At 41.5% G+C, this 115020-nt stretch overlaps 2 protein-coding genes across 5 annotated transcripts; both read right to left on the bottom strand.

Annotated features, from left to right (window-relative positions):
- Positions 1-6725: 6725 nt before the first annotated feature.
- Positions 6726-61973, bottom strand: LOC147344830 (cytochrome P450 3A24-like). 2 transcript variants are annotated; one of them, XM_086374071.1, is made up of 14 exons: positions 60971-61973; positions 50108-50442; positions 45791-45884; positions 43893-43945; positions 40172-40271; positions 36462-36575; positions 36131-36219; positions 32957-33105; positions 19133-19260; positions 18021-18087; positions 14518-14678; positions 11623-11849; positions 9228-9390; positions 6726-6934 (listed from the first exon to the last, which is right to left on the bottom strand). In XM_086374071.1, the coding sequence occupies exons 2-14, from the start codon at positions 50176-50178 to the stop codon at positions 6839-6841; spliced, it is 1512 nt and encodes a 503-aa protein (XP_086230197.1). In that variant the 5' UTR covers positions 50179-50442; positions 60971-61973; the 3' UTR covers positions 6726-6838. The 2 variants fall into 2 exon arrangements, with proteins under 2 accessions (XP_086230197.1, XP_086230198.1); XM_086374072.1 differs by lacking the exons at positions 6726-6934; positions 9228-9390; positions 11623-11849; ... (1 more) ...; positions 18021-18087; positions 19133-19260 and adding an exon at positions 23899-24041.
- Positions 61974-69339: 7366 nt separating this feature from the next.
- On the bottom strand, positions 69340-114534 carry LOC147344829 (cytochrome P450 3A24). 3 transcript variants are annotated; one of them, XM_086374075.1, is made up of 13 exons: positions 114347-114534; positions 110017-110110; positions 101161-101213; positions 98751-98850; positions 93515-93628; positions 93176-93264; positions 89386-89534; positions 82565-82692; positions 81413-81479; positions 77718-77878; positions 74249-74475; positions 71835-71997; positions 69340-69557 (listed from the first exon to the last, which is right to left on the bottom strand). In XM_086374075.1, the coding sequence occupies exons 1-13, from the start codon at positions 114415-114417 to the stop codon at positions 69462-69464; spliced, it is 1512 nt and encodes a 503-aa protein (XP_086230201.1). In that variant the 5' UTR covers positions 114418-114534; the 3' UTR covers positions 69340-69461. The 3 variants fall into 3 exon arrangements, with proteins under 3 accessions (XP_086230201.1, XP_086230202.1, XP_086230203.1); XM_086374076.1 differs by lacking the exons at positions 98751-98850; positions 101161-101213; positions 110017-110110; positions 114347-114534 and adding an exon at positions 94325-94456; XM_086374077.1 differs by lacking the exons at positions 89386-89534; positions 93176-93264; positions 93515-93628; ... (2 more) ...; positions 110017-110110; positions 114347-114534 and adding an exon at positions 83674-83822.
- Positions 114535-115020: the final 486 nt, after the last annotated feature.

The following is a 115020-nucleotide window of genomic DNA, read 5'->3' as shown; positions in this document are numbered from 1 at the left end:
GAAAGAGTGAAGGAAAATAGGAATATAGCATGGAAGAAACATCTATACCAGATTCATTACCAATCTGGCCAACATTTGGTATCAAAAGCAACCAACTCTTTGATCAACTGACCATCTTCTGAGAGGCCATATGACCACTCAGAAGATGCAGCCCATCCAGGGGAAGAGGGAAGAGGGTACTCACTGGTTTCCCTCTCCCTTTGGGAAAATGTTCCTCCCACAGAAAAGTACTTCTCTAAAACTTCTGTATTACAGAAGAATTGCTAGTCTGAGAGGCACAGTCAGGCTTCACTGCACGAATTCAGTTGGAATCCGGGCAAAGATGGTCCCTGTAGTGTGGCGGGAACAGAGACCATGGCAGGTACACTAGTTCTCTATGCTGTCCAGCAGATTATCCCCAAATACAGCCCCTTGAAACAAGCATTGACTGTGTCACACTCCTTGGGTTGGGAGTCCAGGCGTGGCTTACCTGGGAGCCTCTGGCTCAAGCTCTCCCCTGCTGTCAGGCTGGGCTGCCTCTCATCCAAAGTCTCACTGGGGAAGGACCCCCTTTCATGTCCTCCAGGTGGTCTGGCAGGATTCAGATCGTCACAAGCTCGAGGATTCAGTTCCTCACTTGCTGTGGCCCAGAAGCCCCTCAGATCTCTGCAACTGGCGTCTCTCCACAGAACAGCTCACAACATGGCAGTCGCTTCCCCCAGAGTGAGGGAGTGAGAGGGGGCACCCAATTAATATTCTACTCATTAGAAGCAAGTCACCTATCCCAGCCTCACCAGTGGGAGGGGGTTAAAGGGGGCATAAGTGCTAGCAGGCAGAGCCATTGGCAGCCAACTGAGAGGATGCCATCGTAGAGGTGAAGCTAAGATTCTGAGTTGTCACATAAAATTAATTCAATCATGCCTAGCTCACTCTATGAGGACAGTATGAACTTGACCCAAATAGGACAAAAGTGAGACAAGAAAGAAAGACTACATTTCGCTCTCACTCACAGGCTTCAACACAAAATTTCTGAGCAAAATAAAGCCAGTCAAATCCAGCAACAATGATACACCATGACTAAGTTGGATCTTTAAGGGATGGGAATACCAGACCACATGATGAGAAATTTGTATGCAGGTCAAGAAGCAACAGTTAGAACCGGACATGGAACTACAGACTGGTTCCAGACCAGGAAAGGAGTACGTCAAGGCTGTATATTGTCATCCTGCTTACTTAACATATTGCAGAGTACATCATGCAAAATGCTGGGCTGGACGAAGCACAAACCGGCATCAAGATTGCCACAGATGACACCACCCTTACGGCAGAAAGTGAAGAACTAAAGAGCCTCTTGATGAAAGTGAAAGAGGAGAGTGAAAAAGGTGGATTAAAACTCAACATTCAGAAAACCAAGATCATGGCATCCAGTGCCATCACTTCATGGCAAATAGAGAAACAATGGAAACAGTGAGAGACTTTAATTTCTTTGGCTCCAAAATCACTGCAGATGGTGACTGCAGCCATGAAATTAAAAGACACTTGCTCCTTGGAAGAAAAGCTATGACCAACCTAGACAGCATATTAAAAATCAGAGACATTACTTTACCAAAAAAGGTCCATCTAGTCAAAGCTATGTTTTTTTCCAGTAGTCATATATGGATGTGAGAGTTGGACTATAAAGAAAGCTGAGCGCCGAAGAATTGATACTTTTGAACTGTGGTGCTGGAGAAGACTCTTGAGAGTCCCTTGGATTGCAAGGAGATCCAACCATTCAATCCTAAAGGGAATCAGCCCTGAATATTAATTGGAAGGACTGATGCTGAAGCTGAAACTCCAATACTTTGACCACCTGATGTGAAGAACCAACTCATCGGAAAAAGAAAGACTCTGGTCCTGGGAAAGATTGAAGACTGGAGGAGAAGAGGACAACAGAGGACGAGATGGTTGGATGGCATCACTGATGCTATGGACATGAGTTTGAGTAGGCTCCAGGAGTTGGTGATGGACAGGGGAGCCTGGTGTGCTGCAGTCCACGGGGTTGCAAAGAGTTGGACATGACTGAGCAACCGAACTGAGTTGGATTTTACCCTGAAACTCAGGGGTGACTAACAAAGAATAAGTATTAGTATTAGTTATCAGGTTAATTGATTAAAAGAGAAAGGTCTTATCATCCCAATAGCCTCAGAAAACACATTTATTAATATTCAATATATCATTTACGATAGAAGACTGCACTACTAGTAGCAGGAATTTCCTTAATGTGATAAAAGTATCTACCAAAACCACCTAACAAAACATCATTCTTCATAGTATAAAAGCATTATCTGTTTACGCCATTTTACCACATGCACATACAGCCTTTTCAAAAACTGTAACCTCTTTAAGTACCTAAAATCCCATCAATTAATTTTATGCTGGAAACAAAAAGAATGTCATTACTTGTTTTTGTCAGAAACCCAGTTTGTAGATCCCAGGTGAACAATTCCAAAAAGTCACTGAATAAATTAAATATTTTTTTACCCTTTGAGAACTGACCAACATGGGTTCATTCAGTGAGTTCATTCAACTGAGATCAGCTGGGTTCAAAAGCTGAGTTCTTCACCTTTAGTTAGAACATAGGCTCTTATGATAATCAGATAGAAAAAATAAACCACCTCCCCAGAGAATAAACAAATCCTCCTCATTAGTGCATGCAGCATCAAGAGTTTTCTAAGTAGACATGTCAGCACATGCCTGCCAAGCCCAGTGATTTTTTCCAGGGGCCCTGCCCAGCCAGTTCCAGCCCACACCTTGAATTCAACACAAGATGCCCTATTCTGATTGGCCACACAGTTACCTCCGTGGTCATGTGCCCTGTGTATCAGTCTGAGCTATGCCTGGTACTATGACACAACATGGGGACAAAGTGTGAACAAGACCGTCACAAAGGGCGCTTACCGAGGTGGGGTGCTCCATGCACGCAGACACCTCCAAGGGCATTGGGAGGCTGGGAAAGGCAGATGGGATCCAGAGCCTCTGTAGGGATGGGTGGGCTTCCTAGAGGAGGTGACACTGATGCAGTGCCACAGACAGAGCAGAAGTTGCCTAAGGAGAGAAAGAGGGCATTCAGGCTGTGAGAATGGTTCATCTTATCAAAATTATCATTGCTGAGTATGTTTGTTATTTCTTGGTTACATGCACAATGTCTAAATCAACCAATTTTTATTACTGCTAATAAGGAAGTGATCAGATCACAGGCCAAGTTAGAGATCCTGTAATTCTAGGGCCAAGGTTCCACCCTTGACAGCTCAACAGGAAGCTGAAGGCTGTGCAGGATGTCTGGGAAAAGCCACAGGGCTTTCTGGTATTACAGTGACCTGTCTTGAATTTGTTAGGGTACAGTCCTGAGATTAAAAACATTTACCAAGGTGACACTGACTCGGCACAAATCAACCATTCGGTGCCATTTAGCACATTCACAGGGTCGTGCCACCACCTCCTCTAGTTCCAGCACACTCCCGTTCCACCAGAGTGCACTCCTGAGTCCATAAGCAGCTCCTCCCACTCTGTCCTCTCCCAGCCCCAGGCCACCATTCGTGTACATTCTGACTCCATGGATTTGCCTCTTCCAAATGCTTCATATGAATGGAATCATGTAATGTGTGGTCTCTTGTCTCTGAATTCTTTCATTTATGCATTTTTAAAGTTAATCTCTCTTGCACCATGTATTAGGATTTCACATCTGTGATAACGGAAGAAGCAACTATTGTATGGATACATCACGATCGGTTTATCCGTTCATCCACTGGTTTGCCTTGTGTCTACCCTTTAGCTATTGTGGAGAGTGGTGTTATGAACATGAAGGCATATGTCTTTGTTTGAGAAATGGTGTTCAGTTCTCTTAGGCATCTACGCTGGTGTGCAGTTGCTGGTAATTCTATGATCAGTGACCTGAGGGGCTGCCAAACTGTTCCACACAGTGACAGCTTCGTTACATCCTCACCAGCCAGCAACAGCTGAGGTTTCCACATTTCCTCTACATCCTTACCAACACTTTCATTTTCCCTTTTTACAAAATAACCATCCTGGTGGTTGTGATGTAGTAAAATTTCTGGGATTTTGACTTTGTCCTACCAATGTTAGTTAATAATCTGTGAGAATTCAACCAGAGGCAGAGAGGGCAAGCGAAGGGTGTGGTTGGGAACCTGGTCCACCAGGTCCCAGAGGCTTCTCTGGGCTCCTGGGACACCTATTCTCTCTACTGTGTACACAGCTGCCTAGAAGGCATCCATAGAATGTGACTGATGTGTGGGCCCTAGGTGGGTTATTTAAACCTGCTCAGCCTCAGTTGCCTGATCTTTAGAAACAGGGTAAATAATTGTGTCTTCCCCTTCCTATAGGAGCCCAGATCAGACCAGACCCTGATCTGTGACCTGAGGGGCTTGGGGTCTGAACCTGCTATCAGAGTCCTGGTGTCACTGGGGGAAGAGAACATGTGACCTTGCCCGTCACACACCTGATCCTTAGCAAACCCTCTAGAAATGTTCACTCACAAGAGCTCATATGAGTTCAAGTAGTAGCCAAAAAGGGCAAGCATTATAGAGTAAGCACAAGTTATGAACTGTGTTGTTTGTTAGCAAAAGGAGACATGAGTTCAAGTTGTAGTTGAAAAATAAATAAAAGGTTGGGAGTTTGCTGACTCTGAATCTTTACCTTTTCCTTCTGCTGCTGCTGCTGCTGCTAAGTCACTTGAGTCGTGTCTGACTCTGTGAGACCCCATGGACTGCAGCCTACCAGGCTCCTCCATCCATGGGATTTTCCAGGCAAGAGTACTGGAGTAGGGTGCCATTGCCTTCTCTGACCTTTTCCTTCTAATTATGTTTAAATGCCCCCTTTTCCACCTGCTGTGTGAGGAGCCACTGAATCATAAATGTTCAGAACGTTATGCCCTGGATTCTAACTGGGGCTGGGGTGGGGGATCTGTCCAGCTGTACGAGCTCAGGGCCCTGAGCAGGACCTCCAACCCTACCTTGCCCACCCACCACACAGATGCATGTTACCTATCTATATCTGTCATCTATCTGTCTATATCAGCTATCTATCTGTAGTGCATCATCCAACTAACTAGCTGTCATCTGTCTACAAAGAAAAGCAGGATATTTACTGATACATGCAGTTCCAATCTCTGACTCTAACGGGTTTCTTCTGGTTTCTCCTTTCCTGGACCAGGGACTCCCTTCTCTAACAGGGAAAACGTGTCTTCCATTATCCATAATATGTTTACTTGCTTAATCAATCTCCCTTTGTATAGCTACTGCCACTCAGCCTTTTTCTACCCCTGATATCCCCCTCACCCTCCGTGGTTCTCCACACCCTATTTAGGCTCTGGATACCCTGGCCAGGTCACTCTTCTGGGAAGACACTCTTTGCTCCTTGCCTGGACACCCATACCCAGGCTGCACAGCTGTTCCTGTGGACACTGTGCCCCCTCAATCTTCAACTTGGAGCCACTGAGCCCCCCTTCTCTGCCCACACCCTGGAGGGTAAGGCTGTCAGCCTTCTGTGCTCCCCCAATGGCTTTAGGACTGGACTATCCAGGAAAACCCTAGCCAGGAAGGGGTTGTGGATGGGAGGGGCAGAAAAGGGAAAGGAAGGGCTGTGTGCAGCTTCTGATATCAACTGAAACTGACCAGTGACTGTAGCCTTTCTCCTCAATCAGCTCACCAATCGACCATCTTTTATTCCACATTCATTATGTTAAGACAGTTGGGAATTGAGGATAGAAAACAAAGACACTTCAAGAAAACCTGTTTCCTGACTTTCAGAAATATCAGGGGAGATGAGCTGAAAACTTGTCATCAAAACTAATAACATAATTATATGTGCACTTGTTGTTATAAAAAATATGTGCTCAAAAAAAGTAGATTTAAACCATGAAAGATAGCTCAGTTGGTAAAGAATCCACCTGCAATGAAGGAGACCCTGGTTCAATAACTGGTTTGGGAAGATCCTCTCGAGAAGAGATAGGCTACCCATTCCAATACTCTTGGACTTCCCTTGTGGCTCAGCTGGTAAAGAATCTGCCTGCAACGTGGGAGACCTGGGTTCGATCTCTGGGTTGGGAAGATCCCCTGGAGAAGGGAAAGGCTACCCACTCCAGTGTTCTGGCCTGGAGAATTCCATGAACTGTGTAGTCCATGGGGTCACAAAGAGTTGGACACGACTGAGCAACTTTCACTTTCATACTTTCTAAGAAATGGGCAATACACTGGAATAATTCTTACCTATGTAATATAACAAACAGCAGTTTTGAAAAAGGCCCCACCCACCAGGAATTGTGACGGCCGTGTTTAGTCACTGGCTCTCTCTGATTCAGTTGTACACATTCCCCCTAAAGTGTAGGATGGTATCCTAACACTTTTGTAAAGAGATGTTTATGGAGTTCCTCAATAGAATATTAGATTTGAAATATATAAAATAAAACTTGTGATATATTAAAACACGTCAGAACTTTAGTCACCACAATAATTCTTGTTTTCGTTAATTAGCTGATAAAACTGTTGAGACACTTTCTTTCTTGATTGTTGCTCTGAAGGAGTAGATGTTACTAACTGGGGGTGGGTGGAGATGGTCCTTTGAGAATCAGATAAGCTGAGTGTACGTATCTGGCCCTCATTAGTCACCTCTTTCATGTTACACAATATATAACACCACACAGACACTGAGAAAGTGAAACAAATGTGCAGATACCCTAGTCATCCAGCAAGTGCAATAGATGAAGGCCGTCTTTATTTCTGAGTTTTATCACAAAGTAAATCAAGTCCCCTGAAACTGTGGGACACAGCTCCTTGAAGAACAAAGCCCAGGTCCTTAGGGGAAGTCAAGCTCCACTTATGGTCTCATCTCTGAGCACAACCTTCAGAACAATGGGTTTTTCCGGTCTTAAAAGTCCTTGACTTTTTATTTTCAAGGGGATCTGCAACAGTTAAGAGAACCAATGAATGAAGCACCACCACCAAGAGAAGCAAAATAGGCAAGACACATTACAGACAATAATGCTTTACAACCACATACAAGCTACTTTTAGCATTGTGTATCTTTGTTTTTTTTTAAACTACCAATTCAATGTGTTTAAAAGCTATAGGGATGGACAGGCTGTCAATGTTTCCTTGATTAAACTGTAACAGTTTATGGCTTTCAGAAAATTGGTCTATTTAACTATTGTTATAAAATATATGGGCATAAAGTCATTTCTATTACTCACTATTCACTTTTAAAAGTTGTTTTAATTCCTCTTTTACTGAGATATAAATGATTAATGGTAAAAAACATTTGACTTACATATATGTGAAATTACTACCACAATAAGTTTAGTTAACATCCACCACTCATAAGAGATAGAAAAGGAAAAAATACTGTTTTCCTCTTTTGAGCATTTTTAGGATCTACTCTCTTCTACTATATAAAAATGTCAACTATAAGCATCAAGTTTTATATGATATCCCTGTACTTATTTATCTATAATCAGAAGTTTGTACCTTTCGATCACTTGCATCCAGTTTCTTTTCTTTATCTTTGATTCTCTGTACTTATTCTGTAAGTTCTGTCAAGACTGGATAGTGAAAGCATTCACCCATCATTCTTGCACAAAATATTATTTGAGCACTATGCCTATGAAGCATTTTGCCTGTTTTTTAAAACATGCCCTGGTTCCAAGTGCAGGGCAAATGGTGAACTTCTGAAGACCTACAGTGGTTTGTCTGAGATTTTTAGCCCTGTTCTCACCCAGTCACTCCTTCTGGGTTGGGGGAACCAACAGAGTGACCTTCTAACCTCAGTTGACTGAAGGACAAGCAAGGAGCTGTGGAGGGAGAAGCCCCAGCCCATGGGGTACTGGGTGGAGCTTGCAGCGGCATCTGCCCTTCCCAGGCGTGCCCGAGGCCCCCTTTCTCTCAGGGCTGAGTCCGCTGTGTGTGCACACTTACAGGACGCCCACACAGATGCCTGCAAGTAAAATGGAAACATCTTTATCCTCCTCTTCCCTGAGAAAACTACTCAAAGGGAGGAGCTGCTTATTAAATGTACGACTCCTAGAAATAAGCCTTATTTTAGGGCCATGCTTGAGATGAATCAATGCCAACTGTTCTGTGTGCTCCTCAGAGAGTGATTCCAGGTCTTTCTATAACTGCAACAAATTGTTTTTTTAAACTTTCAAGTGGTATGTATTTCCCCTGCAGGTAGACACACATAAAACAAGCAAGAACACAGATGACATTTGATAAATTTTTAAAATTCAAACTGTTCCAAATTTGCGAGTCACTCCTTAAACATTTGCCCGATGACGTCAAGGCACCACTGGGCGTTTATGGAAGGAATAAATGAGGGGATAGAGTTAAAGACCTTTTAAGGTACAAGGAAACAAAGAAACCAAACTGGTTGGTTCAGTGACAAAGTATTGTCAGGTGGTAGGACCCGTGACGCCAGCCTGTGGTACCTGTAAACACAGCAGAGGGGAGAGTGGGCTCTGGCCTGGATGGGGAGGCTGCATGGAGGGGCTCAGGACTGAACTGGAACTTGAAGGGGGAGAATGGACTGTAGGGTGGACAGGAAGGACATACAGTCATTCTGAGAATGTAAAGGGAGCCCAGCTGGATGGCAGCAGGATTCCTGGCAGGTGAGGGGCTGTCGGAGCCCTTCCCATCCAGCAGAAATGTTTTCACTCAGGGATCACTGTGGCTGCACAGGAGAATCAGTGGGGGTGCTCTCGACACCACACTCTGGGGAAATTATTTTAGAGAGTCTGAGATGACCTCAGCATCGGGATATTTCTCCCCAGTAATTTCTTTATATAAATAGTGGCTGAGAATCACTGTCAGGAGAGCTTCTGTAAGTTCCCATGGAGAAGGGCATCACTGAAAAGTCATGACATGGTCATCACTGCTCTCATGACTTTGTACAACATTTTCCTTCCTTCTAGTGGATGTGACACCAAATTTAAAAGTTGCTCAAATTCACTGGACTTTGTGTAGTCATGTCGTGCTAACTGCCTTGACTCTAGATGACTTTACAGTTGGGTCTTTATGAAGCCACAGACTTAGCCCTCCAGGGATGAAAGACAGTTAAAGGTCACAGGTGGATTCAGACAGATTCTCTTTCTAGTAAGCTAAATTATTATTTGAATAGATCACAACCTTATAAACACAGAGAGATAAACCTCAGTTAAAAAATTCACAATAAAATATTACTTATGCAAATAATGAACTGCTAACCTGTGTTTCTTTACAAGGTTTGAAGGAGAAGTTCTGCAGGACTCTGACAACAGCAAGTTTCATGTTCATGATAGCAAACCTCATGCCAATGCAATTTCGGGGTCCAGTTCCAAAAGGCAGGTAGACGTAAGGATTTATGCTGTCCTTGTTCTTCTTACTGAACCTGAATCCACAACAGTAGATGAAACAAGTGAATGAAACAGAAAAGTCACAGGAATTCCAGGTCTGAAGTTTTAACTTAAACCCTCAACCAGTAGCATAAGGGAGACTCCTGTGGGTGGGTGACTAAATCCTGCTGTGGTGATTTTGCTGTGAGAAAGGTAAGCCCCAGGGCCTTCCCATTCCCCGGACCCCACAGGAGCTTTCAGTCCTGGTGAGCAGATGAGATGAAGGCTGTTTAAAGAAAATGTATCTTTAAATATGAAATTTACATTCAGGGTGGTGAGATGCTCACGCTCTGAAAGGCAGTTAGGAAATGAGACTGGTTGAAGGAAGAGTGGGTTCCTGCCTCCACGAACACTTACATTGGTCATGTGTTCAGAGACAAAGGAAGCAGGGAAAATGTCTCTAAATATTTCAGTTGTTAGTTTTCTATTGTTTTCTCTTTGCTTCCTCTTGTGTGGGTATGTCTCTCTCCCACACACAGAGGTTGCTGAGGTCAGTAGACTGATGAGGGCATGTGACTCAACTCTACTCTGGGTCAATCACGGATTTCCTTGTCTGTTCCACAAACCGATAAAGTCCTTGATGGCTAGACCTCTGCTTTATTCAAATTTGACTCCTCAAATTTGGATTTGGACAAGTGATAATGACACTGTGGTTGTATATATTTTAAAGAGTCCCTATTATACAAAATATTCTGGAAGAATACACTAAACATGATTCATAAAACTTGTGCCTATAAACTATACTGTGTATATGTCAAAACTCTTTATAATTGGCTTTAACATTTGGATTTCTCACTCCCTCGACCAGACCCTGACACACACAGGTGAGCACTAACTCTCTGGTTGACGGCTGAGTGAATCAAAGGGAAGTACAGTGAGTGGTCTCTGGTTTTAGGTTTCTGACGCTGCAGGAGGGGAAGTTGTTGAGCTTGAGGCAGACACAGAAGTTCCCCAGTCCAGAACAGAGGACTTGGTGGACTCTGACTCTTCCTTCAACAATGCTACGGGTACAGGTTATGCTAGTACTAGGGACAAAAGGTGAACGAGACACAGTCCCTGCTGTCAGGGAGCTTATGGTCAGGAGCTCATAAAATGCTAGATCCCAGATAGTACCCTAAAATATTCAATCCAAATTTTGTTCACCATAAAATAAATGGGAGAGCATCAATTATTTCCAGAATCCCATCTGTGCTCAAAGCAGAACCTGTCTCTGAATTCCCAGAAGACAATGGTTAACCTCTCCAACGGGGGTGTCTAGATGTCTAGAGAGGACTTCTTTTTGGAAGGTCAAAAAACATGGAGGCAAAAGGGAGCTGGCCCAGGTCTACAGCCACAGACAGAACCAGGCCACCTATGTCTCCTCCATCCTCACTGAGGCTGCTGGAACCACCTGGGATGAGACCACTAGGTCCTCAGCCTACATCCCAAAATAATAATGGAGGAAACAGCAGCCAATGTTTAAAGAAATGGAAATGTGGGAACGTTAGTGACGAATTCAAAGAGCTAAAGAGAACAGACAGAAAGACTTAAAGGAAATAAAAACCAATACACCTAAAATAATACAGCTGTTAAGTAAATTATAGCAGGTGTAACAATCATATATATATATATTAAAAACACAGAATTCCATTTATACTTTACTGTTAAATATAGTAAGCAATTGAAAAATAAAACTATATATAATGTCATTCTAAGTTTGAACAATCTGTATATGCATAGAAAAACGTCCTCAGGACTTACATTGCACTATTAATGAGGCCTATCTTAGGCTATTGGACTTCCCTGATGGCTCAGGGGTAAAGTATCCACCTGGCAATGCAGGAGACATGGGTTTGATCCCTGGGTTGGGAACATCCCCTGGAGAAGAAAATAGCAATCCACTCCAGTCTTCTTGCATGGAAAATCCCATGGACAGAGGAGACTGGTGGGCTACAGTTCATGAGGTCACAAAGAGTCGGAAATGACTTAGTGACTAAACAACAAAAAAGCTTAAGGTTTTAGGAATGCACACAACTAAAATTTTCTGGTTTTTTTTTTTTTTTTAGTTTATGGTTGGTAAAATTTTTAATCAAATAATATCATTCTTGGAAAAAGCAAAGACATTTAACAATAAAAAGATGTAAAATAAAATGATTTTATAGTCACATATTTGTCACCCACAATGAGAGTCATCAGAATACGCTCTGAGCAACAGGATGAGAAGGGGCCCCTTCCCTGGGCTCTTGTACCTTTCAGGACGGAACTCCTCAGGCTCTGGCCAGAGCTGTGGGTCTTTGTGAAGCACAGAGATTGGCACCGTCACTATTGTCCCTTTGGGAATGGACACCCCATGGATTTCCACATCCTTCTTACAGAACCTCTCAAGTCTAACAGCAATAGGAAACATTCTGAGAGTCTCATTCACCACCATGTCAAGATACTCCATCTGTGCCAGGACATCATAGGTCGGAGGGGCCTGGGAAGAAAGAAATAGATTTTGATAAATTAAGATATCAGATCAACCTTCAACTCCATCTATGTAGACCTACTGAAATGTTAGGAGCTCCAGGGAATAATTTAAATTGGTAAAGGATCCTAGCATTTGTATACATTACTATCATGTCCTTTGACCTCTCAATGCCCATTGAGATGAAACACCACAGGTTATCAAGGAGTGTATTTTCTCTCTTATGAAAACATGACCGACAGACTAGGACTCTTACTCTTAAGTGAAAAAGTCCAAAGTCAGTGTTTCTTTTTCTTTTCACTTTTTTTTACAACAGTCTCACAAGATTTTATTTTATTTTTTTAAAAGAATAGATGGAATTTTGTTTACAAAGAATCTGAAAACAAGGTTCAGTTCAGAGGGTCAGGAGACATGAGCTGGTCAGGGATTGCTTGACAGGGAACCATAGAACTTAGTTTTTTTATTCTTTTAATTGAAATATAGTTGCTGCAGTTCAGTTGCTCAGTCGTGTCTGACTCTTTTCGACCCCACGGACTGCAGCCTGCCAGGCTTCCCTGTCCATCACCAACTGAGGCCACACAACTGTACCAAGGCAAGAGCGTGTAAAAGAGCAAATCCCCGATTCTCAGTTGAAGACTCCTGACTGCTCATTCTCTTCATCACACATATACAGTCTGGAAACAATATATGAAAACTCTATAAATAATTTGGGGAGAAACAAGTTCCTTTCTAAACCAAATCTGCAAATGAAGAGTAAGATTGGGAACACAATTTCAGATGCAGGGAGGTTACAAGAGGATCAGAACCCCACCGTGTGCTGCTAGAAGGGTCTCTTATTTTCCCTGCAGGTGTGACCCTAAGGCCTGAAGGTCTAAACAAGCCATTGCAGCCCCAGGGTCCAGGTCTCCACACACCACAAAGAACTCCAGTTTGTGCTAAGATTTGAAACCACTGGGGGTGATACATGGCTGTCACGTGGGGTTATATTTAAGGAGCAACATTATAGAGGGTAAGAGTGGCTCAGGAGCCAACACCCTGGATCACAGCTTGACTAGATCACCACCATGTACACGAGTAGTGTCTGGAAGTATTTCATCTCCCTGTAGCTCAGGTTTCTCATATGTTACATGGAGACAGATGGAGCTGACCCTCCATAGGGTTGTGTGGCAGAGACACTCACTGCTCACCCAGCATCCATGTCGGCCCCATGAATCCCATCCCACTTGAGGTTATGGCCAAATCATCCTTGCCAACAGGCTGTGAACTGAGGTGATTATATCAGTTCAGAGACAAATCAGTTGAAAACCCAGTAAATAACTCTCGAGTTCCTTATTCCACAGAAGACAAGAAGGCCTCATGTTCCTGACGAGGCAATTACAACATGGTGGAGGCTCTGAGTCAGTTTTCCTGAGTGACTCTGAAGCAGAGCTGTCCACTCCATCCCCCACTAGCAGTCCATGTTCAGCGTGTACACATGGGTGATGGAAAACTGTGCTAGGAAAGCCCCTGAGATCCCAGGCTTGTCTGTTACCGAGGCATAAGCTAGCCTCTCCTGACTCATAAAGAATTTCTTGAAAACTAAATGCATTTATAAGTAGAAAGTATTTAGAACAGACATATAAAGTAAGAAGCACATATCAGCCAATAGTACTAGTATTATAAGTATTCTTTTTAAAAATTTTTAAATTTTAATTGGAGGCTAATTACTTTACAATATTGTGGTGGTTTTTGCCATATATTCACATGAATCAGCCGTGGGTGTAAAGGAGAGAATGCAATGCCTTAGCTAGCCTTGGTCTGTTAGTGACCTTTCAATCTTCTTGTAATCAAAAGATTCCCAATATGGGGTTTACCAGAGAAGAAATATTATCTCTAATTTCTGCAGGCCCTACAAAGTATTTGAAGGACCTAGGATTTGAAAGGTCATAAGACTTGTCCGAAACCAGTCAGGTCTCATACTCATGTCCTCTGTTTCCTACCATATATCCTTTCTTGTACAGCAGGCTTCACCTAGTCTAAAGTTTACACAGGGCAGTAGAATGAATTAATGGTCCCAATTCTCCACCATTTCCTCTGTCCATTCCCTTCGCCATTAACTCTGTGGTGCCCTCCCATTCTGACTCAGGTTGGTCAGGTGGCTCACTTTGAACCTCTGGAATATTCACCAAATGTAATGCTACCAGAGTTTTGAAAGTCACCCATGGGATTAGGCCTCTTGCTCATGACATCTACCACCGCCTCGAGAAGCAGACATGTGGAGATTGAGACACGTGAGGAGCATGTGTGGAGCTGAGTCAGTCCAACCGCTTATCTAAGGCCAGTCTAGATCAGCCAACACCCAGACCACAGCAAGTCCAGCCAATATCAATAGATAAATATGCAGACACCGTGAACTTGGGCAAACTCTAGGAGATAGTGAGGCACAGGGAGGCCTGGTGTGCTACAGTCCACGGAGTCGCAAAGAGTCCAAAATGACTTAGCGACAGAACAACAACAAATGCAGACACCAGAGAAATAAGTGCTTACTGTTAGTTTGGATTCTTTTCCACTGCACCACCTGGGAATGGAGGTAAATGATTTGATGCTTATGCTTTGGGCAAAACCTCCTGAGAAGAGGAGAGAAGACAATCATGCGAAGGCTTCACCTTCCCCCCTCTCTCCAGGTATCATCACTCACCTTATTGGGGAAAGTCGCGTCAATCTCCTCCTGCAGCTTCTGCTGGACATCAGGGTGAGTGGCCAATTCATATATAATGAAGGAAAGAGAAGTGCTAGTGGTCTCATAGCCACCAAAAATAAAGATAATACTCTGGGCCATGAGTTCTTGGTCAGACAGAGCTAAAAAGAAAGTCAAGACATTTTAGGTAAAGCATGGCAATGTAAAAATCACAGTTTAGATGATGAGACATTCCAGTGAAACTCCCAAACCCCTAGGGGAAATCAGGTAAAAGTAATTTAGAGTCAAACTGAGAGCGATTTCCACTCTGTGTCTGCCTCACAGAGCCAAGAAAAAGCCAAGAATTGTCTTAATTGAGTTTTTCCCAGGTCTATACTATTCTTGGCCCTCTGTTCCTGGCAATTTCACGCCCCCACCAACACAGCTGGGTATTTCAAGAGATAGCACTTCTAACTTTACAGTGTTATCAGCATGTCCCTTAGAGAGCTGTAAAAGAACTTTAGCTCCAAGTAAAATGGAGCAGCATTCCCTTCTAGAATATTTTAAATTATTCTAGTTAAGGTTCAGCTTGATTTAAGAGATTTATGATACTAAGGCTATATGATAGGGGAAATTGAATTATATTTTATCAAAACATTTCCAGGAACATGAGAGTACAATACTGGGCTACAGTTAAACTCTTGCTACTAAAAGAGTGGTCCATGGACCAGCAGCATGAGCAGGATCCAGAAGCCTAATACAAATTCAAAACTATGGAAACAACACATGAACTTTCGTGAGACGTGGAGATGTATGTGAACAACGTAGCCTGAGAGGCATGGATTATGCCCTTGAGAGGCATCAGGTAATACAAGACCTGGGGCACAAGCCTTCAAGGGGTGATAGAGATATGTATAGAAGCTACAGAAATCAACAAAAAGCTTAAAGAGTTGTGATGATCCTAGTCTAATCAGTGACATTAAAATAGCAGAAGAAAGAATGTGTGCATATAAGGACATAGGCCAGTGTGAAATATAGAAAAATTAGGTCCAGGGAGTAGAATTAGCAATGCTGATTCAACTCTGGCCTGAAGGTCATCCTCTCAGTGTACATCCCCCCTTTCTGCTCTTCTTTATTCTTACCAAACAGCCCTGTGATTATACACTGGTCTCCATTTTTATTTTCTCCCAAGAGATCAAGCATGCTCAGGCTCTCAGCTATTTGATGGGACTGAAGTAGGATCTTTGTTACTTAGAGCACTCAACTCAACGTGGTACCTGCCCCAACCAACTGACTAACAATAAAAGCAATATAAAATGAGTGTAATAAAGATTTAGACAGTTCTAGTTCCCCAATGATGTTATGTGTGATGTTATCGTGGATAAATTCAACCATCAAATTCATTCCCCAGTTAGCATAAACCACAAAATACTCAAAGTTTAGAGTTGTGCTGTCTAACATATGAGTCTTCAAGTTTTAATTAATTAAAATTAAATACAACTTATCATTCAGGTTACAGTAGCACTAGTCACATGTCATGGGACTTCCCTGGTGGCTCAGATAGTAAAGCATCTGCCTACAATGCGGGAGACCCAGGTTCAGTCCCTGGGTTGGGAGGATCTCCTGGGGAAGGAAATGGCAACCCAATCCAGTATTCTTGCCTGGAAAATCCCATGGATGGAGGATCCTGGTAGGCTACAGTCCATGGGTCACAAAGAATCGGACACAACTGAGTGACTTCACATTCACTCACTCAGTGTCATGTCAGAGACTTATGTCTAGTGATTACTATATTGAACAGAGCAGATATCGAATATTTCCTTCATCACAGAACATTGTATTGAATAATGTACTTGGAAAAATGATAAATGATAATAATAGATAGATAGAAGTAGTGTACACACAGGAATAGACATATTGAGAATGGGCTGGAATCAGTTTATCCCTGCTTTCAAGAACCAACTTTATAAAATTAATAATTTTGTGAGGTTATCACAAGTTATCACAAATTTTGTGAAGTTATCAATCCATTGGTAGCTTCAAATTAATCATATATGAGTATTCATGTCATGGAATTAAAACACACCAGGGTCTTTTTGTTTGAGAGAGAGCATGTTTATATCAGTGATTTGAGGTAGATACAGAAATCTTTTTTATTTTTACACCTGGGTAAAAGTAGTTAATGTTCTGAAAGTTGTCCACTGATGATCTAGAAGCAAAGAAACCCTAGTAGCAATGAGCATTTCGAGAGCCCAAATTTTGGGTTCTAAATACCATTTCTCACTAAATGGAACCAGAACTTCTTAGAGAAATGGCTGATTCCAGGGGAAATAGAAGAGAAAGCTAGGATGCCTTGCATTAGGAAGTGAGGAAGTTCTTGGAAAATGATAAGTGAAAAGGATACAGGATACTGTGTATACCACAGTGGTGACACACATCATTATACATTTATCAAAACCCATAGAATGTACAATACCAAGATTGGACCCAGGTGTGAACTATTGTCTTTGGGTGATAATAATGTATCAGTGTAGGTTCATTGATTATAACAAGTGTATCACTCCAGTATGGACTTGAGATATTGAGGAAGGCTATATGTAGGTGGGGGCAGAATGCATATTGAGAAACCCTGTACTCTTCAATTAAGATTTTTAATTTCTGCCCAAAAAATGGCCTATTGAAAACATTTTTTCAGGAGAAAAAAGTAATACATATATAGGAGCCCACTTGAAAGGGCTCCAGTGTACAAACCTGAGAGAACTTGAGAATCAAAATGAAGAGTGATGTGACACAGTAAGTTAGCTATTCATGAGATATACTGATATAAATAAATAAATGACTGGGGGAGAATGGAGAGCTCTCCCTATGAAAGAACATCAGCTCATAAATACAGAATAATGATGGGTTTAGAAGGGCATGTTTTAATCATCATAGTAACAATGGTTTCAACCAAAAGCCATCCATGAATGGGTGACATCCATGAATGTCCAGTGGGTGACAACTTGAAGAGGAATAGAATATTTACAGTTTCAAAGTCTTTTCCCAGAAATTACGTGTTAATAACAAAGGGGAAAAAATTATACTTTACAGTAGAGTAAGCTGGTGAAAACAGGTTTAAAAGTGTTCCAAGTTAAGGTCACCAACACTGGGGCAATGTGCCCCCTGATGAATGAAGGGATGAAGCCTTGATGCAAATATTCAGACAGAGGTTCTGACTTGGTGGGTCTAGAGGAGCCTGAGAACTGATATTGGAACCAAGCTCCCCAGAGGTTCAGCTGTAGTGATCCACATCATAACTGACTTCTGGGCATGACATCCTTGTTATCCTTGTCCTTCGAGCTCTGAACAAAGTTGTGCCTGCAAACTTCTAGGAAGTACCACGGTCTATTCTTTCTTTCTGCACGTGTCTTTCTTCAACTTGACCTAAATTCCCATCTGCCTGGAAAACTTCCTGCACATTTTCAGAACTGCCCCCTACCTCTGCGTCTCCCCACTGTGGCCCCTCTGAAGCTCTCCTTGGTTACCTTTATGATTGTCTGTTTCTTTGGAATTCTGGGAGTTAATCATCAGCTGAAGAAAGTCCACACGCGGCTGTAAGCAGAAAGAATTTCTATGAAAGAAAGTTACTTGTGAAGTCATAGACAAATCAGCAGTGCAGTATTTAACCTCTTTCCTGAGAGTATGGCCCCTTATAGAGCAGAAGTCTGACTAGTATTGCCTGAGTCCTCAGTGAACTAACATTCACCTACAGACCTTGGAGAACATGATGTTTCCCAGAGAGAAACCTGCCATCATGTCAGCGCTTTTTGGTCCTCACTCTTTCTGATCTTTTGTTTCTCTGGCTTTTGAAACAGCTTCCTTGCCAAAGAGTTGCCTGCTGTCTCTCCTGTCACACCTGTTTGTTCAGGAGAAAGTCCATAACTTGGATCCTTTTTTTCCTTCCAATTTTAATTCCTAATGAATTACCACACAAATTAATCTCCTCACAGGTGCAAAGTACATTGGCAGCTGTTATTGAAGCATCTTCAAGGCCTTGACCCTTTTCAGTGACATCCTGGGTACAAAACCCTCTGCTCCCCTGACCTGCAGACAAGCTTGTGTCTCAGGCCTCATGGAAGCGAAGGTGGGTTAACCAGCTTGCAGCCTCATGGCCCAGAAAAGACCCCTGCCCATGCCAGACTAGGAGAGGGCTGCAATTTAACACAGAAGTCACTCCACCAACTGACTGATGAGGCTTTTCATTGCGCAATCTATAAAATAGGAGTCTTGGAAACAAAGTGGATTCTTTACCAGTATAACATTGAGGAAATTATAATATCAGTAAAATCATTTTTAAACTAATTCTTATCCTTTAACAGTTTATTGAATGGAAGTGATAAAGCTTTTATCTCAACAATGCTTATGCAATGACATATGAGTATGCATTCCTACTATTAAATTTAAACATCACTCTCTGGCTCATTTTCTTATTTCTTTCCCAACCTCCACAATGATATATTAATAACTCCCCAGTTCTAAAATCTATACTTCTCTACCTATCTTTTTAAAACTGCCGAGAAGTACACAAATCATATGTGTGGAGGTAAATACATTTTCAAAAAGTGAACACCCTCATGTAACCACCACCAGATTTTACCTTTTGAGTATCTTTGAGGCGACTTTCTTTTATCTTTTTTACAGATGTTGTCAAAAAATTCACAGCACTTTTTGGAAATATGCTGATATTTAATACTTCAAAGATTGGGGTAAGGAATGGAAAGAGTACTGAAGAGAAAACATAAAAGAAAAGCACAGTAAAAAATCAAAATTTACACAGGAAGTATAATTACACAGGAAGTATAATTTGCTCTATCAGAGAAAGATATCAGAATCATTCCCACTGTGACCTTTGCTCAGACTTCCAAGCCAGTGACTGAGCAAAACCAAGTCCACTTATGGAGTCTTCACTATAGTAGTGAAATCAGTAGTCCCCTCTGCCTTTTGGAATGATCAAGGAAACAGAATTATATTCCTTAACTTGGTAGTTTTTTATCTATTTGATTAGAGTCTCTTTGGATAAACCACAATAGTCTGCTACTCTAATTAACCATTTCATTCAAACAACAATTCAAGATAGAAATAAAACAGTATGTGCCTTTCAATCATAATGGAATTAAATTAAAAATCAATAACAAAAATTGGGAAATTCACAAATAATGGAAATTAAACAATACACTCCTAAATAACCAATGAGCTGTATACTATATCAAAAATGAAACCAGGAATTACTTTGAAATAAAGAAAAATGAAACTATTACTTACCAAAATGAATGGAATATAGGAAAAACATTGGTCATGGAAAAGTTTAAGGCTATAAATGTATACTTTTATAAAGAACAAAGATCTCAAATCATGAACTTAACTTTCCACCCTAACTCACTGAAAAAAGAAGAGCAAACTCAACCTAAATCTAGACTAAAGAAGAAAGTAATAAAGACAAGAAGATAAATGGATAAGAAAGCTGTGGTACATATACACAATGGAGTATTACCCAGCCATTAAAGAGAACACATTTGAATCAGTTCTAATGAGGTGGATGAAACTGGAGCCTATTATACAGAGTGAAGTAAGCCAGAAAGAAAAACACCAATACAGTATACTAACACATATATATGGAATTTAGAAAGATGGTAACGACAACCCTGTATGCAAGACAGCAAAAGAGACACAGATGTACAGAACAGTCTTTTGGACTCTGTGGGAGAGGAGGGGGGGATGATTTGGGAGAATGGCATGGAAACATGTATAATACCATATAAGAAATGAATTGCCAGTCCAGGTTCGATGCAGGATACCGGAGGCTTGGGGCTGGTGCACTGGGATGACCCAGAGGGATGGTATGGGGAGGGAGGTCGGGGGGGGGGGGTTCAGGATGGGGAACACATGTACACCCGTGGCGGATGCATGTTGATGTATGGCAAAACCAATACAATATTGTAAAGTAAAAAAAAAAAAAAAAAGACAAGAGCATAAACTAATGAAATAGAGACAATAAGCAAATTTGGAAAACTCAGCAGTGCCCACAGGACTGGAAAAGGTCAGTTTTCATCCCAATCCCAAAGAAAGGCAATGCCAAAGAATGCTCAAACTACCACACAATTGCACTCATCTCACACGCTAGTAAAGTAATGCTCAAAATTCTCCAAGCCAGGCTTCAGCAATACGTGAACTGTGAACTTCCTGATGTTCAAGCTGGTTTTAGAAAAGGCAGAGGAACCAGAGATCAAACTGCCCACATCCACTGGATCATGGAAAAAGCAAGAGAGTTCCGGTAAAACATCTATTTCTGCTCTATTGACTATGCAAAGCCTTTGACTGTGTGGATCACAATAAACTGTGGAAAATTCTGAAAGAGATGGGAATACCAGACCACCTGACCTGCCTCTTGAGAAACCTATATGTAGGTCAGGAAGCAACAGTTAGAATTGGACATAGAACAACAGACTGGTTCCAAATAGGAAAAGGAGTACGTCAAGGCTGTATATTGTCACCCTGCTTATTTAACTTCTATGCAGAGTACATCATGAGAAACGCTGGGCTGGAAGAAGCACAAGCTGGAATCAAGGTTGCGGGGAGAAATATCAATAACCTCAGATATGCAGATGACACCACCCTTATGGCAGAAGTGAAGAGGAACTAAAAAGCCTCTTGATGAAAGTGAAAGAAGAGAGTGAAAAAGTTGGCTTAAAGCTCAACATTCAGAAAACGAAGATCATGGCATCTGGTCCCATCACTTCATGGGAAATAGATTGGGAAACAGTGGAAACAGTGTCAGACTTGATTTTGGGGGCCTCCAAAATCCCTGAAGATGGTGATTGCAGCCATGAAATTAAAAGACACTTACTCCTGGGAAGGAAAGTTATGACAAACCTAGACAGCATATTAAAAAGCAGAGATATTACTTTGCCAACAAAGGTCCATCTAGTCAAGGCTATGGTTTTTCCATTGGTTATGGATGGATGTGAGAGTTGGACTGTGAAGAAAGCTGAGCTCCAAAGAATTGATGCTTTTTAACTGTGGTGTTGGAGAAGACTCTTGCAAGTCCCTTGGACTGCAAGGAGATCCAGCCAGTGCATCCCTAAAGGAGATCAGTCCTGGGTGTTCATTGCAAGGACTGACGCTAAAGCTGAAACTCCAATACTTTGGCCACCTCATGCGAAGGAAGAGTTGACTCATTGGAAAAGACCCTGATGCTGGGAGGGATTGGGGGCAGGAGGAGAAGGGGACGACAGAGGATGAGATGGCTGGATGACATCACTGACTCGATGGATGTGAATCTGAGTGAACTCCGGGAGTTGGTGATGGACAGGGAGGCCTGGTGTGCTGGGATTCATGTGGTCGCAGTCAGGCACAACCGAGGGACTGAACTGAAGAACAATAGAGAAAATCAATGAAACCAAAAGCTGATTATTTGAAAAGAACTTTTAAGCTAGTGAAGTGAAAGTTGCTCTGTCGTGTCTGACTCTTTGCAACCCAATGAACTATACAGTTCATGGAATTCTCCAGGCCAGAATACTGGAATGGGTAGCCTTTCCCTTCTCCAAGGGATTTTCCCAACTTAGGGATCGATCCCAGGTCTCCCGCATTGCAGGCAGATTCTTTACCAGCTGAGCCACAAGGAAAGCCCAAGAATACTGGACTGGGTAGCCCAACCCATTCTCCAGTGGATCTTCCCAACTCAGGAATTGAACCAGGATTTCCTGCATTGCAGGCTGATTCTATACCATCTGAGCTCTCAGGGAAGCCCTTTTAAGCTAGATTGACAAAAAAATAAAATAAAAAGAGAGAGAGAGAAAACTCAAATTTGTAGCAATAAAATGGAAGAGGAGAGATTACTGGTGACATTAAAAGTGAGAAAGATATAAAGGAATATTAGGAACAAGGTTCACCAATAAATTAGATAACTTAGAGGAAGTGCACAAATTCCTTAAAAGATGTGAAGTACAGAAACTAATTCAAAAAGAAAGAGACAATCTGAATTTTTCTTTTTTTTTTTTTTTTGGTCTCTTTTTTTTAAATTTTATTTTATTTTTAAACTTTACATAATTGTATTAGTTTTGCCAAATATCAAAATGAATCCACCACAGGTTAAAAATTATTAAATAGGAAGGTTGATTCCTCCACATCCATTCTTCTTTCTCAAGATTGCTTTGACTATTCAGGGTCTTTTGTGTTTCCATAAAAATTGTGAAATTATTTGTTCTAGTTCTGTGAAAAATATCATTGGTAGTTTGATAGGGATTGCATTGAATCTATAGATTTCTTTGGGTTCAGTTCAGTTCAGTTCAGTTGCTCAGTCGTGTCCAACTCTGCGACCCCATGAATCGCAGCATGCCAGGCCTCCCGGTCCATCACCAACTCCCGGAGTTCACTCAAACTCTTGTCCATTGAGTCAGTGATGCCATCCAGCCATCTCATCCTCTGTCGTCCCCTTCTCCTCCTGCCCCCAATCCCTCCCAGCATCAGGGTCTTTTCCAATGAGTCAACTCTTCCTTCGCATGAGGTGGCCAAAGTATTGGAGTTTCAGCTTTAGCGTCAGTCCTTGCAATGAACACCCAGGACTGATCTCCTTTAGGGATGCACTGGCTGGATCTCCTTGCAGTCCAAGGGACTTGCAAGAGTCTTCTCCAACACCACAGTTAAAAAGCATCAATTCTTTGGAGCTCAGCTTTCTTCACAGTCCAACTCTCACATCCATCCATAACCAATGGAAAAACCATAGCCTTGACTAGATGGACCTTTGTTGGCAAAGTAATATCTCTGCTTTTTAATATGCTGTCTAGGTTTGTCATAACTTTCCTTCCCAGGAGTAAGTGTCTTTTAATTTCATGGCTGCAATCACCATCTTCAGGGATTTTGGAGGCCCCCAAAATCAAGTCTGACACTGTTTCCACTGTTTCCCAATCTATTTCCCATGAAGTGATGGGACCAGATGCCATGATCTTCGTTTTCTGAATGTTGAGCTTTAAGCCAACTTTTTCACTCTCTTCTTTCACTTTCATCAAGAGGCTTTTTAGTTCCTCTTCACTTCTGCCATAAGGGTGGTGTCATCTGCATATCTGAGGTTATTGATATTTCTCCCCGCAACCTTGATTCCAGCTTGTGCTTCTTCCAGCCCAGCGTTTCTCATGATGTACTCTGCATAGAAGTTAAATAAGCAGGGTGACAATATACAGCCTTGACGTACTCCTTTTCCTATTTGGAACCAGTCTGTTGTTCTATGTCCAATTCTAACTGTTGCTTCCTGACCTACATATAGGTTTCTCAAGAGGCAGGTCAGGTGGTCTGGTATTCCCATCTCTTTCAGAATTTTCCACAGTTTATTGTGATCCACACAGTCAAAGGCTTTGCATAGTCAATAGAGCAGAAATAGATGTTTTACCGGAACTCTCTTGCTTTTTCCATGATCCAGTGGATGTGGGCAGTTTGATCTCTGGTTCCTCTGTCTTTTCTAAAACCAGCTTGAACATCAGGAAGTTCACGGTTCACGTATTGCTGAAGCCTGGCTTGGAGAATTTTTTATTTTATTTTATTTTTAAACTTTACATAATTGTATTAGTTTTGCCAAATATCAAAATGAATCTGCCACAGGTATACATGTGTTCCCCATCCTGAACCCTCCTCCCTCCTCCCTCCCCATACCATCCCTCTGGGTCATCCCAGTGCACTAGCCCCAAGCTTCCAGTATCGTGCATCGAACCTGGACTGGCGTCTCGTTTCATACATGATATTTTACATGTTTCAATGCCATTCTCCCAAATCTTCCCACCCTCTCCCTCTCCCACAGAGTCCATAAGACTGTTCTATACATCAGTGTCTCTTTTGCTGTCTTGTACACAGGGTTATTGTTACCATCTTTCTAAATTCCTTATATATGCATTATTATACTGTATTGGTGTTTTTCCTTCTGGCTTACTTCACTCTGTATAATAGGCTCCAGTTTCATCCACCTCATTAGAACTGATTCAAATGTTTTCTTTTTAATGGCTGAGTAATACTCCATTGTGTATATGTACCATAGCTTTCTTATCCATTCATCAGCTGATGGATATCTAGGTTGCTTCCATGTCCTGGCTATTATAAACAGTGCTGCGATGAACACTGGGGTACATGTGTCTCTTTCCCTTCTGGTTTCCTCAGTGTGTATGCCCAGAAAAATAAATGACCCAATCAAAAAATGGGCCAAAGAACTAAATAGACATTTCTCCAAAGAAGACATACAGATGGCTAACAAACACATGAAAAGATGCTCAACATCACTTATTATCAGAGAAATGCAAATCAAAACCACTATGAGGTACCATTTCACACCAGTCAGAATGGCTGTGATCCAAAAGTCTACAAGCAATAAATGCTGGAGAGGGTGTGGAGAAAAGGGAACCCTCTTACACTGTTGGTGGGAATGCAAACTAGTACAGCCACTATGGAGAACAGTGTGGAGATTCCTTAAAAAACTGGAAATAGAACTGCCTTATGATCCAGCAACCCCACTGCTGGGCATACACACTGAGGAAACCAGAAGGGAAAGAGACACGTGTACCCCAATGTTCATTGCAGCACTGTTTATAATAGCCAAGACATGGAAGCAACCTAGATGTCCATCAACAGATGAATAGATAAGAAAGCTGTGGTACATATACACAATGGAGTATTACTCAGCCATGAAAAAGAATACATTTGAATCAGTTCTAATGAGGTGGATGAAACTGGAGCCTATTATACAGAGTGAAGTAAGCCAGAAGGAAAAACATAAATACAGTATACTAATGCATATATATGGAATTTAGAAAGATGGTAACAATAACCCGGTGTATGAGACAGCAAAAGAGACACTGATGTATAGAACAGTCTTATGGACTCTGTGGGAGAGGGAGAGGGTGGGAAGATTTGGGAGAATGGCAATGAAACATGTAAAATATCATGTAGGAAAAGAGTTGCCAGTCCAGGTTCGATGCACGATGCTGGATGCTTGGGGCTGGTGCACTGGGACGGCCCAGAGGGATGGTATGGGGAGGGAGGAGGGAGGAGGGTTCGGGATGGGGAACACATGTATACCTGTGGCGGATTCATTTTGATATTTGGCAAAACTAATACAATTATGTAAAGTTTAAAAATAAAATAAAATTAGAAAAAAAAAATGGGCCAAAGAACTAAATAGACATTTCTCCAAAGAAGACATACAGATGGCTAACAAACACATGAAAAGATGCTCAACATCACTTATTATCAGAGAAATGCAAATCAAAACCACTATGAGGTACCATTTCACACCAGTCAGAATGGCTGTGATCCAAAAGTCTACAAGCAATAAATGCTGGAGAGGGTGTGGAGAAAAGGGAACCCTCTTATACTGTTGGTGGGAATGCAAACTAGTACAGCCACTATGGAGAACAGTGTGGAGATTCCTTAAAAAACTGGAAATAGAAACGGCTTGGAGAATTTTGAGCATTACTTTACTAGCGTGTGAGATGAGTGCAATTGTGCAGTAGTTTGAGCATTCTTTAGGTAGTATACTCATTTTTACTATACTGATTCTTGTAATCCAAGAACACGGTATATTTCTCCCTCTATTTGTGTCATCTTGGATTTCTTTCATCAGTGTTTAAAAAAAATTTTTTTTACTTCAGCTGTCTCTGATTTTATTTTTTTAATATAAATATATATTTTAATTGGAGGCTAATTACTTTACAATATTGTATTGTTTTGCCATACATTGACATGAATCCACCACGGGTGTACATGTGTTCCCATCCTGAACTCCCCTCCCACCTCCCTCCCCATCCCATCCCTCTGGGTCATCCCAGTGCACCAGCTCCAAGCATCCTGTATCATACATCGAACCTGGACTGGCGATTCATTTCACATATGATAATATACATGTTTCCATGCCATTCTCCCAAATCATCCTACCCTTGCCCTCTCCCACAGAGTCCAAAAGACTGTTCTATACATCTGTGTCTCTTTTGCTGTCTCACATACAGGGTTATTGTTACCATCTTTCTAAATTCCATATATATGCATTATTATACTGTATTGGTGTTTTTCTTTCTGACTTACTTCACTCTGTATAATAGGCTCCAGTTTCATCCACCTTATTAGAACTGATTCAAATGTATTCTTTTTAATGGCTGAGTAATACTCCATTGTGTATATGTACCACAGCTTTCTTATCCATTCATCTGCTGATGGACATCTAGGTTGCTTCCATGTCCTGGCTATTATAAACAGTGCTGCAGTGAACATTGGGGTACATGTGTCTCTTTCATTTCTGGTTTCCTCAGTGTGTATGCCTAGCAGTGGGATTGCTGGGCCATATGGCAGTTCTATTTCCACTTTTTAAAGGAATCTCCACATTGTTCTCCATAGTGGCTGTACTAGTTTGCATTCCCACCAACAGTATAAGAGGGTTCCCTTTTCTCCACATCCTCTCCAGAATTTATTGCTTGTTGACTTTTGGATCGCAGCCATTCTGACTGGTGTGAAATGGTACCTCATAGTGGTTTTGATTTGCATTTCTCTGATAATGAGTGATGTTGAGCATCTTTTCAACATCATCAGTGTTTTATAGTTTTCTGTATACAGGACTTTTGTTTCTTTAGGTAAATTTATTCCTAACTATTTTATTCTTTTTGATGCAAGATGAATGGGATTGTTTCCTTAATTTCCCTTTCTGATTTTTCATTGTTAATATATAGGAATGCAAGGGATTTCTGTGAATTAACTTTATATCCTGAGACTTTACTATATTCATTTCTGGTGGCATCTTTAGGGTTTTGTATGTAGAGGATCATGTCATCTGCAAACAGTGTGAATTTTACTTCTTATTTTCCCACCTGGATTCCTTTTATTTCTTTTTCTTCTCTGATTGCTACGGCTAGGACTTCCAAAACTGTGTTGAATAGTGGTGGTGAAAATAGAGACCCTTGTCTTGTTCCTGATTTTAGAGGAAATGCTTTCAAAGGAATCTTGAGGAAGAAGAATGGAACTGGAGGAATCAACCTTCCTGACTTCAGACTATACTGAAAGAAGGTGAGAGTATTAGTTGCTCAGTCCTGTCCAACTTTTTGTGGCCCCATGGTGTATAGTTTTTCTAGGCTTCTCTGTCCATGGGATTCTCCAGGCAAGAATACTGGAGTGGGTTACCATTTCTTTCACCAGGGGATCTTCCAAACCCAGGAACTGAACCCAGGTCTCCTGCATTGTATGCAGAGTCTTTCCTGTCTAAGCCACCAGAGAAGACTATACTACAAAGCTATAGTCATCAAGACAGTATGGTACTGGCACAAAGACAGAAATCAATGTAGGTCAATGGAACAAATTAGAAAGTCCAGAGGAACATCCATGTACCTATGGACAACTTATCTTTGACAAAGGAGGCAAAAATATACCATGGAAAAAAGACAATCTCTTCAACAACTGGTGGTGGGAAAACTGGTTCACTATGTGTAAAAGAATGAAACTAGAGCACTTTCTGACACCATACACAAAAATAAACTCAAAATGTATGAAAGGCCTAAATATAAGACCAGAAACTATAAGTAGAGGAAAACAAAGGCAGAACACTCTCTGACATAAATCACTCCAAGATCTGCTATGACTGGCCCTCTAAGAGTAATGGAAATAAAAACAAAAATTAACAAATAGAACTTAATTAAACTTAAAAACTTTTGCAAAATGAAGGAAACTATAATGAAGGTGAAAAGACAGCCCTCAGAATGGGAGAATATAATAAAAACAAATGAAGCAACTGACAAATAATTAATCTCCAAAATATATAAGCAGCTCATGCAGCTCAATATCAGGAAAATGAAGAACCCAATCAAAAACTGGGCAAAAGACCTAAACAGACATTTATCCAAAGAAGACATACAGATGGCTAATAAAACATGAAAGGATGTTGAACTTCACTCATTATTAGAGAACTGTAAATCAAAACCACAATGAGGTATCATCTCACACCAGTCAGAATATCCATTATCAAAAAGTCTACAAACAATAAAGCTGGAGAGGGTGTGGAGAAAAGGAAACTCTCATAAACTGTTGATGTGAATGCAAACTGGTACAGCCACTATGGAGAACAGTGTGGAGATTCCTTTAAAAACTGAAAATAGAATTGCCATACCACCCAGCAGTCCCACTGCTGGGCATACACCCTGAGGAAACCAGAACTGAAAGAGACACATGTACCCCCATGTTCATGGCAGCACTATTTATAATAGCTAGGACAGGGAAACAACCTAGATGTCTGTCAGCAGAGAATGGATAAGGAAATTATGGTACATATACACAATTGAATATTACTTACTATAAAAATAAATGCATTTGAGTCAGTTATAATGAGGTGGATGATCCTGGAACCTATTATACAAAGTGAAATAAGTCAGAAAGAGAAAGAAAAATACTGTATACTAATGCATATATATGGAATTTAGAAAGAAGGTACTGACAGTTCTACATGCAGGGCAGCAAAGGAGACAGATATAAAGAAGAGACTTTTGGACCAAGTGGGAGAAGGCAAGGGTGGGATGATTTGAGAGAATAGCACTGAAACATGTGCATTATCATATGTAAAATAGATGACCAGTGCAAGTTCGATGCATGAATCAGGGCACCCAAAGGTGGTGCTCTGGTATAACCCAAAAGGATAGGGTGTGGAGAGGTGTAGAAGGAAGATTCAGTATGGGGTGGACACATATATACCCGTGGCCAATTCATGTTGATGGATGACAAAAACCTCACAATACTGTAAAGTAATTATCCTCCAATTAAAATTAATTAATTAATTGGAAAAAATATTAAACAGAAACTACTCAAAAAGAAATAGACAATGTGAATAGACCTATAAGAAATACAAAGTTTCATCTGATAATCAAGAAACTACCCACAATTTGACAATGAAAAGCTCAGGCGCAGATGGTTTCAATGCTGAATACTACTCAAATAATTAAAGAATTAATATCAATTTTTCACTAACTCATCCAACAAATAGAAGATGACAGAATACTTTGAAGGTCATTCTTCAGAATCAGTATTAACTTGGTGTGAGAAACAGAGTAAGATAGTAGAGGAAAAAAAAAAACAAAACTACAGATCAATGTGTCTTATGACCATGGATACACAGATCCTCAAGGGAATACTAGCAAACTGAATCTACTAATATATACAAAGATGTATACATCATATATAAGTACACTTTATCCCAGGAATGCAAGGTTACATAATATGCCATTTCAACAGAGAAAAAAACAATGACCACACAATTATCTAATATGTGCATAAGAACCATGTGACAAAAATCCAATACACACTTGTGATTTTAAAAACTCTCAGAAAACAGGAACAGAAGGGTCTTTCATCAACCTGATAAAAGGAATCTATGAAAAACCCATAGTTAACAACTTACGCAAACCCATGCTACTGCTAAGTCACTTCAGTCGTGTCCAACTCTGTGCGACCCCACAGACGGCAGCCCACCAGGCTCCCCTGTCCCTGGGATTCTCAAGGCAAGAACACCGGAGTGGGTTGCCATTTCCTTCTCCAATGCATGAAAGTGAAAATTGAAAGTGAAGTTGCTCAGTCGTATCTGACTCTTAGCGACCCCACGGACTGCAGCCCACCAGGCTCCTCCGTCCATGGGATTTTCCACACGAGAGTTCTGGAGTGGAGTGCCATTGCCTTCTCCAACGTAAACCCATAGATAACACTAATACTTAACAGTGAAAAACTGGATGATTTCTCTAACATTAAGAATAAGACAAGGAAGCCTTTTTCACCACTTCTACTCAAAACTGTACCTGACATTCTAACCAAAAGAATTAATCAAGAAAATTAAAGAAAACATATCCATATAGGAAATGAAGACTAAAATTCTATCATCAGATAACATGATCTTGTACACAGTGAATCCTAAGGAAGTCACTAAAAACCTATTAGAACTAATAAACAAGTTCAGTCAGGTTTCAAGATACAAGATCAAAATACAAAATCAATTGTATTTCTTTACATTGCAAAAAATAATCTGAAAGTCACATTGAAAAAACACTCAATTTATAATAACATCAAAAAGAATAGAATAAGTAGGAATTAAATAAAAGATGTAAAATTTACACTCTAAAGAGCACAAAACCTTGTTGAACTAAATTAAAGAAAACGTAAGTAAATGAAAAACATGCCATGATCGTGAATCAGAACATTTACACTGTCAAGATGGCAAATCGACTGATATAAGGCATTTCCTTTCAGGACTCTAGCTGACCTCTTTGAAGAAATTGACTATCTTAGATTAAATTCATATGAAATTGCAAGGGGCTCAGAGAAGACAAAACATTCCTGAAAAAAATAATAAAGTTATAAAGACTCACATTTCCTGATTTTAAGACTTATCATAAAGTGACATTAATCAAGGCAAAGTGGTTCTGGCCTAAGGATGGATATACAGATTCATGGAACAGAGTTTTGAGTGCAGAAATATGCCCACATGCCTATGGTCAACTGAACACTGAAACTGTTTCCAAGACCACTCAATGGAGACAAAACAGTCTTTTCAATAAGTGGTGCTGAGACAACAGGATAGCTATAGGCAAATTACACCAGGAGTATTGATTTAAGTAATAACTGAAATTTGTACCTTTTGACCACCATCGTCCAATTCTATCTCCCAAACCCTATCTTTGGTAGTCAAAACTCTGACATCATTTTTCTATGAGTTCAGATTTCTTCCTTTGATTCAACATGTAAGTGTTTGTTTTTCTCTGTCTGACTTATCTCACTAAGCATAATTGCCAGGAGCCAGCACGGGAGTCCCCACCCATAACAAGGTTATGTGGGAGAGTTCTGGAGGGCAAGGCGAGCCAGAACTTGAGGGGTGCCCCTCTGGGCCTGCCTGAGCGTCTACCCTAAAACCAGAGTCTGCCTGCTTTACTGCTTTGTGCTCTCACCTACACCTCTGACTTTACGGGGGGCTGTCCCCCACCACCATCTCTCTCTCCGAAAAAGAGTTAACTTACAGCTCCAGTTAATAAAGTTCCTGGGTGTGACAAGAGTGTTTTAGTTCACAAACCCCTCAGATGGCTCTCTAACTTGCCTGACAGGTTTACCCAGACTCCTACAGCTATGCATACAATTGTTTACAGTCTCCCAGCCACGAGAGGCACGGGAAGCTTAAGATATTCAAATAGTATAGAGCCTCTCGGAAAGTTAGAAATTGTCAGAATAGAACTAGTAGAAGATTTTATTGTTGAGCCAATGCTTGCTGCCAAGTTTCCACATCCCCTGTATTGTATCCTTGGAAGTGTATTAATTAATATAGTTGGTATGTAGAAAACATAAGTAGTGGCCTTGGTGTTAACAACTTTAGACCCTTAAGGTAATAAATTCTTTCCTTTGTTGTAAATCCATTGCACCTTTGCCCTATAGGAATGCAACTTTATCTAACACCTTCGGAGGATGGCGCCAACTTTAAAATAATTACTCTTAGAGAAAATAAGTCTTATGGTTGACAAACCTTTGTCAGAGTCATAAAATGTTAACAGGCCTTCTGGACAGAGGATGATGTAAATCACCTAAACCATTTGTATATGATAAATTTACAGAAAAGAAAGCCTGGTCTCAATAAGGATCAAAGACTGCTGATTTTGCATGATTTCACATCTCCTATTATCCTCTATGTGGAACTTAGGGTATAAAAGCCCCTGTTGAAAATAAAGCTACGGGCCTTGCTCACTGAAGCTTGGTCTCCCTGTGTCATTCTTTCTTGTTTCCTTTTCCTCCTTTTCTCTTCTGTTCTTCCTTCATGCCAAAATAATTTGGAGCAGGGGGGTCCTCTGCGACCACTTATTTGCCTGGGCTTCTAAGACCTACTCGAGAAGGTGCCTAAGGTGGGGCACCTTCCGCTATTCGAGAGGGCGCCTGCAGCCTCCGTGGTCAGAGCAAGTTTGGTGTCATGAACTTTATTGATTTCGAGCGTAAACCAGTTATTATTGAGCATCTAATAAATCTCTCAGCCTTTGCTATCCCTTAATCGCCAACGCTGTCATCCTGAGGGAATCCCTGGATCCAACCCGGGCTGGACCCCGGCACATAATACCCTCCATTGAGGTCCAGACACATTGCTGCAAATGGCAGGATTTCCTTCCTTTTCATGGCTGAATAGTATTCTGGTGTGTGTGTATGTGTGGTGGGGGTGGGGGGGTATATACACCACATTTTCCCTCTACATTTATCCATCCATGGACACTTAGCTTGTAAAAACCATTGTATTGTATATTTTAAATCAGTGAATTGATGGTATTGAATTATATCTCAATAACCTTGTGAAAAAGAAGGAAGGAAGGGAGGGAAGGAGGAAGAGGGGAAGAAAGAACAAGAGGGAAGAAGGGATGGAGGGAGAAATACAGAAAAAGAAATGTAGTAGGACACTTACCTACTGAAAGTAGAAATGGATCAAGGATATCAAATCTTAAGAGCTTCTTGGCATTCTCCACAAAGGGATCTTGCGGGTTGCCAAGGGAATCAATATTCACTCCAAATGATGTGCTAGTAATCACATCCATGCTGTAGGCCCCAAAGACCCTGAGTAGAGAAAGATAAACACAGACAATTACAATTGGGACCAGTTGACTATCCATATCCAATACAGTTAACAAGAAAATCATATAAAATCAGATGCCCAGGCAAGACAGGTCAAGAGCCACACTCTCTCAGAACCACCTGCTGGATCATGGAAGACTGTCTGCTACTATCACTCACTCCTGAGGTGTGTATGAGTGTGAATGATGCAACTGCCCCCGTGCTGGGGGGACGGGGACACTAAGGCAAGTTAGACCCCCCCCCTCCTCAAACTCAAGGAGCTCAGTCACAGAAGGACAGAACCCATAATCTGACAAAGTACATAGTGTGCTTTGACTATGGGCAATAAAAGGTGTATATGGACTGTGTCTGAGCAGAGCAAAGGGAGCAAATTCACTCTTCCTGGAGAGTCAAGAAAGGGGACATTGATCTGGGTCTCACCTCACCACAGAATTGTGCTCAGAGCTGATGCCCCTTTAGTGCAAAAGCAGAGTTGATATACAATATCACATAGTTTCAGGTGTAGAAGGACGATTTTAAATACTCCATTTAAAGTTAGTATTAAATACTGACTACATTCCTTGTTATGTACAGTCTATCCCTGTAGCACAATTACTTTATACATTGCAATTTGTACCTTTGAATCATCTGTCCTATCTTGCACTCCCCTTCCTACTTCCCACTGGTAACCACCACTTTGTTTTCTACACTGTGAGTCTGTTTCTGTTTTGTTATATTGATATTTATTCATTTTATTTTTAGATTCCACGGACAAATGATAACATGCAACTTTGTCATTCTCTGTCTAACTTATTTCACTAAGCATAATACCCTCTAGGTCCATACATGCGGTAAATGGCACAGTGTCATTCTTTTTTATGGTTCAGTAGTATTTCTTGTGGGGGTGCCTGTGTACACACATGTGCTGCATCTTCTTTAAGCATTCATCTACTGACAGATACTTATGCTGCTTCCGTATCTTGGCTTTGTAAATAAAGCTGATACAAACCTTGGGGTGCATGTATCTTTTCAAATTAGTATATTCATTTTCACTGGATGTATACTCAGGGTGGAATTGCTGGATCATATGACAGTTCTTAGCTTCCTGGGTGGCTCAGTGGTAAAGAAACTGCCTGCAATGCAGGAGATTTGGGTTCGATCGCTGGGTCAGGAAGATCCTCTGCAGAAGGGAATGGCTACCCAATCCAGTATTCTTGCCTGGGAAATCCCATGGACAGAGGAGCCTGGGGGCTACAGTCTGTGGGGTCACAGAGAGTGGGACATGATGGAACACAGACAATAGTTCTCTTTAAGCTTTTGGAGAAACCTCCATACCGTTTCCCACAGCGTCTGCATCAGTTTACAGTCCACCAACCTTGTACCAGGGTTTCCTTTTCTCCACATCCTCACCCAAACTTACAGGTGTTGGCTGATTTTGTGATTTTGATATGCATTTCTCTGATGATTTGCAATGTTGAACATCTTTTCAACTGTATATCTTCGCTTGAAAAAATGTCTATTAAGATCTTCTGCTCATTTTTCACTGGGTTGTTTGTTATTTAGATATTGAGTTGTATGAGACATTTACATATTTTGGGTACTAATCTCTTATCATCACATCATTTGCAAATTATTTCTCCCATCTATTTATTAGGCTGTCTTTTCATCTTATCAATATTTTACTTCACTGTGTAAAAGACTTATAAGTTCAATTAGATAAAAGTAAAAAATTAGGTCATTTGTTTACTTTTGCTCTTGTTTTCTTTGCCTTAAGAGTTAAATCCAAACACATATTGTTATGATTTATGTCAAAGAGCATTCTGCCTATTGTTTCTTCTATGTTTTTATGGTTTCCAGACTTACATTTAGATCTTTAATCTATTTTGAGTTAGCTTTTCTATAGGGTATGAGAAAATGTTCTATTTTCATTCTTTTACATGTAGTTGTCCAGTTTTCCCAGTATACTTATTGAAGAGACTGTCTTTTCTCCATTGTATAGTCTTGCTTTCTTTATCATAGATTAATTGACTCTAAGTATATGAGTTTATTTTGGGCCTATCAATTTTATTCAATTGATATGTGTCTCTTTTGTGCCAGTACACTCTAAAATCAGGAAAAGACAAGGATGCCCACTCTTCCACCTTCTATTCAATATACTATGGGAAGTCCTAGCCACAGGAATCAGACAAGAAAAAGAAATAAAGGGCATCCTAATTGGAAGAGAACATGTAAAACTATTACTATTCGCAGATGAAACAATATTTTATATAGGCAACTCTGAAGTTCCACCAAAACTCTACAATAAATAAATTCAGTAAAGTGGCAGGTACATGATTAATTTGTAGAAATCTGGGTTCTTTTCTATACAGTAATAAAGAACAATCAGAAAGGGAAAATAATAAAACAATCCTGTTTAAAATCACATTAAAAAGAATAAGACACCGAGGAATAAACTTAACCAGGGAGGTGAAAGACCTATACTATGAAAACTATAAAACAATGAAGGAAACTGAAGGTGATACACGAAATGGAAAGATGTTACATGTACATGGATAGGAACAATTAATATTGCCTAAATGTCCATATTACCCAAAGCAATCTATAGATCTAGCATGATCCCTATAAAAATACCTGTGTTACTTTACACAGAACTAGAACAAATTATCCTCAAGTTTATATGGAACCATACAAGACCATAAATAGCGAAAGCAATCTTGAGAAAACCAACAGAGATGGAGGTATCATGCTTCCTGACTTAAGACCAAACTGTGTATTTTTGTCTCCCAGAATATCCAAGGTGACACTTAAGCAGATAAGTTAATCCTGGCTCATGTACACAGAAGATACCTTCTGATATTTTGATGAGCCAACACTCATTTTTAAGTGGCCGGCCAGTCGGAGTTGTAACACCATACACCTACTTCTGTCTGGTCACTAGAGTAACTCAGAAATAGGAGTTTGGCTCCAAGGCAGGAAACACAAGGGTCTCAGTGGAGTTCAGAGGACCAGCAGCTTCACCCCTACTTACTCTTTCATGTCGACGGACGTGCCTTTCTCTGCTTCCTTCCTCAGGTTCCTCACCAACACATCTCCATACTTCCCAATGATAGGGAACATCTAGACACAAAACACAACAGCACTGGAAGTTAAATGTGGAGACTCAAGTTTTAGAAGAACTTTTCAAGGGCATGGAGGTTTAAGTGACATTTTATTATGAATCTGACGAGGTCTCTTCTAGGATGGGAAGATGAAAACCATTTTAGGAAACTCAAATTTGGCACACCACTCCTTGGACAGGGATATGAATTTATTTTCTACCTTATTCTTTAAGTTGCTCATGGAAAACCCTCTTCTTTTACCTCCTTGAGCTTCCCACTGGTGAAGGCTGGAGAGAGCAATGTCCGTATTCTCTTCCATTGTTCATCCTCAGCCACAGAAACAGCATTTTTCATAACTCCCATTGGACCAAAAACCTAGAGTTGAAAGCAAATTTAACCCTACCTAAGTGTTGGAAGTCTCAACAGTTGTGGAAAATTTCTTAATAATTTGGGAACAGTGTATTCAACAAATCTTTAGTGACTATCTACGTAGTACCAGGCCCTATGCTAGATGAACAATAAACTTTATCCTGAATATCTAGGTTCTGTGAATGTGGAAGAGACATTCAGCCACTTGATGTGGTTTCCAGCCTTCGTATTCCAATCTCCTTTTAAACGCAAATGACCCATGTAGTACAGAAAGGGTTCTTCCAGGGGGATAGAAGGGAATAAGATCTTGTTCATCTTCTTGGGCTATGCAGAGAAGAAAGGGATTGGTGACAGCCAGCCAGATAGCCTTGACAGACTGCATTTTGCCTCAGATTACTTCTGTCTTTACATATATTTACAGCCTGATCAACTGGAAAAAGGAATGTGCTGAATTGATGGGGCTTTTTAAGTAGTACTAATTACACAAAAGTTTATGAAACTATTTCAAATTCTGAAAATAATTGTGCAATGACATGGAAAACATTTCCCCCTACATTTTCCCCCAGGAATAGAAGGGGGAAGAAGACAACTCTATTTCTCAGCTTGGGACAGGCGTATGAAGCCAGCCTGTTTGAAAATCTCCTCAATCTTTCAAATTTATATTTTGTTTTAAAATAGATTGCTCCAACACTCATTCATGATAAAACTCACAAAACAGGAAGACAAAAAAATTTCCTCAACTTGATAAAGAGCATCTACAAAAAGACCTACAGCTAATATCACTTTATGATGAAATACCAAAGTGACATCTCCAAGATAGGAGACTCGTCACCAGAGTAGGAGACTCCAGATTTTGTTGTCTCACAATTAGACAGCCCACAGTAAATGAAAATAGGTTTAAAAAGGTCAACAATACAACAGAGCACACTTGAAAACAGCTCACAAAAAAAGTAAGGAGAAGAGTTGCATATTGTTTGCATCATCCCTTCCCTTAGGCCCAGCACCTCTCAGCAGCAAGAGGAAATTCCCCAGCTTGAGACATTTTCCCTTGCTGGAAAAAAGAGAAAAAATGACTAAAAGAGACAACAGGATCAGTGACCAGTTTCTCCAGCCTTTCAGAACATTGCACAAATGACCTGCTTTGCTTTCACCCTTCCCAGAGAAGAGCAGAGCCGAGACATCTAGAGACAACTAGGAACAAAGAAGAAGGGCAGGGACTACCAGTGTCAACCACGCAGCAGGAGTGACTATGGTTCTCTGTATCCTCCTCTGCAGAAAACCCCAGAAACTTTGCTATGACGAAACCAAGTGCCAGCATAGTCATTGAGCAACCTCTGAAAATTTTGGTGCTGATCACTCCCCAGGGTTCTACATTAGCAGACTCCAGTGCCCTAAGTCCTATCTTCCCCCTCAACCCCCAAAAGAGCTGCTCCAGCCAGTGATGCCCTGAGACCCAGGATTCACACTGGCTGCCAGCCCCGATCTTTTTGGCTGGGCATGTGCAAAACCCCATCCCAGACCCCTGCAGCTGCTCTATACTACATCAGTGGAAAGCGGTAGGTATAATGTGCTTTTGTAGCTACACAAACATACACACACAGCTATCTGTCTTTATCTGTATTTATCTGTCATCTGCCTATATCATCTGACCTGTTATCATCTATCTACATACCAAAGTGTGGATTTACACTGATAATTTAGTTGGTGACTCCGCAGGGTTTAGTCTAGTTTCTCAGTCTCTGAACCTGTGACTTCTTCTCCAATGGTGAGAATGCCAGCTTCCATCATCCTTTCTATATTATTACTTGATCAATCCTCCTTTATGTACCCAATCCACAATGCATCCCTTTCCACTCACGATGCCCTCTCACCCTACGAGCCACCACCACAAGTGAGTATTTTGGTTTCCCTTACCAGTGAAAGTGAAAGGGGCTTCCCTGATAGCTCAGTTGGTAAAGAATCTGCCTGCAGTGCAGTAGACCTTGGTTCGATTTCTGGGTCAGGAAGATCCCCTGGAGAAGGGAAAGGCTACCCACTCCAGGATTCTTGGGCTTCCCTTGTGGCTCAGCTGGTAAAGAATCTGCCTGCAATGCAGGAGACCTGGGTTCAATCCATGGGTTGGGAAGATCTTGAGAAGGGAAAAGCTACCCAGTCCAGTACTCTGGCCTGAAGAATTCTATGGACTCTATAGTCCATGGGGTCTCAGACAGTTGGACATGACTGAGCTACTTTCACTTTCACTTTCACTTTACCAGTGCCCGGCTGCCAACCCTGTGGAAACCCTCCCCTCCCTACTCGGTCTCTGACTTGGAGCCACTGTCCTCCTTCTCTGGCCCCACCCTGACGTGTGAGGCTGCCCACCTTCTGTGGCCCACCTTCGGGTTTAGGACTGGAATGTCCAGGAAGAGACAGCAAGCAGGGGAAGGAGAGGGGAGGGAAGGGACAGGAAAGGGAAGAGATGGCAGGCAGGGGAAGGAGAGGCGAGGGAAGGGGCAGGAAAGGGAAAGGAAGAGCCACGTGCAGCTTCTGACCCCACTGAAACTGACCAGTGTGTGTAGTATTTCTCCCAATCAACTGATCAATCAGCCACCTTTAATTCAACATTCATGGTGTTAAGGCAGTTGCAGGAGTCCTACCCTACTGCCTCCAACCGCACTAGAGCTGCCCAGTTAGTGCCACTGCTGATGCTATGCGGACCCAGGATCCACACCAGCAGCCAATCTTTTTCAATGCGCATGTGCAAAACACCATCGGAGGGCCCTGCAGATGCTCAGATGCCTAAAGCCAGTCCTTACTACTGTCACTCAACTGTACTGACACCTGCCCACAGCTAACCTCTGCAGCCACACACCTGCCCACTGCCAGGCTCAAGCCCGAGCACAGCAATGAAGACCCAGGGGAGCAAAAAATAAAATAAATAAATTACTTTTAATAGATAGTCTTTCCATAAACAGTGCTGGAGCAAATCAGACATTTAGATGCAAAAAAAAAAAGCAAGCTTAACCTCACATGTTACACAGAAACACAAAATGGATTATAGACTTAAAGGTAAAACATAAAATGATTTAATGTTTAGGGACAAAATAGGAGAAAATCTGCAATGCCTAAGATATTTTGGACTTGACAACAAAGGCAAAATCCATAAAAGGGAAAACTGATAAATCACTCGTCAAAATTTAAAGAGCAATATTTGCTATGCTAAAGATCCTGATAAGAGGAAAAAACAAGCTACTTGCCACAAATATAAAAAAAATAGTAAGAAGGAGCCTTGTAGGGATGGAGTAGTTCTGTACATTGATTGTCATGGTAGCTACAAAATCTACATCTAGGACTCATTTTCACAGAGCAAAACATACAAAATGAGTGAGCATGAAACTGAAGAAATGACAATATGCTCTGTGGATGGTATGAATGTCAATTTTCTGCTTTGAAATTGTAGTCTAATTAATCAATGTATTGCCATTGGAGGGATCAGAACGAAATGTACATGACATCCAGCCTCTCTGTGTTTTTCTCTTTTAACAACATCCTGTGAATTTATAATATATTTCAAAATGCATATCTAACAAACAAATTGCAAATTAAAAAAAATGGATGCCTACCCTCCGGTTTGTGAAGACAGAATAACATTCTTTCACTAGTACTGTTTTGATCATGTCTGGATCCGTGATAACCAACAGAGGATGTTTACCTTCAAAAATCCTGTGTAGGGAAAACAGAGCTGATTAAACTTAAGGAGCCATTTTCTGCAGCTGGAGCCATACCTGGAAGTCCAGATGTTTATCTTAACATTACATAATCCATCCTTCTAAGGTCATCATTAAAAATACCATGAAAACACTACTAATTCTAGGTCATGGGTATATGGGTATTTCCTATATCATTTTCCATAATTTTTATAGGTTTAATGTATTTCATTGGAGAAGGCAATGGCACCCCACTCCAGTACTCTTGCCTGGAAAATCCCATGGATGGAAGAGCCTGGTGGGTTGCAGTCCATGGGGTCGCTAAGACTCAGACACGACTGAGCGGCTTCACTTTCACTTTTCACTTTCATGCATTGGAGAAGGAAATGGCAACCCACTCCAGTGTTCTTGCCTGGAGAATCCCAGGGACGGGGGAGCCTGATGGGCTGCCGTCTATGTGGTCGCACAGAGTCGGACACGACTGGAGCGACTTAGCAGCAGCAGCAATGTATTTCATTATCAAGAAAAAAGTTAGGTTAGTAAATAACTGAAGAAAGCAAATTATCTGAAAATTAAAAAATAATTAAGGGGAGACCATCTACTCAGTCATTTTTGGAGATGTACCCAAAGCATGAAAATACATATAATATTAGATGAAAACTGTAGACACATCTATCATAAATATGTAACAATATATCTGCAAATGGAAGAAGATTTGGAATGCTTCACAACTGACAGTGGGATTATGAAAGATTTTCTCTTTTGTCCTATTTTCTAAAATTTGCTTATTAGTTAATATTTTTTAAGGAAAAATTTTAAATAGTGAGATCTCCTTGGTAGCATCAAGTTCAGGATAATCTGAACAAAAGGAAAAAGAGAATGAAAAAAAAATCAGAAAAGCATGTATAACTCATCTTTTAAATATTTTCTTTTCATTACATGGGTCCCATGGGCCTCAGGCTCCATGTCGGTGACATCCATCACCAGCTTGGCAGGCCCACATTTGACCCACCTATCACACAAAGCTGACTCCTCAGATGTGACACGTCACTGTTTGACCTGATCTCCTGACTGTCAGGATGTCCCTTCATGGGAATGGGCCACTGGAATGACATTTACTCTGAGTTATTTACTGTCTTCTGATATTTTGGTTTCATTATCAATCACTTACAATGGCTAGAACTAATTGGAAGATTTTCTACATGTTCCCTTAATTAAATTAAAGAGATTTAGGATTAAAAATAAATGATGTTTGGTGCCATCCTAAAATGTTCTAAGAAAACAAAGGTTTTAGAAATTATCACTGGTATTTATGCTCACCAATCTATAAAATGCTAATATAAAAGTCAGTTTTTGGTTGCTTAAGGGAAGTAGGAAGTGTGTTTTCGGTAAAAAGGGTATGAGGAATGAAATTGCATTTTGTGAAGGGAAAAGGAAGTAAGCCTAACTTACAGGTGGCTTTTTAGATGGACGTCGACAGTAATGGGTACAGAAAGGGATAAGGTTTGTGAAAAGCCAACCCTGAGGAAAAGTTTTGTATATGGTTATGCTAGGTAGTTAGAGTAGGGAAAAAGAGTCCAAAATGGCGGTGGCTAAAAGACAAGGAAGGGAAAAGCCTGTGAAAATAGAACAAAGGAAGGTCCGAGGACCAGGATGAAGACCTCAAGTAGAACAAACAGCACTCCTGGCTAAGCCCAGTTTGCATAGGGCAGGCCCAGGGGGAGGAAGAAACATAAAAAGAGGAGCCAAAGCGCCTGCTCTCTCTCTCTCTCCCGCACGCTGGCGTGCTCCTCCACTCTCTTCTCTTCTCTTCGTGTCTTTGGGTTGGCATGCCCTCACGCTTTGAGGATGGATTCTCCTGCTATCTTCTAAATAAAATAGAGCCATAACACTGATTTGCCTAAGAGCTATAACATGGTTTGTCCAAGACCCGAGAGCTGTGACGCACCGAGGGCTTTAATGTCCGTCGCTCCAAATCTTTGTTGTGGATGAGACAGAACCGAGGAGCGTACACTTGCCTGACAGTTAGGACTAAGTTTGGGGCTTCCCTGGTGGCTCAGATGGTAAAGCGTCTGCCTGCAATGCTGGAGACCCGGGTCCCTGGGTCAGGAAGATCCCCTGGAGAAGGAAATGGCAACCCACTCCTGTACTCTTGCCTGGAAAAGTCCATGGACAGAGGAGCCTTGTAGGCTACAGTCCATAGGGTCGCAAAGAGTCGGACACGACTGAACGACTTCACTTCACTTCTACATGTTCCCTATTCCTCCTTTAATTCCACAGAAGAATTTCAAATCGTTTTGTGATCGCACATAAAAATTACGGAGAAACACTGCACTTACTTCTGCCCATTTCCAAAGGCTGTTCTAAAACTCAGAGGGTGTAAGTGGGTGTCAAGAGCATTTAGTGCTGAAGCAGTGACAGGAGGGATTGAGGAGGCACTTAATCGGCTCTTCCACCTGACTGACCATATTACTTGGACGATTCTCTTCTTCCCCTCATGGTTTTGCAACAACACTTGGGTGGATAAGAGATAGTGGTTTCAGGTGACCCTTTATATTCATGATGTCACTCCCGTCTTAATATTTTCTCTCACTAACAGTCACAATTCAGGTATTTGAACTCACCTCAGATCATAGTGATTCTGTGTACTGGTGAGTGGGGTCAAACTCTATATTTATAACAGGTTTTCCCAGGTGCTTCTCATACATCCATGCATGAGAACCATTTTCTAAAAGAGAACTGGGATCCACCATGAAAAACGGACTCCAGCCCAAGCTCACAGGTACTAAGCGTTGGAGGGGCAGCTGGAGCTGGGCCAGTAGTGTCCCAGTGCTATGTATTCTTCCCACTCAAGCAGGTCGACATTTGGGGCCATGGCAACTCACAGGTTCCCATGGTTTCTGAGGGCCTCATGAGAGAAGATGAAGAGGTCCGGACAGGTAGAGCCTCTGCCACTTGCTGTTGGCAAAGAAGCACCACAAGACACCTCTCCCTCTGCTCTCACCAAACCTCCAACAGCTCCTAAAGCCCACCTGACAGACTCTGGGTTAGATATATATACCCTACATCTCCTCAAAATCGGAGAAAAACAGTGCATAAAACAATCATTGAATACAATTCTACTGGAAAATCTTATCTGAAACAATTAAAAAACAAACAAACAAACTCCATACATGCAGAGAAAGTAAAAAGCTGAGCAGATATGATTTCCCATTATGTTAACCTATAACCCTCATCTATTTTTCCAAACTGCTAAGTCGCTTCAGTTGTGTCCGACTCTGTGCGACCCCATAGACGGCAGCCCACCAGGCTCCCCCGTCCCTGGGATTCTCCAGGCAAGAACACTGGAGTGGGTTGCCATTTCCTTCTCCAATGCATGAAAGTGAAAAGTGAAAGTGAAGTCGCTCAGTTGTGTCCGACTCTTCGCAACCCCATGGACTGCAGCCTACCAGGCTCCTCTGTCCATGGGGTTTTCCAGGCAAGAGTACTGGAGTGGGGTGCCATTGCCTTCTCGGAAGCTTTACAGCCAATGACTTCATTCCAAGAAGCTCTGGACTGAGAGTGCCCTCCACACCACCAGGGGGAGGGCAGGATTATTATAAGAAGTGTGTCCGATTGGAATTTTCAGAATACTCACCCCCACATTTTCCCATACTTTTTAAAACATTCTTCATCAAACTCACAAATACCCTATAAGGAAAAACAATATTACATTATTAATATCCTGTATTGAACCCTATCTCTAATTCACAAAACTACTATTTTTCACTGGCAGTTGGAGGGAAGATCTTATTCACAAATGTCTTAAGGGAAAGGAGAGAAAACAGAGGAGATATTTGTAACTGACAATTTAAAATCACTCTTGAATTTTCTTTGAATATTATAGACACTAAACACTTACCCCTGTCAGTGAATACTAATTACTCCTCGTCTTCTGAAGGCTTTTTATTGTGCATGTGTTGTCTAAAATCTCTTAATCTCTAATCCACCATGGACATTTGAGAAAACTGGAAATGAGGGAAGTAAGGGTTTCCTGCACACACTTTCCTCTCCTAGTGTAACAGCCTTTTCATTTCTCTCATGAGCTCTTCCTAGAATTTCAGCAGAATAAGGAAGCTAAAGCACCAGTAATGTCTTCTAATCTCGCAGATTTAAAGACGTCTAAGGGGTGTGTGTTCCATGAGAAAGTGAATGAGTGATTGAATGAATGACAAAGTGGACTCCCCTTCTAGTTTTCCAGCTCAACGCAGAAAAGATGGGGCGATGCCACAAATATACAAAGAACAGTGCGTTTTAAACACCTGGCCTGAGTTTTTACTTCTATAACTTAAAAAAAGCCTGTCCCTAAGTTTCTATCATGATATTTAATGCTTTACCAAGTAAATGAAGGTCCCAGAAATGTGAGTTGGGGTGCATCTACTATGGAGTTCACCTGGGAAAGGTGGAGAGGAAATTACTGCTTCTTCAGATGGAAAAATGTTCAGGAAATTCTGAGGCAGTAACGAGACAGTGAAGACCTCAGTTGGGAGAATCAGGATCTGAGAAACAAGCCTCATGTCTGCAGGACAGGAAATCTAAGCCAGAGAGCAGCCCGCATACAGGGCTCTGCCCCTGCACATCATAATGCAGCTCACGACCTTCAGTTCAGGGGCCAGGCCCTGGGGGAGGCATCAGAGCTGAATGAATATCAGAATTCACAGTCCATCTGCCACCTGGTACATTCCTTTCAGTTAAATTAAACTTCTAATAATTTTGTCAAATCATATCCGTTCTAGTGATTTTTGTATATGTGATTCTGCCTTATTTTGTAAAAACTTCACAACTTATTTAGTGGTTAAATATCTGATAAATAGACAACCTTGCCTCAGTTACACTCATTCCCTGCTCAAACTCATCCATGAGTTGCCTGCTTTGAAGGCACAGAAAAAGCAGAAAGTTTTTGGTCCATTTTTTATATCCCAAAAGATGTCATGTGTAGCAAGAGGTAGAGCATAAAATGGGGGGGAAAAAAAAAACCCACAGGCATTAGCAGTTCCTGAGAGAATCCAAGTATGTACAAATTACCTGATACATTAGAACTGAAGCATCCAAGCAATTCAGGAGAAAGGAGAAAAAAGGGTACCCAGAGCTTATGCTACCAACAGGACTCGTCTAACTATACTGTACACTGCTTAATGAGCCACAACCAGGCATCCCTTCATGCTTTTCTCCTGATAATTAGTAGGACTTTGCCTTGCTGGGAATCTGCACCTGGCAGAGAGAAGATCTTCTTCACAAAGCTTATAAGATGGAACTTCAAGTCCTGTGCTGACTCAGTCAAGAGAGCTCAACTGTCTGAGGAGGCAAACCTGAGGCTCTTAACAGCCGACAATAGAGGCCTGGGGTATAGAAGGCATGTGTGGGTGGGGCCTATGATGTGATTTCTGGGAAATATCAAAACTGACAACTGCCTACTGAGGAGGAGAATTTTACTATGGAAGTCAGCTGGGATTTGCAACCATAGGAAACCAAAAAGGGACATCAAGCAATATGCACCTTTCGGTAGGATAGAACGTTTCCAAAAAGAGGCAGAGGTCTTGGGCCAGGAACCCCCAGCTTCTTAAACAGTCCATGTGAATAAGTTCCATATCTATAAAGTGAAAGAGAAAATCCAGGTCAGGGATTGTGGAATAAGTGCTGGAGCTGGCTAGTCACTGATTCAGAACTGGAACCATCAGCCTACAGAAGCAACATGTAGGTGATAAATACCAGCAATTCCAAAAGCAGTAATTACTTTTGTTGATCATGTTCTTTCCCTCCTCCACAGTGAGACCATAAATAGCAGCTGAAATCTTGATGTCCCAATCCTATAGAGTGGATGCTTGATAAATGTTTATAATTTCAGAGCTTCTGAGAGGTTTATGCTATAATTCCTCCAAAAATATCATTCATATGTATTTAGTAAGTGGATTCTTAGTGGTTCCACTAAAGTGGTTTAGAGATTCTCATTCTAGATACAAAGGGGAAATTTTCCTGTCTCAAACATGAGATTTTGGTTATCTGTGTCCACCCAATGACAGAGTTACTAGACTCTACCTTGGCCTGTTCTTATCCTTTTCTTTTCCTCTGATGTTTTGTTGTTTAGTCACTCAGTCATTTCCGACTCATTGTGACCCTATGGACTGCAACATGCCAGGCTTCACTGTCCTTCACTATCTCCTAGAGTTTGCTCAAACCCATGTTCATTGAGTCAGTGATTCTACCCAACCATCTCATCCTCCGTGCCAATCTTTTCGAGCGTCAGGTTCTTTTCCAATGAGTAAGTTCTTCCCATCAAGTGGCCAATGCATCAGAGCTCCCTCCATGATCTGACCTCATTTTAAGATCTGATTCTTCTTAATTCTGTCTTCAAGAGCAGGACTTAAAGCAAGCAGAGTGTTCTTATCTGCAGAATGAAAACTGATTCAAGGCTTCCATTGCCATCATAGAAATTGAGCACCTTTCAGCTACACCCATGGCTCTGTGTTCAAGCAATTTGATTGACTTGAACTACAAATAAGTTGTAGTGATTGACTCTTTTGTTCCCTGAAACTGTATAAATGAATCAATGACTAAAGGATCCATCTCCAGACCATTCCCAACCTCATGGCATCAGGTCCACCAACTACGCGCTAAGCCCACTGCCTGATTTACATTCATTTTTCTAAAGATGCTCAATCACAAAGCCTCTGCACTTCAACTATCTTAAAAAACAATCAAGCTGGTGCTCCCTATGGCATAGGTGCTCCCTATGGCAGGCCTGCCTGCAGCTTATCTTTCATGTATTACATGTGCAAGCCCACAACTCCAGGTTCTAGATCTTTGCAAGCCTGCTCATTCTGGTGTTGCTGAGAAACGACAGAGTGCAGGAAAAGAGAGGCTGAAGGAAGAGACTGCCATCAATGGTTTAAATGTGAACTTGCTAGGCCTCCAAGGCTAACTCTGTAGAGTTAAATTAGTAAGGTATGGTTGAGCATGCTGTGTGTAAATGGTTCATAATGCCCTACAGGCACTTTCAACAAAGAGATATTGGGGTTCCCAGTCTTCAGTTACCTTCCCATGTAGAGCAAAAGACACTTTGTGTGACAAAAAATGAGTGACCATAAAAAACTTCAGAATATTAAATTAAGATCTTGTCTCTCCTTTTTGGAAGGGAGCCTTTAAGGTGGCACAGGTTCAAATTTCTGTACAAATCCAACAATCTTACAATATGTGATAAGAGAAACCCAAAAAATTTCACAGACGGACCTATGCTGGAAGCGCACAGAGGTACCTTGGCCAAGCGCAGCTGGCTATATCTCTCTCTCCTCCAGAGCAAGTGGTGGAGGTGTGGGCACCAACTGCCACAAAAGGGGTGGCCTGGGCTATTCCCACCCCAGTTGCTTCCCCTTTTGTTTGTCTTCCTTTCCTGTTTCTCTTCACAAACAGGGCAAGTCAGTTTCTGCTTCTGAACCTTCAGTGTGCTACATGAACTCAAAAAGTGAGGCCAAGCAATTGAGTAACCATGTTGGCAACACAGGTCCCACAGAGAGCTCTGGTATAGTGTCTGAACTCACTTAGTTCCACCAAGGCAGCAGGTGGACTGAGTGAGTTATTTGGCTTCTTTCTAGCTCTTCACTTTTTGGTTCGTGCAGTAATGCTATTTTGGGTAAAAAGGAAGGGGCTAAAGATAAAGCCAACATTTTTATAGTCTTTACATCCTGTCGGCCTAACAAGAGCATTGCCTGCAGCGGCTGATTCCTGGCTGCACCAGCGCCTTCTCAGGCTACAGGGATGTTTGCCTGGTGGGGACACTAGCTAGCCCCAGCCCCACTGTCAGACGGACCACACACAGTGTGACTGAGGTTGTGTCTTGTCCCCAGGCTTCCAGCAAATGAGATGCCAACCCTGTTGACCTTCTGTGGGACCAGGTCTGAGGAATAACTCTAGGGGGTCTGCTCTGAGGAAAGAGGAATATTCTCCCCTCCATCCCGATCTCTCTCTGGATGCCTCTCATATCATCACCAGCTCCCAGGCATGTATACTCATCTGCCCTGAAGATTAAAATAGCTTGCTGGACATGTATATTTAAAAAGGTATATCACAGGAATATTTTACTACACTAGATTCATATTCCAGGCAGTATTCTAGAGGGCGAATTTATTTACATACCTTTCTAGGTACTGGACAGCAGTCCTCTTTTATCCTTCAGGGAAAAACCACATGCTGGAAATACTCATCAATTTTTTAAATCTAGTCCTAAATAGAATGAAGTTAAACTGCACCACATAATTTTATAATATCAGACAGAAAATATGTTGCTGCAATACCTTAATTTCCTAATATTTCTTTCAAGTAATTAAAATGAGGTTAATATTACCCACGTACGTGTCATCATGATTTCCTACACTTAGTGAAAATGAAATTGACAGAACCCAAATGTGATTTGTAGGGGTATCTCTAATCACTCATTGGAAGTAATTCCTGTCCCAACCTAATGCATGATAACAGAATCTCAACATTGAAAGGAATTTTTCTGCTAGATGGTTTTTTTCATTATTATTTTATTTTTTAACTTTACAATATTGTATTGGTTTTGCCATATATCAACATGAATCTGCCACAGGTATACATGTGTTCCCCATCCTGAACCCTCCTCCCTCCTCCCTCCCCATACCATCCCTCTGGGTCATCCCAGTGCACCAGCCCCAACCATCCAGTATCGTGCATCGAACCTGGACTGGTGACTTATTTCATATATGATATTATACATGTTTCAATGCCATTCTCCCAAATCATCCCACCCTCTCCCTCTCTCACAGAGTCCAAAGACTGTTCTATACATCAGTCTCTATTTTGCTGTCTCGTATACAGGGTTATTGTTACCATCTTTCTAAATTCCTTATATATGTGTTAGTATACTGTATTGGTGTTTTTCTTTCTGGCTTACTTCAACCTCCTGTGCCATACTTATTAGGGAAAAATCACTTAAAATCCAAACTGGACTCTGGGGCTTGTGCCTCTTGTAGATTTAGTAGATTTCAAATCACAGGGAAAATAAATTTGTACACTGATTCTAACTCATCCAGAGATTGAAAGAAAAGGTGAAAAAAATGAATATAATTTTAAAGTTTCTACAAAGTCTCCTCAAATCTTAAGATTTCTCATTTGGAACTAGATCATTTCTGCAGAGTACAGGGTGGGGGAATTGAGTCTTAGGAATGGATGCCCTGAGGAGGGGTGCAGAAAAGGAGGAGGGGTGCAGAAAAGGGGGAGGGATGGGTATGAAAAAAAGGGTGCTTGTTCTCAGGCCTCCAAACAAAGTCGGGGTGCACCCGGTGCCTTGTGTAAATGACACCTGGAAAGAGGGTCCAGAGCAGGAGCTCCTGAGTGACAAAGGGGCCAAACATTCCTCAGGATTCCTGTAGCAGGTACAGAATCAGAAGTCAGAGAATGAAACAAAACCCAGGTTACTGCTTGCCTCCAGGATTCCCAGCCATGGGAATCAGTGAGGACTATGCTGTACACAGGCCAGTTGTTTTTAATTTTCCCTTGATGGACTCTGGTTGACTACTCTAGGTCCATGCAAACTGGCAGTCAATCAGAGGGTCATTCTCAGGAGCAAGTAATGTCACAAACCCTCCTAACAATGCTAACAGCAACTTGGGAGTAAAGTTAACTCCTTCAACAGATGTGGGTAAGATCGATAATAACCCATTTGGTGCCCATAGCACATGATGCTTGACCAACTTCCCCTCCATTTACTTTGAACTTTAAAAAACTAAGGGAACCCCCTTTTCTGCTTAGCACCCCAAGATCCAGGTTACAGAGAAGATGAGCCTAACAGTTACTCACAGATAAAGGAGCACCAGGCTGATAGCCAGGAGAACCCAGGTTTCCACAGAAAAGCTTGGGATTAGCTCCATGGCCACTTTTCTTGGCGATTCCCTCCTCTGAGTTTCCTTTCAGCTGTGTGTGATGTTCTCTGCCTGCCTCTCAGTGTGAAGCTTCTGTTCACTTCAGGTGGAGATTCAGTGCGGTTGGGAGATTTATGTGCTTAGAAAGGAGGTGGAGCTGGAGCTGCAACCAACAGAAGGGCCACCTGGTCTCCACCTGCAGGAGCCCTCTCTGCCTTGGTAGTTGGCCGAGCATCACACACACTTCAGTTTGACCTCCCTTGAGTTCATATTCTGTAGGAAATCAATAAACAACTCAATGTTATCAGTAAGCCCAAAGGTTGTAGAAACTCAAATAAAGCCACTGGCTCTAATTTTCCTCTAAACTGCCCCATGTCTATTGTTGCCTGCAGTCCAAAATGTTTGAAATCCTTCAAACAAGATGGTGGTGGTGGTTTAGTTGCTAAGTCATGTCCCACTCTTTGTGACCCCATGGAAGCAGCCCAACAGGCTCCTCGTCCATGGGATTTCCAGGCAAGAATACTGGAGTCAGGTGCCATCTCCTCCTCCACAGGGTCAAACAAGATAGCTGTGCTGATTGTTACTCATACAATTCTTTTTTCTGCCTAGAAATGCTCCTCATACAATTCTTTTTTCTGCCTAGAAATGCTCCTGTGTCCCTTGTAGGCTCTTAAACTTTTCCAAATAAAGCTCAGACAGAACATCTGTGTTAGAAATTTCCCAAACCAACCTCCTCCAACAGATATAACAATTTCCTCCTCTGGGGAACTGTCCCCTGCACACAATCCTACTATCTCCCACACCACAGTCAGTTTCCATACATAGTTCCCTCAGTGGATCAAGAGCTTGGGCACATGCTGGATACTAGCCACAGTCATGTCCCAGGTACCTAGCAGACTGCTTTCTGCAGAGTGCGCATCCCAAATGGTAGATGGACTGAACTGGTAGAGGTAAGACCACTGGGCACCTGTGTGCCCTCTCCCTGTGGCTCTTTGGTGACCATGCCATCTTCCTGAATTGTTGACACACCAAGAGGGCCTGGCTGGGCCTTGGTCACTGTCTCTGTATTTTCAGGAGAATCCACCAGGATCCTGTGACAAGAGGGCCCCAGAAGGAGAGGCAGAGCATGGAGGAGAGGGTGATGGCTGCACCAATGGTATCAATTCAGGCTCATTCCTGTCCCACCCTCAGAGCATTCTGCAAGTCAGATTCTAGATCAAAGAATGGTCCCCTCTCTCTAGAAAGGCTGCAATCCAAGATCAAAGGGTGTAAAGAGAGAGAAAAAAGCAGCCTGATGGCCAAAAGGACCCCAACGTGCTTAGCCACCAGTGATGTGGCATGTACCACAACAGGACTCCAAAAAGATCACATAAGGGGATGTTATCTCTAGGGTACTTGGGGTGTTGATGGGTCAGAGCAGATGGGTTCCCACTTCTGGACACAAAGAGAATTTGGGGGCTTCCCCAGTGGCACTAGTGGTAAAAGAAAAAAAAAAAAAAAAACCCACTTGCCAATGTAGAATACCTAAGAGACACAGGTTCAATCCCTAGAATGGGAAGATCTCCTGGAGGTGGTAATGGCAACCAACTCCAGTATTCTTGCCTGGAGAAATCCATGCCAGAGGAACCTGGATGGCTACAGTCCACAGCATCACAAAGAGTTGGACACTACTGAGGGAATTTAGCATGCACAGACAGGGAATTTTTATTGGGTAACAAGGAGCTGATACTGAGGAGGCCTAGAGTAGCAGTTGGTATCACCTGCTGGTAGGCCAACCCTGTGGACTTTAATCACTTCAATCATATCTGCCTCTGTGACCCATGGGCTGTAGCCTTCCAGGCTCCTCTGTCCATGGGATTCTCCAGGCAAAGATACTGGAGTGGGTTGCCATGCCCTCCTCCAGGGAATTTTCCCAATGCAGGGATCAAACCAGCGTCTCTTATGTCTCCTGCAATGACAGACAAGTTCTTAACTACTAGGGCCACCTGGGAAGCCCAGGTCTCCCTCTACCCTCGCTGAATTCCTGATGGGAGCAGGATGAGGGCTGAGCATCAGGAAATTACACTGGCTCATTATCAATACTTTAAACCATGTCCTATGTCTGCGAGACCTGAATAACCATGGATTACGTGAAAAACAAAACCTCAAAGGTTCTTAAAACTTAATAGAAACACAAGACATGTGTTTGTGCACTTCCTTCTCCCTTTATCCTTTCTCACTTTCACTCCTTTGCAGAAAGTGATACTCATCTCTTGCAATCTCTAGGGTGAGGTAGGGGGATGTTCTTTCTGACCCACACACATCTCACCGTGAAGAAACACACAGACATGTCCCTCACTCTGGCTTGAGAGTTCTTTGTCTGTCCCATACTGGCCAGAGTGGGTGGAAGTCTCATTAGTAAAATGCAGCAAGTCCGAACTATCTCTTCTGCAATCTTTTATTTCCTTGGGAGCTTCTCATGGAGCATGAAATTTCTACCATCAGAGTTTGTCATCTTAGGGTTCACTTCTTCCAGGAGGCCTCTGTTAAAATCCACATCCAATGAGAATTGTATTGTCTGAACACATTTATTTGTCCATTGCTTCAATCCAAGTGAGTTAATTCAGGCGCTGGTATTGTGCTGGACTGTGGGCTAGAAGCCATCCAGTCCCCTCCCTGGGGAGCAGCCTCCAGTGGAGGGAGTGAGACACACAACCAAGCTTAGTATGGGGCATACCTCTGGAATCCTTGGGGAAATGGAGCCCTAGAGAGAGGCAGCAAAGGAGAGAAATGAACGGAAGCTTGAGTACCAACAAAGGACAGACCTGGGAAGCTGGAAGAGAATCCTCAGGGAAAGTCAGAAAGTCCAAGGAATTTTGATACATTTCTGCCCCCTTTTGGTACCTTCCCTGGGTACTGTTTGGGCTTCCCTGGTGGCTCAACTGTAAACAATCTGCCTGCAATGCAAGAGACCCAGGCTCGATCCCTGGGTCAGGAAGGTCCCCCTGGAGAAGGGAATGGCTACCCACTCCAGCATTCCTGCCTGGAGAATCCCATGGCCAGAGGAGCCTGATGGACTACTACCATGGTGTTGCAAAGAGTGGGACATGATTGAATGATTAAGCACACGCACACATGGCATAGTTTTAAAGAGGGTCATGCTACAATCTTCCATTTACAGATATAGAAAGTGAGCCTTAGTGACTGCAAGTGGCTTCCCAACAGCTATTGATCAAAACATGTTATAAATAATATGAAGAAAGATGGCAAGTCTTCTGCTCTGAAATGCTGATATTCAACATTTGCCGATTCATGATGAGAGTCACTCTGTGAAATAGTGAGACCCAAGGCTGAAGCAGCACATTGGTCACAATTCTGGCTCTGTCTCCATGTCTGTCCCTGCCCAGGGGTTCCCCCATGGGTCTGCAGAACCCGGACTTCATGTCACCTCAGCAGGAACAAGGACAGGTGCTTGTCATGAGGACCCACCTGTCTGTATTCTCCACCGAGAGGAACACAAAATACATCCCCATGAAGAGATTACAGTGTCATCTGATAACTACTGACAACTTAATTCACTCAGCTAAACCCACAGCCTTTCTTATTCTTCTTGAAAACAAAACCCTTGTGGAAACTACATACTTTTACCTTCCTCCAAAACATGCCAATATGATGGTTTTCTCACTAAGCCTTACATGCCATCACCTTCCCAATTCACCTCAGGGCCCGGTCCAGCTGGTTGGAATCTGTCTAGTGTCAATAATCTAGTCAAGTCCTGGGAAAAATGTGTAGCCAGAGCCACATCCTGCTGCTGCTGCTGCTGCTAAGTTGCTTCAGTCGTGTCCGACTCTGTGCGACCCCATAGACGGCAGCCCATCAGGCTCCCCCATCCCTGGGATTCTCCAGGCAAGAACACTGGAGTGGGTTGCTGCAGGGGTCCAGCTCCGGCTGATCCAGGGTATTCGAAGGAGAGATGGCTTAGGCAACCTATTTATTTATTTATTTATTTATCAAAGATATAAAGATAATAGAATGAGGATAGCTCAGTCGGAAAATTCAGTGGAGAAAAGAAGCTGAGTAGCTTGGTTTACGTGGAAAATCAATATAACCTGTGACACCAGGTTAGCTCTGACCACGGAGGCCGCAGGCGCCCTCAAATAGCGGAAGGTGCCCCACTTAGACACCTTCTCGAGTGGGTCTTAGAAGCCCAGGCAAATATAAATGGTCGCAGAGGATATCCGCGCTCCAGATGGAGACTCAGCTGGAAGTTAAGGGGAAGAATGACATGGGGAGACCAAGCTTTGGCGAGCAAGGCCTGTAGTTTTATTTTCAACAGGGGCTTATATACCCTAAGTTACACATAGAGGATAATAGGGGATGCAAAGTCAGCAGTCTTTGATCCTTATCAAAAACCAGGGTTTCTTTCCTGCAAATTTATCATATACAAATGGTTTAGGTGATTTACATCATCTTCTGGCCAGAAGGCTTATTAACATTTTATGACTCTTGACAAAGACTTATCAACAAAGACTTATTTTCTCTAAGAGTAATTATCTTAAGGTTTGGCACCATCTTCCGAAGATAAAATTGCATTCCTATAGGGCAGATGTGTAATGGGTTTACAACAAAGGAAAGAATTTATTACCTTAAGGGTCTAAAGTTACTAACACCAAGGCCACTACTTATTTTTTCTACATACCAATTATATTAATTAATACACATTCAAGGATACAATACAGGGGATGTGAAAACTTGGCAACAAGCATTGGCTCATCAATGAAATCTTTTACTAGTTTTATTCTGACAGTTTCTAACTCTCTGAGAGGCTCTAAGCTATTTGAATATCTTAAGCTTCCCATGCCTCTGGAGGCTGGGAGACTGTAAACAATCGTATGCATAGCTGTAGGAGTCCGGGTAAACTTGTCAGGCGAGTTAGAGAGCCATCTGAGGGGTTTGGATTTAAACACTCCTAGTTGCCCAGGAACTTTATTAATTGGAGCTGTAAGTTAACTGTGACAGAGAGAGCGAGATGGTGGTGGGGGACAGCCCCCAGTAAAGTCAGAGGTGAGAGCACAAAGCAATAAAGTAGGCAGACTCTGGTTTTTTGGGGGTAGATGCTTGAGAATATCTGGGGGGACTCCTGAGGCTCGATCCCGCCTTTGCGTATGCCGAGCCTCCTTCCTCATGACCTTTGTCACGAGTGGAATGCCTCACCGGCTCCCAGCAGGTTGCCATTTCCTTCTCCAGAGCCACATCCTAGCAAAGGCAAATGGCCTGCTCTGCAAGGGGAAATAACAAAAGGCATGATCTTTGTACCCTTCATTCCACACCCAGACACACCTGACTTGAAAAATCTCACATACAAAGACCGTGAAGGAAGACGTGTGTGCCTGAAGAGCACCCCACACCTCATGTCTCTCATCTGGTCATTTGTGTACCAACAGCCTGGCATGGTCAAAGCTCTATTCCAAGTGCTTCATGTGCAGATGTGACTAAGATCCTGATATTACTCAGGTTGAAGATAGAGAGAAATAGTTATAGTACAGCCAAAGTAAACTAATTATACATGTTTTGAAAACACAGTGTTCTCATCAACGATACATGGCTTATCTTTTCAGACTGTAGCAATCAGTCAGAGATTGCAATCAAAGAACACTCATGGAATTGGGCATTAGGCTCAGATATCAGGAGAGGTGAGCAGGGTGTCAGGGACTCGGTGATGCAAGAGGCCCCGTCAGTCTGATATTCCTCTCCTTTTAGAGGTGACTCCTCTTCTGAGAAGCTTATCCACTGGCTGAGAGAATTGCTCACAGTATGGAGAGGCCATGTTGCTCTGGAATGACGTGTGTGTTAGATTTCAATTTCACTGATCACGGGTCTGTGACCAGAGCACTGCCCCAACACAGAGACAAGGTGAGGGCCCCTAGCAAGCCAGTCAGTAGAGGCTGGGGTGAGGTACGGGGATGTTCTTTCTGACCCATACACATCCCATCATGAAGAAACACACACACATGTGCCCTTAAGCAGGTGCACTTCCATGGACTTCACAGCAAAGGGATGAGAAGGACCTCATGGCTGCTCACTTTTGACTCCATTCCTGAGTTTCTCTTTCTTGATAAATGAATCACTAACATCTCTACTGCACAGTACACCTTAGAAAGTTCTTTCAGGAAGAGAAAAGTGAAGTCACTCTGTTGTGTTCGACTCTTTGAGACCTCATGGACTGTAGCCTGCCAGGCTCCTCCATCCATGGGATTTTCCAGGCAAGAATACTGGAGTGGGTGCCATGTCCTTCTCCAGGGGATCCTCCCAAACCAGGAATTGAACCCTGGTCTCCCACACTGCAAGCAGACTCTTTATGGTCTGAGCCACCAGGGAAGCCAAGAAAGTTCTTTCATGTCTCTCTGAACTGATTTCCCTAAAACTCTGAGATAAGCAGTGCTGGGGTTGTTTGATTCCCACTTTACAAATGTAAAAACAGAAGCTCAGGGTGGGGAAGAATCTTGCCCAAACATTAAACCAAGAATGCAGGGCATGGAGCTAGATTTCATAATTCTAAATTGTGCCAGAGACATGCTTGCCTGGATTCCAAGAGGCCTCCTGAAATAACCTGGCAGGTTGTGTCAACCTCTTATGGGATAAATATCTCCTTCCACACTATCCATCATGCTACTATTCTTGTAGTAAGTGCTAAAGCTGTTAGTGGCCACAAAAAATAGAGCACCAGACTAAATTTTATGTATTCATGAACTCATGGTGTCAGCAGATAAAGGATGCTGCAAATAGTTCTGACATGTCACAATCAGAATCATTTGGGTTTCCAAGAAAGTAGGAAGTAAACAATGAATGAAACCAAGGAGTGAAAGAGGAATCAGAGGAGGGGGACAAGTTTCAGAAGACCACAATGAGGGAATTAATGACACAGGAGGTGTAAAATTAGGGAATAGATGAGCATCACAGATTAGCTGCAAAAGAGGAGCAAAGTGTTGGCTGTCTCTCCTAATCAGTGCAGCAACCTGCTAAGGAGTTTTATCCAACCCTAGACTGGCCTCACCCAGGAAATTCCCTACTCTGCCACCGGACAGAGCCTGGTAAAACACGAGTCATGCATCATTCCTCTGTTGCTCAAATCTCTCCAACAACTTCCATCATCCACAGAATTAAACCCAAATGCCATGGGACAGCAATTCAAGACCCATGTTGGACATGTAGGTTACTTTCATTTCTTGGTTATTATAAACATTGCTGCATTGAGCATAGGGGCCTATATTCAAAGTAGCCCTTGCTGGAGATAAACGGCCAGAGGTAGAACTGCTGGGTTTTATGGTAGCTCTCTTTCGGCTTTTTGAGGAATCTCCATGCTGTCTTCTGCTGTGGCTGCACCAAGTAACATTCCCAGCAATAGTGCAAGAAAGTTCCCCTTTCTCCACATCATCACCCACATTTGTTGTTTCTTGTCTCCTTGATAATTTGTCACTTGGATGGGTGTGAGGTGGTATCTCATTAAGGGTTTGACTTGCATTTCTTGATGATGAGTGACTCTGAACATATTTTCATGTGCCTGTTGCAATCTGTATGCCATCTTTAAAATGTCTATTCAGGTTTTCTGCCCACTTTTTAATCAAGTGTTTGGTTTTTAAACATTGACCTGGGGCATTATGCTAAGTGAAATAAGTCCGATTGAAAAAAAAAATTACTGTATAATGTCATTTATTTATTGTTTCAGAAGACCACAAGGAAGGGAATTAATTAACTAATTAAGCCGCTCAGTCATGTCCGATGCTTTGCAACCCCAGGGACTGTGTCACGCCAGGCTCCCCTGTCCTTCACCATCTCCTGGAGCTTGTCAAACTCATATCCACTGAGTCAGTGATGCCGTACAACCATCTCGTCCTCTGTCATCCCCATCTCCTCCTCTGTCATCCCCATCTCCTCCTGTCTACAGTCTTTCTCAGCATCAGGGTCTTATCTAATGAGTCGGCTCATTGAATCAGGTGGACAAACTATTGGAGCTTCAGCTTCAGCATCAATCCTTCTAATGAATATTCACAAACCAAATATATAAAGAGAATTAGAGGTACAAACTTCCAGATCGAAAATACATAAGTCACTGGGATGTAATGTTCACATAGGGAATATAGACAATAATACAGTCACAAATGTACATGGGGACAGATGCTTGCTGGTCTTACTGAGGTGATGAAATTGTAATGTATTACAATATGGAATCACTGTGTTGTATACCTGAAACTAATATAACATATATGGAAGTTTGTACCTCTTAATTCCCTTCACCTATTTTCTTTGTCCCTATTTTCTTTGGCAACCACCTATTTGTTTTCTGTATGCCTGAAACAAACACAACATTATATGTTAATAGACAGGGAAACAATGGAAATAGTGACAGACTTTATTTTCTTGGGCTCCAAAATCACTGTCGATGGTGACTGCAGATATGAAATTAAAAGATGCTTGCTCCTTGGAAGAAGAGCTATGATAAACCTAGACAGTGTATTAAAAAGCATAGACATTACTTTGCCAACAAAGGTCCATATAATCAAAGCTATGGTTTTTCCAGTAATCATGTATGACTGTGAGAGTTGGACCATGAAGAAGGCTGAGCACCAAAGAATTGATCCTTTTCAACTGTGGTGCTAGAGAAGACTCCTGAGAGTCCCTTGGACTGTAAGGAGATCAAACCAGTCAATAATAAAGGAAATCAACCCTCAATATTCATTGGAAGGACTGACACTGAAATTGAAGCCCCAATACTTTGGCCACCTGATAAGAAGAGTTGACTCATTAGAAAATACCCTAATGCTGGGAAAGATTGAAGGCAGTAGGAGAAGGGGGTGACAGAGGATGAGATGTTTCAATGGCATCACCGACTAAATGGACATGAGTTTGAGCAAGCTCCGGGAGTTCATGATGAACAGGGAAGTCTGGCGTTCAGCAGTTCATGAGGTTGTAAAGAGTCAGATGTGACTGAGCGACTGAACAATGTTAATTAGAACTCAATTTCTTAAAATAATTTAAAAATAAATTAATAAATAAAAGGTGAAAAAAGACCCGTGTGCATCTGGCCACAGCTGACTTCTACAGTCTTGTCTCAGTCCACATCCAGTGTAAACATGATGTTTTAAGAAAATGGTATGATGTGCCATACCCAAGCTCCTCAGACAACTGGGATTTTTTGAGTCTGCACTACTGTTCTTCCATCTGGAATGGATCCAATCTATTTTCCATCTGGTTAATTCCTGGACTCCCTCTGGGAGTTAGCCAGGGTGCCATCTTCCCCACTGACCCTTGTCCTTAACACGTAGGTGGTGGGGAGGGTACCACTTCTACATGATCCCAGTTCTCATGTAGAAACTTAGTGACTCTCAGACCATGACATTCATTATAATTCAAGTGCAGGGGGACTGTTAAAAACTACATATGCCTGGGCCCACCTGAATACCTGAAATTGACAGGTTGAAGTAAAACTCAAGAAAAATCTTATCTATTAATTCAATTGTTGCTAAGAATTGTAAAAAAAACACATTAGTTGAAACATTAAAAGCAATAGGCTGGCTCCTAGGGAAACATAATTGACCAACACCAGCCAAACAGAAATATAAAGTTAAATAGTCCCAAAATGCCTTTAAAAATAAGGGGAAGTTACCTTCCCACAAAGAAAAATCACATCCAAATAGTTTTACAGTAACCTTCAAGGAACACATATATCTTAGCCTGCTTTCCCAAGAAAGGAGAGCCTGAAATGCAGGCTTCCATGCTACTATCTCCTGGGGAATTTGATCCAGGGGAGGAAGAATGAAGGAAAACAGGAACAAAGCAATGAAGGAGAATCAATACCAGATTCATTAACCAACCTGGTCAACACTTTGTGTCAAAAGTAACCAAATCTTTGCTCAACTGACCATCTTCTGAGAGGCCATATGACCACTCAGAAGATGCAGCCCATCCAAGGAAAGGAAGGGGGAAGAGGGTACTCACTGGTTTCCCTCTCCCTTTGGGAAAATGTTCCTCCCACAGAAAAGTAATTCTCTAAAACTTCTGTATTACAGAAGAATTGCTAGTCTGAGAGGCACAGTCAGGCTTCACTGCACGAATTCAGTTGGAATCCGGGCGAAGATGGTCCCTGTAGTGTGGCGGGAACAGAGACCATGGCAGGTACACTAGTTCTCTATGCTGTCCAGCAGATTATCCCCAAATACAGCCCCTTGAAACAAGCATTGACTGTGTCACACTCCTTGGGCTGGGAGTCCAGGCGTGGCTTACCTGGGTATCTCTGGCTCAAGCTCTCTCCTGCTGTCAGGCTGGGCTGCCTCTCATCCAAAGTCTCACTGGGGAAGGACCCCCTTTCAGGTCCTCCAGGTAGTCTGGCAGGGTTCAGATCCTCACAAGCTCGAGGATTCAGTTCCTCACTGGCTATGGCCCAGAAGCCCCTCAGATCTCTGCCACCAGAGTCTCTCCACAGAGCAGCTCACAACATGGCAGTCGCTTCCCCCAGAGTGAGGGAGTGAGAGGGGGCACCCAATTAATATTCTACTCATTAGAAGCAAGTCACCTATCCCAGCCTCACCAGTGGCAGGGGGTTAAATGGGGCATAAGTGCTAGCAGGCAGAGCCATTGGCGGCCAACTGAGAGGATGCCATCTCAGAGGTGAAGCTAAGATTCTGAGTTGTCACATAAAATTAATTCAATCATGCCTAGCTCACTCTATGAGGACAGTATGAACTTGATCCAAATAGGATAAAAATGGAACAAGAAAGAAAGACTCCATTTCACTCTCACTTATGAGACAGTCTCATTCACTCACCTGAGCAAAATAAAGCCAGTCAAATCCAGCAACACTGATACACCATATCCAAGTTGGATTTTACCCTGGAACTCAAGGGTGGTTAACAGAGAATTAATATAAATATTAGTTATCAGGTTAATTAATTAAAAGAAAAAAGTATTAGCATCCCAATAGCTTCAGAAAATGCATTTGTTAATATTCAATATATCATTTATGATAGAAGAAGAGTGTAAACTACTAATAGCAAGGAATTTCCTTAATGTGATAAAAGGATCTACCAAAATCACCTAACCAAATATAATTCATAGTATAAAAGCATTGTCTGCTTATGCTATTTTACCACATGCACATACAGCCTTTTCAAAAGTTGTAACACTCTTTAAGTATGTAAACTCCCATCAATTAATTTTATGCTGGAAACAAAAAGAATGTCATTACTTGTTTTTGTCAGAAACCCAGCTTGTGGATCCCAGGTGAAGAATTGAAAACATCACTGAATAAATTAAATATCTTTGACCATTTGAGGCTGTTTGAACTGACCAACATGGGTTCATTCAGTGGGTTCATTCAACTGAGATCAACTAGGTTCAAATGCTGAGTTCTTCACCTTTAGTTACAACATCAGCTCCTGTGATAATCAGATGGAAAAAATAAACCAAATGCCCAGAAAATAAACAAATCCTCATTACTGCATGCACTTCCAAGAGATTTCTAAGTAGATATGTCACCATGTGCCTGCCAAGTCAAGTGACTTCTTCCAGGGGCCTGGCCCAGCCAATTCAAGCCCTGGACTCCAACACAAGATATCCTATTCTGATTGGGCACACAGTTATCTGCATGGTCATATGCCCTGTGGGTCAGTCTGAACTGGTCTTTGCTGTGTCTGGAGCTATGAAGCACCGTGGGGACAAAGTGTGAACAAGACTGTCACAAAGGGCACTTACCTAAGTGGGGTGCTCCATGCATGCAGACACCTCCAAAGGCATCGGGAGAATGGAAAAGGTGGAGAGGAGTGGGATCCAGAGCCTCTGTAGGGATGGGTGGGCTTCCCAGAGGAGGTGACATTGCTTGAAGTACCAGGGACAGAGCAAAATTTGCCTAAGGAGAGAAGGAGAGAGGGCATTCTAGGCTGTGAGAATGGTTCATCTTATCATTATCATTGCTGAGTATGTTTATTTTTTGGTTGCAAAACACAGTGTCTAAATCAACCAAATTTTATTACTGCTAATAATGAAGTGATCAGATCACAGGCCAAGTTAGGGATCCTGTAATTCTAGGATCAAGGTTCCACCCTGGACAGCTCAGCAGGAAGCTGAAGGATGTGCAGGACATCTGGGAAAAAAAGCCCCATGGCTTTGTGGTATTACAGTGACCTGTCTTGAATTTGTTAGGGTACAGTCCTGAGATTAAAAACATTTACTGAGGTCACACTGACACAGCATAACATCAACCATTCAGGGCCATTTAGCACATTCACAGGGTCGTGCCACCACCTCCTCTAGTTCCAGCACACTCCCATTCCACCAGAGTGCACTCCTGAGTCCATAAGCCCTCCTCCCCACTCTGTCCTCTCCCAGCCCCTGGCCACCACTCATGTACATCTGACTTCATGGATTTGCCTCTTCCAAATGCTTCATATAAATGGAATCATGTAACGTGTGGTCTCTTGTGTGTGAATTCTTTCATTTATGCATTTTTAAAGTTAATCTCTCTTGTACCATGTATTAGTATTTCACATCTTTGATGACTGAAGAAATGACTATTCTATGGATACATCACGATCTGTTTATCCATTCAACCATGGCTTGTCTTATTTCTACCTTTTAGCTATTGTGAATACTGGTGTTATGAACATGCAGGTGTATGTCTTTGCTTGACAAATTGTGTTCAGTTCTCTTAGGCATCTACCCAGGGGTGCAATTACTTGTAATTCTATGCTCAATGACCTGAAGAGCTGCCAAACTGTTCCTCTACATCCTCTTTTGTTTTACTTTATTAAAAAATAACCATCCCAGTGGTTGTGATGTAGTAACATTTCTGGGATTTTGACTTTGTGCTACCACTGTTAGTTAATAATCTGTGAGAATTTGCCAGAAGCAGAGAGGGCAAGCAAAGTGTATGGTTGGGAACCTGGTCCACCAGGTCCTGGAGGCTTCTCTGGGCTCCAGGATACCTATTCTCTCCAGTGTGTACACAGCTGCCTAGAGGCATCCATAGTATGTGACTGATGTGCAGGCCCTAGGTGGATTATTTAAACCTGCTCAGCCTCAGTTGCCTGATATGTAGAATGAGGGTTAATTATGTCTTTCCAATTTGGAAGAAATGGACAAATTCTTGGAAAAGTATAACTTTCCAAAACTGAACCAGGAAGAAATAGAAAAATTTAACAGATCAATCACAAGCATGGAAATCAAAACTGTAATCAGAAATCTTCCAACAAACAAAAGCCCAGGATCAGATGGCTTCACAGCTGAATTCTACAAGAAATTTAGAGAAGAGCTAACACCTATCCTCAGAGAAGGCAATGGCACCCCAATCCAGTACTCTTGCCTGGAAAATCCCATGGACGGAGGAGCCTGGTAGGCTGCAGTCCATGGGGCTGCGAAGAGTTGGACACGACTGAGCGACTTCACTTTCACTTTTCACTTTCATGCATTAGAGAAGGAAATGGCAACCCACTCCAGTGTTCTTGCCTGGAGAATCCCAGGGATGGGGGAGCCTGGTGGGCTGCCGTCTATGGGGTCGCACAGAGTTGGACACGACTGAAGTGACTTAGGAGCAGCAGCAACACCTATCCTACTCAAACTCTTCAGAAAGTTAGAGAGGAAGGTAAACTTCCAAACTCATTCTGTGAGGCCACCATCAACCTAATACCAAAACCATACAAAGATGCCACAAAAAAAGAAAACTACAGGCCAATATCACTGATGAACATAGATGCAAAAATCCTTAACAAAATTCTAGCAAACAGAATCCAACAACATATTTAAAAGATCATACATCATGACCAAGTAGGCTTTATCCCAGGGATGCAGATATTCTTCAACATTTGCAAATCAATCAATGTGATACACCACATTAACAAATTGAAAGATAAAAACCATATGATTTTCTCAATAGATGCAGAGAAAGCCTTTGACAAAATTCAACATCCACTTAATAAAAAAAAAAAACCCTCCAGAAAGCAGGCAAAGAAGGAACATACCTCAACATAATAAAAGCCATATATGATAAACCAACAGCAAACATTATCCTCAATGGTGAAAAATTGAAAGCATTTCCCCTAAAATCAGGAACAAGACAAAGGTGCCCATTCTCACCACTACTATTCAACATAGTTTTGGAAGTTTTGGCCACAGCAATCAGAAAAGAAAAAGAAATAAAAGGAACCCAGATTGGAAAAGAGGAAGTAGAACTCTCACTATTTGCAGATGACATGATCCCCTACATAGAAAACCCTAAAGACTCCACCAGAAAATTACTAGAGCTAGTCAATGAATATAGTAAAGTTGCAGGATATAAAATTAACACAGAGAAATACCTTGCATACACTAACAATGAGAGAACAGAAAGAGAAATTAAGGAAACAATTTCATTAACCATTGCAACAAAAAGAATAAAATACTTAGGAATAAATCTACCAAAATCAACAAAAGATATATATAGAAAACTATAAAACACTGATGAAAGAAATCAAAGATGACACAAATAAATGGATAAATATACCATGTTCATGGATCAAAAGAATTAATATAGTGAAAAACCCAAAGCAATCTATAGATTCAAGGCAATCCCTATCAAGCTACCAACAGTATTTTTCAGAGAACTAGAATAAATAATTTCACAATTTGTATGGAAATTCAGAAAATCTCAAATAGACAAAGCAATCTTGAGAAAGAAGAATGGAACTGGAGGAATCAACCTGCCTGACTTCAGACTATACTACAAAGCTACAGTCATCAAGAGAGTATGGTACTGGTGCAAAGACAGAAAAATAGATCAATGGAACAAAATAGAAAGCACAGAGATAAATCCACACACCTATGGACACCTTATCTTTCAAAAGGAGGCAAGAATATACAAGGGAGGAAAGACAATCTCTTTAACAAGTGGTGCTGGGAAAACTGGTCAACACTTGTAAAAGAATGAAACTAGAACATTTTCTAACACCATACACAAAAATAAACTCAAAATGGATTAAAGATCTAAAAGTAAGACCAGAAACTATAAAACTCCTAGAGGAAAACATAGGCAAAACACTCTCTGACATAAATCACAGCAGGATCCTCTATGACCCACCTCCCAGAGTAATGGTAATAAAAGGAAAAATAAACAAATGGGACGTACTTAAACTTAAAAGCTTTTGGACAATAAAGGAAGCTATAAGCAAGGTGAAAGATAGCCTACAGAATGGGAGGAAATAATGGCAAATGAAGCAACTGACAAAGAATTAATCTCAAAAATATACAAGCAGCTCCTGCAGCTCAATTCCAGAAAAATAAATGATCCAATCAAAAAATGGGTCAAAGACCTAAACAGACATTTCTCCAAAGAAGACATACAGATGGCTAACAAACACATGAACAGATACTCAACATCACTCATTATCAGAGAAATGCAAATCAAAACCACAATGAGGTACCTATTCATGCTAGTCAGAGTGTCTGCTATCACAAAGTCTACAAACAGTAAGTGCTGGAGAGGATGCAAAGAAAAGGGAACCCTCTTATACTGTTGGTGGGAATGCAAACTAGTACAGCCACTATGGAGAACAGTGTGGAGATTCCTTTAAAAACTGGAATAGAACTGCCATATGACCCAGCAATCCCACTGCTGGGCATAGACACCAAGGGAACCAGAATTGAAAGAGACACGTGTACCCCAATGTTCATCGCAGCACTGCTTACAATAGCCAGGACATGGAAACAACCTAGATGCCCATCAGCAGACGAATGGATAAGAAAGCTGTGGTACATATACAGAATGGAATATTACTCAGCTATTAAAAAGAATGTATTTGAATCAGTTCTAATGAGGTAGATGAAACTGGAGCCTATTATACAGAGTGAAGTAAGCCAGAAAGAAAAACACCAATACAGTATACTAATGCATATATATGGAATTTAGAAAGATGGTAACAATAACCCTGTGTACGAGACAGCAAAAGAGACACTGATGTATAGACAGTCTTACGGACTCTGTGGGAGAGGGAGAGGGTGGGAAGATTTGGGAGAATGGCATTGAAACATGTAAAATATCATGTATGAAACGAGTTGCCAGTCCAGGTTCGATGCACGATACTGGATGCTTGGGGCTAGTGCACTGGGATGACCCAGAGGGATGGTATGGGGAGGGAGGAGGGAGGAGGGTTCAGGATGGGGAACACATGTATACCTGTGGTGGATTCATTTTGATATTTGGCAAAACTAATACAATTATGTAAAGTTTAAAAATAAAATAAAATTTAAAAAAAATAAAAAGAATGTATTTGAATCAGTTCTAATGAGGTGGATGAAACTGGAGCCTATTATACAGAGTGAAATAAGTCAGAAAGGAAAAACACCAATACAGTATATTAACACATATATACGGAATTTAGAAAGATGGTAATGATGACCCTATATGCAAGATAGCAAAAGAGTGACAGATGTAAAGAACAGACTGTTGGACTCTGGGAGAAGGCAGGGTAGGATGATTTGAGAGAATAGCATTGAAACATGTATATTATCATATGAGAAATAGATCACCAGTCCAGGTTTGATGCATGAGGCAGGGTGCTCAGGGCTGGTGCACTGGGATGACCCTGAGGGATAGGATGGGGAGGCAGGTGGGAGGAGGGTTCAGGATGGGGAACACATGTACACCCATGGCTGATTCATGTCAATGTATGGCAAAAACCACTACAATATTGTAAAGTAATTAGCCTCCAATTAAAATAAATTAATTAAAAAATAATAATTATGTCTTTCCCTTCCTATAGGAGCCTGGATCAGACCAGACTCTGATCCATGACCTGAGGCTCTTGGGGCCTGAACCTGCGATCAGAGTCCTGGTGTCACTGGGGAAAGAAAACATGTGACCTTGCCCATCACACACCTGACCCTCAGGAAACTCTCTAGAAATGTTCACTCACGTGAGCTCATATGAGTTCAAGTAGTCGCCAAAAAGGGCAAGTATAATAGAAAAACCATAAGTTATGGACTGTGTTGTTTGTTACCAAGAGGAGGCATGAGTTCAAGTTGTCATTGAAAAATAAATAAAAGGCTGGGAGTTTGCTAACTTTGAATCTTTACCTTTTTCCTTCTAATTATGTTTAAATGTCTCCTTTTCCACTTATTATGTGAGGAGCCACAGAGTTTAAATGTTCAAGACATTATTTCATGGATTCTAATTGGGGCAGGGGGTCTTTCCAGCTGTATGAGCTTGGGGCCCTGAGTAGGACTCCAGCTGCAGATTCCCCAATCACCATACAGGCACACGTTATCTATCTATATCTGTCATCTATCTCTCTATATCAGCTATCTATCTGTAGTGTATCATCCAACTAACTAGCTGTCATCTGTCTACAAAGAAAAGCAAGGATGTTCACAGATACATGCAGTTCCAATCTCTGACTCCATGGGGTTTCTTCTAGTTTCCCCTTTCCTGGACCAGGGACTCCCTTCTCTAACAGGGAAAAAACATATCTTCCATTATCCATAATATGTTTACTTGCTTAATCAATCTCCCTTTGTGTAGCTACTGCCACTCAGCCTTTTTCCACTCCTGATATCCCCCTCACCCTCCATGGTTCTCCACACCCTATTTAGGCTCTGGATGCCCTGGCCAGGCCACCCTTCTGAGCAGACACTCTTGCTCCCTGCCTGGACACCCACAGCCATGCCGGGCTGCTGTTCCTGTGGACACTGTCCCACTTCAATCTCCAACTTGGAGCCACTGAGCCCCGCTTCTCTGCCCACACCCTGGAGGGTAAGGCTGTCCGCCTTCTGTGCACCCCCAATGGCTTTAGGACTGGACTATCTAGGAAAAGCCTAGCAAGGAAGGGGTTGTGGATGGGAGGGGCAGAAAAGGGAAAGGAAGGGCTGTGTGCAGCTTCTGATATCAACTGAAACTGACCAGTGACTGTAGCCTTTCTTCCCAATCAACTGACCAATCAACCATCTTTTATTCCATATTCATTATGTTAAGACAGTTGGGAATTGAGGGTGGAATACAAAGACACTTCAAGAAAACCTGTTTCCTGTCTTCAAGAAATATCAGGGGAGATGAGATGAAAAATTTTAATCAAAACTAATAACATAATTATATGTGTGTCTGTTATATAAAATGTGTACCCCCCAAAAGTAGATTTAAACCATGAAAGACAGTTCAGTTGGTAAAGAATCCACTGCAATGCAGGAGGTGGTGCTTTAGTCATTGAGTCGTGTCCAAATCTTGTGATCCCATGGTCTGTAGCCTGCCAGCCTCCTCTGTCCATGGGATTTTCCAGGCAAGAATACTGGAGTGGGTTGCCATTTCCTTCTCCAGGGGATCTTCAAACCCAGGAATCTAACCCAGGTCTCCTGCATTGCAGGCAGATTCTTTACCGACTGAGCTATGAGGGAAGCCCAGTTCAATTCCTGAGTCTGGAAGATCCACTAGAGAACAGATAGGCTACCCAATCCAGTATTCTTGGGCTTCCTTGTGGCTCAGCTGGTTAAGATTCCACCTACAATGCAGGAGACCTGGGATTGATCCCTGGCTTGGGCAGATTCCCTAGAGAAGGGAAAGGCTACCCACTTCAGTGTTCTGGCCTGGAGAATTCCATGAACTGTATAGTCCATGGGGTCACAAAGAGTGGGATATGACTGAGCGACTTTCATTTTTATACTTTCTAAGAAATGTGCAAAACACTGTGGATTAATTCTTACCTGTGTAATGTAACAAACAGCAGTTTTGAAAGAGGCCCCACCCACCAGGAATTGTGATGGCCAAGTATTTAGTCACTGCTTATCCCTGATTCAGATGTACATATTACCCTAAAGTGCAGGTTGGTATCAGACAATACTTTTGTAAAGAGAGGTTTACAGAGTTCCTCAATAGAATATTAGATTTGAAATATATAAAATAAAACCAGTGATTTATTAAAATATGTCAGAACTTTAGTCACCACAATAATTCTTGTTTTCGTTAATTCGCTGATAAAACTGTTGAGACACTTTCTTTCTTGATTGTTGCTCTGGAGGAGTAGATGTTACTAACTGGGGGTGGGTGGAGATGGTCCTTTGAGAATCAGATAAGCTGAGTGTACGTATCTGGCCCTCATTAGTCACCTCTTTCATGTTACACAATATATAACACCACACAGACACTGAGAAAGCTAAACAAATGTGTGGATACCCTAGTCATCCAGCAAGTGCAATAGATGAAGGCCGTCTTTATTTCTGAGTTTTATCACAAAGTAAATCAAGTCCCCTGAAACTGTGGGACACAGCTCCTTGAAGAACAAAGCCCAGGTCCTTAAGGGAAGTCAAGCTCCACTTATGGTCTCATCTCTGAGCACAACCTTCAGAAAAATGGGTTTTTCTGGTCTTATAAGTCCTTGACTGTTTATCTTCAAGGGGATCTGCAACAGTTAAGAGAACCAATGAATGAGGCACCGCCAACAATAGAAGCAAAGTAGACAAGATACATTACAGACAATAATGCTTTACAACCGTATACAAGCTACACATCGTGTGTCTTTGATTTTTTTAACTAAAATTCAATGTGTTTAATAGCTATAGGGATGGACAGGCTGTCAATATTTCCTTGATTAAACTTTAACACTTCATGACTTTCAGAAAATTGGTCTATTTAACTTGCTATAAAATACATGGGCATAAAGTCATTTCTAGTACCCCCTTACTATTCACCTTAAAAAAAATTGTTTTAATTCCTCTTTTACTGAGATATAAATGATCAACAGTATAAACATTTGACTTACATATATGTGAAATTACTACCACAATAAGTTTAGTTAACATCCATCAACTCATAAGAGATAGAAAAAGAAAAAATACTGTTTTCCTCTCATGAGAACTCTTAGGATCTACTCTCTTCTACTATATAAAAATGTCAACTATAATCATCATGTTTTACACAATAGTTCTAATACTTATTTATCTATAACCAGAAGTTTGTATCTTTCGATCACTTGCATCCAGTTTCTTTTCTTTATCTTTGATTCTCTGTACTTATTCTGTAAGTTCTGTCAAGACTGGATAGTGAAAGCATTCACCCATCATTCTTGCACAAAATATTATTTGAACACTATGCCTATATGAAGCATTTTGCCTGTTTTTTTAAACATGCCCTGGTTCCAAGTGCAGGGCAAATGGTGAACTTCTGAAGACCTACAGTGGTTTGTCTGAGATTTTTAGCCCCTTTCTCACCCAGTCACTCCTTCTGGGTTGGGGGAACCAACAGAGTGACCTTCTAACCTCAGTTGACTGAAGGACAAGCAAGGAGCTGTGGAGGGAGAAGCCCCAGCCCATGGGGTACTGGGTGGAGCTTGCAGCAGCATCTGCCCTTCCCAGGCATGCCCGAGGCCCCCTTTCTCTCAGGGCTGAGTCCGCTGTGTGTGCACACTTACAGGACGCCCACACAGATGCCTGCAAGTAAAATGGAAACATCTCTATCCTCCTCTTCCCTGAGAAAACTACTCAAAGGGAGCAGCTGCTTACTAAATGCATGACTCCTAGAAATAAATGTTATTTTAGGGCCATGCTTGAGATGAATCAATGCCAACTGTTCTGTGTGCTCCTCAGAGAGTGATTCCAGGTCTTTCTATAACCGCAACAAATTGTTTTTTTTTCAAATGGTAAGCATTTTCCCTGCAGATAGACACACAGACACACACAAAACGAGCAAGCACACAGATGACATCTGTTAAATTTTTAAAGTTCAAATTGTTCCGTATTTGTGTCCAAGAGCTCTAATCAACTGCAAGTCACTCCTTAAACATTTGCCCGATGACGTCCAGGCACCACTGGGAGTTTATGGAAGGAATAAAATGAGGGGACAGAGTTAAAGACCTTCTTAAGTACAAAGGAAACAAGAATCAAACTGGCTGGTTCAGGGACAAAGTATTGTTAGGTGGTAGGACCACTGATGCCAGCCTGTGGTACCTGTAAACACAGCAGAGGGGAGAGTGGGCTCTGGCCTGGATGGGGAGGCTGCATGGAGGGGCTTGGGACTGAACTGGAACTTGAAGGGGGAGAATGGACTGTAGACAGGAAGGACAGGACAGGAAGGGTAGACAGGAAGGACACACAGTCATTCTGAGAATGTAAAGGGAGCCCAGCTAGATGGCAGCAGGATTCCTGGCAGGTGAGGGGCTGTGGGAGCCCTTCCCATCCAGCAGAAATGCTTTCACTCAGGGATCACTGTGGCTGCACAGGAGGATCAGTAGGGGTGCTCTTGACACCACACTATGGGGGAATTATTTTAGAGAGTCTGAGGTGACCTCGGCATCGGGATAATGCTCCCCAGTAATTTCTTTATACAAATAGTGGCTGAGAATCACTGTCAGGAGAGTTTCTGTAAGTTCCCGTGGAGAAGGGCATCACTGAAAAGTCATGACATGGTCATCACTGCTCTCACGACTTTGTACAACATTTTCCTTCCTTCTAGTGAACATGAAACCAAATTTTATAAGTTGCTCAAGTTCACTGACTTTGTGTAATCATGTCGTGCTAACGCCTTGACTCTAGATGACCTTTATAGTTGGGTCTTTATGAAGCCACAGACTTAGCCCTCCAGGGATAAGTCTTAGAGATACAATCTTATAGACACAGAGAAATACATCTTGGTTAAAAAATTCCCAATAAAACATTATTTATGCAGATAGTTAACTGCTAACCTGTGTTTCTTTACAAGATTTGAAGGAGAAGTTCTGCAGGACTCTGACAACAGCAAGTTTCATATTCATGATGGCAAACCTCATGCCAATGCAATTTCGGGGTCCAGTTCCAAAAGGCAGGTATACATAAGGACTTATGGTGTCCTTGTTCTTCTTACTGAACCTGAATCCACAACAGTAGATGAAAAAAGTGAATGAAACAGAAAAATCACAGAAGCTTCAGGTCTGAAGTTTTAACTTAAACCCTCAACCAGTAGCATAAGGGAGAGACTCCCATTCCCTGGATCCTACAGGAGGTTTCAGTCTGGGTGAGAAAATAAGATGAAGGCTGTTTAAAGAAAATGTATCTTTAAATATGAAATTTACATTCAGGGTGGTGAGATGCTCACGCTCTGAAAGGCAGTTAGGAAATGAGACTGATTGCAGGAAGAGTGGGTTCCTGCCTCCATGAACACTTACATTGGTCATGTGCTCAGAGATGAAGGAAGCAGTAGAAACATCTTTGAATATTTAAGTTGTTAGTTTTCTATTGTTTTCCCTTTGCTTCCTCTTGTGTGGATACGTCTCTTTCTCCCACACTCAGAGGTTGCTGAGGTCAGTAGATTCATGAGGGCATATGACTCTACTATACTCTGGTTCAATCACTGATTTTTTTGTCTATCTGTTCCACAAACTGATAAAGTCCATGATGGCTAGATCTCTGCTTTATTCAAATTTGACTCCTCAAATTTGGATTTGGAGAAGTGATAATGGCATTACGGTTGTGTATATTATAAACAGTCCTATTATGGAAAATATTCTGGAAGAATACAGATAATGTGACTGTAGCTACATGGGAAATTAGTCAAAGGGCAGCATCTGAGTGCTGCAGACCTGGGTCAAAGGCTGTTGAGCAGGGAATGGACACATACTGATACATTAAAAATGATTCATATAACCTGTAACTATAAACTGTACTGTGTATATGTCAAAAACTCTATAATCGGCTGGCCCAGACCCTGACACACACAGGTGAGCACTAACTCTCTGCTTGAGGGCTGAGTGAATCAAAGGGAAGTACAGTGAGTGGTCTCTGGTTTTACGTTCCTGACGCTGCAGGAGGGGAAGCTGAAGTTACTGAGCTTGAGGGTGACACAGAGTTTCCCCGGTCCAGAACAGAGGACTTGGTGGACTCTGACTCTTCTTTCAACAATGCTACGTGTACAGGTTATGCTAGTACTAGGGGCAAAAAGGTGAACGAGACACAGTCCCTGCCACCAGGGAGCTTATAGTCAGGAGCTCATAAAAGTCTAGATCCCAGATAGTGCCCTAAAATGTTCAATCCAAATTTTGTTCACCATATAGGGAGAGCATCAATTATTTCCAGAATCCCATCTGTGCCCAAAGCAGAACCTGGTTCTGAATTCCCAGAAGACAATGCTTAACCTCTCCAACTGGGGTGTCTAGATGTCTAGAGAGCAGAGGACTTCTCTTTGGAAGGTCAAAAAACATGGAGGCAAAAGGGAGCTGGCCCAGGTCTACAGCCACAGACAGAACCAGGCCACCTGTGTCTCCTCCATCCTCACTGAGGCTGCTGGAACCACCTGGGATGAGACTGCTAGGTCCTCAGCCTACATCCCCCAATAATAATGGAGGAAACAGCAGCCAGTGTTTAAAGAAATGGAAATGTGGGAACGTTAGTGACGAATTCAAAGAGCTAAGGAGAACAGACAGAAAGACTTAAGGAAAAAAACCAATACACCTAAAATAATATAGCTGTTAAATAAATTATAGCAGATGCAACAATTATATATATATATATATATTAAAAACACAGAATGCCATTTATAGTTTACTGTTACATATAGTAAGCAACTGAAAAAAATCACACTATATGTAATGCCATTCTAAGCTTTAACAATCTGTATATGCATAGAAAAATGTCCTCAGGACTTACATTGCACTATTAATGAGGCCTATCTTAAGGTATTGGGCTTCCCTGGTGGCTCAGTGATCAAGTATCCACCTGCCAATGCAGGAGATGTGGGTTCGATCCCCGGGTCGGGAATATCCCCTGGAGAAGAAAATAGCAACCCACTCCAGTTTCCTTGCCTGGAAAATCCTATGGACAGAGGAGACTGGTAGGCTACAGTTCATGAGGTCACAAAGAGTCGGAAATGACTTAGTGACTAAACAACAAAGCTTAATGTTTTAGAAATGAACAACTAAATTTTTCTTTTTTTTTTTTTTTTGTTTATGGTTGGTAAAGCTTTTAATCAAATAATATCATTCTTGGAATAAGAAATACATTTAACAATAAAAAGATGTAAAATAAAATGATTGTATAGTCACATATTTGTCACCCATAATGAGAGTCATCAGAATACGCTCTGAGCAACTGGATCAGGAGGGTCCCCTTCCCTGGGCTCTTGTACCTTTCAGGACGGAACTCCTCAGGCTCTGGCCAGAGCTGTGGGTCTCTGTGAAGCACGAAGACTGGCACCGTCACCGCTGTCCCTTTGGGAATGGACACTCCATGGATTTTCACATCCTTCTTACAGAGCCTATCAAGTCTAACAGTAATTGGGAACATTCTGAGAGTCTCATTCACCACCATGTCAAGATACTCCATCTGTGCCAGGACATCATAGGTCGGAGGGGCCTGGGAAGAGAAATACAGATTTTGATAAATTAAGAATTTGGATCACCCTTCAACGCCATCTATATAGTCCTATTGAAATGTTAGGAGCTCTGGGGAATAATTTAAATTGGTAAAGGACCTTAGTATTTATGGACATTACTATCATGTCCTTTGAGCTCTCAATGCCCATTGACTGTACAGTAGTTATAACAAAAGAAGAAAATGGGGACAATCATCTAAACTGTGAAACACCAGAGGTGATCAGGGAACGTATTTTCTCTCTCATGAGAACAAACATGACCAACAGACTAGGACCCTTACTTTTAAGTGAAAAAGGCCAAGTCACCATTTCTTTTTGAAATGAGGCCATACATCTGTTCAAAGGAAAGACGTGTAACAGAGCAAATACCCTATTCAACATGAAGGTTCTTAGATGAATACTGTTGACTGCTCATTCTCTTTATTATACATGTACAGTCCAGAAATAATATATGAAAACTCTATAAATAACTTGGGGAGAAATGAGTTCCTTTCTAAACCAAATCCGCAAATGAATGAGAATACAATTTCAGATGCAGGGAAGTTACAAGAGGATCAGAACCCCACCCTCTGCTGCTAGAAGGGTCTCCTGTTGTCCCTGTGGGTGTGACCCTAAGGTCTGAAGGTCTAAACAAGCCACTCCAGCCCCAGGGGCCAGCTCTCCTCACACCACAAAGAACTCCAGTTTTGGCTGAGATTTGAGACCACTGGGGGTGAGACTGCAGCCATGAAATTAAAAGACACTTACTCCTTGGAAGGAAAGTTATGACCAACCTAGATGGCATAGTCAAAAGCAGAGACATTACTTTGCCAACAAAGGTCCATCTAGTCAAGGCTATGGTTTTTCCTGTGGTCACATATGGATGTGAGAGTTGGATTGTGAAGAAGGCTGAGTGTCGAAGAATTGATGCTTTTGAACTGTGGTGTTGGAGAAGACTCTTGAGAGTCCCTTGGACTGCAAGGAGATCCAACCAGTCCATTCTGAAGGAGATCAGCCCTGGGATTTCTTTGGAAGGAATGATGCTAAAGCTGAAAGTCCAGTACTTTGGCCACCTCATGCGAAGAGTTGACTCATTGGAAAAGACTTTGATGCGGGGAGGGATTGGGGGCAGGAGGAGAAGGGGACGACAGAGGATGAGATGGCTGGATGGCATCACTGACTCGATGGATGTGAGTCTGAGTGAACTCTGGGAGTTGGTGATGGACAGGGAGGCCTGGCGTGCTGCGACTCATGGGGTCGTAAAGAGTCGGACACGACTGAGCGACTGAACTGAACTGAACTGGGGGTGATACATGGCTGTCAAGTGGGGTTATATTTAAGGAGCAACCTTGTAGAGGGTAAGAGTGCCTCAGGAGCCAACACCCTGGATCACAGCTTGACTAGATCACCACCACATACACAACTAGTGTCTGGAAGTATTTCATCTCCCTGTAGCTCAGGTTTCTCATATGTTACATGGAGACAGATGGAGCTGACCCTCCATAGGGTTGTGTGGCAGAGACACTCACTGCTCACCCAGCATCCATGTCAGCCCCATTTTCCCCATCCCACTTGAAGTTAAGGCCAAATCAGCCAACAGGCTGTGAGATGATTATGTCAGTTCAGAGACAAATCATTTGAACCCTGGAAAGCAACTCTCGAGTTCCATATTCCACAGATGACAAGAAGGTCTCATGTTCCAGATAAGGCAGCTACAAGATGGTGGAAGCTCTGAGTCGGTTTTCCTGAGTAACTCTGTGAAGCAGAGCTGTCCGCTCCATCCTCCACTAACAATCCATGTTGAATCTGTAGACATAGATTGAAGTAAACCTCTGCTATAAAAGCCCCTGAGATTTCAGGGCTCGTCCGTTACTGAGGAATAACCTACCTCTCCTGACTAATAATTTCTCAAAAACTAAATGCATTCATAAATAGAAAGTATTTAGAACAGACATATATAGTAAGAAGTACATATTAGCCAGTAGTAGTGTTACTGTAAGTATTCTTATAAAAAGGAGAGAATGTAATGCCTTAGGTAACCTCAGTTAGTGACCATTCAATCTTCTTGTTATCAAGAGAATCCCAATATGGGGTTTACCAGAGAAGAAATATCATCTCTAATTTATGCAGGCCCTACAAAGTATTTGAAGGACCTAGGATTTGAAAGGTCATAAGACTTGTCCAAAACCAGTCAGGTCTCATACTCATGTCCTCTGTTTCTTACCATATATCCTTTCTTGTACACCAGGCTTCACCTAGTCTAAAGTTTACAGCAGGCAGTAGACTAAATGAATGGTCCCAATTCTCCACCATTTCCTCTGTCCATTCCCTTCGCCATTAACTCTGTGGTGCCCTCCCATTCTGACTCAGGTTGGTCAGGTGGCTCAACCTGACCAGTGGAATATTCACTAAGTGTAATGCTAGCAGAGTTGTGAAAGTCATCCATGGGATTAGGCCTCTTGCTCATGACATCTACAACTGCCTTGAGAAGCAGACATGTGGAGATTGAGACATGTGAGGAGCATGTGTGGAGTTGAGTCAGTCCAAACACTTAGCTAAGGGCAGCCGAGATCAGCCAATGCACAGACCACAGCAAATCCAGCCAACATCAATAGGTAACTGTGCAGACACCATAAACTTGGGCAGACTCTAGGAGATAGTGAGGGACAGGGAGGCCTGGCGTGCTGCAGTCCATGGAGTCACAAAGAGTCCAAAATGACTTAGCAACTGAACAAAAACAAATGCAGACACCAGAGTAATAAGTGATGCCACTGAAGTTCAGTGAATTTAGTTGGGATTATTCTGATAACTGATACCGCTGGACCAGCACTTTTTTCAAAATACTTACATTGCTGTGAGTAGCAGGAAATACTTAAGTTTTCTCCCTTTGTTTTGTATGCTACACATCCTTCCTAAATGTGCAGTGCTCAACTGCTTAGTCTTCTCCAACTCTTTGCAATCCCATGAACTGTAGCCTACCAGGCTCCTCTGTCCATGGATTTCCCAGGCAAGAATACTGGAGTGGGCTGCCATTTCCTACTCCAGGGGATCTTCCCAACGCACCTATTGAACCTGCATCTCCTGCACTGGCAGGAGGATTGGATTCTTCTCCACTGCACCATCTGGGAATGGAAGTAAATGATTTGATGCTTATGCTTTGGGCAAAAACCTTGTAAGAAGTAGAGAGAAGACAATCATGCTAAGGCTTCACCTTCTCCCTCTCTCTCCAGGTATCATCACTCACCTTATTGGGGAAAGTCACATCAATTTCCTCCTGCAACTTCTGCTGGACATCAGGGTGAGTGGCCAAAATATACAAAAGGAAGGAAAGAGTATTGCTAGTGGTCTCATAGCCAGCAAAAATAAAGATAACACTTTGGGCCATGAGTTCTTGGTCAGAGAGAGCTAAAAAGAAAGTCAAGATATTTTAGGTAAAGCATGGCAATGTAAAAATCACAGTTTAGATAATGAGACATTCCAGTGTAATTCCCAAAGCCCTAGGGGAATCATGGAAAAGTAATTCAGAATCAAACTGAGATCGATTTCCACTCTGTGTCTGCCTCACAGAGCCAAGAAAAAGCCAAGAACTGTTTTAATTGAGTTTTTCCCAGGTCTATACTATTCTTGGCCCTCTGTTCCTGGCAATACCATAGCCCCACCAACACAGCTGGGTAATTTCAAGAGATGGCATTTGTGTCTAAAATCTGCAGTGTTATCAATGTGTCCCTTAGAGAACTGTAAAAGAACTTTAGATCCAAGTAAAATGGAGTAGCATTCCCTTCTAGAATATTTTAAATTATTCCACTTAAGGTATAGTTTGATTTTGGTTTTTTTGAGAGATTTACAGTACTAAGGCTATATGGTAGGGGAAATTAAATTATATTTTATCAAAACTTGTTTCTAGGAACATAAGAGTACAATATTGGGCTACAGTTAAACTCTTGCTACTCAAAGAGTGGTCCATGGACCAGCAGCATGAGCAGGATCTAGAAGCCTAATACAAATTCAGTGTCTCAAATCCCAAAAACCCTGAACTATGGAAACAACCCACATGAACTTTCATGAGATGTGGAGATGTATGTGCACAATGTAGCCTGAGAAGCATGGATTATGCCCTTGAGAGGCACCAGGTAATACAAGACCTGGGACATAAGTCTTCAAGGGGAGGATCGAGATATGTATAGAAGCTGCAGAAATCAATAAAAAACTTGAAGAGTTGTGATGATCCTAGTCTAATCAGTGACATTAAAATAGCAGAAGAAAGAATGTGTGCATATAAGGACTTAGGCCAGCGTGAAATATAGAAAAATTAGGTCCAGGGAGTACAATTAGCAATGCTGATTCAAGTCTGGCCTGAAGGTCATCCTTTCAGTATACACCTCCTCTTTCTGCTCTTCTTTATTCTTATCAAACAGTCCTGTGATTATACACCAGTCTCCATTTTTATTTTCTCCTGAGAGACCAAACATGCTCAGGCTCTCAGCTATTTGATGGGACTGAAGTAGGATCTTTGTTACTTAGAGCACTCAACTCAACATAGTACCTGCCCCAAACAAGCGATTAGCAAAAAAAAGCAATATAAAATGAGTGCAATAAAGATCTATGAAGTTCTAATTCCCTAGTGATGATATCTGTGATGCTATTGTCAATAAATTCAACCATCAAATTCTTTCTCCAGTTAGCATAAACTGCATAATACTCAAAGTTTAGAGTTGTGCTAATATATGATTCTTCAAATTTTAATTGATTAAAATTAAATACAATTTAGTATTCAGGTTTCAGTGGCACTAGTCACATGTCAAGTCCTCAACAGACATTTATGCCTAGTGATTACTATATTGAACAGAGCAGATACAGAATATTTCCTTCATCAGAGAAAGTTGTATTGAATCATGTACTTAGAAAAATATTAGATGATAATAATAGATAGATAGATATGCTACTGCTATTGCTGCTAAGTTGCTTCAGTCATGTCCAACCAAGCGCGACCCCATAGACGGCAGCCCACCAGGCTCCAACGTCCCTGGGATTCTCCAGGCAAGAACACTGGAGTGGGTTGCCATTTCCTTCTCCAATGCATGAAAGTGAAAAGTGAAAGTGAAGTCGCTCAGTCGTGTCTGACTCTTCGTGACCGCATGGACTGCAGCCTACCAGGCTCCTCTGTCCATGGGATTTTCCAGGCAAGAGTGCTGGAGTGGGTTGCCATTGCCTTCTCCAAGATAGATATAAGTATGTATATAAACAGGTATAGACATATTGAGAATGGGATGCAGTTTATCCCTGCTTTCAAGACCCAATTTTACAAAATTCATTATTTTGTGAGATGGTTATCAATCCATTTGTAGCTTCAGATTAATCCTATAGGAGTATTCATGTCATAGAATTAAAACACACCAGGGTCTTTTTGTTTGAGAGAGAGAGCATGTTTATATCAGTGATTTGTGGTAGATACAGAAATCTTTTTTTATTTAACATAAGTGTAAAAATATTTGATGTTCTGACAGTTGTCCACTGAGAGGATCTGGAAGCAAAGAAACCCTAGAAGCAATGAGCATTCCTAGAACCCAAATTTTGGGTTCTAAATACCATTTTTCACTAAATGGAAGCAGAACTTCTTAGAGAAATGGCTTATTCCAGGGGAAATAGAAGAGAAAGCTGGAATGCCTTGCATTAGGAAGTGAGGTTCTTGGAAAATGATAAATGAAAAGGACACAGGATACTTTGTGTACCACAGTGGTGGACACACATCATTATACATTTATCAAAAGCCATAGAATGTACAATATCAAGATTGAACCCAGGTGGGAACTATTGTCTTTGGGTGATAATACTGTATCAGTGGAGGTTCATTAATTATAACAAGTGTATCACTCCAGTATGGACTTCTGATATTGAGGAAGGCTATATGTAGGTGGGGGCAAAATGTATTTTGGTAAACTATTCTTCACTCAATTATGCTTTTTTAATTTCTGCTAAAAAAATAGACTATTGAAAGAAATGTCTAAGGAGAAAAAAAGTAAAATATATATAGGAGCCCACTTGAAAGGGCTCCAGTAGACAAACCTGACAATTTGAAAATTAAATTGAAGAGTGATGTGAGAGAGTAAGTTAGTTATACATGAGATTATACTGATATAAATAAATAAATGATTGGGGGAGAATGGAGAGCTCTCCCTATGAAAGAATGTCAGCTCATAAACACAGAAGAATGATGGGTTTTGAAAGGCATCATGTGTTGATGTATGGCAAAACCAATACAATATTGTAAAGTAATTAGCCTCCAATTAAAATAAATAAATTTAAATTCTAAAAAAGTCTGCCTCAGGTTTAGGGGAAAAAAAAAGAAAGGCATCATGTTGTAATCATCATAGTAACAACGGTTTCAGTCAAAAACTATCCATGAATGATAAAACCAGTGGGTGACAATTTGAGGAGGAACAGAATATTTAAGGCTTCTCCCCGAAGTTACGTGTTAATAACAAAGGGGGGAAAAATACACTTTACAGTAGAGTAAGCTGGTGAACACAAGTTAAAAAGTGTTCCAACTGGAGGTCACCAACAATGGGGCAATGTGCCCCCTGATGAATGAAGGGATGAAGCCTTGATGCAAATTTCCAGGCAGAGGTTCTGACTTGGTGGGTCTGGAGGATCCTGAGAACTGATATTGGAACCAAGCTCCCCAGAGGTTCAGCTGTAAGTAATCCACATCATAACTGGCTTCTGGGCATGACTTCCTTGTTATCCTTGTCCTTCGAGCTCTGAACAAAGTTGTGCCTGCAAACTCCCAGGAAGTACCACAGTCTACTCTTTCTGCACAAGTGTCTTTCTTCAATTTGGCAGAAATTCTCATCTACCTAGAAAACTTTCTGCTCATTTTCAGAACTGCCCCCTACCTCTGCATCTCCCCACTGTGGCCCCTCTGAAGCTCTCCTTGGTTACCTTTATGATTGTCTGTTTCTTTGGAATTCTGGGAGTTAATCATCAGCTGAAGAAAATCCACACGTGGCTGTAAGCAGAAAAAAAATTTCTATGAAAGAAAGTTACTTGTGAAGTCATAGACAAATCAGCAGTGCAGTATTTAACCTCTTTCCTGAGAGTATGGCCCCTTATAGAGCAGAAGTCTGACTAGTATTGCCTGAGTCCTCAGTGAACTAACATTCACCTACAGACCTTGGAGAACATGACGTTTCCCAGAGAGAAACCTGCCATTATGTCAACTGCTTTCTGGTCCTCACTCTCTCTGATCTTTGGTTTCTCTGGCTTTTGAAACAGCTTCTTTGCCAAAGAGTTGCCTGCTGTCTCTCCTGTCACACCTGTTTGCTCAGGAGAAAATCCATGACTTCGATCCTTTTTTTCCTTCCAATTTTAATTCTTAATGAATTACCACACAAATTAATCCCCTCACATTTGCAAAGTACTTTGGCAACTTGTATAGAAGCTTCTTCAAGGCCTTGACCCTTTCAGAACTCTATACAGTCTTCAGTGGCATCCTGGATACAAAACCCTCAGTCCCCCTGACCTGCAGACATGCTTGAGCTGGCCTCCAGGCTTCATGAAGGTAAAGGTGGGTTAACCAGCTTGCAGCCTCATGGCCCAGAGAAGACCCCTGCCCAGGCCAGACTAGGAGACAGCTCCAATTTAACACAGAATTCACTCCACCAGCTGCCTGATGGGGCTTTTCACTACACAATCTATAATATAAGAGTCTTGGAATCAAAGTGATTCTTTACCAGTATAACATCTCGGGCATCTATAATATCAGTAAAATCATTTTTAAACAGTAATTCTTATCCTTTAACAGTTTATTGAATGGAAGTGGTAAAGCTTTCATCTCAACAATATTTATGCAATGACATACTAATGTGCATGCCTACTATTAAAACATCACTCTCTGGCCCATTTTCTTATTTCTTCCCCAATCTCCACCTTTCTCATCCCTTCACAATGATATATTAATAATCCCCCAGTTATAAAATCTGTACTTCTCAACATATCTTTTAAAAAATACAGAGAAGTTCACAAATCATATGTGTACAGGTTAACAAATTTTCAAAACGTGAACACCCTCATGTAACCACCACCAGATTTTACCTTTTGATTATCTTTGAGGCGACTTTCTTTTATTCTTTTTACAGATTTTGCCAAAAAATTCACAGCACTTTTTTGAAACATGGTGATATTTAATACTTCAAAGATTGGGACAAGGAATGGAAAGAGTACTATAGAGAAGAGATAACAGAAAAGCACAGTGAAAATTCAAAATTTACACAGCAAGTATAATTTGCTCTATCTATCAGAGAAAGATACCAGGTTTCTCAACCAGAATCACTCCCTGTACGACCTTTGCTCAGACCTCCAAGTCAATGACTGAGCAAGGCCAAGTCCACTTATAGGGGCCGTCACTATAGTAGTGAAATCAGTGGTCGTTTTGGCCTTTTGGAATGATTAAAAAAAAAAAAAAAACAGGATTATATTCCTTAACTTCCTAGTTTTTTATCTATTGGATTAGGATTTCTTTGGATAAATCACACTATAGTATGCTACTCTAATTAACCATTTTCTGCAAAAAACCATTCAAGATAGAAATAAAACAGTATATATCTTTTAACTACAATGGAATTAAATTAAAAATCAATAACCAAAATTGGGAAATTCACAAATACATGGAAATTAAACAATACACTCCTAAATAAACAATGATCTGTATACTATATCAAATATACAACCAGGAATTACTTTGAAATAAATAAAAATGAAACTATTACTTACCAAAACGAATGGGATATAGAAAAAACAGTGCTCATGGAAAAGTTTAAGGCTATAAATATCTACTTTTAAAAAGAACAAATACCTCAAGGCATGAACCTAACTTTCCGCCCTAACTCACTGAAAAAAGAAGAGCAAACTCAACCTAAATCTAGAAGAAGAAATTAATAAAGACAAGAGCAGAAACTAATGAAATAGAATTAAAACAATCGAGAAAATCAATAAAACCAAAAGCTAATTCTTTGAAAAGAACTTTTAAGCTAGTAAAGTGAAAGTCACTCAGTTTTGTCTAACTCTTTTTGATCCCATGGACTATACAGTTCATGGAATTCTCCAGGCCAGAATACTGGACTGGGTATCTTCCCCTTCTCCAGGGGACCTTCCCAACCCAGGGATCGATCCCAGGTCTCCTGCACTGCAGGTGGATTATTTACCAGTTGAGCCACAAGGGAAGCCCAAGAATACAGGAGTGGGTAGCCTATTCCTTCTCCAGCAGATCTTCCCAATGCAGGAATTGAATCGGGATCTCCTTCATTGTAAGTGGATTCTTTACCAACTGAGCTATCAGGGAAGCACTTTGAAGCTAGATAGACCAAAAAGAGAGAGAGAGAGAGAGCTCAAATATGTAGCATCCCAATGAAAGAGGAGTGATTACTGTTGACATTAAAAGAATACCAGGAACAAGGTTCACCAATAAATTAGATAACTTAGACAAAGTGGACAAATTCCTTAAAAGACATGAAGTACAGAAGCTAACTCAAAAAGAAAGAGACAATCTGAATTTTTCTATTAAAAATTATTAAACAGGAAGGTTGATTCCTCCAGCTTCATTCTTCTTTCTCAAGACTGCTTTGGCTATTCAGGGTCTTTTGTGTTTCCATACAAATTGTGAAATTATTTGTTTTAGTTCTGTGAAAAATATCGTTGGTAGTTTGATAGGGATTGCATTGAATCTATAGATTGCTTTGGGTAGTATACTCATTTTCATTATATTGATTCTTTGAATCCAAGAACACGGTATATTTCTCCATCTATTTGTGTTATCTCTGATTTCTTTCATCAGTGTTTTATAGTTTCCTGTATAGAGGTCTTTTGTTTCTTTAGGTAAATTTGTTCCTAACTATTTTATTCTTTTTGGTGCAATGATGAATGGCATTATTTCCTTAATTTCTCCTTCTGATTTTTCATTGTTATTATATAGGAATGCAAGGGATTTCTGTGTATTAATTTTATATCCTGCAACTTTACTATATTCATTGATTAGCTCTAGTAATTTTCTCATGGCATCTTTAGGGTTTTCTATGTAGAGGATGATGTTATCTGTAAACACTGTGAGTTTAACTTATTCTTTTCAGTCTGGACTCCTTTTATTTCTTTTCATATCTGATTGCTGTGGCTAGAACTTCCAAAACTATGTTGAATAGTAGTGGTGAGAGTGGGAACCCTTGTCTTGCTCCTGATTTTAGAGGGAATGCTTTCAAAGCAATATTGAGAAAGAATGGAACTGGAGGAATCAATCTTCCTGACTTCAGACTATACTGAAAGAAAGTGACAGTGTTAGTCACTCAGCCCTGTCCCACTTTTTGTGACCCCATGGTCTATAGTCCTCCAGGTGCCTCTGTCCATGGGATCCTCCAGGCAAGAGTACTGGAGTAGGTTTCCATTTCTTTCTCCAGGGGATCTTTCCAACGCAGGAATTGAACCCAGGTCTCCTGCACTGTAGCCAGATTCTTTACTGTCTAAGCCACCAGAGAAGAGTATACTACAAAGCTACAGTCATCAAGACAGAATGGTAATGGCACAAAGACAGAAATCAATATAGATCAATGGGACAAATAGCAAGTCCAGAGGTAAATCCACACACCAAAGATGCCTTATCTATGACAAAGGAGGCAAAAATATACAATAGAGAAAAGACAGTCTCTTCAAAATGTTGTGCTGGGAAAACTGGTCAAATATGTGTAAAAGAATGAAACTAGAATATCTTCTAACACCATACACAAAAATAAACTCAAAATAGATGAAAGGCCAAAAACTATAAAAAGAGGAAAACAAAGGCAGAACACTCTCTGACATAAATCACAGCAAGATGCTCTAGGACTGACCTCCCAGAGTAATGGAAATAAAAACAAAAATAAACAAATGGGACTTAAAAGCTTTCCCACAATGAAGGAAACCATAAGCAAGGTGAAAAGATAGCCCTCAGACTGGGAGAATATAGTAGCAAATGAAGAAACTGACAAAGAATTAATCTCCAAAATATACAAGCAGCTCCTCATATAGTTCGATACCAGAAAAATGAACAACCCAGTCAAAAACTGGGCAAAAGACCTAAACAGACATTTCTCCAAAGAAGACATAAAGATGGCTAATAAACACGTGAAAAGATGTTCAACTTCACTCATTATTCATTTCAGTTCAGTCGCTCAGTCATGTCTGACTCTTTGCAACCCCATGAATTGCAGCACACCAGGCCTCCCTGTCCATCACCAACTCCCGGAGTTCATTCAGACTCATGTCCATCGAGTCAGTGATACCATCCAGCCATCTCATCCTCTGTCGTCCGCTTCTCCTACTGCCCTCAATCCCTCCCAGCATCAGAGTCTTTTCCAATAAGTCGACCCTTTGCATGAGGTGGCCAAAGTACTGGAGTTTCAGCTTTAGCATCAGTCCTTCCAAAGAACACCCAGGACTTTAGGATGGACTGGTTGGATCTCCTTGCAGTCCAAGGGACTCTCAAGAGTCTTCTCCAACACCACAGTTCAAAAGCATCAATTCTTTGGCGCTCAGCTTTCTTCACAGCCCAATTTTCACATCCATACATGACTATTGGAAAAACCACAGCCTTGACTAGACAGACTTTTGTTGGCAAAGTAATGTCTGTGCTTTTGAATATGCTATCTCACTCATTATTAGAGAACTGCAAATCAAAACCACAATGAGGTATCATCTCACATGAGTCAGAATGGCCATTATCAAAAAGTCTGCTGCTACTTCTGCTGCTAAGTCACTCCAGTCGTGTCCGACTCTGTGCGACCCCATAGATGGCAGCCCACCAGGCTCCCCCATCCCTGGGATTCTCCAGGCAAGAACACTGGAGTGGGTTGCCATTTCCTTCTCCAATGCAGGAAAGTGAAAAGTGAAAGTGAAGTCGCTCAGTCGTGTCCGACTTTTAGTGACCCCATGGACTGCAGCCTACCAGGCTCCTCCGCCCATGGGATTTTCCAGGCAAGAGTACTGGAGTGGGGTGCCACTGCCTTCTCTGATCAAAAAGTCTACAAACAATAAATGCTGGAGAGGGTTTGGAGAAAAGGAAACTCTCTTACACTGTTGGTGGGAAAGCAAACCAACCCAGCCACATGAAGAACAGTGTGGAGATTCCTTAAAAAACTGGGAATAGAACTGCCATATGACCCAGCAAGCCCACTGCTAGGCATACACCCCAAGAAAACCAGAACTGAAAGAGACACATGTACCCCAGTGTTCATGGCAGCACTATTTACAATAGCTAGGGACATAGATGTCCCTCAGCACATGAATAGATATGGAAATTGTGGTACATATACATAATGGAATATTACTCACTATAAAAAGGAACACTTATGAGTCAGTTCTAATGAGGTGGATGAACCTGGGGCTTATTATACAGAGTGAAATAAGTCAGAAAGAGGAAAAAAATACTGTATATTAATGCACATATATGGAATTTGGAAAGAAGGTACTGACAATCCTACATGCAGGGCAGTAAAAGAGACACAGATGTAAAGAACAGACTTTTGGACTCAGTGGGAGAAGGCAAGGGTGGGGTGATTTGAGAGAATAGCACTGAAACATGTACATTACCATATGTAAAATAGATGACCAGTGGAAGTTTGATATATGAAGCAGGGCACCAAAGCTGGTGCTCTGGGATAACCCAGAGGGATAGGGTGTGGAGAGGGGTGAGAAGGGGATTTCAGGACAGGGAGACACATGTATACTTGTGACTGATTCATGTTGATGGATGACAAAAGACCTCATAATATTGTAATGTAATTATCTTCCAATTACAATAAATTAATATACTGTAAAAAATTATTAAACAGAAACTACTCAAAAAGAAAGAAACAATGTGAATAGACCTATAAGAAATACAGTTTGATTTGATAATCAAGACACCACCCACAACTTGAAAATGAAAAGCTCAGGTCCAGATGGTTTCCATGCTGAACACTACTCAAATAATTAAAGAATTAATGCCAATTTTCCACTAATTCATCAAACAAATAGAAGATGACAGAATACTCTGAAAGTCACTCTTCAGAATCAGTATTAACCTGGTGTGAGAAACAATAAGATAGTAGAGGAAGAAAAAAACTATAGATCAATGTATCTATGACCATGGATACACAGATCCTCAACAAAATACTAGCAAACTGAATCTATTAACATATAAAAAGATGTATACATCATGTATAAGTGTGCTTTATCCCAGGAAGGCAAGGTTGTATAATATGCCATTTCAATAGAGTAATAAACAATGACCACACAATTATCTAATAGATGCATAAGAAGCATGTAACAAAAATCCAATACGTGCTTGTGATTAAAAAAAAAAACAAAACAACTCTCAGCAAACAGAAACAGAAGGGACTTTCATCAACCTGATAAAAGGAATCTATGAAAAGCACATATTTAACAACTTATGTAAACCCATAGTTAACACTAATACCTAATAGTGAAAAACTGGATGATTTTCTCTAAGATTAAGAATAAGACAAGGAAGCCTTTTTCACCACTTCTACCCAAAACTGTACCTGACATTCTAACCAGAAGAATTAGTCAAGAAAATTAAATAAAATATATCCATATAGGAAATGAAGACTAAACCTCTGCTATCAGACAACATGATATTTTATACAGGGAATCCTAAGAAAACCACTAAAAACCTATTAGAAAAAATAAATAAGTTCAGCAGGGTTTCAAGATACAAGATCAAGGCAAAAACCACTATGATATTGTAAAGTAATTAGCCTCCAACTAAAATAAAAAGAAAAAAAAGATACAAGATCACAACACAAAATCAATTGTATTTCTATATTGCAATAAATAATATAAAGTGACATTAAGAAAATAACTCCACTTACAATAACATCAAAAAGAATAGAATAAGTAGGAATAAAATAAAAGATGTAAAATTTACACTCTGAAAACCACAAAACCTTGTTGAACTAAATTAAAGAAGATGTAAATAAATGAAAAACATGCCATGATCATGAATCAGAACATTCACATTGTCAAGATGGCACGTTGACAGATAGAAGATATTCCCTATCAGAACTCTAGCTGAGCTCTTTGAATAAACTGACTAACTTAGCTTAAATTCATATGAAATTGGAAGGGGCTCAGAGAAGACAAAATATTACTGAAAAAAATAATAAAGTTATAAGACTCACCTTTCCTGATTTTAAGACTTACCATAAAGCTACATTAATCAAGGCAATGTGGCACTGGCCTAAAGATGGACATATATCCATGGAATAAAATTTTGAGTCCAGAAATAAACCCACGTGTCTATGGCCAACTGAATAATGGAAATGTTTCCAAGACCATTCAATGGAGACAAAACAGGCTTTTCAGTAAGTGGTGCTCAGACAACTGGATACCTATAAGCAAATTGCACCAGGACTATTGATTTAAGTAATAACTGAAATTTGTACCTTTTGACCACCATCATCCAATTCTATCTCCCAAACCCTGTCTCTAGTAACCAAAAATCTGACATCATTTTTCTATGAGTTTGGATTTCTTCCTTTGATTCAACATATAGTATTTGTCTTTCTGTCTGACTTATCTCACTTAGCATGAGGTTCAGCCACATTGCTGCAAATGAAAGAATTTCCTTCCTTTTTATGGCTGAAGAGTATTCTGTTGTGTTTGTGTCTGTGTGTATAAATACCACATTTTTCCTATCCATTTATCCATCAATGGGCACTTAGGTTATAAAAACCATTGAATTGTATATTTTAAATTGGTGAATTATATCTCAATAAACCTATGAAAAAGAAGAAAGGGAGGGAGGGAAGGAGGAAGAGAGGAAAAAAGAACGAGAGGGAAGGAGGGACAGGAGGAAGAATACAGAAAAAGAAATGTAGTAGGATACTTACCTACTGAGAGAAGAAATGGATTGAGGATATTAAATCTTAAGAGCTTCTTAGCATTCTCCACAAAGGGATCTTGCGGGTTGCCAAGGGAATCAATATTCACTCCAAATGATGTGCTAGTAATCACATCCATGCTGTAGGCCCCAAAGACACTGAGTAGAGAAAGACAGACACAGACAGTTAAAATCAGGACCAGCTGACTATCCATATCCAACAGAGTCAACAAGAAAATCATATATAATCAGATGCCCAGGCAAGACAGGTCAAGAGCCACACTCTCTCAGAACCAACTGCTGGATCATGGAAGACTGTCTGCTACTATCACTCGCTCCTGAGGTGTGTATGAGTGTGAATGATGCAACTGTCCCCGTGCTGGGGGGATGGGGGCACTAAGGCAAGTTAGACCCCACCCCCCAAACTCAAGGAGCTCAGTCACAGAAGGATAGAACCCATAATCAGACAGAGGACAGTAGTGTGCTTTGACTATGGCAATAAAAGGTGTATAAGGACTGTGTCTGAGCAGAGCAAAGGGAGCAAATTCACTCTTCCTGGGGAGTCAAGAAAGGGGACATTGATCTGGGTCTCACCTTACCACAGAATTGTGCTCAGAGCTGATGCCCCTTTAGCGCAAAAGCAGAGTTGATATACAATATCACATTAGTTTCAGGTGTAGAAGGACGATTTTAAATACTCCATTTAAAGTTATTATTAAATATTGACTACATTCCTTGTTAGGTACAGTCTATCCCTGTAGCACAATTACGTTATACATTGCAATTTGTACCTTTTAATCATCTGTCCTATCTTGGCACTCCCCTTCCTACTTCTCACTGGTAACCACCACTTTGTTTTCTACACTGTGAGTCTGTTTCTGTTTTGTTATATTGATATTTATTCATTTTATTTTCAGATTCCACATACAAATGATAACATGCAACGTTTGTCGTTCTCTAACTTATTTCACTAAGCATGATACCCTCTACGTCCATACATGCTGTTGTAAATGGAACAGTTTCATTCTTTTATATGGCTTGGTAATATTTCTTGTGTGGGGTGTGTGTGTGTGTGTGTGTGTGTGTGTGTGTGTACACACATGTGATACATCTTCTTTCAACATTCATCTACTGACAGATACTTACATTCTTCCATATCTTGGCTACTGTAAATAAAGCTGATAAAAGAAATGGGGTGCATGTATCTTTTCAAATTAGTATATTCATTTTCACTGGGTGTATACTCAGGGTGGAATTCCTGAATCATATCACAGTCCTCAGGCTGCAAGGCAGGAGATTTGGGTTCGATCGCTGGGTCAGGAAGATCCCCTGCAGAAGGGAATGGCTACCCAATCCAGTATTCTTGCCTGGGAAATCCCATGGACAGAGGAGCCTGGGGGCTACAGTCTGTGGGGTCACAGAGAGTGGGACATGACGGAACACAGACAATAGTTCTCTTTAAGCTTTTGGAGAAACCTCCATACGGTTTCTCACAGCGTCTGCATCAGTTTACAGTTGTAAACTGTACCCTGTAACTGTAAACAGTTACCCTTGTACCAGGGTTTCCTTTTCTCCACATCCTCACCCAAACTTACAGGTGTTGGCTGGTTTTGTGATTTTGATTTGCATTTCTCTGATGATTTGCAATGTTGAACATCTTTTCAATTGTATATCTTCGCTTGAAAAAAATGTCTATTAAGATCTTCTGCTCATTTTTCATTGGGTTGTTTGTTATTTAGATTTTGGGTTGTATGAGACATTTATATATTTTTGGATACTAACCTCTTATCATCATATCATTTGCAAATTATTCTCCCATCCATTAACTAGGTGGTCTTTTCATTTTATCAATATTTTACTTCACTGTGCAAAAGACTTTTAAGTTCAATTAAGCAAAAATAAAAAATCAGGTCATTTGCTTATTTTTACTCTTGTTTTCTTAAGAGTTAAATCCAAAAACATATTGTTATGATATTTATGGCAAAGAGCATTCTGCCTATTGTTTCTTCTATGTTTTAATGATTTTCCAGTCTTACATTTAGATCTTTAATCCATTTTGAGTTTTGTTTTTCTATAGGGTATAGGAAAATGTTCTAATTTCATTCTTTTACATGTAGCTGTCCAGTTTTCCCAGCATACTTATTGAAGAGACTGTCTTTTCCCCACTGTATATTCCTACCTCCTTTATCATAGATTAATTGACTCTAAGTATAAGGGTTTATTTTGGAGCTCTCAAATTTATTCAATTGATATGCGTCTGTTTTGTACCGGTAAGTAGTCTCTAGAATCAGGAACAAGACAAGGATGCCCATGCTTGCCCTTTCTACTCAATATAGAATTAGAAGTCCTAGCCATAATAATACAAGAAAAAGAAGTAAAATGCATCCAAATTGGAAGGGTACATGTAAAACTATCACTATTTGCAGATGAAATAATACTTTATATAGGCAACCCTGAAGTTCCACCAAAAAACTAGAATAAATTAATTCAGTAAAGTGGCAGATAGGTGATTAATATGCAGAAATCTGGTGCTTTTCTATACAGTAATAAAGAACTATAAGAAAGAGAAAATAATAAAACAATCCTGTTTAAAATCACATTAAAAGAATAAAACACTTAGGAATAAACTTAATCAGGGAAGTGAAAGACCTATACTATGTAAACGATAAAATGATGAAGGAAATCCAAACAAACGGAAAGATGCTGCATGTACATGGATAGCTACAATTAACGTTTCCAAAATGTCCATACAACCCAAAGCAACCCAAGTAGATCTAGCGCAATCCCTATCAAAATACTTGTGGTACTTTTCACAGAACTAGAACAAATAATCCTCAAGTTTATATGGCACCATCAGTTCAGTTCAGTTCAGTTCAGTCGCTCAGTCATGTCCGACTCTTTGCAACCCCATGAATCGCAGCACGCCAGGCCTCCCTGTCCATCACCAACTCCCAGAGTTCACTCAAACTCATGTCCATCGAGTCGGTGATGCCATCCAGCCATCTCATCCTCTGTCGTCCCCTTCTCTTCCTGCCCCCAATCCTTCCCAGCATTAGAGTCTCTTCCAATGAGTCAACTCTTCACATGAAGTGGCCAAAGTATTGTAGTTTCAGCTTCAGCATCAGTCCTTCCAATGAACACCCAGAACTGATCTCCTTTAGGATGGACTGGTTGGATCTCCTTGCAGTCTAAGGGACTCTCAAGAGTCTTCTCCAACACCGCAGTTCAAAAACATCAATTCTTCAGCGCTCAGCTTTCTTCACAGTCCAACTCTCACATCCATACATGACCACTGGAAAAACCATAGCCTTGACTAGACGGACTTTGTTGGCGAAGTAATGTCTCTGCTTCTGAATATGCTGTCTAGGTTGGCCATAACTTTCCTTCCAAGGAGTAAGCATCTTTTAATTTCATGGCTGCAATCACCATCTGCAGCCATTTTGCAGCCCAAAAAAATACCATACAAGACCATAAATAGCCAAAGCAATCTTGAGAAAACCAACAGAGATGGAGGCATCACGCTCCCTGACTTAAGACCAAACTGTATTTTTGTCTCCCAGAATATCCAAGGTGACACTTAAGCAGAGAAGTTAATCCTGGCTCATGTACACAGAAGATAACTTCTGATATTTTCATGAGCCACCACTCATTCTTGGGTGGCCGGCCAGCTGGCATTGTAAACCATACACCTGCTTCTGTTTGGTCACTAGAGTAACTCAGCAGTAGGAATTTGGCTCCAAGGCACGAAACACAAGGGTCTCCCTGGAGCTCAGAGGACCAGAAGCTCCACTCCTACTTACTCTTTCATGTTGACGGACTTGCCTTTTTCTGCTTCCTTCCTCAGGTTCCTCACCAACACATCTCCATACTTCCCAATGATAGGGAACATCTAGACACAAAACACAACAGCACAGGAAGTTAAATGTGGAGAAGTTTTCAAGTTTTAGAAGAACCTGGTTTTCAGGGGCATGGAGCCGTAAATGACATTTTATTATGAATCTGATGATGTCTCTTTTAGGATGTGAAGATAAAAACCATTTTAGGAAACTCAAATTTGGCACACGCCTTGGACAGGGATATGAATTTATTTTCTACCTTATTCTTTAAGTTGCTCATGGAAAACCCTATTCTTTTCTTACCTCCTTGAGCTTCCCACTGGTGAAGGCTGGAGAGAGCAATGTCCGTATTCTCTTCCATTGTTCATCCTCAGCCACAGAAACAGCATTTTTCATAACTCCCCTTGGACCAAAAACCTAGAGTTGAAAGCAAAACACATTTTACCCTACCTAAGTGTTGGAAGTCTCAACAGTTGGGGAAAATTTGTTAATAATTTGGGAACAATGTATCCAACAAATCTTTCAGTTCAGTTCAGTCGCTCAGTCATGTCCGACTCTGCAACCCCATGAACCGCAGCACGCCAGGCCTCCCTGTCCATCACCAACTCCTGGAGTTCACTCAGACTCACGTCCATTGAGTCAGTGATGCCATCCAGCCATCTATCCTCTGTCGTCCCCTTCATGTTTAATGACTATCTATGTAGTACCAGGCCCTATGCTAGATGAACAATAAACATTTATCCTGAATGTCTAGGTTCCTGTGAATGTGGAAGAGACATTCAGCCACTTGATGTGGTTTCCAGCATTCATATTCCAATCTCCTTTTAAACACAAATGACCCATGTAGTATGGAAAGGGTTCTTCCAGGGGGATAGAAGAGAATAAGATCTAGTTCATGTTCCTGGGCTGCCAGGGTCCAGCCCCGGCTGATCCAGGGTATTCGAAGCGGGGACGGCGTCGGCGACCTATTTATTTAAATATTTTATCAAAGATATAAAGAGTAATAGGATGAGGATAGCTCAGTAGGAAAATTCAGTGGAGAAAAGAGGCTGAGTAGCTTGGTTTACGCGGGAGACCAATAAAACTTCAAGACAAGAAGTTTGCACCACTTACGTAGGCCGCAGGCGTCCTTCCATTCTCCCGAAGGAGAGGAGACACTGAGGCCTCCCTGGTCAGATCTTAGAAGCCCAGGCATAATTAGTAAGCATGGTGGGTTCCGCGCTCCAGATGGAGACTCAACCAGAGTGAGAGAGAGAGCGACATGGGGAGACCAGTATTTCGAGAAACTGATCCCAATTCTTTATTTTCCAGAGTCTGTTTTTATACACTGAGATGTTATACCAAAGTCACGTGGGGACAGCAGTCCTGACTTTTATTAAAGTCAGGTGCTTCACACAAATGTATACAGAGGTCTTAGGGGTGTTACATCATCTTCTGGCCAGGGGGGCCTGCTGACAATTTACGACCCTCTCCTTGTGACAGCGGTCAGTCAATCAGGACACTTATTTCTCCAGGGCTGATTATTCTCAAAACAGACGCCACCCAAGTAAAGTTACATTCCTACAGGGTGAGGGTGTAGTGGGTTTTAGTTAAGGAAAGAATTTACTTAGCCTAAGGTCTAACGTGATTAATATCAAAGGTTAATACTTATTTCTTCTATATATTCATTAATGTGTGTAAGGGCAGGGGATGTGGAGACTTAGCAACAAACATTGGCTCAACAAATGAAAAACCCTTCACCAATACAATTTCTAATCAGCCCATTATACTTATACTAATAGTTTTCTAACTTTTCTAAGGAACCTGTTTTTAGAAGGTTTAAAGCATCTTGTGCTGTGAGCGATCACATGTGGCCGGACAAGCCTGTCAGGCAGGCCAGAGAACCTTCAGAGGAGTTTGTAGGTTAAAACACTCTTATCACACCCAGGAGTTTTTATTGACTGGAGCTCTAGGTTAACTCCTTCTCCGAAAGAGGTGGTGGGGGACAGCCCCCCGTAAAGTCAGAGGTGTAGGTAAGAGCACAAAGTAGTAAAGTAGGCAGGCTCTGGTTATGGGGGTAGACGCTCGAGGAGTTCCAGGGGGACTCCTGAGGCTCGATCCCGCCTTTGCGTATGTCGAGCCTCCTTCCTCATGACCTTTGTCACGGGCGAAGTACCTCACTCTGGCCCCCAACACTGGGCCATGCAGAGAAGGGATTGGTGACAGCCAGCCAGATAGCCTTGGCCGACTGCATTTTGCCTCAGGTTACTTCAGTCTTTACATATATTTACAGCCTGACCAACTGGAAAAAGGAATGTGTTGACATGGTGGGGACTTTTTAAGTAGTACTAACTACACAAAAGATTATGAATCTACCTGATCTTCTGAAAAAAATTATGCAATGATATGGAAAACATTTCCCCTTCATTTTCCCCAGGAATAGAAGGGGAAAGAAGACAATTCTACTTCTCAGCTTGGGACAGGTGTATGAAGCAAACTTGTTTGAAAATCTCCTCAATCTTTCAAATTTATATTTTGTTTTAAAATAGATTGCTCCAACACTCATTCATGATAAAACTCACAAAACAGGAAGACAAAAAAATTTCCTCAACTTGATAAAGAGCATCTACAAAAAGACCTACAGCTAATAGCACTTTAATGATGAAATACTAAAGTGACATCTTCAAGATAGGAGACTCATCACCAGAGTGGAGACTCCAGCCTTTGTTGTCTCATAATTAGATAGCTCACAGTAAATGAAAATAGGTCTAGAAGCCTCAGCAATACCACAGAGCACACTTGAAAATAACTCACAAAAAGAGGAGAATAGCTGATGTTTGCATCATCCCTTCCTCTAGGCCTGAACTGCTCAGCATCAAAAGGGATTTCCCCAGCCTGAGACATTTTCCCTTGCTGGAAACATTAAAAATGACTAAAAGAGACAACAGGATCAGTGACCAGTTTCTCCAGCCTTTCAGAACATTGCACAAATGACCTGCTTTGCTTTCACCCTTCCCAGAGAAGAGCAGAGCTGAGACAACTAGAGACAACTAGGAACAAAGAAGAAGGGCAGGGACTACCAGTGTCAACCACACAGCAGGAGTGACTATGGTTCTCTGTATCCTGCTCTGCAGAAAACCCCAGAAACTTTGCTATGATGAAGCCAACTGCCAGCATAGTCATTGAAAAACCTCTGAAAATTTTGGTGCTGATCACTCCCAGGGTTCTATATTCAGTTCAGTTCAGTTCAGTTCAGTCGCTCAGTCGTGTCCGACTCTTAGCGACCCCATGAATCGCAGCATGCCAGGCCTCCCTGTCCATCACCAACTCCCGGAGTTTACCCAAACTCATGTCCATCGAGTCAGTGATGGGCAGATTCCAATTTCTTGCATCCTGTCTTCCCCCTCAACCCCAAGAGAGCTGCTCCAGCCAGTGATGCCGTGAGACCCAAAATCCATATCAGCTGCCAGCCCCAATCTTTTTGGCTGGGCATGTGTAAAACCCCATCCCAGACCCCTGCAGCTGCTCAGGTGTCTATACTATATCAGTAGAAAGCAGTAGGTATAATGTGCTTTTGTAGCTACACAAACACACACACACACCTATCTGTCTTTATCTGTATTTATCTGTCATCTGTCTATATCATCTGGCCTGCTATCATCTATCTACACAGAAAAGCATGGATTTGCACTGATAATACAGGTGGTGACTCCACAGACTAGTTTCTCAGTCTTTGAACCTGTGACTTCTTCTCCAACAGTGAGAATGCCAGCTTCCATCATCCTTTCTATATTATTACTTGATCAATCTTCCTTTATGGACCCAATCCACAATGCATCCCTTTCCACTCACAATGCCCCCTCGCCTTATGGGCCAACCCCACAAGTGAGTATTCTGGGTTACCTTACCAGGGAAAGTGAAAGGGGCTCCCCTGATAGCTAGTTGGTAAAGAATCCACCTGCAGTGGAGTAGACCTCAGTCCAATTTTTGTATCAGGAAGATTCCCCTGGAGAAGGAAAAGGCTACCCACTCCAGGATTCTTGGGCTTCCCTTGTGGCTCATCTGGTAAAGAAATCCTCCTGCAATGTGGGAGACCTGGGTTCAATCCATGGGTTGGGAAGATACCCTGGAGAAGGGAAAGGCTACCCACTCCAGTATTCTGGCCTCGAGAATTCCATGGACTGTATAGTCCATGGGAACATGACTGAGTGACTTTCACTTTCACTTTACCAGTGCCCAGCTGCCATCCCTGTGAACACCATCCCCTCCCTACTCAGTCTCTGATTTGGAGCCACTGTCCTCCTTCTCTGGCCCCACCCTGATGTGTGAGGCTGCCCACATTCTGTGGCCCACCTATGGGTTTAGGACTGGATAGTCCAAGAAGACATGACAGGCAAGGGAAGGAGAGGGAAAGGAAGGGGCAAAAAAGAGAAATGAAGAGCCATGTGCAGCTTCTGATACCAACGGAAACTGACCAGTGTGTGTAGCCTTTCTCCCCAGTCAACTGAACAATCAGCCGTCTTTTATTCCATGTTCATGGTGTTCAGGGAGTTTCATGAATCCTACCCTACTGCCTCCAACCCCACTAGAGCTGCCCAGCTAGTGCCACTGTTGATGCTATAAGACCCAGGATTGATAACAGCAGTCAATCTTTTTGGGTGGGCATGTGCAAAACATTATGACAGGCCCCTGCAGATGCTCAGATGCCTAAAGCCAGTCCTCACTACTGTCACTCGACTGCACTGACACACCTGTCCGCAGTTAACCTCCGCAGCCACAAACCTGCACACAGCCAGGCTCAAGCCTGAGCACAGCAGTGAAGACCCAGCACAGCTAAAAATGAATAAATATTAAATAAACACATTATTTTAAATGGATAGTCTTTCCATAAATGGTGCTAGGGCAATTCAGACATTTAGAAGCCAAATTAAAAAAAAAAAAAACTTAACCTCACACGTTACAGAGAAACTAACATAAAATGGGTTATAGGCGTAAATGTAAAACATAAAATGATTTAATGTTTAGGGACAAAATAGGAGAAAATCTTCAAGGCCTAGGGCTAGGTCAAGATATTTTGGACTTGACAACAAAGGCAAAATCCATAAAATGGAAAATTGATAAATCATTCATCAAAATTTAAAGAGCAGTGTTTGCTACGCTAAAGACCCTGATAAGAGGAAAAAACAAGCTACATGCTACAACTATATAAGAATAGTAAGAAGGAGACTTGTAGGGATGGAATAGTTCTGTACATTGATTGTAGTGGTAGCTACACAAATCTACATCTAGGACACATTTCACAGAACAAAACATACACAATGAGTGAGCATGAAACTGAAGAAACCACAATATGCTCTGTGGATAGTATGAATGTCAGCTTTCTGCTTTGAAATTGTAGACTAATTAATCAATTTATTGCTGTTGGAGGAATCAGGATGAAAGGTACCTGACATCCAGCTTTTCTGTATTTTTCTCTTTTGACAATATCCTGTGAATCTGTAATATATTTCAAAATGCATATCTAATAAACAAATTTTAAATTAAAAAAATGGATGCCTACCTTCCGGTTTGTGAAGACAGAATAACATTCTTTCACTAGTACTGTTTTGATCACATCTGGATCTGTGATAACCAACAGAGGATGTTTACCTTCAAAAATCCTGTGTGGGGAAAACAAAGCTGATTAAACTTAATAAGCCATTTTCTGCAGCTGGAGCCATACCTGGAAGTCCAGATGTTTATCTTAACATTACATAACCCATCCTTCTAAAGTTATCATTAAAAATACCATGAAAACACTGCTAATTCTAGGTGGTAAGTATATGGGTATTTCCTGTATCATTTTCCACAATTTTTATAGGTTTAATATATTTCATTATCAAGAAGGAAGTTAGGTTAGTAAATAATTGAAGGAAGTAAATTATCTGAAAATTAAAAAATAATTAAGGGGAGTCCATCTACTCAGTCATTTTTTAAGATATACCCAAAGCATGAAAATGCATATAATATTAGATGAAAACTGTAGACACATCTATCATAAATATGTAACAATATATCTGCAAATGGAAGAAGATTTGGAATGCTCCACAACTGACAGTGGGATATGAAAGATTTTTTTGTCCTATTTTCTAAAATTTGCTTACTAGTTAATATTTTTTAAGCAAATATTTTAAATAGTGAGATATCTTTGGTAGCATCAAGTTCAGGAGAATTTGAACAAAAGGAAAAAGAGAATGAAAAAGATCAGAGAAGTACGTATAACTCATCTTTTAAATATTTTCTTTTCATTACATGGGTCCCGTGGGCCTCAGGCTCCATGTCGGTGACATCCATCACCAGCAGGGCAGGCCCACGTTTGACCCACCTATCACACAAAGCTGACTCCTTAGATGTGACATGTCACTGTTTGACCTGAACTCCTGACTATCAGGATGCCCATTCATGGGAATTGGCCACTGGAATGAGGTTTACTCTGGGTTATTTACTGTCTTCTGACATTTTGGTTTCATTATCAATCACTTGCAATGGCTAGAACAAATTGGAAGATTTTCCACATGTTCCCTATTCCTCCTTTAATTTCACAGAAGAATCTCAAATGGTTTCATGATCACATATAAAAATTGCAGAGAAACACTGCACTTACTTCTGCCCATTTCCAAAAGCTGTTCTAAAACTCAGAGGGTGTAAGTGGGTGTCAAGAGCATTTAGTGCTGAAGCAGTGACAGGAGGGATTGAGGAGGCACTTAATCTGCTCTTCCACCTGACTGAGTTATTATTTGTATGATTCCCTTCTTCCCACCATGGTTTTGCAACAACACTTGGGTGGAGAAGAGATAGTGGTTTGCTTTATATTCATGATGTCACTCCAGCCTTAATAATTTCTCTCACTAACAGTTACAATCAGGTCTTTGAACCCACCTCAGATCATAGTGATTCAGTGTACTGATGAGTGGGGTCAAAGTCTGTATTTATAACAAGCTCTCCCAGGTGCTCCTCATACATCCATGCATGAGAACCATTTTCTAAAAGAGAACTGGGATCCACCATGAAAAACGGACTCCAGCCCGAGCTCACAGGTACTAAGCGTTGGAGGGGCAGCTGGAGCTGGGCCAGTAGTGTCCCAGTGCTATGTATTCTTTCCACTCAAGCAGGTTGACATGTGGGGCCATGGCAACTCACAGGTTCCCATGGTTTCTGAGGGCCTCATGAGAGAAGATGAAGAGGTCCGGACAGGTAGAGCCTCTGCCACTTGCTGTTGGCAAAGAAGCACCACATGACACCTCTCCCTCTGCTCTCACCAAACCTCCAACAGCTCCTAAAGCCCACCTGACAGACTGGGTTAGATATATATACCCTACATCTCCTCAAGGTCAGAGAAAAACAGTAGATAAAACAATCATTGAATACAATTCTATTGGAAAATCTTACCTGAAAATTAAACAAATTCCATACATGTAGAGAAAGTAAAAAGCTGAGCAGAAATGATTTCCCATTATGTTAATCTATAACCCTCATCTCTTTTTCCAAAAGGACATATTAAATCCAGAGTTTAAATAAAGGATATTGGGTTTAAATTAAAAGGTAATCATGTGGGAAAGGGTCATAAGATACATTTATGAGCACATATTAGAATGTTCTGGGATAATGCATTTTATGCAATTAAAGGTAACCTAAGGAGAGAAAAATGGAAAAGGGGAGGAAGAGTGAGATCCTGGAGAGAAAGTGATGCTAGGAGTCCCTGGGCCTCAAAGTCTGGAGAAAAGTGACGACCTGTGGTCCTCCAGGCCTGATTCAGACTGTGGACCTGGATACCTGGTGGCCTTCATGATCTCTGGTAGAAAAAACCTGCAAGCTTTACAGCAAATGACTTCATTCCAAGAAGCTCTGGACTGAGAGTGCCCTCCACACCACCAGGGGAGGGCAGGATTATTATAACAAGTGTGTCCGATGGGAGTTTTCAGAATACTCACCCCCACATTTTCCCATACTTTTTAAAACATTCTTCATCAAACTCACAAACACCCTATAAGGAAAAACAATATTACATTATTAATATCCTGTATTGAACCCTATCTCTAATTCACAAAACTACTATTTTTCACTGGCAGTTGGAGGGAAGTTCTTTTTTTAATATAAATTTATTTATTTTAATTGGAGGCTAATTACAATATTGTATTGGTTCTTATTCACAAATGTCTTAAGGGGAAGGAGGGAAAATAGAGGAGATATTTGAAACTGACAATTTAAAATCACTCTTGAATATTCTTTGAATATTATAGACACTAAACACTTACCCTGTCAGTGAATACTAATTACTCTTTGTCTTCCTGAAGGCTTTTCCTTGTGCATGTGTTGTCTAAAATCTCTTCATCTCTAATCCTCCATGGACATGTGACAAAACTGAAGCTGAGGGAAGTAACAGATTCCTACACACACTTTCATCTCCTAGTTAAGCAGCCTTTTCATTTATCTCATGGGCTCTTTCTAGAATTCTAGCAGAATAAGCAAGTCAAAGCACTAGTAACATCTTTTAATCTCACAGATTTAAAGAAGTCTAAGGGGTGTGTGTTCAATGAGAAAGTGAGTGAGTGACTGAATGAATGACAAATTGGACATACCTCCTAGTCTTCCAGCTCAACACAGAAAAAAATGGGGAGATGCCACAACTATACAAGGAACAGTGCATTTTAAACACCTGGCTTGATAGGAATAACCAATTAAAAAAAGGATATAGCTCCCTTGCTAAGACTAGCGAGGGGGACACTCTCCATCCCCCTTCTGATGTCTATGTCAGAAGCTTACTCTGTCCCTTTTTGTACTTTAAATAAATCTCTGCTATGCAAAAGCTCTTGAGTGATCAAGCTTGGTCCCTGGTCCAGAAGCTAAGTCTTCTTCGGAGATCATGAATCTGCATTGTTCACATTAAGCTATCATCTTGGGGCTTGCCCAGGATCTTCAGGACAGGGTAAGAACATTCAAGAGCTCTAGTCTCTCTGCTTTCTCAGTATACATATTTTCTGCTTTACTTTTACTAACTCTATGGTTTGCTTGTGTGAATGAATGACATGCCCTGCACAAAGCAAGTGATGAGCCCTGCTCTGCAGTTTCACGGTGCCTCGTAATGACTGAAGGCAGATCCAAAAAGGGGAGCCTTGTCAGGGGTTTATACCACCTGTCAATGCCAAGAGACACCCAATGTCCCTGTGAAGGGAGTGGCCAGAGGATGGCAAAGCGTGTGGACAGAACTTTCCTTTCTCGGTCATTTTTCCTGGTCCCTTTGACCACTTTGTAATTGCATGGGGAATCAGAACTACTAACCTAATCTGTTGGGTCATAGACTTTGAGTAGACTTAAGATTCATGCCGTTACTATGTACTTTCACTTAGACCCCAAGCTTGGCAGTCATGGAAGTGCCTGGTCTTGCTAGGAGCCAAAAGCTACAAGAGCAGATTTGGGAGCAAGACAGAACTTTAACTCCAGGAATGTCTCTCAGGCTAAAGGTCACTCTCTTGGCTGCCTCAGGGACCAGTGATCTGAAAGTGAGTCTTTGTCATGGCTGTGCCTCTGATCTATGTGGAGAGAAGCACTGCTGCTGACCATGAGGTCACAGCATTGACCTCATTTGAGGACACAGATTGGGAATTGCAGGATCTGGTCAGATTGGAAATGCAAAGGGTTTCTTCCTTTAGTAGTGGACCAGAAGAGGCTCTCGGGTGGCTTCTGTCTCAACTCCTTAGATATTCTTTCTGTGGAATCTGTGGAAATGGACTGGAAGGATTGGTTCTAGTAGCTTGAGGACAAAAATCACTTTTTCCTCGCTGGCCGACCCTTTTGCTATCACATATACTGGCGTGGTGACACTCAGAAAGGACGTCTTGGTTGTTGTTTATCCCTTTATGACTCACCATTTCTACTGCAGTCAGGACTGTACTCAGGAATGTGCATAGGCACAGGGAAGACGGATGCTTCCCCTAGTAGTCCTAGCTTGGTAAACATTTTGGGAAACTACTCTGACAAATCAAAGGTTGTGGTGGTATAGAACTAGAAATCAATTTGGGATGCCATCAGATCTACCCCTGGTGCATCTCCACCCCATCTCAGTGGTAGAACCGGGAGAGGTGAATCAGGCTCCTGCATTGGTAAGGGACAGACTAAGTCCGACCAGGGAAGGAAAACTTCGGTGGAAAGTCTGTCTACACTCCCATCTAGAGCAGGGAGGGACGCCTTCGGTGGAAAGAAACCATGGCTGTGGATGCTTCTTTTTTCTCTCTTATAGATGGGAACTAACAGTTCCAAAACCACTCCTTTAAAATCTATTAAAAAAAAAAAAAAACTAGGACAAGTTTGATCCCTAGAGTTTAAAAAGACATGCCTGATCTTCTTCTGTGATACCAAATGGCCATAGTATCCTTTGGAAGACAGGGAACACTAGCCTGTTGAAGAGTCTCTTAATTACAATATTGTTTACAATTAGATCAGTTCTGTAGAAAACAAAGAAATGGGTGGAAGTGCCATATATGTTGCTCTTTATCTCTCTGTGAGACATGCCAGACTTGTGTCCTAAGGGTACAGACTTGAGTGTGAAACCTTCAGCTCCCTCCTGTTCTCTTACTTTGCCCCTGTATCTGGGGCTGCCAACTGAACAGGCTGAGAATCAAGGCACCCTTCCAGGAGAGCTTACCTCAGTCTCGGTAGACTATTTAGAGGATATGTCTTGGGACAGATGCTGATTCCTGACTTGAGAGCTCGAGTTTTGGGGGAAGCCATTACTTTTGGAGATGAATGGCTTGGAGGCAAGGGGAAAGAGGGATTACAAAATAGCCTTCCTCCCTACTGGGACCCAAGGGGTTCCCATAACAGAGCCACTTTGCCAGATGTATTCTTGAAGGACTCAAGAGAGCATATGCTAAGACTTTAAACTATGCTAAGTTAACTAACATAGAATAGGGAGAGAAGGAAACTCCTGGTAAACTCTTAACAAAGATTATGGGGGGCTCTGCACATGTTTACTGACATTGATCCTGAAATTACAGAGGGAGAAATGATCTTAAAAGATAGATTTCGGGGGTACTCTTTCTACCCCCTTCTGATGCCTATGTCAGAAGCTTTCTCTATCTCCTTTATACTTTAACAAAACTTTATAATAAAAAAAAAGATAGATTTTGGAGAGTGTTTTGCCTATGTTCTCCTCTAGGAGTTTTATAGTTTCTGGTCTTATGTTTAGATCTTTAATCCATGAGTTTATTTCTGTGTATGTGTTAGAAAGTGCTCTATTTCATTCTTTTACAAATGGTTGACCAGTTTTCCCAGCACCACTTGTTAAAGAGATTGTCTTTAATCCATTGTATATTCTTGCCTCCTTTGTCAAAGATAAGGTGTCCATATGTGCATGGATTTATCTCTGGGCTTTCTCTTTTGTTCCATTGATCTATATTTCTGTCTTTGTGCCAGTACCATACTGTCTTGATGACTGTGGCTTTGTAGTAGAGCCTGAAGTCAGGCAGGTTGATTCCTCCAGTTCCATTCTTCTTTCTCAAGATAGTTTTGGCCATTCGAGGTTTTTTGTATTTCCATACAAACTGTGAAATTATTTGTTCTAGCTCTGTGAAGAATACCATTGGTAGCTTGACAGGGATTGCATTGAATCTATAAATTGCTTTGGGTAGTATACTCATTTTCACTATATTGATTCTTCCAATCCATGAACATGGTATATTTCTCCATCTATTAGTGTCCTCTTTGATTTCTTTCACCAGTGTTTTATAGTTTTCTATATATAGGTCTTTAGTTTCTTTAGGTAGATATATTCCTAAGTATTTTATTCTTTCCATTGCAATGGTGAATGGAATTGTTTCCTTAATTTCTCTTTCTGTTTTCTCATTATTAGTGTATAGGAATGCAAGGGATTTCTGTGTGTTGATTTTATATCCTGCAACTTTACTATATTCATTGATTAGTTCTAGTAATTTTCTGGTGGAGTCTTTAGGGTTTTCTATGTAGAGGATCCTGTCATCTGCAAACAGTGAGAGTTTTACTTCTTCTTTTCCAGTTTGGATTCCTTTTATTTCTTTTTCTGCTCTGATTGCTGTGGCCAAAACTTCCAAAACTATGTTGAATAGTAATGGTGAAAGTGGGCATCCTTGTCTTGTTCCTGACTTTAGAGGAAATGCTTTCAATTTTTCACCATTGAGGATAATGTTTGCTGTGGGTTTGTCATATATAGCTTTTATTATGTTGAGGTATGTTCCTTCTATTCCTGCTTTCTGGAGAGTTTTTATCATAAATGGATGTTGAATTTTGTCAAAGGCTTTCTCTGCATCTATTGAGATAATCAAATGTTTTTATTTTTCAATTTGTCACTCATTATCAGAGAAATGCAAATCAAAACCACTAGGAGGTACCATTTCACGCCAGTCAGAATGGCTGCGATCCAAAAGTCTACAAGCAATAAATGCTGGAGAGGGTGTGGAGAAAAGGGAACCCTCTTACACTGTTGGTGGGAATGCAAACTAGTACAGCCACTATGGAGAACAGTGTGGAGATTCCTTAAAAAACTGGAAATAGAACTGCCTTATGATGCAGCAATCCCACTGCTGGGCATACACACTGAGGAAACCAGAAGGGAAAGAGACACGTGTACCCCAATGTCCATCGCAGCACTGTTTATAATAGCCAGGACATGGAAGCAACCTAGATGTCCATCAGCAGATGAATGGATAAGAAAGCTGTGGTACATATACACAATGGAGTATTACTCAACCATTAAAAAGAATACATTTGGATCAGTTCTAATGAGGTGGATGAAACTGGAGCCTATTATACAGAGTGAAGTAAGCCAGAAAGAAAAACACCAATACAGTATACTAATGCATATATATGGAATTTAGAAAGATGGTAACAATAACCCTGTATACGAGACAGCAAAAGAGACACTGATGTATAGAACAGTCTTTTGGACTCTGTGGGAGAGGGCAAGGGTGGGATGATTTGAGAGAATGGCATTGAAACGTGTATAATATCATATATGAAATGAGTCGCCAGTCCAGGTTCGATGCACGATGCTGGATGGTTGGGGCTGGTGCACTGGGACGACCCAGAGGGATGGTATGGGGAGGGAGGAGGGAGGAGGGTTCAGAATGGGGAACACATGTATACCTGTGGCAGATTCATTTTGATATATGGCAAAACCAATACAATATTGTAAAGTTAAATAAAATAAAATAAAAATAAAATAAAAATAAAAAAAGATTTCTCACTCAGTCGGCTCCAGATATCTGCCATAAGTTATAAAAACTGGCATTTGGACCAAATCAGTCTTTAGAAAAACTGTTACAGCTGGCTCAGACAGTATATTATGGTAAAGAATATGAGAAAGAAAATAAGAGGGGAAAAAAGAACCAGGCAAAAGACTGAAGCCCCAACAATGGCTGTTAGACCTGCTCTGAAACAGCCTGAGAAAAATGCCCAGATGGACCCAGGTGAAAAGGGATGGGCTTGTTATTACTGTGGAAAGAAGGGGCATCTCAAGTGGGATTGCCCTCAGGCATCTATGCCACCCCCAGCTCCATGTCTGGTCTGAAAAGGACCATACTGGAGAAGAGACTGCCCTCTAAGGTGTAGGCCCCAGGGGTCGGACTCTCAGGACAATCAGGACCAAAGGTGCCCACACAAGCTCCCACCCTAATTACACCTGAGGAACGCTGGGCATTAATAACTGTGGGGGGCCAACCAGTCGATTTTATTTTGGACCCTGGGGCAGCTTTCTCTTTGCTCACTGAAGCCCCTGGTCTGCTTCTGTCAGAACGAGCCAAACGTTATTATTTCAGTCATCCTTTAAGCTGCAACTGGGACTCTGAGCTGTTTTTCTCACGAGTTTCTAATCGTGCCAGAGTCTCCCTCACCCCTTCTGGGGAGGGATATACTGAACAAAGTCCAGGCCTCTGTTTTCATGAATATGGAACCCGTTCTTTTAACTGAAAAAAATGTAAATCCTAAAGTGTGGACTGATGGAAAAACTGTGGTCGAGCACAAAATGTTGTTCCTCTCCTTATCAAGCTCAATGACCCTCACCTATTTTCATATCAAAAGCAATATCCATTAAAACCTGAGGTTAAGAAAGGGTTAAAGCCTATCATTGAAAATTTAAAGGAACAAGGGCTATTAATTCCCTACAATAGTCCACGTAACACTTCTATTTTGGGTGTGAAAAGGCTCAAATGATAAGTGGAGACTTGTTCTAGATATATGAATAATAAGTGCCTAATTCTTATACTTTATTGTCTGAAATTTCTAAACAAGCCATATAATTTTCAGTGACTGATTTGAAGGATGATGCTTTCTAACATTAAACCTATATTAAATCATCCTCTACCTATGATTTTAAGACAATTGAGAGGATTCTTGGGCATTACAGGCTATTGCCAAATTTGGATTCTGGGTTATGGGGGACTTGCCCAGCTTTTAATGAGGGCTCAAACTGCCCCCCAAAAAAGGGACTCTCTCTATGACAGACTGTTTTTGCATAGAGATATTGTCATAGATCCTAAAGCCTTAGAATTAACTAACTATGTGACTCAGCTTTTCAACAGACATTACTAGAACTCTGGGAGGTGACCCCTGACCCAGCCTCCACATTGGTCTAATTTCTGGGTCTGTGGAGCACTCCCCCTCCTAATCAATTGAAGGCTTCCCATGGTGGGTTTCTCCACTTCAAGGAAAGGACTTTCTTCAACTCTGCAAATATCTTCATGAACAACAATCGTATGTGATGCCTCTTCTTGATCTGATGACATCTAACAATCCTAAAATGGACTGGTGTAACTATGGACATAATGTAACTTTTAATTTTGATTATGTTTTAACTTGGTTTAATGACCATTTTGCCTTATATCTATAACTATGTAACTGGATTTGTTTCTAACTGGCTGAAACCTGTTAAGTTACAAATGGTTGTTCAAGCTCCTATGAATGCCACAGGCTCCTCAAACTATTACTTGGGGCCCCTGAATCAGACACCCTCAACATGAGGGTTAGGAGAATATGTTGCCTCAACAATTTAGGGACTATGCCCCTCAACAGCAGGAAGTAGTTATGGGATGAAAATGATGCCCCTTTCCCTTGCAACATAATTCTCCTAAAAGAAAAGGTTGGGGAGAGGGGGATGAGAGAGTCAGTTCCTAGGCAGGCTGATAAAAAGACCAGATTCCCCAAGGAGGAGAAAGGGGTCTGAGGCTCTCAAGGAGAAAAGGACAAATATTTTTTTCTATATTACTTTGTCTTAGTGAATATGACAATGTATCTTGCTCGAGGACATGTTTCTCCTTAGCAAGAACCTTCTGACTAATCTTGTTATCTTGAAACTTGTAAATTGTGGGAGTGGGTCTGGTAGGACCTTTACAAACTTGAGACATTCTTTTGATGTATTGTAATAACCAATTTAAAAAGTATACAGCTCCCTTGCTAAGACTAGTGAGGGGGGCACTCTCCATCACCCTTCTGATGTCTGTCTCAGAAGCTTTCTCTGTCCCTTTTTATACTTTAATAAAACTCTGCTACACACACATACACACAGGACAAAAAAACCTGGCCTGAGTTTTTACTTCTATAACTTAAAAAAAAAGCCTGTCCCTAAGTTTCTATCATGATATTTAATGCTTTAACAAGTAAATGAAAGTCTCAGAAATGTGAATTGGGGTGCATCTACTAAAGAGTTCACCTAGGAAAGGTGGAGAGAAAATTACTGCTTCTTCAGATGGAAAAATGTTCAGGAAACTCTGAGGCAGTAACAAGACAGTGAAGACCTCAGCTGGGAGAATCAGGATCTGAGAAACAAGCCTCATGTCTGCAGGACAGGAAATCTAAGCCAGAGAGCAGCCTGCACACGGGGCTCTGCCCCTGCACATCTGAATGCAGTTCATGACCTTCAGTTCAGGGGCCAGGCCCTGGGGAGGCATCAGAGCTGAATGAATATCAGAATTCACAGTCCATATGCCACCTGGTACATTCCTTTCAGTTAAATTAAACTTCTAATAATTTTGTCAAATCATATCATTTCTAGTGATTTTTGTATATGTGATTCTGCCTTATTTTTTAAAACTCCACAATTTATTTAGCAGTTAAGTATCTGAAGCAAATAGACAACCACCATGTTGTCTCAGTTACACTAATTCCCTGCTCAAACTCATCCATGAGGTGCCCGCTTTGAAAGCACAGAAGAAAAGCAGAAAGCTTTTGTTCCATTTTTCATATCCCAAAAGATGTCATGTGTAGCAAGAGGTAGAGCAGAAAAAGCGAGGAAAAAAAAAAAACAACCTGCAGGCACTAGCAGTTCTTGAGAGAATCCAAGTATGTGCAAATTACCTGATACATTAAAAGTGAAGCATCCAAGCAATTCAGGAGAAAGGAGAAAAAAGGGTACCCAGAGCTTATGCTACCAACAGGATACATCTGACTGTACTGTACGCTGCTTAAGAGCCACGACCAGGCATCCCTTCATGCTTCTCTCCTGACAATTAGTAGGGCTGTGCTTTGCTGGGAATCTGCACCTGGCAGAGATAAGACCCTCTTCACAAAGCTTACAAGATGGAACTTCAAGTCCTGTGCTGACTCAGCCAGAGAGTTCAGCTGTCTGAGGAGGCAAACCTGAGGCTCCTGACAGCTGACAATAGAGGCCTCGGGTAAAGAGGGCATGTGTGGGTGGGGCCTACAATGCCATTTCTGGGAAGTAAGAAAACTCTCCACTATCTCCTGAGGAGGAGAATTTTTACTATGCAACTCATCTGGGATTTGCAATAAGAAGCAAAAAAGGGACATCAAACAACACACACCTTTCGGTAGGACAGAACATTTCCAAAATAAGGCAGAGGTCTTGGCCCAGGAACTCCCAGCTTCTTAAATAGTCCGTGTGAATAAGTTCCATATCTATAAAGTGAAAGAGAAAATCCAGGTCAGGGATTGTGGAATGTGTGGAGCTGGCCAGTCACAGACTTGGAACTGGAACTGTCAGCCTAGAGAGGTAACATGTAGGCGATAAATAATAACAGCAATTCCAAAAGCAATAATTACTTTCATTCATCATCTTCTTTCCCTCTTGCACAGTGAGACAATATCACTTTCACCATCAAGTGAAATCTTGAAGGTCCTAATCCTAGATTGGATGCTTGATAAATATTTAAATTTGAGAGCTCCTGAGAGGTGTAGGCTATAATTCCTCCAAAAAATTCATTCATATGTATTCAGCAAGTTAACTCTTCCATGATTTAGAGATTCTCATTCTAGATACAAAGGGGAAACTTTTCTTTTCTGTATCAAACATGAGACTTTGGTTAACTGCATCTGCCCAATGACAGAGTTACTAGAGTCTACCTTGGCATTGTTCTTATCTTTCTCCTTTCCTCTATATTGTTTTGTTGTTTAGTCACTCAGTCATGTCTGATTCTTTGTCACTCTATGGACTGCAACATGCCAGGCTTCCCTGTCCTTCACTATCTCCTGGAGTTTGCTCAAACTCATGTTCATTGAGTCAGTGATACTATCCAACCATCTTATCCTCTGTCTCCCTCTTCTCTTCCTGCCTTCAATCACTCCCAGCATCAGGGTCTTCTCCAGTGAGTAAGCTCCTCCCATCAAGTGGCCAATGCATCAGACCTCCCTCCATGCTGCTGCTAAGTCTCTTCAGTCATGTCCGACTCTGTGCGACCCCATAGACAGCAGCCCACCAGGCTCCCCCCGTCCCTGGGATTCTCCAGGCAAGAACACTGGATCTGATTCTTCTTAACTCTGTCTTCACAAGCTGGCATTAAAACAAGCACAGTGTTCTTGTCTGTATAATGAAAACTGTGTTCAAGCCTTCCACTGCCATCATAGAAATTGAGTACCTTTCAGCTACACCCATGACTCTGTCACCCGGCAATTTGGTTGACTTGAACTACAAAAAAGGGTGGTTGACCCTTTTGTTCCCTGAAACTGTATAAATGAATGACTAAAGGATCCATCTCCAGACCATTCCCCACCTCATGGCATCTGGTCCTCCAACCACCTGCTAAGCCCAGGGCCTGAAATACACTCATTTTTCTGAAGATTCTCAATCATAAAGCAGCTAGATTACTTCCTCTGCACTTCAACTATCTTAAAAACCAATCAAGCTGGTGCTCCCTATGCCAGGCCTGCCTGCAGGTTATTCTTCATGTATTATGTGTGCAAGCTCACAGTTCCGAGTTGGGGATCTTTGCAAGCCTGCTCACTCTGGTGTTCCTGAGAGATGACAGAGTGCAGGAAAAGAGAGGCTGAAGGAAGAGACTGCCATCGATGGTTTAAACATGAACTTGCTAGGCCTCCAAGGCTAACTCTCTAGAGGCAAATTAGTAAGGTATGGTTGAAAAGCATGCTATGTGTAAATGGTTCATCATGCCCTATGGGCACTTTCAACAAAGAGATATCATGGTTCCCAGTCTTCAGTTACCTTTCCGTGTAGAGCAAAAGACTTTGTGTGACCAAAAATGAGTGACTATAAAAAACTCCAGAATACTGGACTAAGCTCCTCTCTCTCCTTCTTTGGAAGGTAGCCTTTAAGGTAGCACAGGTTCAAATCTCTGTAGAAATCTAGCGGTCTTAAAGTATGTGATAAGAGAAACCCAAAAAATTTCAGGAAAGTACCTATGTTGGAAGTGCACACAGAGGTACCTTGGCCAAGTGCAGTCGGCTATATCTCTCTTTCCTCCAAAGCAAGTGGTGGAGGTGTGGGCACCAATCACCACAAAAGAGATGGCCTGGGCTATTCAAACCCCAGTTGCTTCCTCTGTCTTCACAAACAGGGCAAGTCAATGTCTGCTTCTGAACCTTCAGTGTGCTGCTGCTGCTGCTGCTGCTAAGTCGCTTTAGTCATGTCCGACTCTGTGCGACGCCATAGATGGCAGCCCAACAGGCTCCACTATCCCTGGGATTCTCCAAGCAAGAATACTGGAGTGGGTTGCTACATAAACTCAAAAGTGATGCCAAGCAATTGAGTGAACATGTTGGCAACACTGGTCCCACAGAGAGCTCTGGTATAGTGTCTAAATTCACATGGTTCCACCAAGGCAGCAGGTGGACTGAGTGAATTATTTGGCTTCTTTCTAGCTCTTTACTTTTTGGTTGGTACAGTAATGCTATTTTGGGTAAAAAGGAAGGGGCTAAAGATAAAGCCAACATTTTTATAGTCTTTACATCCTGTCAGCCTAACAAGAGCATTGCCTGCAGCGGCTGATTTCTGGCTGCACCAGCACCTTCTCAGGCTACAGGGATGTTTGCCTGGTGGGACACTAGCTGGTACCAGCCCCACTGTCAGACGGACCACACACAGTGTGACTGAGGTTGTGTCTTGTCCCCAGGCTTCCAGCAGATGAGATGCCAACCCTGTTGACCTTCTGTGGGACCAGGTCTGAGGAATAACTCTAGGGGGTCTGCTCTGAGGAAAGAGGAATATTCTCCCCTCCATCCCGATCTCTTTCTGGATGCCTCTCATATCATCACCAGCTCCCAGGCATGTATACTCATCTGCCCTGAAGACTAAAATAGCCTGCTGGACATGCATATTTAAAAGGGTATATCACAGGAATATTTTACAACACTAGATTCATATTCCAGGCATTATTCTAGAGGGCGAATTTATTTACATACCTTTCTAGGTGCTGGAACACCTAGAAACAGTCCTCTTTTGTCCTTCAGGGAAAAACCACATGCTGGAAATACTCATATTGATTTCGAATCCCATGGACAGAAGAGCCTGGTAGGCTACAGTCCATGGGGTTGCTAAGAGTCAGGCACGACTGAGCGACTTCACTTTCACTTTTCACTTTCATGCATTGGAGAAGGAAATGGCAACCCACTCCAGTGTTCTTGCCTGGAGAATCCCAGGGACAGAGGAGCCTGTTGGGCTGCCTTCTGTGGGGTCACAAAGAGTCAGACACGACTGACGCAACTTAGCAGCAGCAGCAGCAGTACTAAATAGAATGAAATTAAACTGTACCAATTAATTTTATAATAATAGGCAGAAAATATGTTGCTGAAATACCTTAAATTCCTAATACTTCTTTCAAGTAATTAAAATGAGGTTAATATTACCCACATACATGTCATCATGATTTACTACACTTAGTGAAAATGAAATTGACACAGAACCTAAATGTGATTTGTAGGGGTATCTCTCTAATCACTCATTAGAAATAACTCCTCTCCCAATCCAATCCATGATACCAGAATCTTAACATTGAAAGGAATTTTTCTGCTAGATGGTTTTGATTCAACCTCCTGTGCCACACTTATACAGGGAAAATAAAATCCAAATTGGACTCTGGGGCTTGTGCCTCTTGTAGGCTTAGCAGATGTCGTATCACAGGGAAAATAAATATGTACATTGATTCTAACCCTTCCAGAGATTGAGAGAAAAAGTGAAAGAAATGAATATAATTTCAAGATTTTTACCAAGTCTCCTCAGATCTTAAGCTTTCTCATTTGGAAACTAGATAATTTCTGCAGAGTACAGGGTGCGGGAATTGAGTCTTAGGAAGGGATGCCCTGAGGAGGGGCACAGAAAAGGGGAAGGTCTGACCATGAAAAAAAGGGTGCTCAGTCTCAGGCCTCCCAACAAAGTCAGGGTGCACCCCATGCCTTGTGTAAATAACACCTGGAAGAAGGGTCCGGAGCAGGAACTCCTGAGTGACAAAGGGGCCGATACTTCCTCATGTCTCTTGCAGCAGGTACAGTCAGAGAGACTGAAACAAAAATCCACGTTGATCCTTGCCTCCAGGATTCCCAGCCATGGGAATCAGTAAGGACTATGCTGTACATGGGCCAGTTGTTTTTAATTTGCCCTTGATGGACTCTGGTTGACTAGTCTAGGTCCACGCAAACTGGCAGTCAATCAGAGGGTCATTCTCAGGAGCAAATAATGTCACAAACCCTCCTAACTATGCTAACAGCAACTCAGGAGTAAAGTTAACTCCTTCAACAGATGTGGGTAAGATCGATGATAATAACCCATTTGGTGCCCATAGCACATGATGCTTGAGCAACTTCCCCTCCATTTACTTTGAACTTTAAAAAACTAAGGGAACCCCCTTTCCTGATTAGCACCCCAAGACCTAGGTTTTAGAAGAGATGAGCCTAACAGTTACTCACAGATAAAGGAGCACCAGGCTGATAGACAGGAGAACCCAGGTTTCCATGGAAAAGCTTGGGATTAGCTCCATGGCCACTTTCTTGGTGATTCCCTCCTCTGAGTTTCCTTTCAGCTGTGTGTGCTGCTCTCTGCCTACCTCTCAGTGTGAAGCTTCTGTTCACATTAGGTGGAGATTCAGTGCGGTTGGGAGATTTATGTGCTTAGAAAGGAGTTGGAGCTGGAGCTGCAACCAATAGAAGAGCCACCTGGGCTCCACCTGTAGGAGCCCTCTCGGCCTTGGTAGTTGGCTGAGCATCATACACATTACAGTTTGACCTCCCTTGAGTTCATATTCTGTAGGAAATCAATAAACAACTCAATCAGTGTTAACAGTAAGCCCAAAGGTTGTAGAAACTCAAATAAAGCCACTGGCTTTAATTCTGCTCTCGACTGCCCTGTCTCTAGGGTTGCCTGCAGTCCAAAATGTTTGAAATTGTTCAAATAAGATGATGGTGGCAGTGTAGTTGCCAAGTCGTGTCCCACTCTTTGTGACCCCATGCACAGCGGCCCGACGGCTCCTCTGTCCATGGGATTTCCCAGGCAAGAATACTGGAGTCAGGTGTTATCTCCTTCTCTAGGGGGTCAAACAAGATGGCTGTACTGATTGTTACTGTTACTTATATGATTTTTTTTT

The sequence above is a fragment of the Bos grunniens genome, chromosome 25 (assembly GCF_055505025.1).
Source record: "Bos grunniens cultivar Pamir isolate PY7600 chromosome 25, Bosgru_T2T1.0, whole genome shotgun sequence".
In the NCBI taxonomy this organism is placed as follows: domain Eukaryota; kingdom Metazoa; phylum Chordata; class Mammalia; order Artiodactyla; family Bovidae; genus Bos; species Bos grunniens.
This window is presented reverse-complemented; position numbering and strand designations above follow the sequence as displayed.

Excerpts from the sequence above, each read along its gene's own strand:
- LOC147344830 (XM_086374071.1), bottom strand. The coding sequence starts at position 50,178 with ATGGAGCTAATCCCAAGCTTTTCTGTGGAAACCTGGGTTCTCCTGGCT. Across the intron at positions 40,272-43,892 it reads AAGTATGGGAAAATGTGGGG|GATTTTTGAAGGTAAACATC; the intron begins GTGAGTATTCTG and ends TTCCCTACACAG. Across the intron at positions 14,679-18,020 it reads AGAAACAGACAATCATAAAG|CTCTGTCTGACCAAGAACTC; the intron begins GTAACCAAGGAG and ends CTTTCTTTTTAG.
- LOC147344829 (XM_086374075.1), bottom strand. The coding sequence starts at position 114,417 with ATGGAGCTAATCCCAAGCTTTTCCATGGAAACCTGGGTTCTCCTGTCT. Across the intron at positions 110,111-114,346 it reads AGCCTGGTGCTCCTTTATCT|ATATGGAACTTATTCACACG; the intron begins GTGAGTAACTGT and ends TTCACTTTATAG. Across the intron at positions 82,693-89,385 it reads TCCATTTCTTCTCTCAGTAG|TACTCTTTCCATTCCTTGTC; the intron begins GTAAGTATCCTA and ends TCTTCTCTATAG.